Genomic DNA, 144,179 nt, shown 5'->3' on the forward strand with positions numbered 1-144,179 from the left:
TTTTTGATCTTTTGTTTCGTGCTTGTTGTTTTTCCTTCTCGCATCCTATCCATCGTACATCTAAATCCAATTAAAGAGCTGTTAAGCTATAAAATGGCATATGAATGTGCGTTAAATGCCAGCGTGTTAATCTTCCAACCACCCCTTGCCAGGGCAGGCACTCAACGAACTCTTTGGTGTGGCACCGGGACGAGTGCGACTTGTTGGGCCGTTGCTAATGGCATGGCGAGGGAGAGACAAAAGCTAAGCATTCACAATTTTCCAGAGACTGCTCATCGTATGGCCGGAGTAGTAGTTTATCAATTCATTCATACGGGAATTCCCAAATGATTTAAAGTTGTTTTCCTTCCAAACGATTCGATGAGGGAAGCTTTTTAACGAATTCAAAACACGCAGTAGATTTACGCTATTCAGAGCAGATACGAGGCCCCTTGTGCAGTCAAAAATAATTTGGGGAAAACAATATTAAAGCCCTACAATCAGTGATAAGTGATAAGTTAGCATACATTTTTATAATATATGAATGATAATGAAATGGAACCTTGCCACAGGTGGATAACTAAATTTTTTGCAGAATCCATGGTGGAGGGTACCCTAGATTCGGCTCGTTTATACTCTTCAAAGATTGTAGCGTTATTTTAACGACTGTCGGAGCAACGATGGGGTCGCAAATCGATATTCGGAAATATTTTCGTAAGCCACTCAGGATCATACCTTGGAAGGACATTTTTATACCCACCATGTATACAGCGATATATGAATTACAGACCCTATAAAGTATATATGTATATTCTTGAAAGTCGTAAAATTCTAAGAAGATCTCGCCGTCTGTCTTCTGTCTGTTTTAATCAAGCTACAGTCTTTAAAAATAGAGATACTTTGCACAGAGCCTATTTTATGTCCACATGTGTCATTTCGGACTATATCCTGCCGTATTTACTGATCTCCCGATTTAAGATTTTGGGCCAATAACAGGCGCATTTTTATGCGATTTCGATAAAATTTAGTATAGTGCGTTGAGTTAGGCCCCTCCACATCCGAACCGAGTATAGCCTTGGCCTGACTAAATTTGGATATAGCTGCCATATAGAACGATCTCATAACTTAAGGTCATCAGGCCTCATCAAAGCCACATTGGATATAGCCGGCATGTATATGTATCTCCCGAATTAAATTGTTGGGCCTAAAAAAGGCGAATCTGTTTCTCGCTTTTGCTGAAATTAGGCACAGTGAGTTGTATTGGACCGATCGTTGCCGATCAGTTACCGATATCGATCTCCCAAATACGGTCTTGAGCCCATAAAATCGTATTTATTGGCTGATTTCGCCGAAACTTGTTAGACTCTTCCTCTACATCCGGACTGGACCATATTTCTTTGTAGCTGCTGTGGGTGGTGCGTATACAAAGTTCGACCCTGCCGAACTTTATTCGTATTTGTTTCCATACATTGTTCACTTTCATATAACCCTGGTTCAAAACGAGGCGACATAACGTGTTAAACCCTCTTGGCAATAAACATTTCTACTGATCTTGGCAGTTCGGGCTTCTTTGCTGTTTTGAATTATTACATTGATATGTAATAATAAGCAATAGCTTTATTGGTTGAAGTGCAAAGAAACTTGGCATATAGTGTATTCTTCGATTAACTGTATTGGTTATTTATATGCATTTTTTTTAATGTACTCCTATTTTGATATTCCACCTCGTATATGTGCACACGCAGCAACTACACTCACACATGTTTATCCATTCGCACAGAGTGAGTCTTTTATTCAAACACTCATCATTAATTCAGATTTTCAAGACACTCAACTCCCAGGTCCAGAGAATGGCTGGTTTAGTTGCTACTGTTGAACTTCTTGTGTGTGTATGTGTGTGTGTGTGTGTGTGTGGATGGCAATGAAGAGCATTACGAGTGTGTATCGCTTTTTGACAAACAACTGACATCCATCAAAGTCAACTCGCAGATTCATCTTGGGGTCTCCCCCTAGTCCCACAGGCATCCTAAGCAGAGCACATCTACCCCATCACCTACTACCTCCAATAGTCTTCAAGCTCCATGTATGAAGCTGTGATTATAGCGGTAGCATGGGGCTACACAGCGACAAGAGCAACAACAAGCCAACAAGACTGTCATCAAAGAGAGAATACACAAAAATTCTTGAACTGCAGCAGCAGGACACAAACGGGGACTTGCTACGCTTAGGAGGGACGACCATCATCACCGTCATATGTTGCATGTGGACGATTAATGTGTTCCAGATGTGCCATGAATATGATGTAAGGGCGAGACAAAGCAAGGCAAAAAGCAACAAAAAACTACATGAAATTTCCTTTTACTATTTTGAATTTCCATTCTGTAAACATTTTAATAACTTTATCCTCATCTTCGCCAATACTGCTCTCTTCCTCCCTCTTTCTCTACCTCCATAGGCTAATAAACGTAAAAAGTGCAGTACTCGCACGCACCACTGTCCAAACGAGACGAAAGATTTTTCGTCATGACAAATTGGCGATAAGATCGACAATGCAATGCTTGAGTGCATTCATTGGTTGGTGCCACCTTCTTATGGGACATGTTTCGTTGGCTCCGATTCGTAAGGATAAACATACAGTGAGTGCCATTTAACAGCTCAAACCGACCAAGAAAAATGCAAATTTGCCCATGAACATTCCATTTAAGAACAGCGGGGATATTTCTCTCATAGCAATGATTGCTGTCCGATACAATTTTAAGCTCAACGATAAGGAGCCACCATTTTATTGTCAAGTACGAACGGCAAGCCTCATAGCGACACCGCTTAGTAGAGAAGTTTACACGGCTCTTTACCGAAGGTAAATTTCACAAGTGCCGCCAGAGCCAGAAGGGTATAACCACCACTCAACATTTTTTTCTTATATTCTCGCAGGCATTTGAACCCAGACGTTCATTATCAAATCATCGAATCTGTAGGATATAGCTGCCATATAGACCGATCTTTCGTATTAAAGTTTCGGGCCCATAAAAGGCTCATTACTTGTCCGATGTCACCGAAATTTGGGGCAGTGAGTTAAGTTAAGCCCCTCGACATCCTTTTTCAATTTGGCACAGATCGGTCCAGATTTGGATATAGCTGCCATATAGACCGATCTCTCGATTTAAGGCTTTGGGCCCATTAAAGGCGCATTTATTGTCCGATATCGTCGAAATTTGGGACAGTGAGTTAAGTTAAGCCCCTCAACATACTTCTGCAATATTGCGCAGATCGGTCCAGATTTGGATATATCTGCCATATAGACCGATCTCTCGATTTAAGGATTAAGGGGCCATAAAAGGCGCATTCATTGTCCGATGTCGCCGAAATTTGGGACAGTGAGTTGTGTTAGGACTTTCGACATCCTTCCTCAATTTGGCCCAGATCGGTTCAGATTTGAATATAGCTGCCATATAGACCGATATCTAGATTTAAGATTTTGGGGCGCAAAAAGGCGCAATTATTGTACGATTTCGCCGAAAATTGGAACAGTGAGTTGTGTTAGGCTCTTCGACATTTTTCTGCTACTTGGCCCAAGACAGTCCAGATTTGTATATAGCTGCCATATAGGCCGATATCTCGATTTAAAGTCTTGGCCACATAAAAGGCACATTTATAATCCAATTTACCTGAAATTTGACACAGTGGCTTATGACTGGCTTTTCGGCATCCATGTCGTATAAGATCAATATTTTGTCATACACAATTGCACTTATTAGTATTTGGTCCAAATCGGAACATATTTCGAAATAGCTGCTATGGGGAATAAGGTGTGCATTTTTCACCGGATTTTGACGAAAGGTGGTTAACATATATACCCGAAGTGGTGGGCTATGTCCGTCCGTCTGTCCATGTATTCTTGTGATCAAGGTACAGGTCGCAGTTGTTGTTCGAATGTCATGAAATTTTGCACAATCACTTTTTTGGTCCAAGAACGAACGCTGTTGATTTTGAAAAAAATCGGATCAGATTTAGATATAGCTCTCATATATAACTTTCATCCGATATGGCCTTTTAAGGCTGTACTACCCATAATTTAAGTCCAATTACAACAAAATCTTCGACACTTCAATAGGTATGCAAAATTAAAGTCAAGATAGATTTCAACATAGATTCCATGTACCTAACCTCGGCAGGCTCTGCCTGACCTTTGCCTTTCCTTACTGGTTATTAATTGACTTTTTTATCTTTTTACCAAAATTTGGCACAATAAGAAGTGTTAAGATCCCCGATAACCAATAAAATTAATCGATTTTGATGAAGTTTGAACAGTGAATTGTGGTGAGTTTGGTCCAGATTGAACCAAATGTCGATGTATTGTAGCTGCTGTAGGTTTACAATGGGGCAATTTTCACCGGATTTTAACGAAATGTTTTTTATATATATCCGAGGTGGTAGGTATCCAAAGTCATGCCCGTTGGCACTTATACCGTATTACTTGTTTTAATTTTTTGTGCTGAGTTTTTTGTTATTTTTGATTGGACTGTAGCACCCTCCAGAAAAAAATGTCTAGCCACGCCAATGGAGAAGGCAAAAATTTACTTGTCTGAATAAAAAACAAATTCTTGAAAGATTAAACCTTAATTTGGAGTAATGTTTCTACAGTCTTTCTACTTGGTAACTGAATTCCTCGAACATATCGATCACCGTCTATCTATAATGGATAGAAGAAAAACGATACTGAATGAACATGGCTAAGAACCTTGAAATACACTTTTAATTTAGAAAGTCAAAAATGACGTAACTTCATACGATGAATAGAAATTTCTTCATATACATGTTTTTCGGTATATTTTTGACACGGAGTCTTACTGAGAAAGCTGAACCTTATACATAAGCGACCCATTTGGCTCCTAAAACTATGAATCTATAGACATATACATTAAACCTCCGATCGATGAAATTCCAATGACATTCGCTGTATTTTGACCGCTATCTTTGGATCACTTTTGATGTTCCTTTAGTTGTGTTGGGCGAAAGAGCACCAGCCACACGCAACATATGTGCGTTCAGTTCTCTCGTGTGCCTTTGCTCAGCTCATCTCAATGTCAGATCCGAGAATCGCGGATCATTCAAAGAACTCGCATGGCATGTGCAGCGCCTTTGTCTCGATGCTTCATCAGATTCTGTGGTAACTCATTGCAGAATGCTAGGAGAATTTATTTTTGTTTCCTCGATCTTTATCGCCCTTTGTATTTGGGGCATGGGTACTGTTTGTGTGGCATACGTACATACATATGTATGTAATGTGGCTCGCGGTCACCCCACCCCGTTCTCCACCAGAGCAACGATGCAGTTTTGCGGTTGTTTTATGCCCTGATGAATGTTTATTATGAGTGTCAAATTGAGACATTAAACGAACAATTTCAGTCGATTACAATCAACTCCAATGCTGTGCAGGAACAGAGTAGCAATCCTAATGGCAATGGGATGCTCTGCTTTTGGGCCAATGACCAAGCGAAAATCCTTAGAGTATCCCAATTAATTTGCACTACTTCGTCACGTTGCTGCTTCTTCTAGCAGTGTAGTGGCCATGTAGTGTTTTCTCAAACAAACTCGTATCTCTGGTCTGCTTCGTTTTGGCCGCAAGTATAAAAGCGTATTATTATTTATGGATATCCGCAGTGGTCACCTTTTTTGCTCTGCACTTTCCATTTTCCACTTCCATTAGGCTAACACGGGATTCGGTTTTGGGCAAACTAAGTGTACGGTATCCTCTTTGCTCCTGTGGATTGTTTGGTGCACCGCAGCAAATGCGAATTTGAGCGCAGCATAGCCCTTGGCCCAGCAGGTTACTTATGGTGCCTTCTTTTCTTGTGAATGCCTGCTAACAAACGCTGTAAGGACGACGGAATTCTCTGCACATTCTCCGCAAATCGTTTGCACCGGAGCATAACCGAAGAAGGACACCCCACCATACCAGGAAGAGCTGCAACAAGAGCAAAGCCAGCATTCATATTTTTTCGTTTACAATGCGGCGATAATGAAGTGTGAATTTGTTAGTCTCACTGTTCAGTGTCGGCAATGCCATTACCTAATGCACCCAAAATGAGCAGTAGGTGAACGGTGGTCAGTGGGATTTCGTTGGCCACAAGGCCACTTTGCTGGATACAATGCATTTACAAAGTCCCACAAGGTCACATTGGTATCTAACTTCATGGACGAAGGCGTGGGAGGTAAGACAGAAGAGTAAGCGTAACACTTTGTTGCCAAGAAAATTAAAATGTGTTTTCCTTTTCAGCTGGACTGAGTAGTAGTAGTGCAGCCATATGGCAAAAATACTTGGAAAGGAATCCCTAAAAGAGGGAGAATATATTTTAGGTCACTTCTGGATTAGTGTCGCTTATACAAAATAATTTAAAGGTGCTATCGAATTCAAGGACTACTTTAGGTAATAAAATTCTTCAAGATGCCAATTTAAGGAATAGTGGAAAAAATTAAGTAATAACTCATCACTTAACCTAACCGTAATTTGACATTTTGAGTCTCAAGAGAATAATAAGACAAAGATTCACAAACAGGGGATTCCCCTAATTTTGAAAAGAGAAATATATTTGAAAACGTGGAACGTTTCAAACAACGTTTACAACCAGCACTTTTCTCAAGGCCCAAACAGAAAAGTCCATCGGATTGGCATCTGCCCAACTGGGTAGCCACTCTGTGGATGAAATAAAGTGTGGAACATGAGTTTTAAGCCATTCTTGGTCTACTAGTACTTTATATGACGATGCCGAGTCTTATTGGTACTTCCATGGTCTACGACCGAAATGTTGGCATGATCACGGCTCCAAAATAGCTTCCAAAATTCTTTCCCAATAAAAGTCACGTTTACTTTGACGCACGTTAAAAACGATTGGATTGTGACCAGTTAAGACGGAAAATTACTTCAAGAAAGTCAACACAATAATTTTTAGAGTTTAGAAATTGCTCAATTAGGAAATTTTCACGTTCATCATTCACCACCACGGCGTTTGGCAACGCATTCAGCATTTTAACGATTTGTGGTGCGATGCACAAGCCCTTTTTATACCCACCACAGAAGCATGGGGGTATATTCATTTTGTCATTCCGTTTGCAACACATTGAAATATCCATTTTGGACGTTATAAATTCTATATATTCTTGATCAGCGTAAAAATCTAAGACGATCTAGCCATGTCCGTCCATCAATTCGTCTGTCTGTTGAAATCACGCTACAGCCTTTAAAAATAGAGATATTGAGCTGAAACTTTGCACAGATTCATATTTTTTTTTTTCAGTAAGCAGGCTAAGTTCGAAGATAGGCTATATCGGACTATATCTTCATATAGCTCCCATTAAGACCGATCCGCCGATTTATGATGTTAGGCCCATAAAAGCCACATTTATTATCCGATTTTGCTGAAATTTGGGACATATCGGTCCAGATTTGGATATAGCTGTCATATAGACCGAACTCTCGATTTAAGGTCTTGGGCTCATAAAAGGCGCATTTATTGTCTGATTTTGCCAACATTTGGGACAGTGAGTTGTGTTAGGACCTTCGACATCCGTCTTTAATTTGGCCTAAATCGGTCCAGATTTGTATATAGCTGCCATATAGACCGATCTTTCAATTTAAAGTTTTGGGCCCACAAAAGGCGCCTTCACTGTCCGATTTCGCCGAAATGTAGGACTGTGAGTTATGTTGGGGCCTTCTACAACCTTCATCAATTTGGCCCAGATCGGTTCAGATTTGGATATAGCTGTCATATAGACCGATCTCTCTTAAGGTTTTGGGCCCATAAAAGGCGCTTTTATTGCCCGATTTAGCCAAAATTTGGGCAGTGAGTTATGTTGGGCCCTTCGACACCCTTCTTCAATTTGGCCTAGATCGGTTCAGATTTGGATATAGCTGACATATAGACCGATCTCTCGATTTAAAGTTTTGGGCCCATTAAAGGCGCATTTATTGTCCGATCTCGCCGAAATATTGGGCAGTGAATTGTGTTAGGCTCTTCGACATCCTTCTTCAATCTGGCCTAGATCGGTGTAGATTTGGATATAGCTGCCATATAGATCGATCTCTCGATTTAAGGTTTTGGGCTCATAAAAGACGCATTTATTTTTCGATGTCGCCGAAATATAGGGCAGTGAATTGTGTTAGGTTCTTCGACATCCTTCTTCAATCTGGCCTAGATCGATTTAGATTTGGATATAGCTGCCATATAGACCGATTTCTCGATTTAAGGTTTTGGGCCCATAAAAGGCGCATTTATTGTCTGATTTCGCTCAAATTTGATTTATGTTAGGCTTTTGGACATCTGTGTCGTATATGGTTCATATCGGTCTATATTTGGATATGGCTATCAGAAAGACCAATATTTTGTTTTGCAAAATTGAACAACGACTTGTAATTATAAGACCACTCAATATCCGTACAGAATTTTGTCCTAATCGGACCATATTTCTACAAAGCGTCGATAGGGGCATAAATTATACATTTTTCACAGGATTATGACGAATCCCGAGGTGGTGGGTATCCAAAGTTCGGCCCGTCCGAATTTAACGCTTTTTCAGTTGTTCACTTTAAGGTGTTTGAGTTCGCCAACAATAGCCGGCTATGATTTCCCAGCCAAAATTATTGTGCTAAGACTCCATAAGACTCCATGTACTATTTTCTTTTTAAATAAAATCAGTAGCACATGCTTATGATGACTTTTATACAATGTAATGAGCTGTCAATGAAACATACATCATGTACCTATCATTTCTAGTTCGACAAATACACCAGTGTGAACTTGGTAACACATCGTATACGCTAACCTGTAGGTAGTTCAAATTTTCTTACAAGGTTCGATTTTTTACTTCCGAATAGAACTATAAAATAAAGACCCTCTTTCATTATTCAATGATTTAGCTTATTTTCTAGAAGATGTGGTATTTAGGTTGAGTTTAAATTTCGAGTGGTTGTTCATGTCAGTTTTTCCATATTTAGTCATTATAGTATTCAAATCATGTGAAGGAAATCAATTTATACAAATCTAAAAAATCTTAAAACATGTTGGGAGATTATCACTAATCGTATACTGGAATTGCTACCGAACTCGTTGTACATATTAGAACCAAGCAACATAAAAATGGATTTATCATATTAAATTTGTACTTTATTAATATTTAGAGGTTGTCGTTGATGTGCAAACATCAAACTGAGGAGGGCGCTGTGGAAAATATTTGAAAAACATTTTCCCATAGCAGTGACACTTTGGTGATAAGGATGCTGCTTCTGCAACTAATTAAAAATAAACAGCGGGTAGTCCCAGATGACACAACATTCAACAAAGAACAGTGTCCGATGGATCAAGCAAACATCAAACAGTCAACATGAGGTGGCGGCCAATCGAAGCCCACCGAACAATGGGAAGATGCTGCAGCGACAAATTTGTCTCGCCTGGCAATTACACGTCATTTGTTAATGTCACTCTTCTCTGCTCTTATCATGATCGAGAATCGATCGAAAGACTCTGAAATGCAACAAACATGAGCGAATGAGAGTAGAGACCCCTATGATCCATCTATGTTCGGCTGTCTTCGGGAGTGAGTGCAATGGCTTCAACTTCTATGTAATGAAGCCAAATGACTTTAGTGTTGGTGCCGCAGCTTCTGCTGGTATCTGCGGTGCCGAGTGAGTGATGGCTGCAGCCCCATTCCCTTTTCGCTGGTGCAGGCGTTGAATGATGGATTTGTTTGTTGCACATTAATACTCGAACACCAAAATTCATATCTTTTGATTCTTTTCAATAACAAGTCCAAATAACACAAATGTCCGTACTGACAGTTGTTTGTTTAGAGAAACACCCAGACAGACACACAATTCGATAAATTATGGAAAATGAGAAAATAAATTCGAAATTTGAAAAATTGTTGATAGTTCGAATTGAATTCTGGGTCGATATCAAAACAATAGCACCGAATACAAAAGGAGGATTAAGATGAATTTCACTTTTAATGCCATCCCAAAAACAAAAAACATTCAATATTCATTACAGATGGTGGATGATTTATGTTTCGATATTTAGAAGGAGATAGCTAGCCATGAATGTAATCAACAATGATTGGTCTTTAAATACGAAATATCTCAAATTAGTAAGACCATAGGATTTTGTTGTATTTGCAATGGCAAGATCAAATTTCAGTATCACTACTTCGTTGTTGCACTAATTGGATTATTTGAAAATTATGCTAAATCAATACAATAATAGGCGAGAGCGAAATAGTCCTTAAAGTATGCAAAAAAAAAAAAAAACAACAATTACAAATGGAGTTGAGAACCCAAGAATGGTGAGTAGAGAGTACGATTTTGAGTTTAAAACATAGCTCTCTAGCCAAACTTACACCCATCACTTTAACCCAACAACTTTTTAACTTGCTAAAGTAAACCAAAACCGAATCGAATCTTGGGAACCCACCACCTTGGACTCCACGCCAAACAAGCTTAAAATTTAAGCTTTTTGGGGCCATTGAAGACAATTCAAGAGATCGGTATCGATGGGAGCTTTGTCACATTATGCATCGAATTGGACCATACTTATCACGCATGTTGTAAGTCATAACAGAACATTTGGCGTAGCCAAATCTAATAATAATTGCGGTTTCGAGGGGCTCTTGATAAATCGGAAAATCCTGTTATATGGGAGCTCATCCACGGTTAGTGAAAGTCATTACAGAACACAACGTGCCACTTCGGAAGATCTAAATATGTAGGACTTATATCCAAATCTAGAGACCACCGTAGCGCAGAGGATAGCTTGTCCGCCCCGTGACGCTGAACGCCTGTATTCGAATCCTGGCAGGAACATTCGAAAATTATTCAGCGGTGGTTATCCAGTACCTAACTGGAATGTTCATGAGCAAATTTGCATATACAAATCTGAACCCATATTGCCCATTTGCAGTCCCCAATGACCTACAACAATAAGAAGTGTCTGAGAAACATTTCAAGCGAATATCTTAATTCGTTCGACTACCTTTTTCGATATGTCCCTCCATCTGTCTGTACGTCAGTCTTTCTGTCTGTCCACGTTCATTCGTTAACAAAGGACAGGTCGCAATGTTTGTCATATCGTATTCAAATTTAGTACCGGCATGTTTTCGGCCTAGATACGAAATCTATTGAAATTGAAAAAAAGGTTCAGGTTTGGATATAGCTCCCATATATACAGTTCGTCCGATTTAAATTAGTATTGAAATAATATTGTCATTTGGCAACCGATTCTCACGAATTACTGGTGAAATCAAAACCGGATCAACTTTAGACATAGCTCCCATGTACTTATTGACCCATCTTTCCAAAATTTTGCATACCGTTTTCCTCTACAACTACCACAATATCTAAAAAGTTTGGTCGAAATCGGCTCAATTTTAGATATAGCCGATTTAGACTAATATTGCAATAATGTGGTCATTGTTAACCGCTTCACTCGAAATTTGGCAAGAAAGAATTTTTTATGACTCCCGACATTGCTGGTGAATTTCTAAGGAATCGGTTCAGATTTAGATACACCTCCCATATGTATTTCGCCCGAATTTCACTTCTGCAGCCACTGTTAGCTCATTTATTCACCAATCTTTCTAAAAGTTTGCACAACTGCCACAACATCTAAAGAGTTTGTCGAAATCGGTTAAGATTAAGATATAGCTCCCATATAAGTACATGTTCGACCGATTGTCAGGAAGAGTGACACATATAATATTCTTATGACAGTTGATATTTTTGGTAAATTGTATGAAAATCGAATCAGAGCCCTGTTTCGTGCTCTACACCGTACTCAATAGTGGATGGGTATGTAGAGCACCTTATTCAATTGAACAAAGTTGTTGAAGAAGATACGTGCCGCATCAGAAATCGCGATCCACCATGCCAGTCAAAGTGTTTTGAAAACAGCCCACACTTGCCCAACTTTTATAAGACCTTTGCTATGCTATTCTTTGAATAGAAAGCATTTACTTTGATCTCGAGCTGTAATATGTTTGAAAAATCACAAAAGGATTTTAAAGATCAAAATAAAAGAGCGCAAACAGACAAAATTTAGTTTTATACAACTAGCTGGACTGGGCACGACCCGCTGCACAGCATAGAGAATAAAAATGTGCCCACTGAGCCTTGACTCCCAAAGCGGGTATCAGATTCATACCCCATACTAATTTTCTTAGCCACACACTAAATCAGAAAACGGTTCGCGTTTTGATATAGCTGCCACATGGATGCCCGATGTCGAGTTTCGAATTGGACTTACAAACGGTTGCCATATAATTATCTAACAGTGACTTCTATTAAACTACTTCAGACTATCACCAGCATTAGGAAGGCTTAAAGAAAACCTAGTTGTTTGTAAATAAGTCATTTAAGTAAACTGCTGGAAATATACCAAAATTTTTCAACTCCTTCATTAGGTCCTTCTTCTTTTATCAGTTTACAGCTGTATCTCTCTGTTATCTGTGGAACCTAAATGCATCCTTATCAATGCCATGGCACAGACAAACAACATTGGAAGGAGGAGAATCATACTGTCAGTGAGGATGCTATTGGTGATATGATGTGTTGTAACATTGTGCCAACAAAGAATGAAAACGTCATCATTGTCTGTCTTCAAAAGTTGCTCTATCTATTGCAGTATAATGACAAGCATTTAAAAAGTCATGGATCGCCCGAATATGGGCATGAAATCTAATTCCACACATCGCAGTCACTGAAAGTCCGATCGTTTTCTTTCATTTGATGATTGTTCCTTATTAAGAAAAATGCCTAAAAAGTTACCCTCCCTAATCCAGCAGCACTATTGACCGTGATGATTTCATTCGGACAGCCAATTCGATCGGCCCAAGGCTACAAATTGAAATGTCATCTTGGAGTGAAGCGTAGCAAACGAAAATTCTTTCCAAGAACTTTTCCATGGGCTGTTATCGGTGATGTATTCCATTCGGCTATTGTTAGGAAAACAGCGGCGCAAACTGACAATTCATGCTTTAATGACCAATTATTGGATGGGCTGTCATAAAAGACCTCCTAGCGATGTTTATGGCCATAAGCACCCACTTACACATACACACACACCAAAAAAGTTATGATTTTTGGGAAATCTAACGAGACTGTCAATTACATTGACCATCGATGGCAAATTATACAGGCAACACCTTTCCTAGGACTGCAATTAACACTACCAACTGGACCTTGGTAAGAAGTCTCCTTCTTGCCAAAGCAGAGTGGCCTTGAAAGAAAACCGAGTATAAATTCATTATCATCGGTTTGAGAACTAGTATGAATGGCCTCGAAAGCCATGATTTAGCCCTATAGAATCCTGTTTGTTAAGCATATAGCATTTTTTGATAAAAAAAAAGTCCCCCAATAAAAACGTCTCTTTGGGTGTGATTTATTGTCTTTCATCAATTCCATGCTGTACATGGTGGGCACATGTGACAACTATTTATCTCTGGTTGTGTGCAGCAATGCATTCATACTCTTCTAGGAAGGCTGTCTACCAAACTGTCATAAAGTTAAAACTAATTAAATTTTGTTGTTCATCTTTATTGTCGCGGGAGAAAGGGTTTATACTCGAACTTTGGCTACTTGCATGCTCCATGATCCATGGAGGATCTGCTTGTGGCAGCTTGGCACGCAATCTACCAGTTCAAGTGGTGTCGTCAGATAGTTTATGGGCTGTCATCTCTTTTGGATGGTGGTAATTATAATAATCATTTTTTTCTATTTTCTGTTATTCATTTCTCTTTTGTGTTGTAATAAAATGAGGTAAGGAAAACGATAACCCCCAAAAGAATTGAACTTGAACTCTGTCGAAAACGCTTGTGTGGGTATTTAGTACTGTGTAAGATTCTCCCGCTGCTATATGTTGTGGCGCCATTTAGTCGTCACTCGCCCACTTCAAAAAAGTGCACTAAAACAGGGCAAATTGAGTTTAAATTTAGAATTGAGACTTGTAATTGCATTATGACATTTTTATGGATCAATTTTGCCAATTTTTTAGGACAATCAAGTTTTGAATAAGCTCTTATTTGGACCGATCTTTTGATTATACTGCTTAAAGTTAAGAAAAGGTAATTAACCCGAAACTTCTTCTATTTATGAAATGAAATTTACATACAGACTGAAACACCGAAAAACCTCTCTTTCAACATATCGTTAAATTTCAATCTAAAAATAACTTCGTATTTTTACCTAGATTTTAGGCACATACTTACATAAATTTATTGAGGATTGCAACATAAACTCTATCGGTGGATGCCCTCCCAAATGCTCACTCCAAACAAAAGAAGATAATCAAAAATCAAATGCAATCAAAGTAGTCAGAGAGACCACTAGAGATAGTTGCTTTTGTGACAATTCATATCCCTGGATTGTCCTCGATCTCTTGTCACAGTCGCAGTGTTTTAAAATAAATAACATAAAAACCCAAAAACATTTTGCAAACAATTAAACAAATAGACAAAAAAAAACGGAAAGCTGGCGTTTGAAGTCAACCGAAAAGAAAGTCGATATTGTTTGCCATTGCTTTGAGATCACCGATATTGTGCTAGTCACAAAGTGATGGGAACCAATGAGAAAAAGTCCTCCTAGATTGGAAATACCGCAACTATTTGCAATGTCACCCAATGCCAAGATGATCTTCATCTACCGCAATGACAAACCCAAGATTGGAGAACACTGAGTAGTGAGGCTATTGTTTGTGCCTTGATTAATAATCACAATTGCTCAGCAGCAATGAAGCATAAAGGAGCTGTGCCAAGATTCAGAACAAAGAAAAGTCCTTGCAAAGACATCCATAGAAACTAAATAAAAAAGTTAAAGCAGGAAAAAAGAGCCGATTTCTATGCTCCGATCAGTGATGCTAAACAAAAGAAAACTCAAATAATTACTCGACATTGAGAACACAAATGTGGCGGTTGGTGGTGGTTTATTTGTGTCATTTCCTTCTACAGCACCTACTACCTGGCACCAATTTCAATGCTCTGTATACATTCTTTTCCCTACCTTTTCTCCTTGCAAGCCTCAGACAATCTGAAAATTTAAAGAGGGCGAAATTAGTTGATTGTCAACTTCTTAATTTGTATGGACGCTTGTGGGATGGCTGCATCCACAGATTCTGGAGACTTAATGCCGAATTGAGTTGAGATTGTCCGACTCTTAAATGCGGCTTCTGCTTTGGTCGGGTCTTAAGGTATTAACTTGTTTTATGACAAAAAGACAAAAATGTCACCGACATCACAGATCCCTACCGCCAGTCAGTTACACAATGTCATGTTGCCATTGTGTGGATTCCATTTCATCCATTATGGTGTTTCACTTCTGATTTGAGACTCGGCCAAAATCTCCGAAGATGGGAATGGCAGCAATTGATCTTGCCGCAACTCTGCGTGAAACACGAATCCCTCTTCTCGTCAGTGTAGTGGTGGTGCGAACATTGTTTCAACAAAATTACAAGTTAAAGGATTATGGTGTGGCCATGGACACGGAATCATTTGTCATCGTAATTAAGTGCCTTCTTTTCGATAGGCGGTGTCAGTTTTCGGATTGGCCCGGGTGCTAGCCATTATCCGGCATTCCGCTGCAATGATAGACAACTTAATTTGAAGTAATTAATGTTCCAACCAAATTTGTAGCCACAGCATATGGTGGACAATGAGGGTGATTGGGCGAGTGACAAAGTAAAATTGGGACTAGCTCTGAATTTTGTTCTAGCAACTGCAGCCAAGGTGTTGCTGTTATTACCACTGCTGTAATGATAAGTTCCCAAACGTTGAAACATAAATTAAAACATTTCAATCAGCTGAAGTATTTCGAATAGCAGTTAGGGCTCTATTTTGATTCTGTACTCATAACCATCAGTAATGAGAGTTTCTACACATCTAGCACTTGATGGTTACGTTGGATTTTCTTTCTCGTTGACATATAAGATTAAAAAGCTATAATTTGGACCAAACACATGGGTAAATCAGTTAAAAATGTAGGACAATTTTAACAATATTCTCCTTAAGAGAGTGGCAATAAGTAGGCTATCCCCTCATAATGCAGGCGACATTTATGAGGAGCTACGCCATTCGAAAAAAATGTAAAACATTTCTCCCCAAAGCGGTGTCGCACTGCGGCACACTGTTCCTGAATGGATTTCCTCTATGACGACTTCGATTCAATTTAGGTAAACTGTTAAAAATCTGTCAGAATCTTATCACCACATCGGGTTACATTCTACCATGAATATGTCAGTTAACTGGAATGTTATAATACTAAAGGACTGGAGGGTTTACTCCGAAGCACACAACATCGGTTTATCGGTAAGCCTGCCGAGCGGGTGTACATTTTTCATGCAAAAGTCTGTGCCTAACTATAGCCGCAAAAGAAATTCTTTGAAGAGATTTACAGTCTGAACAGTTGGCGGCAATCAAGACCTTGGGTTCGAGGACAGAAACTCATGCTTTCTTCACATACATATATACACATTTTTCAATTTTCTTTTTGGCCCAAACTTTTTTCTCACTAAGGTGTCACAATGAACCAGACTGGGCTCTGAGTGAATTCCACTTTTCATAGTGGGCAATCCATTCAAGCTAAACCTTAACCATTAATTATGAATTACACATAGAAATCATAGTAAAGGACTAGCAGTTTTCTAAACACACATTTTTGGTTTGAAAACTTGTTAAAACTTCATATTTTATCAGCTGACACGAAAACGGAAAGCAAAATTTTGTTTTTCCTGAATTCTGCTTTCCGGTTACGGTCGCCAGACGTTCGGTAATCGTTTGCATGTGTTTTTATAAGGCAAAACAGAACAGTTTACACGTTTTCTCACATTTACGGTATGTTTACGAGAGCATAATCAGGCCTTAAGTTTGTCTTAGGAGGCGAATTTAATGCTTAACATTTGAAATGGGGCTCAAGAGTGTCAACATCCAAAGGTAGAGAACTACTAAAAGCAGTGAACCAATGCGGGTGCAATGCTATTTCGACTGGTTCTCCACCATATTGGCCCACAGACCTAACAAAAAGTCCAGATCTCATAGATTTTTTCAGCACTCGTAAGCTAACTCTTAGCCACATAAAAAATGTAGAAGAGTTTGAATTAAACTCCGATCACTCCTCCTACTACTGTATATCTAACGATCAACTCTTCATTAACAAACATGTATATATTGGGAACTTTTTAAAATTTTATTCAAAAAAGAAACAGGTTCGTTTATACAAATAGAAACTTTAGAAGATCTCGAAAGAGGAGTTCAATATCTAACACACACAAAATGCCGAATGCCGTAGGACACCTTACCGCTTTACCATACCATATCCTTTTTTTATATGAAAATTGGTAACACAAATTGGTAAACAAACAAAACAAATTAGTAAAATCAAAACGTAAAAAATGGAAGTTGAGTGATCACCTTCGGATAAGAAGATATTAAAGAAGTTGAACCAAAGAATTAAAAATGAAATCAAGATTGTAATCAAATAAAAGTATGCTAAGTTCGACCGGACCGAATCTTATATACTCCCCACAATGGATCTCATTTGTGAAGTTCTTTGAAGGACTTTTTCAATAAAAATATGAATAACATCAAATTATTGACTGATATGGACCGTACTTGTCATGGCTGTTAGAAGTCACGGATAAATTCGCCTCCAAAATTTCAGGCAAATCGAGTGAAAATTGCGCCCTCCAGTGGCTCAGTGTGTCAAATTGGGTGTAAGCTTTCTTTGTCAGTTATATCAGGGTAACAACCGGTTTAGACCATACTTGGCACAGTTGTTGGAAGCTATACCAAAATAACCAATGTAAAATTTCAACTGAATTGGATAAGAATTGCGCTCTCTAGAAGCTCAAGAAATCTAATCGGGAGATCGGTTTATATGGCGGCTATATCCGATTATAAACTGATTTAGACTATAGTTGGTACAGTTGTTGAAAATAATACCAAAAAACTCCGCGTGCAAAATTTTAAACAAATCGGATAAGAATTGCGCCCTCTAGAGGCTCAAGAAGTCAAGACCCAAGATCGGTTTATATGGCATGGTTTATAAACATGGACCGATTCGGGTCATTTGCAATCCCAACTGACCTACATAACTAAGAAGTATTTGTGCAATATTAAAGCGCCTAGCTTTACCCCTTCTAAAGATAATGTGCTTTCGACAGAAAGAAGGACAGACGATCAAGAATATATATACTTTATTGGGTCTTAAACGGTTTATTTCGAGGTTATGAAATTATAATTATAATTTTACCTTATCCAAAGTTTACTGATTTCAATCCTAACCTAAGCTATTGTAGCGAAACAAACTATTCTCTAGGGAAAGCAACAAAAAAACTAAAGCATCCGAACAAAATACATCATCCTTTGCGAACCCAGCAGAATACGTGGGAAAAAACAGACGCTGAAAAGGCGGCCGTTTTTGCACATCATTTATGTAAAATATTCTCGAAAATATCAACTCCAATTACAGAAAATATTCAAACAGCACAGCACTAAGTACAAATCCCTAGAGTTGGTAGAAATTACATCTATATGGTATACAAAAATAAAAGCATGTATATGCTAAATCTCTTGTACTGTTTACAAAAATGTTTGAGGTGTAGTATTGTAGTCATTTCGCTTGTAACAACTCGAAATATCGATTTGAAAAGTCTTGACATTCATCTATTCGCCTGGTTTATATCTGAAGGTTTCAAAGGTTTATATCTGAATATTTTTATATATTAACTAATCCTCTTATTTAACTTCTTGAATTCAAGATTTTGCTAATAGGTTGTTTAGTAAAAGAAATAAACTTATTCCCTTCAGCTCTTACACTGGCGATTTCATATCTTGGGCCCTCAGAAGCCTTAAATTTTGCTCAATTTATTGATTTTTGGTATGTGAACCACATATGTGCCCTAAAATGTTCCTCCGTTGAAAGTTTTTGAAAGAAAAAGCTTTGCTGTCAGTGGCTCTCTGTTAAGGTTAGGTTAGGTTGAAAAGAGGATGCCGATATTATTTCTACTATGGACAACGTAAACGGTTTGTTGAGCGCTCTAAATACTATAAAAGTAACCTCAAACAGAAAATCAAGTCAGGAATTCCGTGCTTCAAATTGTTCTACATTCCACGCTTCTAAGTTGATCCAAGTCTGATATTGTGTCCCCACCTAAGAGTTGGAGTTCTATTGTCGCGTCGATTATACCACGATCGGCACCAATCCTCTATCAATTCTTCCATCACCTTGAGTCTTGATGCTTAATCTGTATGTCTATGGGTCGGATATCTAGCCACCTGTGCCCTGGTAGGCGTGGCCCTTCTCGCCACGCTCTGTACTAGCATAATTCTCCTCCATAACTCGGAAAAGTCGGATAGCCCAGAAAACCTTGAACCTCTGAGCATCATCTTCAAAATATTAAAACAAGAAAGAACGGGCTAATGTGGTTGATAAATGCGCGTGCAAAGGCCTAAAATTGAAAATCAGGAGATACAAATATATGAGAGATATATATAAATCTGATCCGATTTCTATGAAATTCACCAGTGAGTCATGACAAAGAAACCATCGAGCCAAATTTCGTGAGAATCCATTAACAAATCACAAAAATATTGCAGTATTAGTCAAATTCGGACCAAAATACATAAAGTAGTAAACGTTGTAAAGGAAGACATTGTGCAAACTTTTGAAAAAATCTTCACTGGCGAAGGCTCTAGAAGAGAAAATCGGGTAATACATGCATATACGAGTATATGGGATCTACATCTAAATTTGAACCGATTTCTATGAAATTTAACAGCAATATTGTGAGTTATAGAAGAATCTAAGGTACCAAATATGTTCATACAAATAACCTAATTATTGCAATATTAACCCAAATCGGACGAAAATATATGAGAGCTTTATCCAAATCTGAACCAATTTTTTTTTAATTTCAAAGGAAAAATTTCGTCTCTAACTTGAAGATCAAAATTCGACCGGTTCTTTGTACACAAATTAACATGGACAGACAGGCGGACATAGCTTAATTAAATCAGAAAGTGATTCTGAGTCAATCCGTATCTTATCCATGGGTTTAGCTCTTCTTCCTTCTGGAAGAAAATATAGACAGGGTGTAGGGTATAAAAAAGTCTATTTTCAAAAAAAAAGTCGTTTTCACTTTTTCTATCTATATGCAATTCCTCATGTATGTCGAAATTATCAATTTGTATACAACTAGCCGAGCCGTGCCCGCTCCGCTGCGCCTTCTTTAACGCTCTCATATCTTTTTAGGGGGGGGGGGATACTTCGCCCTGAATGCGGATATCGAATACATGCCATTTTAGCCTATGACGCTGAACTCGTTCGAATCCTGGCGAGAACATCGGACAAAGCGGTGTTTATCCCCTCTTAATGTTGGCGACATTTGCTAGGTACAATGCCATGTATGGTCATTTGAAAAATGTTCCCCAAAGAGGTGTCGCACTGCGAAACGCCGTTCGGACTCGGCTATAAAACAAAGTCCCTTATCATCGAGTTTAAACTTGAATCGGAAAGCACTCATTGATGTGTGAGAATTGGCACCTTTAACCAATGGAAAATTTAACATGTCATAAGATAAAAACATATAGTGTGATAGCAGCTTTGGTATGTGATGAATATCGTTTAAGACTCTCCACTACTCTTAGAAACCATGTACATAATTGAACTTATTCAACGGAAATATTACTTTTGCCAAGGTAACCTTTTTCTTTGCTATGCCCATGCGATATAACCAGCAATCTCCACCGTCAATTGACAGACTGTTTTATGGTCGAAAGCCTCTTACAAATGAGTGGACATGTGGCCTTGCATGTTGTGGTATCACTCCCCGCAAATGGCTTTCCCTTTTCATTGAGTGAAATGGAAACGGCAGCGAAACAATTACATTTCCAAACAATTTGTTTATATTTAAGAGCAGGAATAAATCCTCGTGAGTTATTGTCCATTTCATCGTTCATGTTCATATGCTCAGCTTAAAAATATAATCCTGCATGTGACACATACAAATAGGATACTGGCTGACAGCAACAAAAAAACAAAACAAAAACAAGCCAAAAATCCAACCACACGAAGGACATAGAATTTACATGTTAACCCAAATTTATCCTTTTAACAAGAACACACCTTGAATTTGTTGAAGTCCGTCTGTAGTCTGTCACTGTGTTCTAGTACTGCTGCATTGTAATTTGGATATGTTTTAAACTGCTACTGTTCGCTCACCTCAAATCACATGCACTCACGCTGACACTGATACTGACAGTCACATACAGCTACACCTACATCAAGTATCAAAGCACATGAATTTTCATATTGTCCTTTATCCTGTAATGTAGTCGGTGATGATGGAATAAATCTCTTCCTCTTCTCTTCTCGTGTCATATTTTGTTTTTTGTTCGTCGTCGTTGAGAATAGAGACAAATTTGTATACACGTATAATAATTAATAATGCCAAAGGATAATCCCAGTGCTTGTCACAGGATCTAACAAAAAAAAACGTAGCCCTCACACACACACACACACACATACGTATAGACACACACACACTCCTAAACTAGCAAAAAAGACATTTCATATACATTTTAATTTTTGTTTTTGCCTTTGCCAGTGTTTGCCACAAAAGGACATTCATATGATGCAGAGTCATGGTTTGGTGCGGAGGGGTTGGGCGCAATCCAGGGAATGGGGGCAAATGAACATTTGTAATCTAAATCAAATATGCACAGTTTTTGTCTGTGTAGCATATTCAGTGGCCAACAACGGCAACTATTAAAACGACCATGAAGTAGTTCTTAACTGGAAACGACTGTAAATGATTTAAGGAAGTTTGTCGGTAGCAAACAGCAGCTGGAGCAGCCATCCAATGCCAGCATCAACAACACTTTTTGCACCCAAAGAATTGTTCACAGATTTAATGTCAGTTTTTGTGGCCACATCAGCACTGCATTCGCATTCGCATTCACAGACTGTATTACGCAGCAGTGAAAGTGGGTCAAAACAATTGCTACTAAAAACTGAATCCATATTTGAATGGATACGTGAAGATATTAATGTATGCACGTAAATGCTACCAAGGCATTGATATTAGGCTGCAGCCTCGTGGGGTGATTAACACATGGCTGTAGCTTCGATAATCTTCTTAGAACCAGTTCTCAACTATTCTTACATAAAATCATTTGGAAGCAAACACCTAAATACCTCTATGACAAATTAATATTTGCCCAATCTGAAAGGGTTAGGAAACTTGTCCCTTTTAGAAGAAAGAGTTTAGTATCTGAATGACAGTTTTATACGAGTACCATATGTCTTTGGAATACTTTTCCTCACAATATCCAAAACATCAGCAACGCGTCAACAAAAAAAATATCAATTTTTCTTCGTAATAAGCTAATTAAAAATCTATTTTTTTTTTTCATTATACATTAAATAACTAAATATTAAATATTACAATTGAACCCCAGATTGTCAAGAAATCTAATAGGGATATCGATTTAGATGGGAGTTTTACTGGATTGTTACCCGCTTTGGACAATATTTGCCAGGCATGTTGAAAGCCATAACGGAGTCATCATAACAGAGTCAGGCAAATGGAATAAGAGTTATGCGCTCTAAAGACCCAAGTCAAATCAGGAGATAGGAAGCTATGTCAAATCATGGTCAAGTTTGACTGACTCCAAACCGACTTATATCAGTAAGATGTATTTGTTTGCTAAATATCGATTTGCTGCTTTACTCGTTCGTTCAGCACAGGTAAAGGGATATCTACCGCTGAACAAATATTCTGAACTTCATGCAAGAATTCGAACCCAGGAGCTTAGCGTCATAGGAAGACATGTCATATAAAGCTTCAAATGGACTGAAAAACAAGTATGAGCGTGCTAAGTTCGACCGGGCCGAATCTTATATACCCTCCACCATGGATCGCATTTGTCGAGTTCTTTGCGCGGTGTCTCTTTTTAGGCAAACATGGAATATTGAATAAGGACTATTATGCTATTGGAGCTTTATCAAGTTATAGTCAGATTTGGACCATAAATGAATTGAATGCTGAACATTGCAGAAGTCATTGTGTAATATTTCAGTTCATTTGGATAAGAATTGCGCCTTGTAGGGGCTCAAGAAGCAAAATCGGGAGATCGGTTTATATGGGAGCTGTATCAAGCTATTGATCGATTCAGATCATATTTGACATGTATATTGAAGGTCATGAGAGAAGCCTTTGTACAAAATTTCTTCCAAATCGGATGAGAATCGCGCCCTCTAGAGGCTCAAGAAGTTAAAATCAAAGTTCGGTTTATATGGCAGCTATATCAGGTTATGTACCGATTTGCGCCATAACTTAACACAGTTATTAGAAGTCATAACAAAAAACATCGTGCAAAATTTCAGTCAAATTTGACGAGAATTGCGCCCTCTAGAGGCTCAAGAAGTCAAGACCCAAGATCGGTTTATATCTCAGCTGTATCAGGTTATGTACCGATTTGCGCCATACTTAGAACAGTTATTGGAAGTCATAACAAAACACCCCATGGAAAATTTCAGCCAAATCGGATGAGAATTTCGCGCTCTATGGGCGATACTTGCGCCCTCTAGATGCTCAAGAAGTCAAGACCTAAGATCGGTTGATATAGCAGCTATATCAAAACATGGACCGATTTGTGGGCCTAAGAACTTAAATTGGGAGATCGATATATGTATGAGGCAGCTATATCCAAATAAAGACCTATCTGAAAAGGACACGGATATCGAAGAGCTTATCAGGAGTCTTTGTGCCAAATTTCAGAGAAATCGGGCAATAAATGCGCCTTTTATAGGTCCAAGACCTTAAATATGGAGTTCGGTCAATCGGCAGCTATATCTGACTATAGATCGATGTGGGCCATATTGTACACGAAAGTCGAAGGGTCTAACACAGCCCACCCTGTCAAATCTCAACGAAATATGATGAATATATATGGCAACTACATCTAAATATGGACCGAAATCGGCCGTTTTGAGCAGAAATGTCGAGTAGCCTAACACAATTCATGGTCCCAAAATCAGCTAAATTGGATAATAAATGTGGCTTCAATGTGCCTAAGACCTTAAAATGGCAGATCAGTCTATATGGCAGCTACATCCAAATCTGGGCCGATGTGGGCCATATTGAACATGGATGCCGAGTAGACTAAATTGTGTTAGTCTAGTCTATTGTGCTAAATTTCAGCGAAATCGGTTAATAAATTCACCTTTCATGGGTCTAAAATCTTAAATATAGAGATCAGTATATATGCCAGCTATATTCAAATATAGACCGATCTGCGCCGTATTTAACTGAAAAGAAGAGTCGCCTTACACAACTCTCTGTCCCAAATTTCAATGTAATCGGACAAGAAATGCGCCTTTTATGGGCCCAAGACCTTAAATCGAGATATCTGTCTATATGGCAGCTATATCCAAATCTGGACTATATTAAATAAGGATGTTGACAGGCCTAAGAAAACGCATTGTCCCAAATTTTTACGAAAACGGATAATACATGTGGCTTTAAAGGTTCCAAGGCCTTAAATCGGCAGATCGGTCTATATGGGGGCAAGACATAGTCCAATATAGCCCATCTTCAAACTTAACCTGCCTATGGACAATAAAAGAATCTGTGCAAAGTTTCAGCTCAATATCTCTATTTTTATCCTCATCATAGGATAGGGGGTATATCCATTTAGTCATTCCGTTTGCAACATATCAAAATATCAATTTCCGACCCTACAAAGTATATATATTGACGATTTAACAATGTCCGTGTGTCTGTCCGTCTGTCCATCCCTCTGTTGTAATCACTATACAGGCTTCAAAAATTTAGATATTGAGCTGAAATTTGGCAGAGATACGTCTTTTTGATGCACACTGGCTAAGTTCTTGAGCGAGCCAAATCGGTCCATATTTGGATATAGCTGCTATATAGACCGATTTTTCGATAAAGGGTCTAATGCCCATAAAAACTGAAATTTGATACAGTAAGGAGTTTTAGGCCACCCGACATCTAACCTAAATATGGATTCGATAGGTCCATATTCAGATATAGCTGCCATATGGATCGATCTCCCGATAAAGGGTCTGAAACCCATAAAAACATTATTTATTACCCGATTTCGCTTAAATTTGAAACAGTGAGTTTTTCTGAGCCTCGCGATATCCGACCTTAATATGGTTCAGATCGGTTTATAATTGGATATATCTACAAAATTGAATAGGTAAATATATATTAGACCCCTCAATGTCCGAATTTGGGTGGTTGTTAAACAATTTTTACCGGATTGTGACGAAATGAGGTTTACATATATACCCGAGATGGTGGGTATCCAAAGTTCGGTCCGGCCGAACTTAATGCCTTTTTACTTGTTAAAGACTGCACTATGATTTTAACAGACGGACGGACATGGGGAGATCGTCTTAGATTTTTACGACGATCAGAATGGAAATTTGTGTACAAAGTTCAGGCCCCAATTTTCATCTTATCGTCACTAATTAGGCCTATTGAAACTGGAAAAATTGGTTCAGATTTAAATATAGATCCCATATATACATATTTTCCAGTTTTCACTTTTAGGGCCTTTAAAAGATCCTTTAACCACCGATTTTCCACTGTGGTTTTCTCAGGATTTTGTTCTTCAGAGTTCTTCATTTCAATTAAGCAAATTTTAATTTCGAAGGCTTAGGTCCAACGTGGTGTAGCGTATAGAAAGGTGGGCTTTGTCAGGCCTTAGCACGGCCTTACTGGTTTTTAGCAAACACATTTCTTCCTATTCAATCTCAAAACTATTCGGTGTAGAGGCATCCCAATAAACCCATTCATACATTTAAGATTGCGATGATACATGGCGTATTTGTTAGTTGGGGAGTGCAGCAATTGCAACAATAAACTCGACATTGCACAACCCTTCTTGCTATTAAACGATGTGGATCGCCCAGCATAACGCTACTGTGCCAGCTACCTTTGGAGCAAGCTCCCCCACCCAGCAGGACGTGTTCAAGGCTCAAAAATCTATGTGTTCATAGTATATGTGCTACATGGTACGACAACCATGGACTAAGTGTTGGTTTCCATCGCACAATCGTCGAGATATACTGGGGAGGTTCGCATGCGAGCTCCCTCCCCTCCTGCTCCAATGGGTATGGGTTATTCAAATGCATTCATAGTATGCCGGCGTGTGGTAAATCCTGTCTGGCATTGTCCTTTATAGCCTTGATATCACTACAAAAACAAAGGCGCACGTAAAGCATTTCCACAATATACAGATATGTGTGCTCGTATACGCTTTCCTTGCATATCTATATATTTATAGAGTTATACTTATAGGCATGCATATGTATGAGTGTGTGGGTGGCTGCGCGTGTGTGTGTGTGCATACATTATTTAATATAATATTTTGTTATCCTTTTCACTTGAATTTGCATTTTAGTAACAAACTACCCGGGACACCGACATGCATACGCGCGTAGATATAAAACAATAACTGCTGGGGGATAAAAACTAAATATTTAAATGTGAATCCATGTACGCATTGTTGTTGTCGCTGCATTTGGAAAGGTGCTAGATGTGGGATAATGGCTTTTCTGTGCTCCCCCACTCCTCCTCAACATCAAACATTCATGCAAACATTCGCTTTCACACCTTCACCACAGAAACAGGCACAGGTACTTGCCAGTCATCTGAAGGTTGAGAAGGTGTTAATTTCTCCATTCCGATAGCAATGGTCGGTGTACCACCACTCCTCGTGTTTGCCAAGGAAAAAAACGTTTCCTTAGAAAATGAAATTCCCGGGATAATTACATTTGCCTTTTGGGAAGAAGGCAAAGACTAGTTGTCCTAAGGGGATGAGGGTACTTTGCCAGCAAATCAAATTAGAATTGATTTCTTACGTCACAGGTCCTGCCTTGACTCGTCCTATCACATCAAGCGAACACATGTAGTTACAGACATACTCATATCGTTATTTCCATTTCATGGTTATTCATGGGAATGGGACTGACAGGCCGAGGCGAGCGCCTGACAAATGTGCATTAACGCCCTTTTTGCAATGGTCTGAATATCTAAAGGGTGGGTGCTTTGCTCCAGATCGAAGTCCATTTTCGTGGAGGAGGGGGAGTGAGGCTGTTAGCATTTTGTAATTTTTGCAACACTCTGTTGTTATGGTTTCTGCTGGCGTGGTGGCGGTGGTGGTTTCTTATGACATTCATTACAACTTTCCAACTATAAAGGGGGATGGAAAAAGCTTAGAGGGCAAAACTAATTTTACAACTTGAATTTATTTGTACAATTTTTGGAAAGCAATGCCTTTCAGAGATATTGTAAGCAGAAGGGATCGCCATCCACTTGCATTGTAAATACTGGCAAGTCCATCTATTTTTAAGAAGTAATTACTGGGCCATTATTCAACAAATCAACACCAAAACTTATTTTCTTTATTGTTTTCAAAATTGGAAATGAAAACAAATTTCCCATTTTTCCATAACAAACAAAACAACAAACGAACCTCTTACGGAGAGAAGGACGGACACAATTGCCTTGTAGGTGATAGGGAAATTGCTTCGAAAACAAACAACCAGGACGCGAGACTATCTCTGGGAGTGCATGAGTGGTGCATTCGTTGTATCTGGCAAATATCGGGCCGAATGCTGCTCTGAGATGCATCATTGCACATCGATGTGTTGAAAGTTATTGATAAATTATTGAATGCAACAACAAGGAAAAAACAAAAAAAAATCACTGAAATAGGCCTTTGGTGCGAAATGAATGTGTTTTTTTCTCGGTTGAAAAAAATAAACGATCGCATCGACCTGATAATTTTGTTTGATTTTTCTTATTCTTTTTTTTTGGCGTCAGTTCACACTTTATACAATAAACAAATTAAGGCGATTGTTCAAACTTACACACACAAACGTACATATTGGTGTTACAAGTGCAAAAGAGGTGGTGTTGAAATGGTAAAACACATCTCGATGACAATGGTCTTGGAGAGGGAAAGAGAAACGTGCAGAGAGAACGGTTGGCTTAACTCAACCAACTCACCCACTCAAGCAACAATTTGTGCTGATGTTGTGACTAAGATTTCATCCTGCTCATGTTTAATCAGAATCGCAACGCCATCCACACGCATCATTTTTGTGAAACATACATGTTGGTTATGTTGCAGCAACATGTTTACAATGGCTATTCAGGAAAAAAATTAGTAAAAGTTAATAGTTTGTTTGAATCTCATGCGTAAAGTTTTATTTTAATCCCATTAAAGAGTTCTGCAGTAAAATTGGGAATCGAAAAATGTATTTTTGAACAATTCTCCACTTTTTATTAGATCAGTTAAAAGAATACCATAAAGTCCTTGTCTAAGACCGAAAATATTTAATGAAGACAAAGGCTGATATTGTTACTAGAATCTACAGGAACTAAAATTATTAAACGATTTATGCTAATTTAGCGTTAACTTATTCTGGAACACAGTAAAGAACCATACCCCACTCATCAGATAAAAACACCCCCAAATGAAAAGTCTTTAGGAGTAAAGCACGAATATTATCTATCACCCATGAAAATGTTTCGCTTTGTTTGTTTGTTTCTTCGTTCCGAATAGACGTTTTCGAGTCTTTTGAGGCTGAACCGATTTTCATGAAAATTTCACAGAAGGAAGAGTTTAGCCCCTCCGTTGAAAAAAAAAAAAACACTTGATTTTGAGATATCAGCGAGGGGAGTGTCCACCCTCCTAACCAAAATTTTCAAAATCGTTAAATTTGCATCGATTTAAGTGAAATTTTGTAAGCCACCTAACAGCCCAAAATCACAAAATTGGTATAAAACTTTGGGGTCAAATAACCGCGGGGCGGCCAACCCCAAAACCCACACAAACGGACATGTTTGCCGATTGGAATAATAGGGCTATCAAATGAAAGGTATTTTAGAGTAGAGTACAAACATAATATACCAATTCGACCTCACGTGTCGGGGGCCACACTCGCAAAAACCGCCCAAAAATTACATTTTTACCGATTGGGGCGATATAGGTATCAAATGAAAGGTAATTGGAAGTAGAATACGAAACTTATATAAAAAATTGAGGTTAAGTCCCAATCACTTCCCAAAATGGACATGTAGGCCGATTGGGACAATATGGGACTTAAACGAAAGGTATTTAAGCGTAGAATACGAAAATCAATAAAGAGTGGGCTCAATTCGCGGGGAGTCGCTCCACCCCAAAAGTATGCCCCAAATGGACATGTATACCAAACGGGTCAATTTGGTATTCTAATGAAAGTTATTTGACAGTTAAATACGAACATAAATAATTTTCACATATGGAGCATGAGCGAAGTACACCGGGCCAGCTTGTAATATTATAAAATTGGGGCCATTTACCAGTTCTTTAGAAGTAGAGTACAAATCTCCTATTAATATTTTATACAAAGTATCTGCTATGCATCTGGTAGTGCGGTATAAATATTATATCCAAATTTGAGGAAATATTTACCCTGGAAGGAACTGTGAGTCCTGAAATATGTTGTATCGACAAGATACTTATTCAACATTTTATGACCAGAAAATTCTAATAGGGTCTTACCTATGTGGAACATTTGATGTGGCACAACACATCCGCCTGTCCTGGGTCCTTATTACACTACTAAATTTTTAATGCACTTTTCATTCTATAGACTTTCAAAAATGTTGTTGCTAACAATAGCTTGGCAATGCCAATCCCAAATAAACCATTTGGCAACCCAGAGACATTGTCAAAATGAACCCCAACTCGTGTTTGGTGGAGCAATTCGGCCACACACATTTTGAGAACATTTTCTGCATTTCTCGGCAACTCAGTATTCATTTTATGCAGACTTGTGTGAACTTGCACTGGAGAATAAATTTTCACACGAGATGATTGCTCATTTGTTGGCCAACGATGCTGAGGGGAGCAGGCCGTTGGAATGGGTCGTCGCTTGATAGTTGGCCCTGTGCTTTGGTTCCGTGATTTTGATTGTGGAGTAGAGACATTGACCTTGATCATCAACATAATGTCGTATTGTTGGATAGATTGGAGCAATGGAAGCAATACTGCTGCATTTCTTTCGTTCAGCGAATGCAAAAAGTTGCGAGAACAATGCTCACTGCGTGGGTGTTTTTTGTCCAAATCAAATCAAATACTTTGTTTAGGTAATTTAGCAAATAATCAAATCCACCTAAGACAGTTTCATCTAAGTGATAATCCACCATTCTGAGGATTTATGTGTGGTGTCTAAGTGAGTGTCTTTCTACAAAGGCAAAATAAGGACAAATACAACTTCTCTGGTCATATGAATGCATATTAGTCCGTCACATTCTCTCAATTAGTCCACCTTGTTTTGTAGGCGACCACAAGAAATTATCTTTTTATGTCCCTTAATACCTTTGCAACTCATAAACGCACACACACATGCACACCCCAGACTACTCATGGACGCGCATCTACAAATCATTCATGGATGAAACCAATGTACCAGACGACAACAACAGACAACTCAATTATACGAAAATAAACTAAACTGGTCTTCTCTCTCGCTTTACTCTCTCGGTCTCTGCATAAACCGTTGTCTCTGGGAGAACAACAATTTTTATTCTTATTTTATTCATTCGGAATTCATCGGTGAGTGTTTTCCTAGTAGTTTGTTTTTTCAATCATAAACATCTACCTGCCAGGATACAGCGTCAACAGAATATTGTATATGTGTGTGTGTGTGTGTATATGGATGCTAAAGTTGTTTAAGCTTCCACTGGGAATCGGAATTATGGGTAATGTACAAACATACAAACAAACGCTCTGCGGTGAGTGTACTAACCCAGAGGCGCAAGAGAAAAGGGCCCTCGAATTTAACACTTCTGAGAATACGTTTAGTCAACGAGTTTTATTCATAGTCAAATATGACAAATTCTAAGCTTATCAATGCGGAGCAGCGTGGCCGTTTTGGGCTTTTTATACCAAATTTGGTAGGATTTCATTTCAATTTTAAGAGTATGGTTGGATGGACAGTCCATTTCGATTTTGATAGATTTTTATCGAAATATCAATTTCCAAGCTACAAAATGTGTATATACTTGATCGTCGTAAAATTCTAAGACGATTTAAAGATGTCCGCATGTCTGTCCATCCGCCTGTGTGTCCGTCTGTTTTAATTACGCTACAATCTTCAAAAACTAACATATTTAGCTAAATTTTTAGACAGATCCATATATTATCCAGGTTAAATTTTTAAATGGGTCCAATCAGACTATTTTGGATTTAGCTTTCATATAGACCGATCTACCGAATTAGTGTCCATAACATCCGCATTTATTATCCGATTTCGCTGAAATTTGGAACAATGAGTTGCAATAGGCCCACATATTGATATTCGAATTGAATATGGTCAATATCGGACTATATATAAATAAAGCTGCCATATAAACCGAACTGCTGATTTTAGGTTTTGAGGCAATGAAAGTCTAATTTTTTACCTGATTTTGCTGAAATACAAGAAGATTGCTTGTATTTTGATTTAGTTTACAATTTTGGTTGGCTCGGAAGGAATTTGGTAGGGTTTTTTGGTCGGAAACATTTTTTGTAGTGGCAACGTTGATGCGAAGTAAAGCAAGAGTTGTCAGCAACTCACCTCAACTATGTTGGTGAAGTCTGTGAATTTTATCCTAATTCCTTTATCACCAGACCTCGCATGGATGTGATGGCAATAAATGTAGAAATTTAATTTTCACCTCGGGTATATCGTCTCCGTTGCGGCTGTTAACTATATTTTAGGTGCGGCCTAGCATTTTGCAACAACACAAATCTATACAGCATTATAAGCCTATCCTGGTAATTTATCCAGAACTTAGTTGTCCGGGATAGATGTAATTTTCATACAAATTTCATTGCACTGCATTATATAGTACTTAAATAAAACATCGCTAATATCTGTAGCATGATTACAACAGACAGAGAGACTGTTCGTCCCTCTCTCTGGCTACATCATTTGAGAATACCAAGACTATATATGCCTTCATTGTCGCAAAATATTCTAAAGCCTTCAGAGCCAAAAATTCAATATTTAAATCTGATATTCATTTCCACATATCCGATGGGGCTGTATAGGGGAATAAAAGAAGAAGGCCTCCCTCCAACAATGTCTATGCAGCCCTGTGAACGGGCCTGCCAGAGAATATTTTCCGCCTTTGTTTACGTCTAATGCATACACACATACACACACACCACGAAAACTCTCAAACTGCGAGTGGACGTAGCACATTCGTTTACGTACGGCTCTCAGCTAGGCAGCAAATATGAATTTCAGTCGCTTGAATGTCTCTCGCCTTGTGAACGTTTATCAAACAGTTACTGACTGCAAGTCGCCGGATGAAGACGTATTGACGCGTGGATTTTTTTCTCCTTTTTTTCCGGAAAGGGAAATTTAGAAATTAACAACGTTACAACGTGAATTACGAAATTATAACGTGAGTTCGTAAGTTGCAGTGCACTTTAAGAATTAAACGAAATCGCAACGGTGTAAAAAGAATTCAATAGATTGGGATGAAACTGGTGAATTAGCTTTTGATCGAATAAAAACTGACAAACTATTTTGTCGAAGACGCTCCCATAACTTTGACGGCAGGCGGAGTATTACATCAACGTATTGAGAACAAAAGGGGAAACATTGGCATTCTTTTCTAAGATATTAGCAAAACCTGAAGTTAAATATTGCGCTTTTGAACGGCAGCTCACCCAACGTGAAACCTAAATGAAACCAAACAAAATTGTATAAATTCAAGCAAATGACGACAATCGGATTGTTCGATACCAAAAGAAAATTCAATTATCCAAAGGTGCAAGAAATTGATAACAAAATTAAAATAGTGTCTCAATTTAAGAAAAGATACGAAAAGAAAACGAAAAACCTAACAACAAAAAGATATACGAAAAGTTTTATGTGTTGTGATCAGATTAGAGAATCATGCGATTCAGTTAAGCCCAAACAAAACAACTTTTGAATAAATCGCCTCAGCCCACATTAACGCAACTCTTTGGATTATACCCCACTATTGAAGATTGTAACCAAGGATTTACGCCCATCCAGACGCACGATCTAAAGTAAGTATCGCTCGCACTCAGCTTGCCAACGAATCGACGCAATCAATTTCCAGCTACGTCTAAGAAGCTGGGCGTCCGCCGTTGTTCATTGTTTAACACACATCGTCACCACATCTCCAGAGGCCGCCTTGAGCTTTTCCACTCCATGACTGGCTGGATGGCTGGCTGGCACACTTAAGACATTTGACTTGGACGCTGAGCAAACGAACGTCGCCGCACCGTTTATCTGGCATATCTGTTTGCCCGAGTAAATATTAGCCCAGAATTACCACATCTCCTCCATTATTCGAATACATTTGGCATATAACCCAAATAGAAACCGCCGTTGCTGCATGTGTACTCGCTCGCTACGCCGCAAACAAAACCCAGTCTGGCGAATGTTTACAATAATTATGACAAGTGAATGAATGGAATTCTAGTCAAGCAATGACACACCTAGTATTCCAAGTAGGATAATGTTTGCTGAGCTCTATCTCATCGTTTACAGCGGCTGCCTTCAAAAATGGCCCGAAGAAGATTAAAATGTTAAAGCAAATTCAATTTGCTGGGAAGAAGGACTCCTCACCATAAACTTTGTGCATGTAGGAGCTAGGACCCCACAGTTGACCCACGCAACAAGTGCTAAACTGGAGTGACACAATTTTAGTGTCCTTAGTGTCCGACTCCGCTTGGATTGTTGTCAGTGTTCAATGGAATTTAGGAAACGACTTTATCAAGTCGTTTCTTCCCTCATCCAAGTATGCAGTTGTGCCATGTCTGCAGATATCAGCTGCCACCAGGAAGCCCATTTGCTAAGAAAAGGCTGGAGATTTAGTGGGCTCAAACCCTTGCTCCGGATGGAGTTGATGGTTTTTCGCATGGCTGTGTTTCCCCACCCCACTCCCACTCCCACTGAATGTACGTAGCTTCACATACATGCGAACACATCCATGTTTATCGCTTGGTTAACTGAAGGCTACATGTGTAGGTACATAGGTAGGTAGGTAGGTAGGAGAATTTCCCACCATAGCCGTGCTGGGGAAGGGGTCTGGCATTCGCTGTGCGGCTTGCTCAGGTAGAAACCACCCAACCGACACAGACAGGTTTATGTTATAACGAGACGTGCCTGTAACAGATACTTTTCCATATCTACGAAAACACATCTAAACATAATTTCCTTTGGAGCCGCAATATATAGAGGAGCATTAGTATGCAGAGCTGGTGCGCATCGGAATGACAAAGAATTCGAATAAAAAACATAAAAATTATGACTTTATTAAAATTGAATTGAACAGCCAGCCCGCCAGCCAACCCACCCAACCAGGCAGCCAGTCGCAGAGCCTGGGAATCGAAACGCATTTCCCGTTCCAAAGCTCCCGAAAGGCAATTTTCGTAGGGGAGCGAACTGAATTATTGATTTTAGCCGCCTGCATAGAAGGAACGGCGAAATCAATGTGAAAAGTCTTGAATTCTGGCTTTGGGCCAAGCCATAATTTTCCAACATTCTGACTCCTGGCATTTGCCCACCAAATTGACTTGCAGTCCCAAAGCCCTAATGTCCACATTTTTAATCGGCCTCAATGAGACTTTATTTTGTTTGTGCGTGAGTTGGCCGGGGTATGGTTTCACTTAACGTTTCAATTAAGCCATCCAGGGCCCAGGTAGGAATGACTTGGACACAACAACAAGACAACATAATTGAGATGTGGTTATGGAGGTTTTGTTTTATTTTCGTTGTCGTTTAGGGTTGGCTTGAAATACTTTGGAGTTGCTCTTCCCCCGGAGGCCATTTATCAATTGGTGAATAGTGAGCATTTCCATGTCATTACATGTCCTCTTTCCGAAGGGGTGTTTTACTGCCTGCTTTGATAGGGGACAATTAGAGAATTGGAAGAAGGAAAGTGAAACCACTTTGGTTAAAATTGGAAAATTTATTACCTTCCCCGAAGTTTGGGAGTTGGGAGAAATGTAAGCGCATTGCAGGCAGATGCAGTCCTGAGGCAGATGTCTTGATTGCACTTGAAGAATAAATTGCCCAAAAAGGCCAATGTCATCGTTGTTAGGAGGAGGTCTTTAAGTTGAAGAGGAGATTTTCTTCAATAGCTTTGGCAATTACTTAATTGGTTCTCTTTCATTTCTTTATCTGCCATTTCTGCCATTCAGCTCCCAGCGAAGTCGGCTTCTTAGCATCTTGATATCTGCCTTACTCCCGTCTGCCAGCCTGCCTGCCTGCCTGCCTGTTCGCCATACCTTTGGAATTGATTAATTCTGGGGCCGCCAGTCGGCAGTGTATCATTCATTGTCTGCTGTTTGGGTATTTCTTTCTATCTTGGCTCCTCATTCCTGTTTGGCGGAGTCGCTTTTTGGGGTCGGTCATGCCATCCCTTGGGTGGATTTGCTGCTTGCGAGTGTGAGTGGCTTTGGAGTATCCTAAGGCCTAAGGGAGCTTAAAGTCACATAATGTGCTCATCATCATGACTTAATCTGGAAACAAATCGATTTGTATGAGGTCTGGGTAGTGTTTCGGTTTGGGGCATAGGCTTTGAAATCTTTGCCTGTGTGTGCCAGCCACCAACACCAACACACATGAATTTTGATTTGTTTATAACAAAAATGTGTTTATTTCGTCTTGTTTCGCATGGAGCAAAGAAAGGCAAAGCGGAGATACCAACGAACCGAAAACACGTCCATATTTCCATTTACGTGAATGGGCTGGGTCGGCCTGGGATGCTGTGCTATAACAACCACTGTTTGCCGTTGTTTGTGTGTATCTTTTGGAGATGATTACAAAATATCATTTCTTAATCTCGAGATGTCAGTCAGTCAGTGCACAAATCGTATGATTTGTACAACAATGTGTTGCTGTTGGTGTTGGTGTTGTAGGATATCACCCGCAATGGGGCAACGACAGCAGCACTGCGAGTATTTGCTTCCCAGGATGAAAGCCACTAAAAGTTAAACGCCAATGCAGCCTCAAAAGAAGGGGTAGGTGTTGGGTTTGTTTTTTTCCGCTTACTTGGGATCTCCAATCAAACCATCTGTTGTTGTTTTTTGAAAGTAGCAACAACAACAACAAAAAACGAACATCGAACGTGTGGTGTGGTAGTAAACGATGTCAATTGATTAAGTAACCAACATTTATGAGAAACTCACAAATGCAATAAATAACAAAAAAAAAAAAAAAATGGGCAAAAGGCAATATCCTGGGACTACTCGTATGCGGCCATATGGACAACAACCCCCACAGACTCTACGGCCAAGGGCGAAGGGTTGGTTGATTGCATTAAGGGTGGTTCGCTTTTACCTTGGCACGAGCAGATAGATAGATCTCTCTGTGGCGCTTGAGTCTAGACCAGTTTTATAATTAGCATATGTTAGGGATTTTCTCTTTAAACGTGTCACGAATAGTAATCATATGTGTCTCAATTCTCCTGCCGGAGATCAATGGACAATGGCAGTGCCTGAATGAACTTCTGCTTCTTCTTCTTCTTCGCCTTTCAAGAACAATAGCCAGACCAGAAACATCTGTACTCCCATTGCGTAGCCGAATGCCTGAACTAATTAAATTCCTTTTCCTTTCTTTCTTTCTTTGCAGACTGGACACACAAGCAACAAAAAATGTGCAAAATATGACAAGCCATTGAAGAAAATTCCTTACAGCTTTTTGGTTTGGTCATATCTTTCTTTAATTTTTGTCTTACGGCCACTCACCTTTGAATTGTGGTCCGAGAAGCATTCTCTGCCCGGAAAATCGTACAAATGTGGAAGATGTTTGACGACATCATAGAGTGCAGTGAGTGTGGTGGGGCCCTGGGCCCGCCACCCAAGTTCATGGTACCTCCTCCGCCAAGACCGCCATCGATGAGTGTTTACGAGGCCTCCTCCAGCTGCAATGAGGAAGAGATGGCTCTCAGGGCCCAACAAGCCTGGGACAATGATATGTGCGAAGCCATACCGGTGAGTTAATGATCGAAATCTACAAAATTAAAAAAAAAAAACAGAAAGTTAATGAATGAGCAAATGAACGAATCTTTATTGCCAATCACAACAATATTTAGTGTCAACTATCATGCGGGTAATCACTGGCGCATCTGTTAAGTTTCTTTCCGGCTTTTTTTAGCCAACTAAAGGGCCCAGAGTTTTTGTTTTTTTATTTTCTCCATAAATCTTGGGCTATTGGTTGTGTTCGTTTCATTGGAAGTGTGACAGCTGTCATATTAACTAATATTTGTCAAGACAATTTTCTTCGGAGCACCGTACACAGCGTTAATAAATCTCGGAGTTGAGTTGTCAAAAAGTTTGGCAAAAATCATTTCTTTGGCCCAGCGACAGACAAGACAAAAGTCCATGACAGCAGATGGCCTAGAATCCCTTTTGAAACATAGTACCCCAAATTTAGCCTAGCCCCTGGCCACAGTGTTTATTTGGGACTGGGTGGAGAAAACCCAAAGAAAAAGATTCCCAAGAAAACATTTCCATACTTTGTGAAGTTATCAATCGCAATACTTGCACCAAGTTTAGCCCACACACACACACACACACACACAGACAGCCACTACCACAAAGGTGGCAAACAATCAAGCTATTGAAAATCATTTGTTAATATTTATTTTTGATTTGTATCTTGCCTGCAGGGATGCAAATATCCCCACCAATCGCTTTTCGCAAAAACAGCCAATCCAAGCACTCCATAGCCTAGCTGAGTCCCAGGGGATTTCCGCTTCAAAATAAGCTTCTTTTCAATCCCAATTTGATAATTTGCAATAATTCTTACTTCTAGGGCTTTATTTGTCGTTGCCATTGCCATTGCCCTTTCCCATGTAATGGAGAACTCGCAAATATTCCTCCTGTCGATTTGTATTGAACAGCCCACATTGTATTTATCGTGTCTTTGATATTTTCCACACGACAGATACATTTTGCCCACACGTCTGCACATAGCAGAAGACTACAATCCTGCGACTCTTCGCCTAGCCATCGTCTGCCATCTTAGAGCAAAGCATAAACTGCAATAAGTGAAATGTGCCTCATAGAAATATCAGAGAAGTACGCACACACTCAAGCAAACATAAATACATGCTCCTACATTGCGAATGAGAAACCTATTATCCTTGTTCTAGCAGCAGCTCCTTGCACAAATTCTCAACTTTGTGGAAAGAACAACGTTTGAGTAGATTTAAAGTATCTTTAATTTTTAATACCTCCCATTCCCAGGGACCATCATGGAAGGGATTAAGGTCACAATACTTGGTCTGCCGTGGAGGAGCATGAGATGTTTGTGTTTGCTACATGAAAATATTTCCGTCCGCACTTCCTTTAGGACACAATTGCTTTAAAAAATGCAAACGGATGTTCTTGGCGGTTTTACTCTCCTCTCGATGGGGGCACACAGAAGGCAGGGGGGGGGGGGGGCGCAACAATCCTTTGGCACCTCTCCCTTACGCCTCCCAGCCCCCACCAAGAGCAGTAATTTCTAGGATAAAGCACAGCAAGAAAAATATGAGGCTCTTCTCCGACCCCATCCCCCCAGTGACAGTGAGAAGCAACAAAGCAAGAAGGGGGAAAAACGGCAGAAAAAGAGTCAAACACCATTCCCCATTTATGGGCGACATTAAAAAAGCCCCGTAATAAAGTTTAGCAATTTAAGGCAGCACTTTAACGAAACTTTGCCCAGGCGAGTCTTTGCCCACCATGGACTTTTGATTTATTGCCTCATGAAGACAGTTACATAGACCTACCCGTTCCCGGGCTAGATTTGAAGCTTAGATAACGTCGTCGAACAGTGTTAAAAGTGACCGTAATTTCTAATCCCGCAACGGTAGCCACTCAGCCAGCCAGTCAGTCAGCCCACCAATGCCCCGAATGGTGCAGGGGACATGTGCTTGTCAAGTGATAAAATCAAAAGTTAAACAAAAAAAACGGGAAAAACTTTTGTGTTTATTGACAAACGAATCGAGGTTGTTTTCCACTTTCTTCAATGTAAAGGGCTTAACGCATGGAGACGCAATCGTTTAATCGCTCCTTGCATTACACTGCACGGTACTGGCTAAATATTTGCCTTGGCCCATAGATAAGACTGGTCTATAGACCTTGTTTGCCAGACTCATGCTCATCAAATCGGTAGCCACTGTTTGAAAACCAAACCAAACCTTTGTCACCAATTGCCGCTGCCTGATAAGAGAGCTGGCGTGATAGTTTCACTCCCGGAATATGATCGATTAATTGTTATCGGGTTAAGAGTGCATGAATGCCTTCCTTCTCTTTGCTGGTCTGTCCTCGCCTGTATAGAATGGGCAAGACATGAATTGGGCGGTTTAGTTGTTTGTTTGTTTGGTGCAATGTGTCCCCATAAATAAATTAAATATTTCTTGTTTTTTTTTTGTTTTTGTTTGTGAACTCGCACCAGGGAAATGATTAATTACCTCTCTCCCCCTCTCCACCCATATTGTGGTTGGGGATCGCTGACAGCGAGTAGTGGGGGGCTAGTTCGTGATCTGCTCTTGAACAGCCCACTGTACCGTCAGTACGCTTTGCGATAAGAGTGCCCCAAAAATTTGTGTCACTCGTATTTGCCCAATGAAATTCCCCAAGTCAGGGGACAAACCAAAATAAATCAATTTTATTAAGTATTAAGAAATTAATAATTCTTTCTAAATCATTTATACATGTTTGTTTTTAAAACACCAACTCAAATTTCCAAGTGTTTAGCTGTTTAGACTGTCATATGGATTAAACTATGCAAAAGGGTGGAAGGGTGGAAGGGGTTGAAGGCAAAATCGTTCATTCGACATTTCCATAGAAAATTTATGTCTTCTCCCTGGTGACCTGATGATTGCTCCATCACACATGACGACAACGATGATGATTATGCTTTTCCAACACCCATAGTCATGAGTCTGCGTGTGCGCGGGAAGGTCATTTCCTCTCAGTAAACGATCATGACATAGAAACTAGCCATAAACTTTAGAAAATTTGCTATGAATGCCAAGAGGCACGTAAAATGTAAAATTTTATCGAAAATTCTAATTTCTCATTTCTTTTCTTTTGTTTGCCATATTACAGATCCTCGATGCTAGTCTCTATAGCAGCCAGTCACTGCAGACATCCGCAATGATTGCGGTATTCTCCCTGCTCTTAGTTTTGGTCGTTTTGATCTCATCGCTGTTTGTGTGGAAGTAAGTATGCGATTGTGATTTTTGATAAAATACACCCGAACCTTTATTCAAACACACCTTTTTGGCCACATTACACTGTTTCCCAACGCAATGGCAAAATATCGCTGCCCTCACATTTGAAATGCACACGTGTTTATAAGAACATGGATAACAAACATGTGCACCAACAACAACAGAAAACTAGAAAAAAGGCATTAAGTTCGGCCGGGCCGATCTTTGCATACCCACCAACTCGGGTATATATGAAAACCCCATTTCGTCTCAATCCGGGGACAATTGGATAGCTTATGCACCGAAATTCGAAATTCGAGTAATAAATAAAGCTTTTATGAGCTTCAGACCCTTAATCGGCATATCGGTCTATATAACAGTTATATCTAAATACAGCCCGATCTGAACCACATTTGGTGTTTCAAATTTCAGTGAAATCGGATAAAAAATAGAGCATTTATGGGCATTAGACCTTTTATCGGCAGATCGGTCTATATAGCAGCTATGTCCTTGGTCCGTTCAAGAACTCAACCAGCGTGTATCGAAAAGACGTATCTGTGCCAAATTTCAGCTCAATATCTCAATTTTTTAAGACTGTGGAGTGATTGCAACAGACGGATAGATAACGGTTATAGGAAATTCAGTCGGAAGATTGGTCTGTGTATGCCATCAAGTCGGAATTTAACCAATATTCCGACTATCTTGTCCTGGATGGCACCGTTCTTATCCGTTTTTGTCTCGAATTTCGCAATGCCAATTACTGATAAACCTGCCATATTAACCGATCTTCCGATTTCATTTCTTGAGCACTGAAGGCCGCAATTCTTATCCAATTCTGCTGAAATCTTGCATATTGTTCTAAACCAATATGATTTCATAAATGGCCCGCCTATATAAACGATTTGTAGAGCTGCCAAATTATCGATGACACTCTCGATGGTATCGATAGTTTAATGTTTACTTCAATATCAATAGTTTTTAACACCATCGATACTGTCGGTAAAATTAAACTTTTTGTTGAAATTTACCCCTTTTTTGATAAAAATTATTGCATTAAACAACAATTCCATAATTGGTAGGTCAGACGTTAGTTTTTTACTAGAAAATAAAAGTCATGTAAACTTAGCTAATAACACTTCGGAACAGTTTCTGGACCGTGGTCTTAGGTGTGGGAAATTCCAATTAAGGTCAGTAGGGCAAAGCCCATAAAGGGTTTAGAGTTCTCAGACCAAACTATTGTAAGGCGCTTTTAATATAAGCTTCATCGAAAGTATCCAAGTGCGTTACGAGTTTTCACACGCGTTTCCTTTGAAAATATGCATATTTTATAAAATATTTAACAAACTTGTCGACACTATCGATAGTTAAGAAAAGAAAAATGTCGAAGCTATCGAATGGAAAGAGTTGTCGCTTAGCTATTTATTTTGTATTGGTTTTCGCTGCCACCCTGCAGTTTCAACTATAAATTTAAATGTTGTACACAGCTGCCAAAGGTCTCGCACTGGGATCCGAGCTGAGACGAAGTGGTGTTGCATATGGGTATTTAAATGCATGACTCCAATCATGTAAGGCAGCATGCATTTAAGGTCCGTGCCGAATTAATTGTTTGCTTCAATTCGACATTTATTTGCACGCACACTGGGCAAACAGGGTATCTGTGTTTGCATAGGTCCCTCGTAAGCACATAGTACACACACACACACACACACACTCAGAGCCACATACAATTAGGGCACTCATAAAATAATAACAATTTCGTACAATCAATGTGGCCTACTTGCAGGCGTTCAAACAAAGACCCTGAACCCCGCCACCTCTCCGCTAGTAGATATATGCTCCATCTTTATTTACCCATGCCCGACATGCTTGCTGATCATGCGGCATGAGCCAGAAGTCGCCAATTTCGAAAAACGCCAATAATGGTGTTGGCGACGACACACTTTCAGTTGTTTGCCCAGATGCATTTCCCTGGCTGGCTAAGGCTAATAGAGGGACGAATAGCTTTGTCGCCGGTGGGTGTTACTGGTGTTTGCCTGGTTCACATTTGTTTTGGCCAAAGGTGTGTGAGTGTGAATTTAAACAGTTGGTGTTGATTGTTGGTCGAATTAACACTTTTTGCATTTCAGCGCAAATGCTATGGAAACTTTATTTAATGTGTGACATGGGCTCCCAACACTTGTAAAATTATTTGAACAATTAAAGCGTCAACATGCAGGATCCGCAGCATAACGGCGAGAAGGGGGGAACCTCTGATGATGACGATAATGGCGGGTTGGGGGAGACTATTTGGTCCTGACACAAAATTGCCGTACAGTGTTGGACTACAGTAATAGGGCATCTTCAAATCATGCTTTGTCCTTCCGTCCGTCGTTCATCTGTTCGTCTGTGGCCATGCCAGCTATGCATGGGTGTGTAGGTGTGTGTGTGTGTGTGTGTTTCTCTTTGTGTTTGTTTGCTACAACCAAGCAAATGATAGTAATATTTCTTTTACACGCAAAATACACAACCTTAAGGCCATATTCATTTTTAGATGTCTTGTTAACATAAGACCATATAAATAAAATAACATTTAATTTTATTTATGAGTTGAAGTTTTTCTCATCTTGTTATTGCCGTTCCCCCTTACTGGTGTTGTTGTTATTGTTGTTGCTGTGTTGTTTATATAGACTTATAAACGATAATGGTCTTATGCCTCCCTTTCCACTGGCCCTTGCTATGGGGCTATGTGTATCAGTTCAAGTGTGTGCTTGTGTGTGTGTGTGCATCCGCTTGAATATATGCTGGCTGTTTTCTAAGAAGAGGACATAGCAACGAAAAAAGAAAACAAGAACATAAAGTGGATAAGAGAAAACAACAAAACCTTTAAGCTTCCGTCTCTCCTTTGGTGTGTCAAAAAACATTTTTTGCCACAACAGCATCCATCCAGCCAGGAAGATGTCTGATGGAGAAGGAGCAAATTCTGAGACCACTTGCCGGAGTTTTCCCCAAACGGAATTGGAATTGATTTTATTTATTCATAATGTTGCCAAGATTATTAATTTTCCAAGTGTCGTTCTCGCTACCAACAAAGTGACTTCAGCAACTGCACTCGAATTGTCTCTGTGGAGAGATAAATTTGAGGCCGGCCATGCAACTCAGGCCGTGTGACTTTGGATGAAGCAAACATTTCGGTTTGGCCAACCTGCGTGTCAATTTATTGTCTATCGACTACGAAAGATTCGATAATTTACAGTTTCCTTTCATTTAAGCGTGTAATTAGCATAAACCCAAAATTAATATCACGAACGCTGGCCGACTAGCTGGCTGGCTGGCTGGCATGCATGGCATAATACCCGCTGATCCCAGATTTGAGGTTTAAGTTGCATTGCAACTTATGCTAATGAGCAGCCGTTCGCAAGATTATGCTCTTAAAGGGCAGCGTGGTCAGTGCTTAAAGTCAATGCTAGGCCAGCGTCTGCCCTGATGACTTGGAACATAGTTGTCAACAATGCCCACCTCTCTATGCCAATGCAGACGGACAGACAGGCAGATTGACGGACGGACGGACGGGCCACCTAAGCTAGTGCTTGAGAGGCGGATACAGCTCATCCGCTTCTATGGTGCTTGGCTATTTCTAAATTGGTGGTATTGTTAAAGTGCCATAAAAAGACATGTTAACCAGGTTATTAATAATACAAATGGCTTAAAGTCATGTAGTGGACGTAATTCGAAACCACCAAATTCGTTCGTGCATTCGTCTGTCTCTCTGCACAACTGTAATTTATTGATAAATTTATAGAAAACGAAAAGACATTTGGCATTTTTTATACTACCCCTGGGTGTTGTCAATCGATAGCTGTCTGCGCGTTCATCATCTGCCAAAATGGAGTTCAAGCCTTTCGCGTGCCATTAGAAGGGTTTCAGTCAGTCGGCAGTCAGTCAGCCTCTGCCCCACCGCTTCAGTCGTTTGCAAACAAACTCATGTTTTATGGCGAATTCGTTTGATGCGATTATCTTTTTGTCATAGACTTAAGCGTTATAACCTTGATTTTGTATTTGCCGAAGCACACATTGCACATGTCCCATAGCCAGCCTTTGGAAGGCATATTTAAATTTTAATAATAATAGACACACACACACACGTACATTCACATACGTACAAACGCCATAAAGAGTCGCAAAATATGGCAACGGCGGAACGCAAAAGCAAAGAGGAGCCAAGACCATAAGCCAGGGAAAGGCATGTCAAACAAAGGACGAAGGAGTAATGCAAACATATGCTGCCGCTTTGTTTGGCTGTCTGTCTGCCTGTATGTGTCTGTGTAGGGTATGACGACGACGACGGCGAGAGCGCATTAACATTTTTCCAAGTTAATATTTCATAAACATTTGTGTCACTCACGCAGCCTTGCCAATGGTGTTGCCAGTGGAGCGGTGCGGTGCGGTGCGGTGCGGTACGGTGCGTTGTGCTGCGATGTGACTAAAGTCAAGTTTCGAGTTTCTTCTTGGCAGCTCGCTTGACACAGCAACATGTGTTTATTTAAATTGTTTGTTTGCAAAGCATACTTTTAGGTTTTTAAAATAAAACTGGCATACTTTTGGGGCATCTTATGGTGTAGGAGTCGGGTGCCAGAGTTGGAAGATAACAGCTCTAATTTAAATGTACAAAAGAGTTTGTCGCTGTTGTTCATGAATAAATGCAAATCGTTTTATTTACTCAATGATTACAAGACGAGGCCACATTGTTGAACAAGGCGAGCAGCAAATATTGAACTTTTGTCGTGCAGTACTTGGTGGCCTCGACTGCTACCACATTTTGGGCAAAAGCTGATTTTCTAATTCGCCAAGACATCATCAAATGGCCACTCATTAATTATTTGTATTGTCTCCTTTATTTGCAGAAACAAACGGAAAGTCCAGAACCTGCTGCCTTGCAAAACACCAAACCGAGGACCGCACATAACTGGAACTCTGACTGCCCTCACTGCCGGCCATTCGGTTACCTATGAAGATCCAGATGCTCACTTGGGTCACCATAGACCTCTGGTGATGCGACACCATCATAACATTGAGGTAAGCGTTTCACTGCACACTCCATTGCGACGACATTCAAATGTCAAAATAAATGTCAAATTCATTAGATTGTCTGCCACTCATGCCATTGTTCCTGGCTTAGGCACACATCCTTTGCGTTGTGCGTGTGATTGTTTCTCCTCATCTCGTTTCCACTATGAATGCAAGATAATACTGTCTCAGAGGTGTACAGTTTCAGCTTCTGCTTGCCTCACTCACATCCTGCCTTTGTTTGGCTCATTCGAACGAAAAGCAAAAAAGGAGTGCTGATATTATTATTGTGTGTTGACATTCGTATTTCCGGCAAAGCTTTTTGTCTGGCCCAATTTTGTGCTGAATGTCACATCGTCCATCAGCTTCAGCATCTCCACAGCACTGTTCATAATTGTCGTGACTATTATCTGCGTGTTAAGTTTCCTTCCATGAGTCCATTGTTCCATTTCCACTTTGTTTTCGCTACACGTACACGTTCTAGGCATAAACTCGTAAATGTGGTGTCATGATCCTTTTTACGAGCCATTGCGCCAATTGTTATGGCTGAGGATTTAACTTGCAAACGAGCCGAGGGAAAATATCAGGTTTCTTGTGTTAACGCATGGATAACGAAGGATATCTGGAGCTTAACTCCTCCTGCCAGTGGCAGCAGCATTTAAATTCATTCGGTTTATCAATGTTTTTTTTTCTCCTTTTCTTTGCAGATGTTGCACACCAAGAGTATCCACTACCCCAGTGGTTTTCCAATGACAAGGTCTCCCCCATTCTTGGTGACCAACTCACCGGGTCCAGATCCCTATCGTTCCAATGACAATGTGTACGAGGAGTTGGGGCCCAATCGTGACTCAGATGGTGAGAGCGAACCCCCCCTACATTCCGATGACGATTTTGCTGAGGACGAGCTCTCACTGCCAGGAGAGCGTTCCTTCAACAAACCCACAATTCCTGAATCGACTAGCGCCCCAGGAATAGCAGCGCTTGGCGAACGATCCAATAATACAGAGGGCAATGTGCTGCCAACAACATCAACGGCCGCGGCCAGCATGCCGGAAAGGAACAGCGTCATGTCCTCGGATTCATCAGCACAAGATGCTTCCACCGCGACGGCAGCGTCGTCCACATCCTCCAACAGCCACAACAACAACACAAACGTCAACTCTCTATCAACACGAAGTGGGCCCTCCGTTTCAATCTCAGCCATGCTGCGGCATACAACAGGTCGCAGATCATCGGCGGGTGGAGCCCGCTCGAAAAATGAGAGGCGCAACACAGCAGCTGATGACTTGAACACCTCCGCCTCTACTGCAGAAGTAGCTGACCTGGCGCCCTTGCAGCAGATGTACGACAATAGCAGTAATCTCATGGCCTTGGGATACCAACACCCCATGCATTCCCAGCCGCAGAGCTATCACCACAGCCTGCACAACATGCATCGGCATAACAACAACAACAACCGAAATGTGGCTCCTCATATGGCACCCCATTTCTACAATACCATTGAGAGTGAAGTGGAGCGAAGGAACCGCATCAATGCCCAACTAAAGACTTGTGCAGCGCCCCCCGCTGTAGCCACCATATATCGTGAACGCATTCAGTATCCAAATAGCGGCAGATATCCCCAGCACTATTACGCTTCAAATGCGCCCAATGGTTTCCTGGCCAACACCATGAGAACCCGAACGAATCCCCGATCCATGGATAGGCGAAGAGGTCGTGTGGCGGTACCCATGGAAACACTGGAACCCGCGTATGGTTACACGGAGCCCGTGTATCACCAGAACTATCACTATGAGTCCTGCAATGCCCCCAATGGCCGCCTTCAACAACCCATTGCCCCCTATCCTGCCTACATAATGCCCGAATACAGTTCGGGCAGCATGTCCTCCTCCTACCGACACCATCACCCCGCCTCACAAACCTACCAAAACTCAACGCCTCTCTATGGCCATGGAGACTCAAGCTTTGGTTCCGATTCGGGATATAGTCATCACACGCCGGCATCCTCCATTGGTCGCCATGACTACGATGTTGCAATGCCCGTGCCCCCAGCACCCCCAGCCCCCACGCAGAAGCCACCAAGTAAATTGGCCAGTGCCCTGAGTTTTTCGTGGCACAAGCGAAAATCGAACAACAACAACAACAACAACGCCCACAATTCGACTGTGATGAGCCTGTTGCCGCAGCAGCAGCATCAGCACCAGCACCACCCGTCTCAGCACACAACAACAGCTCCAACCGCTACAGAGGCCTCTAGTCCGAACAACAACAGCGCCTCATCCACCATCACCTCCACGCTGGAGAACACCTCTTCTACTTCGAGTGGCGCCACACAGGCGACGACGAACAACAACGAACTTCTGCAGGCGTGAGGATTTGCTGCCCTCGATCCCACGTTGGTGGTGCTGTAACATTTCGAAAATGTGGCCGCCAGTTGAACTAACCACACTCAGTAGACTCCAAATACAAATACATAGTCAAATTTAGACCATAAGTTATCTTCCTCTCAGAAAGAATCCTACGTATCACTAAATCCTCTAAGTAAGCTATTGACCCATATGTAAATAGTACCAGGCGGTGGCAACACCCCAAAAATTATTATTCCCCCATTTGTAAATATTGAAACGAGCTTTCGACCTTATTACTTGTAAATCAATCCTTGTCCCCGTCCTCGTCGCCGGGACAGCAGCCAGGATCACAGCAAAGAATCGATCAGCGACGATAAACGATGAAGCAATAACACATTAGTCCAAATAACTACAAACAGAAAATATCTATTTTATCATTGTTATTGTTTTAGTCCTAAGCTTCAAAAGTCAGTCCATGCGTTCTCACTCCCGTCGAGAGAGTAGCGCAGACTGAACTCTTCTCCGACCAACCGATTGTGATTGTTAATGTACTATAAAATACTGAAGTCTAGTTTTACTTTTGTTTGTTTCCTACCTATACCGCTCACGTTGCCCGGGTCCAGATAAGTCGATTGGTCCCCTCCCTGCGCCACCCGGCCCAAGGGGGAGCAGCTCGCAAGCCTCCGGCCCCCATCGCAACATGAGCTGGCTGGTGATTATCTAGTTAGTCCTATTTTTGTGAACATTACCATTTTTATTATTATATTAATAATAATTATTTGTATGTATGTATGTATGTATATGTACTTATTATTACTATCTCCCAAACACACACAAACACTCTAGCGTGTAGTCGACCTCTCTCCTAAGTTGTTATTTTAGTTTATAAGGCCGATGGAACTGAACTGAACGATGAAAGAAAATGAAGAGTATTTATTGCAAAACTGAGAAAAAAAAAACATACAAAACAAAACAGGAGACGAAGAATCAAAAGAGAAATAAAAAATACACTAAAATGATGCAAATTCATTTTTGAATGGAAACATTAAAACTTTTATTTTGGTTTTTCTTTCATTTCTTAGACGAAGCAAAAAACAGAGAAAGAGAGAGAGAGAGAGTAAAAACCTTCCTACCTAGCAGACAGCCAGACACCATTGTGGGTGGCTACGCTACTAAGTGGCTCTGCCATCTATAAACTAGTCGAGATATACACTGTCGCTTACATGCCTCTGTCAACTACAGCAGCCGAGAGTAAAAGAAAAAAAAAAAGCAAAGCATACTTTTGGGCGCATACTAATTTCAGCATACAAATTCTAGCTATCCACATGCCAAGGGCTGTGCTGACAGCTGCTATAGAATTTTAATTTTGGCGCCTTTGCGCACTTCACCAACTCGAATGGTTGACAAAGTGTTGTGTGTTTGCGCCCAGTACTGTGTTAATCCCCAGTGGCAACATATCAAATTGTCTCACTCGCGGCAGCGAGTAATAATCACGTTTTCAAATTGTAATGTAAGGCTTCCTAAAGACTGTTAACTACTTAATAATATCTCTTATTTGACAAAATAACCTAGCAATCGGCACTAGCGTAACTAGCCAGCCGCATACCCCCAAACGCATAAACGTATTCGTCTCATATTCAACTACAACAAACAAATACTACAACTATTACTATCACTATCACTACTACTATACTACTCTACTTAATGTACAAATCACAATGCAATACCAAATGTAAACGAAACTCTGCCGAGTGATGCTAACTATTCCTGAACTACAGAAACTCTACTTAGGTTGTAAACCATTGTAAAATAGCATGAGTCCTTTGATGGCGAACACACCTACACATCTACAAAAAACAACAAAGTACTTACTTATAGCATTATTCTAGTCATACGAAAACTTTTTTACTTAGAATCCCCCTGCTCCCGCTCCGCATCCACCACCCCCACATTTCCAATTGACCAAATTGCCTTTAAAGACCATTTCCTGTTCTCCAGGCTTATCACGACCCACTACTTCTCTCCCACCCCACCCCACATCCCCTCCCCAACCCACACACACTTTAAATGAGCACACTCAGTGAATCCTATAACTAACGACGGTGTATGCAAACCAAAAGCGAAGGAAACATACACACATAGACTTACCTACATATAAATAATAATGAATGAACAAATGAATGAAAGACAGCAAGAATGATTAATAATAATTATTTAGATAAGTAGGCATGAATCATACGCCTTGACACTGACACACACTCACACACACACACACACACTCAAACCAACAAAAGACCATAGATAAAAGTAAGCCGATGTGGGTGGTCAGTTATTCAAGCAAAGACGAAAGCAGAAGCCTTTCATGTCGAATAACTCCAGGACCATCTTTTTGGGTTAACTCACCACCTCAAACTTTCAGTTTCGTTGATTTTTATTTTTATAGATTTTTGACAAAATTTAATAAAAAAAAGTGTCTGTTGCATCTGAACAATCATCAAGTTATAGAACTCATAAATCAAAAATAATTTATGGACAATGTCTAGATATCTAAGTGCAATATCTCTAGTAAACCATGTCAGATATTTTTATCAACTCATAACCATAAAACAAATATTGTAGCTCCCGAAATACCATAAAGATTTCCTGCCCTCCCTACCCTCCAACTGCCCCCCTTACTTTTGCATCCATATCACCGTAGCAGAACGTTTTTGAGTGGCTACTCTCACCTTCGAAAGACGGACGTTTTGATGGCACATAAATGAAATGCATTGAAGTTTACTTGCCATTTTCACCAAAAACATTGGCCATTGCTGTAATTCGAAGATGAGAAAAGCGATTTACGAAAAACAGAAAACCAAAGCGACTCCATATCCACTTCCAAACAATCACCACACAAGATAGGCAAACACACCCAGACAAAATACCAAAATAATCCAAACCGCTAAAAACAACAAAACAGATAACGATAAACGATAAAAACCTAGCAATTACCATATAACATAGAGCCAAGAATCGTGAGAAACGAATCGAATAAAAATGAAATTTTAATACAAAACTACGATCCATGTGTTTTATTAACGGATATTGAACAAGGGCTGGTTTCTTCTCTTACGGCGAAGGGAGCAACTGCCACGAACGCCAAAGATTTAATTTTACGCTTTGTGTTAGAATTCATTGCAGCTTTTGTTTGCTCATGCTTTCAAAATCTGCATTAGCTTACTTTGATGTTGGCTTTTATTGGAATATAAAAAGTGAGCAATGCTACTCTAAGCTAAACAAGTAAAAAGGCATTAAGTTCGGCCGGACCGAACTTTGGATACCCCCTACCTAGGGAATATATGAAAACCCCCTTTCGGCACAATCCGGTGAAAATTGGATAGCTTATGCACCCAAACTCGACACGGATATTGAGTGGGGTAATAAAATAAGTCACTATTGAATTTTGTATTTCAAATTTCAACAAATTCGGGTATTAAATAAAGCTTTTATGAGCTTCAGACCGTTTATCGGCAGATCGGTCTATATGGCAGCCAAAAAAACTAAAACTATTCACTGTTTAAAATTTCAGCGAAATGGGGTAATAAAAAGAGCTTTTATGGGCTTCAGACCCTTTATCAGGATATCGGTCTAAATAAAGTCCGATCCGAACCATATTTGAGACGGATGTCGGGAGAACTAAGACTACCCACTGTTTCAAATTTCAGCGAAATCGGGTAATAAATAGAGCTTTTATGGGCTTCAGACCCTTTATCGGCAGATCGGTCTATACTGCAACTATATCTACATATAGTCCGATTTGAACCACATTTGGGTCCTATATTAGGAGGCGTAAAACTACTCAATGTTTAAAATTTCAGCGAAATCGGTTAAAAAATAAAGCTGTTATGGGCTTTAGACCCTTTATCTGGAGATCGGTCTATATGGCAGCTATACCTAAATATGGTCCGATTTGATCGATATTAAGGTCAAATATCAGGAGACTTAAGATAACTCTCTCTGTTTCAAATTTCAGCAAAATCGGGCAATAAATAAAGCTTTTGTGGGTTTCAGACCCTTTATCGGCAGATCGGTATATATGGCAGCTATATATAAATATAGTCCGATATGGACCATATTTGGGTCAGATGTCGGGAGGCCTAAAACTACTCACTGTTTCAAATTTCAGCGAAATTGGATATAAAGCTTTTATTCGCTTCACACCCTTTATCAAAAAATCGGTCTATCGCAGCTATATCCAAATATGGTCCGATTTGGCCCGTTCAAGAACTTAACCAGCGTGCATTAAAAAGACGCATCTGTCCCAAATTTCATCTCAATAACTCAATTTTTGAAGGCTGTAGAGTGATAACAACAGACGGACGGACAGACACACGGACATCGTTAAATCGTCTTAGAATTTTACGACGGTCGGAAATGGATATTTCGATGTGTTGCAAACGGAATAACTAAATGAATATACCCCCTATCCTATGGTGGTGGGTATAAAAGTCGTGTAGCCTCGGTAATCCACTAAGGTCTGCCGGGTTGTGGGATAAGATAATAAAATATGAAAATAAGTGAGCAATTTTTGTATTATTAAAGAAAAATCTGTAAGAGGTCACCGTGGCACAGTGGTTAGCTGTAAATTCGTTTTCGCAGTGAATTCGATATAAGAACGACCTTCCAATTGCCCTATGGCTCCTGAAGCCTCAACAACTAGGGTGTTAGAATAAGTCCCCTTACCAAGGACGAAATGCATCGCACAGTGGTGGGTGTGTTGTGATCTTTGGCTTCCCTTTTTCATTGCAAAAAAAAATTTCGATCATTAAGCTCGTCTCGATGAAAAACAAACGAAAAATTATGTAATCAATGATTTTCGCCTCAAAGGCTGGTACTATATCCGCTTTTTGCATTTCGTAATTACTTTTTTTGAGATAATAGATTTGGAAGCAAAATACCTGAAAATTTCATTCAGTAGGACATTTCCCCCTTACATATGAAACAGTTTTAATTAAAATATTTTGTAATCATTGATTGATAATTTTTTTGGTCTTAAAATCTTATAAAGATTCCATTGCATGATATTGTCCGGCTTTAGGCCATTGTGCTAGTAAAAAACGTCGTTTTTCTCTTTCTGGAAGTGGTTTCTATTGAAATTAAGCAAAAATATGTCAAACTCCATTTCTAAAATGGGTCCTTTAAACCATAGTACATTGTACGTCGTACTTGTATAGAATGAACCGCAAAAGCGCGTTTGCGATATAACTAAGAGACATGTGCTCTTTGTTGTAGTGATGGATTTGTTTTCCACACGACTACAATTGCTTCCATGGTATACACATACTATTTGTGCATTTTTTGGTATGCTAGACAACGGCTACGGCTCTCGCTGGTGTCCGACTCCTAGTGTCCAACTGCAAATCTCGCCGGGCTTTGCCGAACTTTTATGTTCAAGTTTTTTTTTTTGCCTGTTATGGATGGTAATTTCGTGGTATGTTATGTTCGTCTTTAACACTTAAAAACACATGTTTTTCTCTATTACTTTTTTGAAACACTACAAAAATTGGAGGATATTGTCCGGCTTTAGACCATTGTTTAATGCTTTCTATTCAGAGAATAGTGTAGCAAAAAACATTTAAAAGTCAGCAAAAAGTGCGTGGTTGCTAGAAGCATTTGAACGGTTTCCTGTATTGCGGTTTCATTTTCGACCAAGAAAAATCATCAGCAGGAGATGTCAAATGGATGATGGTGCTTTTTGGCTGTGGTTTTCCCCTCCTAATGCTGGTAACATTTGTGAGGTACTATGCCATATAAAATTTCCCTCCAAAGAGGTGTCGCACTGCGGCACGCCGTTCGGATTCGACTATAAAAAGTAGGCCCCTTATCATTGAGCTTGAACTTGAATCGGACTGCACTAATTGATTTGTGAGAATTTTGCCCCTGTTCTTTAGAGGAATGTTCATGGGCAAAATAGCAATTTTTGCCTTAATTTTAGTTTTTGTTCCATAAAAGGCTTATTTTTCCGATTTTGATAAAATATTTGGATTTTGCAGAGCAATGACCTCCATAAACGTTTCAGTATGGTTCACCTCGTTTCATATGTTTGTGAAGCTTTCATATAAATTGGATCTCAAATTGTAAACTGTACTTTTGCCCCAATTTTGTTCGGAATTGGCCAGACGTCTGATTTTTAACCTTTATATTCCAAAAACAAGTAACAAGTAAAAAGGCGTTAAGTTCGGCCTGGAACCCACCACATCGAGTAGATATGCCAACAACCTTTCGTCCAAATCCGGGGCATCACGTATGCCCCCATTGAAGCTTTATCGAAACATGGTCCGATTTGGAGAAATCGGACAATAAATGCGCCTTTTATGGGCCCAATACCTTAAATCGAGAGATCGGTCTATATGCCAGCTATATTCAAATCTGGACCGATCTGGGCCAAATTGGTGAAGGATGTCGAAGGTCCTAACGCAACTCACTGTCCCAAATTTCGGCGACATTGGACAATAAAAGCGCCTTTTATGGGCCCAAAGCCTTAAACCGAGAGATCGGTCTATATGCCAGCTATATCCAAATCTGAACCGATCTAGGCCAAATTGGAGAAGGATGTCGAAGGGCGCAACACAACTCACTGTCCTACATTTCAGAGACATCGAACAATAAATGCGTCTTTTATGGGCCCAAAGCCTTAAATCGAGAGATCGGTCGATATGGCAGCTATATTCAAATATGGACCAATCTAGGCCAATTGAAGAATTATATCGAACACAACTCACTGTCCCCAATTTTGGCAAAATCGGGCAATAAATGCGCCTTTTATGACCGCAAGACCTTAAATCGAGAGATCGGTCCATAGGGCAGCTATATCCAAATCTGAACCGATCTGGGCCAAATTGAAGAAAGATTTCGACTGGTCTAACACAACTCACTGTCCCAAATTTCAGCAAAATCGGATAAAAAATGTGGCTTTTTTGGGCCTAAGACCCTTAATTTGGCGGATTGGTCTATATGGGGTCTGTATCAAGATATAGTCCGATTTATCCCATCTTCGAACTTAACCTCCTTATGGACAAAAAAGAATCTGTTTTAGCTCAATATCTCTTTTTTTAAAGACTGTAGCGTGAGTTCAACAGGCAGACGGACAGACGGACGGACATGGCTAGATCGTCTTAGAATTTTATGCTGATCACGAATCATATACATGTATGCTCGGAAATGTATTTTTCGATGTGTTGCAAACGGAATGACAAAATGAATATACCCCCATCCTTCGGTGGTAGGTATAAAAACGATTTATCTTCAGTTTGGAAGGATCATTTATTTTCTCCACCATGGATTGTATTAATCCAGTTTTTGTTTTGAAAATCTTATTAGATTTCGTTCATAAAATGTCGGTGGTATCACAAGGGGCGAAAACGTCTAAGTGACTGCCACTTAAACCTAACCTAGTTCAACTTAACAGGGTTTTGTGAAAAAGGTTTGCGTTTTTGGGAAAAAGTCGGTTTATTAATCAACCTACATAGCTGACTTCGTTCAAATATCGTAGCTCGCAGGATATTTATTCACAATATGATGGAATGGTGATATTGCAGTTATGTTCAAAACGCTTTCGATTTAACTTCAACGCTGATGAGTTTTCCAACTAAACCAATCAATTGCAACAACTTTCTTTTCGATAGACAGACAATGATTCCGAGAATGGAAAAAATAAAACTAAAACAAAAAGTCCGTAGCTCCTTAGTAACAAATGTGATCCAAGATATTCGTAAAATGCAATCGACTCCAAGTAATCGCTTGTGGCAAGCAAACAAGTGTCTTTAATTCAAATTTAATCCTCCATTAACGCCTAATTGTACATGAACCAAGATCGATAGCGATAAGGATGAAGTGGAAAATTTAGTTAGCACTAACTTTGACTTAATTTTTGGCGAAACAGTGATATTACAACCTGATATCAACTGCAAGCATGTTTGTGAGTGGGTAGGGTCGAGCCATGTTAACACTTGTGGGGTGCTTAACACTTACATTGGCCAAATGACAATGTATTGTTGGAGTGTTTGCGCAATCATTAAGTCATTCGGCCATTTTGTCACATTGACAACAAATCACTGCGATCGATTTCTGAGTGTTCTGTGTTTCAAAAACGAGGCGACGGCCATCGGAACTGGGGGAGAGGAGGGGCTTAGATTTTCCGAGACTTGTGTGTATGTTGAACGGCGACAGATACGAATTTCATTCGTATCGAAAAGTATGAAATTCAATTAAGAAAAAATCCCCCCACAAAGAGGCTAATATCATAAATATTTTTTAATTATAGAATGGCTATGGGCACACGGCTCCCTATTACTCATCCGCAGCCGTGCGAGTGTGTGCTCATAGCTTTGCCAATTTGTTTACCACTCACTTGCAGCTATGCTTGGGCCTGTTATCTCATGTCTTCCACGCACACACAGGTGGTAAGCTCCACTGTGAAACTACTTGGGGTAAGATAAAATCAGTCTAGGTATGGGCAAAACAGTGAGTATGGAACCAAGGCTGATATAAATTATTATTAACGTCGCTGGAGGAGGTTCAGTACGACTTTACCAGTCAAACAACGAGGGCCTTTCTAGCGGCAACGAGCGATCACAGCATCGAATCCTTAGCGACTTGTCTTCACAATGGTTCAGAGCAGTAAAATTGTATGTGTGGCCCTGGTGGCAATTTTGGGTGTTTTGGGGGCCGAGGCCCAGAATCCCTGCCAAAATGTGCAGGGCATGGCGAATTTGAATGCAACTCGAGTAAGTATGCCTGAGAATGAAATCAGTTGAAGAATTTCAGCGTTCTAACATGAGAGACTTTGAAAATGATGTAGCTTGCCGGCATGTGGTATGAGGCAGTTCGGGCTCCCGCTGCCAATGTGGCATGTATTCGAGTGAACGCCCAAAACGCCAACAACAACACCCAAATGACCATAACAACTTGGTCATCGTCTTCAACGACGTCGTCTTACATGAATCAACAGCAAAGCGCCACTCTTAATGTGACCATGGTCAATGCCAACACCGGTTTCAATGTCACCTACAACTCCACCAACTCAGTGAACACAACCTACGTTATTTTGGATACGGACTACAACACCTACGTCTCTGTGTGCGGCTATACCACACCCAATGCCAACAGCTCCTTCGGAGCTATCTTCACAACTTCTCAAAGTCCTAACAGTACCTGGGTCGATGGACTGGTGAATGCCACATCCCAAGTTCTTTTGAACTTCAACAGCACGACAGTGTCTAAAGTTAACCAAATGAAGTAAGTAATCCACCTCTTCGCCATTGCACCCGATTGCCCTTCGAAACAACTAATAATTTGTCCTTTTTAGCTGCTATGCCAGTTCCGCCTCCACTTCGCTGCCCGTTCTCAGCTCAGTGTTTGCAGCACTCTATGTACTCGCAAAATTCCTAAACTAATGACGTTGTTTTTTTTTTTTTAAATCTAACTCTAACTGTAACTCTAACCCTAACCCTAGCGCTATCGCTGTTTCTATTTATTGAATTGTTAAATATCCAAATCTGTTACCTATGCCAACGAAATAAAATAAAAGCTAAACTCTAAGGTCCCCATGATGCATGCCTTTGTTTTCGTTGATTGCACCCATATCTCGCAATGGCTGCCAACACAATCCATTGTGAGCGCCCGCAATCGTACAGCAGCAGATAAGATAAGACCACAATATTAATTAAAGTGTTGTTCCAAATTCAAACCTCAGCATGGGAATAATTCTCACCTCGCAGATAAGGTCCAACCAAGTCCATGCCCAACCAACGCCGTTGTTGACTAGACTCGATCTATTGTAAACAGACAAGCTCCCTGCTGGGGTAGTCGTGTTCTCGAACATCTGTCACTTGTTAAGCGCTTAATTGAAATTCTTCTGATTAATTGCCAAGAATCAAAACATGCCTCCTGACTTTAGGGTGCGCCGAAGGCAAAGAGAAAAATTTCGATAACATTATAACGGAAGGAAACTTCAATGTTCATGACTTGTATGTTGCGCCAAATGTCGACGAAACCAGTCTACCAGTCTTCACCCTAACCAGTCACCCTAACTTAATCTAAAATTTGATTTGTATTAAAATTCATCACAATTTTATTCCCATGAAAAATATGCTCGAATAAGGGTAAATTGGGCCATATCATTATATGGACGCTATATTAAAATCTTAACCTAGAGACTTTGGCAGTGGTGATCAGATGCGTAATAAAAGTCTCCATACCAATTTGTATACCCTCCTCCATAAAAGGGGGGTATACTGATTTCCCCACTCCGTTTGTAAACACCTCGAAATATGCCTGCTAAGACCCCATAAAGCATATACATTCTTGATCCTCATGACGTTGTAAGTACAATAGATCTAGCGTCCATTAGTCTTTCTGTCCGTCCGTCTGTCTGTCAAAAGCACGCTAAATTTCGAAGGAGTACAACTTATCATTATATGGACGCTATATTAAAATCTAAACCTAGAGACTTCGGCAGTGGTGATCAGATGCGTAGTAAAAGAATCCAACCCTCCTCCATAGAATGGGGATATGCTAATTTCGTCACTCCATTTGTAACGGCTCGAAATATGCATCTAAGACCACATAAGGTATATATTTTCTTGATCCTCATGACGTTGTAAGGCGATCTAGCCATGTCCGTCCATTCGTCTTTCTGTCCGTCCGTCTGTCTGTCAAAAGCAAGCTAACTTTCGAAGGAGTACAACTAATCGCTTGAAATTTTGCACAAATACTATTAGTGGAGGTCGGTTGGGATTGTAAATGGGCCAAATGGATCAATGTTTTGATATAGCTGCCATATAAACCGATCTTGGGTCTTGACTTCTTGAGCTTCTAGAGGACGCAATTCTTATACGATTTGCCTAAATTTTTGCAGGTGGTGTTTTGGTATCACTTTCTACAACTGTATCGGTCAAATCAACACATAACCTGATGGAGCCGCCATATATACCGATCTCCCGTTTCGACTTCTTGGGCTTCAAGAGGGCGCAATTCTTATCCAATTTGGTTGAAATTGACATGACTTTCAACAGCTGTTCCAAGTGTAGTCTAAAGCGGTTGATAACCTGATATAGCTGCCATATAAGCCGATCATACAAAGAACGTGACAAATGAGATCCAGGTGGAGGGTATATAAGATTAGGCCCGGCCGAACTTAGCACAATTTTACCAGTTTTTTTTTTATTAAAATACATGCAGTTTAGAAGGGGCTACGGCCTTATTAGTATAAACGGGAAGAAGATGTATATTAGACCATCCCACCCTATGGGGAAGACACGTTTATATCCTACACCACCACCGTGGTGCAGGGTATTATAACTTTGTGCATTTGTTTGCAACGCTAAGAAGGAGAAGACCTAGACCCATTGATACGTATACCCATCGACTCGGAACTACTTTCTGATTCTATTTAGCCATGTCCATCTGTCCGTCTGTAAGTTCATGTATTCTTGTAATCAAGGTACAGGTTGTGTTTGAAGCCCAATCGTCACGAAATTTTGCACATGTAATTATTTTGCCAACGATATTAATTTTTATAAAAATCGGTTCAAATTTGGATATAGCCCCCCTGTATATATGTATTGCCCTTATAAGGCCGTAGTAGCTACAATTTTCAACCGATCTGCACACAATTTGGCACAATTTTGGATTGTTTTGTTAACAAATATGCATTACGGCAGGCTTGGGATCTGTGGATCTAAAAAGATGGGTCAGCAGAGGAACTCCTCAAGGAGGTGTACTATCTCCTTCACTTTGGAATATAGCCATTAAGAAGAAGAAAAAGGTGTAAAAGTTGTGGCGTATGCTGATGACGTGACAATTGCTCTACGTGCAACAGGGAAGTGGGCTACCGATAGTGGTCTAGGTATAAATCCGTGCAAGACAGAAGTAGTTCTTTTCAGCAGGAGATACAAGTTGCCTACAGTGGAACCTGTCTCCTTGGGAGGAGAGAATGTTCCATTTACCTGGGTGTTTTGTTGGACAGGAAATTGAACTTCAAATCAAACATTTTGGAAAGGGCAAGATAGGCAACTCTTGCTGCTATACACCTGCAAGAGAGCCATTGGCAAAAATTGGGGGATTAGGGGATTGGGTAAATACTGCAGTTGTCAGACCTATAATGCTATATGGTGTTGTGGTCCGGTGGACGGCGCTTTAAAAGTCCACCTACTGCTCACTACTCAACCGCATCCAAAGGATGGCTTGTTTGTGCATCACAGCCGCACTGAGGACGACACCATCTGATGCTCTGAATTTAATGCTACATCTTATGCCTCTGGACATTGTTGGCTACCCAAATTGCAGCGGCCACTGCCGTGAGGTTAAGCGAGCTTTCTCATTGGTCATGAGGCGGCTACGGACACTGTGTTATCCTTGATACAATATCCGATATTCCAGGCAGTGTGGATTACACCCTAACTGAGCCGCTTTTTCGATAAAAAGTACTCTACCGCTATTCCTGATAGGAACGATTGAATCTAAGATTACCCCTTGGTAACAGAAGTTACATAGACTTCTATACCGGTGGTTCCAAACTAAACGACCAGGTGGGCTTTGGGTGTACTCGTAAAATCTAGAAATGGTCATATGAAAAGGTTACCCGACCACTGCAGTGTGTATCAAACGTAGATCCTTGCAATTAAGGAGGCGGTGGAATGATTAAGATATAATTTCTTTAAGACGATTCACATTTGTATCTTCTCAGACAGCCAGGCTGCCATTAAATCCCTGGAGAACATATTTCTGAATACAAAAACAGCCCTCGACTATCGCAGATCTTTCAACGAGATGACTGAACAGTTCAAAATTCACCTGTTCTGGGCGCCGGGCCACAGAGGTATCCCAGGAAATTTTAAAACGGACGAGCTTGCGAGACAAAGAGCTACCACATTCCAGGGATACTGGAATCTGTAGGTATGCCTCTAGCGACATGTAAGCTAAGTATGCAGGACCAGGCCCGAAAACAAAGAATGATAGATGGTCGGTCACAACCTCGATTTTAAACCGATCTGCACCAAATTTTGACACAGATTTCTTTGTTAGCATAGCTTATGTTCTAGAAATTACTGAGTAGTTAATTTTATTTCAAAGTAAAGGGTGATTTTTTTAAGAGCTATAGGAAAGTTTTTCAAAAAAAAAAAAAAAAACAAAAATATGGTCCACATATTTAAAATTTGAAGATGTTTTCATGCAAATGTTGACCGTTACTGCGCCGCAAATGGTCCATACTTTCCATTTTTGACATACTCTTTCCAACATTTCAGCCGGTATGTCACGAATAAATGCTTCAATGATGTCTTACAATGCTGCAATTGAAGCCGGCTTGACTGTGTAGACATGAGCTTTAATATAGCCTCATAAAAAATTGACAATTCTGTTTATTTACGTACCTATTGAGCCAAAAATGGGCTTCATCGTAAAATGGCAGTAGAGTGCACTGAACTTTCTTTACAGAGCACGCAGTTTCAATTCAATAATGTGCTAGCGTTATTCGTTTGAAATACGATTCATGGTTAAATTATGGACCAAACGGAAGATGTTTGATAGTGAAAAAAAAAACACAAAAGTTACAAAAAATTACAGACGGACTATCAGCACAGAAAGGATATGCGGACAGTCGGACATAGGTAAGCCCAATCAGCGGGAATTTTTGATTCAAACTACACATTTTATCACAGCCAGAGTAGTGGTGTAGGCTTCAGTTTGTGATTTTGTAATAAATTTTATATAAATGTATACTTAGTTTACCACTTTCATGATAGGACCTTAAATACTTAACTGGATACCATAAAACTTTGGATGTCGCATAGTACGAAGAAACAGAAAAATATACTAGTAAAATTGAAGAACGGGTAAAGATATCTTTATGAGATATGCAATGGTGTGCAAAATTTCAAGGCCCTAGGTTATCCAGGCGCCTCTAGCAGGCTACTAAAGTAGCTCACCTGGGTATTTCGAAAATTTGTTGTGGCTGCCAAATCTTCGTTTGTGGTCTGATTTCCAAAATTTTTGCTGGATAGTGCGCAAAAATCCCTACAAAAAAAATACTTGGTAAATTTCCACCAATATCTCCACTGGTTTCGGGGATATTCGACTTTTCATTTTGTTTTACAATTTTGACCGATATCTTCCTTTTTGCCATTTACGAAGGCATTTGTGGTCCACAATTGTTCAAATATAATTATTCACCTAAAAGATATACAGTTTGGAAGTCAAAAAATTAAAAAGTGTATGTTTTTTTTTTTTTTGGTTAAAAAATGTATTTTTATTGATTATTATTTATTGAAAAAACTAGATTGAATGAATAATTTTTATACCCTCCACTATAGGATGGGGGGTATACTAATTTCGTCATTCTGTTTGTAACTACTCGAAATATTCGTCTGAGACCCCATAAAGTATATATATTCTTGATCGTCGCGAAATTTTATGTCGATCTAGCCATGTCCGTCCGTCTGTCCGTCCGTCCGTCCGTCTGTCCGTCCGTCTGTCCGTCCGTCTGTCCGTCCGTCTGTCCGTCCGTCTGTCCGTCTGTCTGTCGAAAGCACGCTAACTTCCGAAGGAGTAGAGCTAGCCGCTTGAAATTTTGCACAAATACTTCTTATTAGTGCAGGTCGGTTGGTATTGTAAATGGGCCATATCTTGGGTCTTGACTTCTTGAGCCTCTAGAAGGTGCAAATCTTATCCGATTGGAATGAAATTTTGCACGACGTATTTTGTTATGATATCCAACAATTGTGACAAGTATGGTTTAAATCGGCCCATAACCTGATATATCTGCCATATAAACCGATCTTGGGTCTTGACTTCTTGAGCCTCTAGAGTGCGCATTTGCACGACGTATTTTGTTATGATATCCAACAATTGTGCCAAGTATGGCTCAAATCGGTTCATAACCTTATATAGCTGCCATATAAACCGATCTTGGGTCTTGACTTCTTCAGCCTCTAGTGTGCGCAATTCTTATCCGATGGGAATGAAATTTTGCACGACGTATTTTGTTATGATATCGAACAATTGTCCCAAGTATTTTTCAAATTGGTTCATAATCTGGTATAGCTGTCATATAAACCGATCTGGGGTCTTGATTTCATGAGCCTCTAGAGGGCGCAATTATCGTCCGATTTAACTAAAATTTTGCACGTAGTGTTTTGGTGTTACTTTCAACAACTGTGCTAAGTATGATTCAAATCGGTTCATAATCTGGTATAGCTGTCATATAAACCGATCTTGGATCTTGACTTCTTGAGCCAATTGAGGGAGCAATTCTCATCCGATTTGGATGAAATTTTGCATGAGCTGTTTTGTTATGACTTCCAATAACTGTGCTAAGTATGGCGTAAATCGATATAGAACCTGATATAGCTGCCATAAAAACCGATCTGGGATCTTGACTTCTTGAACCTCTAGAGGGCGCAATTCTCATCCGATTTGGCTGAAATTTTGTACAAGGGCTTCTCCCATGACCTTCAACATACGTGTCTAGTATGGTCTGAATCGATCAATAGCTTGATACAGCTCCTATATAAACCTATCTCCCGATTTTGCTTCTTGAGCCCCTACAAGGCGCAATTCTTATCCTAATGAACTAAAATTTTACACAATGACTTCTACAATGTCAATCAGCATTCATTTATGGTCCGAATCGGACTATAACTTGATATAGCTCCAATAGGATAACAGTTCTTATTCAATATTCTATGTTTGTCTAAAAAGAGATACCGCGCATAGAACTCGACAAATGCGATCAATGGTGGAGGGTATATAAGATTCGGCCCGACCGAACTTAGCACGCTCTTACTTGTTTCTTTTTGTATTACAATATATTAGGTTTTAATAGCAAACATTTGTACCGATTTTTTTTTTGTTTTAGTTTGTTTTGCTAATGTTTGCTTTCGGTAGAGAATAAAGAAAGCTACAATAATAACCAAAACAAAAAAAACTTACTTTTTTTTGTATTTCTTGTTTTTGCACGGTTTGCTCTACATTTATTCGGTATTGGAATAATTCATACAATCGGACGTTGGACCAGCTACAAACCGAAGGGTTCTCTGTTTCTATTACAAATAGAAAAACAAAAAAACCTTTTTTTTAAAGTTAGGCTGTTGCTGACTGATTTCCTAGATCGCGAATTCATGTGGCACCACAACCGGACTCATCAGTAGGATGAGTCCTGAGACTGGACCATAACCGCCAATATAGGATCCACATGAAAGGCCAGCGGCATGTTAGTGATCGACTGAGAAACCATTTTCCCCGATATTAAACAAGTCGAAAATTGAGTTCTGAGAAGCTAGATCGGTCATTTTGCGCACAGTGCTATGTCGGTAACTCTTGGCGAGATTTTCAATAACTTTTTTTAACAGTGATTATCACTTCAGTAGTGCTGGCGATATTTGTGTGTGATTAAGCCATGTGAAACATTCCTCCATCAGCACCCCGTTCGGACCAAGTCATAAAGCGGACGTCGCTCATTACTTTTTTCATGCAATGTACGAGAGAAAAGTTATGCATAATATAATACGGACTCGGACGACAACTATCATGAATCGTAACAACCCACAACAAAGCAACTTATTGTAGGAGAAAATGTACGTAAATGTCAAAGGGAGCAGCAAAGCAACAAAATTTTCCTCAATTACAAAATATTATCTGTTTATAGCCGACTATGAAAAGTGTGACGCAGGATGGGCAACACCTTTTGTTGTTTCTAGTGAGAGCGGATCTAAGCCACTCCTACTTATTAGCTTGGCACTAGAATCCGGTTTTTATTATACACGGATTAAGAAAATGATTTGCCTGTACAGAAAAAGCACATCCTAGTGAGACAGATATCACAAGACTCGTTTATACATATATTTGTTATTGCATTTCGGTTGTTGAACTATCTCTCCCTTCTATATATGTCATATACCACTAATGTGGTACACGGTACTATAAAATAATGCATTTTATTGCAATACCCAGAAGAAGGAAAAGTAAATGAGCCAATATGGGTGTTTCTTTTTTGAAATCGGACCAAATTTTGCTATAGCTCCCACATATATGATCTGTTTCGTTTGCAGTAACGGCATTGCAGCCCGTACGTCTATAACCCGATAGGAAAGAAATTGAAATCTTATTTATATAACATTTGTCCCACTGATTTCTTTTAAATTTCTTTTTACTTAAAGTTTCTTTGCACAGCTTAAGTTCATAGCTAGGTGTTATCTGATATGACAGTGCAATAAATGACAGTGTGTCCATCCGACTGATACCGTCTGAAGTTGTTTAATTTATTAGCCTATTAATTGAAGAACTGTATGCCACTGACCGTATCACCGCAGCTTTTATCTAATGCACGTCAATCACTTTATACTAGGCTATCTAAAAATAATTTTCAATCTAAAACATCAGACCACCTCCTCTTTAACATCCGTATTGAATCCAATTGCGTTTTTTTTTTTCAAACGTTAAACAATTAAAACAATATCAAAAGCGATTCATGACGTTCTGTCTCTAATAAAATGGAAAATACTTTCCCTTTCAAAGCCCTGCACTGGTTTACTCGTTTCTTTTAGTAACTATCTGCGTGTGTGTGTGAGTTTCGTTACATCCTATTGTAATTTTGGAATGCACACTATTTGGCAATGAAAAACTCTTTTTTTTATCATTTCCTACTTTTTCATATTTGTGTCAGAGTATTATGTTTGTTTGTATGTAAATAAAGACAAAGAAAAACATAACGATATTGTAATAAGAGGAACATTCAAATTCGGCGGGCGGGAAAGAAAGTTCTGATTAGATAAGCCATGACATCAGATACAATGTTTAGGAATAATGAGTGTATCTTTTGTATAAATGCAAGTATGAGAATTGATTTTAAATTAAGCTATCACAAAAAAAAACGTTTTACTTAGTTTTTAATTATTAAACTTGCTAGAAACAGCAAGTTATTAATTTTTATGAAGAAAAGTTTGTTTCGTTAAGACTGGAGAACAGCTAAAGTGATGGTCTTGCAATTTTCACAGATTGAGTAAGTCTGTAGGTAATTAGAGGATACATAGTTTTTGGATATCAGAATCCAAAAAGGCGAATCTGATACATAAATTTGGGGTCAAGCAAGTTGGGGGGAACGGCAGACCCTTTGTAACCCCCAAAATGGACATGTTGACCGATTACCTCAATATGGGATATCAAATGAAAGGTATTTGTTAGTCAACCTAGTTTTTTGTGCATTAAACATGTTTTATTCTCGTTTCTCTTTTTCAAAGCAGATGTTGTGTGTTTGATCTAAATAGTATTTGCTGTACATATTCAAAAAATGCATAAAAAAAAACAAACGGAAAATCGTATTTGGCAAAATTGTGTATCAGTAGTTCTTTAATATAGGACTACAACATCATGATAAGCTATGTCTTCCTTGTGGTGTGTCCGAGTGAAAAAAAGATTCCTTAGGTTCGTAACATCCATGATTTAGCAATTAGATTTCCAAATAATTATTTGCCAAGTTCTATGCTATAGAACATGAGTGACCAAGGTGGCGAATGACGTATGGCGTATGAGGGCATAATTATAGAATAATGTCATACGCACCCATGTCGAATACTTTTAGTAAATGATCTTTTTTTAATGGTTGGTGCTATGTCAAAGGTTTTCCACATCTCAAGGGTGTTTCGAACCTTATGGCACCTCTTTTTCCACGTAATCTAACCGAAGATATTCTATGCATTTTTATACCCCCCCACCGAAGGATGGGGTAATATTCATTTTGTCATTCCGTTTGCAACACATCGAAATATCCATTTCCGACTCTAAAGTAAATATATTCTTGATCAGCGTAAAAATCTAACACGATCTAGCCATGTCCGTCCGTCTGTCTGTTGAAATCACGCTACTGTCTTCAAAAATAGAGATATTGAGATGAAACTTTGCACAGATTCTTTTTTGTCCATAAGGAGGTTAAGTTCGAAGATGGGCTATATCTTGATATAGCCCCCATATAGACCGATCCGCCGATTTAGGGTCTTAGACCCATAAAAGTCACATTTATTATCCGATTTTGCTGAAAGATGGGACAGTGAGTTGTGTTAAGATAGTCGACAACCTTCTTGAATGTGGCCAAATCGGTCCAGATTTGGATATAGCTGCCCGATTTAAGGTTTTTGGCCCATAAAAGGCGCATTTATTGTCCGATGTCGCCGAAATTTGGGACAGTGAGTTAAGTTAAGCCCCCTGATATACTTCTGCAATATGGCACAGATCGGTCCAGATTTAGATACAGCGTCCATATAAAAACGATCTCTCGGTTTTAGGTTTTGGGGCCATAAAAAGCGCATTTATTGTGCGATGTCGCTGAAATTTGAGACAGTGAGTTGTGTTAGGCTCTTCGACGTCCTTCTTCTATTTGGCCCAGATCGGTCCAGATTTTAATAAAGCTGCCATATAGACCGATCTCTCGAGTAAAGGTTTTGGGCCCATAAAAGGCACATTTATTGTCCGATATCGCCGAAATTTTTGACGGTGCTTTGTGTTAGGCTCTTCGACATTTTTCTGTAACTTGGCCCAAATCGGTCCAGATTTGGATATAGGCGCCATGTAGACCGATATCTCGATTTAAAGTCTTGGAGGATTTAAAATACCATTTCGATACGATACGATACGACATCCGTGTCATATATTGTCCAGATCGGTTTATTTTTAGATATAGCTATTGTATTTATTTGTATTTGGTCCAAATCGGAACATATATGATATAACTGCTATGGGACATAAGGTCACCGGATTTTGCTGAAAGGTGGTTTACATACCACCCGAGGTGGTGGGTATCCAAAGTTCGGCCCTACCGAACTTATAATATGAGGATTCCGTGGCTTGTCCTGATAATGTAAACACCAACCAACCAAAAACAGAATTGTGTCGCTAAAAACCAATTAGAACTCGATTTTTATTTTAAACCCATGGCTGCCTTTTTTCATAGAATCTGTCATAGAATACGATTCTGATATTCTTTAGTTGTGTAATTTTTAACCCTTACAAGTTGACCCAACCTAATATCCACATTTGAAAGGAATTTTACTAAATTTATCAAACTTTTGGCATAAACGTTGCATTATTGGACGTAACTAAATTTGTTTATTGTAAACCCTTTAGCAGCTTCACTTACGGTGAAAGGACTTTTTTTTGTTGTAAATTCAAAAACTCTTTAATGGCTAAAGTGTATCGATACTAATCGGACCAATAATTATTATCTTGTGTATCTCCTACTGGAGAGAAAGCGCATAGACCATTGATGGGCAAAAATACTCACATTATTGCAATCTACTGTGTACGTACTCAAGAAAATAATCGCATATAAGTTCATACGTTGGCACATAATTGCAATTGTGTGCTCGTCACTGCCATTGACACATATAGACACATACATAACATTTTTATATTATTCACCGCAGTAAAGCTAGGATCTTGAAATTTTGCACAAATACTTCCAATTACTATAGGTCGGTTGGGATTGCATATAGGTCATATGGATTTATATTTACATATAGCTGCCATATAAGTCGATCTCCCGATTATATTTCTTGAGCCCCTATAGGGAGCAATTCTTTTCCGATGTGAGTAAAATTTTGCATAATGACTTCTACTATGGGCTCCAACATCCAAGCCAAGTATGGAACGAATCTGTTCATAATCTGACATAACTCTATATAATCTAATGCCTATCTATTATCCTTTGTTGGGTCTTGTATCGACAAGCTAAACCGGTTTATTATGTTTCCGAGAGTGTAAATTCCAACTGCAGATGCAGTTTAAAGAAATTTATATCAAATTTTCAGTATTGACCGTAGTATTGTCTATGGCAAGCCTAATTCGTTGGCAATATAAATCTTCTCACCACTGTCATATCGGCTAAAAAGTTCCATCTTTGTTTTTCCAAAATATGTTTTTACTCGTTCAACTAATTTTTCTAAAACGAATTCACTAAACAAATAAAAAACAGGCATATCGTATAAAATTGGAATTCCCGACATCCCAGAACAAATAAACAACGCGATCGAGCAAAATAGCACATAAACGGATTTTTGCTTTGAAACTACTGCGACAACGTGAATTGAATGACAACCTAAACCGAATTTGGAAGGAAAAATTTTTTGACGACGTAAATTGAATGGATCTGAACCGAGATGACGTTACTCGCGGTATAACTGTTCATTAAGAATAAGAGGTATTCTTCGGGGTAAAAGAGCTTTATATTTTTTAAACATGTACTTTCATTGTAAGCAAAGCCCAACGTTCTTCAAAAAAGAAGTTTACTTGGTGAAAATTTCCTTTATGTAAAACGAATTATTTTTGTGGGTGTGCATGGCATAGTACCTTTCAAATGTCGCCAATGAATGATAAAAATTTCGAAACGGATGTTCGTTAATAAATAGAGCGTAGCCCACCACCTTAGCTCGGACTGAGACCACCCGAGGATTCGGGTTAACCAAGTTTATTGACGGCAGTCCTCTGGCCAAATTGTCTGCCTTTTCATTGCCCTTACTCCGCTATGGCCCGGCACCCAAACGATGCGAATCGTCCCATGCTCAGAGAAGGCGTTAATCTCCTTTTTACACTCCAATACTGTTCGTGACCTTACCGTCCTGGTGGCTATTGCCCCAATGCTCAGCTTACTGTCCGTAAAGACATTTATACTCAACGTCCTTGCGTTAACAACATACCACCTCAAGCATTCCGTGATCTCCCTATCTCCGCCTGCAGGACCTTATTATGGTCAGGTAGTCTAAAACAGATCTCAGTGCATGGGTTCTCAATGTAGACCCCCAGGCCCACTTTGTGTTCTAGCTTTGATCCATCTGTGTAGAATGATCTTCCAGATGGCAATACCATGGTTCCGTCAATCCAAGACTGTGGCGCTGGCAGCAGTGACTCGCACTCGACCTCAAGTATCGTCTCAGATGTCCGATTTAACCCCCATATAAACCGATCGCCCGATTTTACTTCTAGATCCCCTAGAAGCAGCAATTGTTGTCCGATTTGGCAAAAATTTTGCACTTTGAGTTTTGTTATGACTTGCAACATCCGTGGTAAGTATTGTCCAAATCAATCTATAATCTGATATAGCTCCCACGTAAACCCAACTACCTCAGTTTTAGCCTTCTTCTGATCCAAGAAACTTAAATGTTTGCCTTGTTTGGCAAAAATTTAGTACATGAAGTAAAATTTTACACTGCAACCAAGTTCAGTCGGTGAACATTTTTAGCATAATCCATGGTGGTGGGTTTCCAAGATTTGCCCTGGCCAAACAAGCAATGGATGTTACAAACAAATTTACTTAGAAAAATTCCTCATTTCATCTTGGAACATTCGTGGTCATACTTATTTAGCCGTCCATTTTAGTTTCCATACTGTCTCATTTTCATTGAATATCCACACGGTCTTTGGCTTCTTCCTTTGTTTCTCCTTGAGTTTAAACAATCGGTAAGGTCAGCAAGGGAGCTAAGAAAAAACCATTTTGGCTTTCAATGTCAACTGCTGATGTCCACATACGTATCACGGGTTCGGACAACATAAGCAATGCCACGCATAACGGATCACAAAGTTGATGTGTTGTAATCGCTGCTCTTCATTATCTTAATGGGTTTCTAATTATTGTCATGAAAGTAATAAGCCGACCTACGACGATAAAGCCCAAAATGTTGCATGATTTTTACTTTGATTAGTTCGTAAGGAGTGGTCAGTTTCTACGGAATACTTGCAGGAGAAACACTGATTTCCTTTAAGAGTCACAATGCTTGCGATCGGCATATTCTGCTTCATATTCTTGGCAAATGGCATCGCAAACGCCCAAAATACTCCAGCATCATGTTTCCAATCTCAGAGCATGTCATTCGATGCATCTCAGGTATGTAGCTAGCACCAAATCAAAATTCTGCCGATTTCTGATGTTGTTACGACATTTGACTTTGATTTAAGTTAAACGGCACCTGGTGGGAAGTGGCTCGTAATCCTGCTCCATCTGGCAATTGGGATTGTGTGGAGGTTGATTTTATCGCAGAGCCACAGAACAATCTTCTTATTGAGACAACTTACTCGAATACACCCAGCTACTTGTGGGTCAATCAGACTATGTACACCACCGTAAATCTGAACAATCCCACTGGCAATGGCTTCAATATCTCCTATGTGAATGGTCTTACCAATACCTCCTACACCGTCTACAAGTTGCTGCAAACTGATTATGAAAACTATGCGTTTATTTGCGGCTACACCAATGCCAGTGACCCCACGACAACGTTTGGTATTGTCCTCACTCGCCAACGTTATCCCAATGCTACGGTTCTCAATCATTACGAGACGATGGCTTCCAACAACTATGCTGATTTTACCAATGGCACAATGTCCCTGATAACACAATCCCCCACGTAAGTTACTAACGTCCACACACACCCACTTGCAATTGCATACTAAAATATGTAGAAAAGACAAAAGTGGGTCGCCGTCGACTATACCAAATGGACGGTGTACGTGGTCAGAATTAGCTTTGTCAGACATTTACTGCAATTATGTAAGGATGGTATCAATTGAGGCACCTGTAGAAGTGCAAATCGGAAGAAGGTTATATGTGACACCTATATCTAAATCGGAACCGATTGTGATGAAATTGTTTTAAGGCACCAACTAAAAAGCTTCTTGCAAACTGTTGTGGCTACAGCAGCAAAAAAGCGCATACCAGATGAAAGATATATGCATATCGGAAATTTATCTAAATCTGAACAGATGGAAATTCTATAGCGTTCGTCCTTTAACATAAAAAAATGACGTGAGCAAAATTTTACCATAATGCAGGCGGTTCCTTAATCTCAAGAATATATAGTAGATAAACAGACAGATGTTGATTTCGAAACAGCGATTGATTTGTAATCGATCGACATACTTACCTTGGGTCTAGCTCTTCTCTTTCGTAGAATGGGAAACAAATGCCTAAATTTATAATGCCCCTTACAAGAGCAGAGGTATGGGGTATGAAAAGCAACAAAATATACCAACCGTTTTAAAGGTAATTTTCAAAAATGCTCATGACTCATATTAGAAACATCGACATCGTCAGATCAGGAAATACGTTTACAAGTATATGGATGTACCGATTTGAAGAGAGGGGGAGAGAGAATTTAGAAGCAATTGCCAAATATTTTTTTAGTATATAAATGCCTTAAAAACTGCACAAATTTTTAATTTTGTTTTTCCTTTAATAGGTGCTATGCAGCCGGAGCCTATGGCCTTTACGAATATTCCATTGTGGGCACACTTCTTGCTCTGATGCAAGCCCTCATGCATTTTGCCATGTGAGCAAATGTTTTGGGTAAAGCGTAATGCCTTTCTATTAATAAATAAAAAAGAAAATGGAAAATTATTTTGTCAAATTTGTACCTTCAATGCTGTCTAAAAAATAAAAGTTGCCGAAACAATGACATATCCCAAGTAGTTGGGAAAGTTCTTAAAATAGTTGTCACTTCGAGTTCGAGAAATAGAGGGCATGAAATGAAGGAATGAAATGTATGTCACTCTTTGCAGAGACTTACACAAGGATTTCTTGTAATAGTTCGCCAAGTTGTTTTTCACCATTTTTTTTTTTTTTTTTTTGTGTGGTGCTTTCCCTTCGAAAACTGAAGCTGCGATGAAGCATGTGTTTAAAAGGCACATCTACACACACCCATACATCTAAACACATACACACAAGCAAACCCATAAAGAATTTCGCATACATGTATGGAGTGGTTGACAAAATTTATTGGAGGACCTTTATAATGCTGTCATCATTATTTTCATCAAGTTGTGTAGATGTTAAGGAATCGATGTATCAGTGGACCTGTGTGTGTGTGTGTATGAATTTTGGAGGAAAATGCTTTAAGTGTAGGTGAAAATAAAGTGTGTCAGGGAGCAAAGTTAATTCACACGTCACCACTGCGCCTTGATTCCCATGATGCGGGCTTTGCGTGGCATTTTGGAGAAGAATGACACTCACATCTCCATTGAAATACCTTCATGTGTGGGTCGTAAATTTCTTTGACTACTGCTCCAACAAGGCAATGCATTTCGCTGGGCGTTTACTGTGAATGGAATTCTATTACAGTCAGAACAAAAAGTGGGTTCCAAAGTGGTGGTACAAATATTTCTAACTTTACACATTTCAAAATAAACGCCCTTCTGCTAAGAGATATAGTTAAAATGTTTCAGTTTTAAAAGTATGAAATGAAAACAAGAAAAAACCCACTAAGCTCGACCGGCTTGAACTATGGATACACACCACCTGGGATACATTTAATAACCTCTGGTTAAAAGTACACCATTTATTAAACCTGAATATTGCAAGTAAATCTTACACATACGACCATAGAAACATGCAAAAATACAATAATTTTTTACCTTAAAACATATGGGACCCATAAGATAATGTAAGCAAAAATACTGCACCCTCTTTCCTTAACTTGTTTTAACTCTCCGCCAAGTATTTCATTCATTAAGTGCAAAGTGTGACCACTCAATTAGTTACTTTGACTCCTTTTAATGTTTACTTCAACGCTTAAATAAGTGCGTTGCCAAAGTTGAATATAGCCATTGCCAACATATTAAACCGCAAACGTCAATTTCCATAGCCGCAGCTTAAGCTACTGACTGGTCTCCATGAACACCAAGAAGGGCCACACGCCCGCACCACAATTGTGACCTCTTTTACCAAACTTTTTCTCTCGCACATACCAGTCACCTCTTTCACTCTCACTACTAATACTTCCATCCATGGGTTTGCATTCACACAAATAATAGATGCTTGAGTAAAAAGCAAAACAATTTGCTGAGTTTCTGCTTCTTCTTCTTTATTGGAAAATTAATTCCTCATTTTCATGGCTTTTTTTCAGAAAATTAACTTTCATATGTATTCTGCACATCTCTGAAAAAAATTTTTTGATTGATGCCAATTTTAATTAAAATCCAAATTCATTCAACCGTTTGGCCGTAATATGTGCTACAAAATCGCCTTTATAAAACACTTGGCCTTTTTAGAAAAAAAACAACAAAAACAAAAAAAAAAAAAATGAGAGCTTCTTCAAGCTACAAATTGAGAGCAAATGCAGCGTTGGCTATCCTAGGGGCAAATCTGCTGGTGCCAATACCATCTTCCCATCCAATCGTAAGAGGGCAATGGAAGCGACTGTTTCCACACTTACCTACTCAGCGATACTTGATTGTTTCGAAAGTAGCACGGACTCATTCGGCAACAGTACAGAAAGTCCTTGGGATGATTACAAAGCAACATATACGAGAAAAAGGGAGCATAACCCAACAGGCATCGCAATACACTCAAAGCTGTAGACCCACGGAGCAGCAATGGTCTGCCACCAGCTTTTCGTTGAAGGCATTTAAATTCAAACCCCATATTAGTCGGGAATCCATATAGCTATATACAAGAAAGCTGGTCGGGTAAAGGGCTACTAGGTAAGCACGCTTTATCAGAAGAAGTAGCGCATGCACTTTGCCGACAAACACCTTGAGAGTGTTGAATATCAGGTCGTGATCCTCAAGAATGAATCCAAAGCAAATAAGTTGACTGCGCTCAAATTAAAAGATGGGAAAACCCAAAAAAAAAGCAGAGGACTTCAGAATGTGTTAAATGTTCAATCTGTGGGGATCAATTGCGATGATTGTTGCCGATACAACAAGCGTGAATGCCGGCAAAAAGACAGGCGTTTAGTTCGGCTGCAGCAAAATGTGCTGGACCGCGTTCTTTGCGTTGTCAGCTCAATGGATCGACTAGATCACCAAATATCGAGTACTTCCTTGTGCAGGAATTGATGAGCAATTATGATGAATTTAAAGCAGCCTTCAGAAATGGTAAAACTCAGATTAAGGAAACAGGCGGCTGAAGAGACGAAATGAAGTTTCTCTTCTACCTCACTCGTGTCTTCCCTCATTTCACTGAGCGGAATGAAATCCTTTTTTAAAGTTTCACCACATCCCAGACATCTGAAATGCACGCTGGAATTCTCGTGCCATTCTAGCTCTGTTCATTCATTTCTTTCTTATGAGCTGATCATTGGTTCATTATCTGTAGCTCTGAATTATAACCCAAAAGTTTTCAAATGCTTGAAGACACACTGGAAAGAAATCTCCAATCAACTTTTCCCGGAGCAACCAGTGCTGTGAGAGTACGATCAAAGTTATGCAAGCCTTATTTAACACCTGCCGCATCAAGGACAACCTCCCACTAAGATTCATCCTCTCCAATGACACCGTGGATATTTAACTTTCTTGAGTGTTTGATGATGTTACATTTATGTGGCTTTAACGCTTGTGTCCAATTATGTAACTGCTTACAGAGAAAAAAATTTACCAAAATGCCGGCAAACGGAATGACAGTTCGAATCCTGGCGGGATCATTAGAAAATTTTTAGCCGATTGTTATCCCCTCACGAATGCCGGTTATATTTTTGGCAGCTCTCACACAATGCGTTTGAACTTTATTTTAAAAAGATGACACTTTGAGTTTGACCAACATATCCAACGGTCTGTGACAGCCAACTAAATAAGGATAGAAATTATGAGCTTCGATGGAATATGATTCGGTACTACTGAGCATTGCAGCTACGCCTTACACCTTACGCCTTACCATAGGTCGATGGTTTTCCATTTAATATTTCAATGATTATTCGAAGTATACCTTATGGCCAACTTTTGTAGTCCAGCCTAAAATTTCAACCGGATTTGCATTTCAAGCGAATCTTTGCTACGTGGAAAATATACAATCGTTATGCCTCTTTGAAATTGTTTCGCTAAATTAATGCCCCAGAAATTGGCACACTCTCAAGGACATTTAAAAATTCCTTTACGACCTGTAGTGACGTTGCTTCCACAACACCTGCGGTTGGTTAACTGATGCGCCGACATATAACCAAGTGGTCCAATTTCAGACAACGCAGTTTTGTAGTTTTCATTTGGTCTGTAATCGTAGAGTGCCGAAATATGCCATCATCCGGTGTTTATTGAACAGAGGAGACGTCGCCCGTCCTTTCTTACTCCACTAGTTTCGCAATTGAGGCTGATATAAAATTTCGATCACGTATTCATGGCCATGATGATGCCACTGCTGTTTTCTCAATCGTTGCCTCTCTTTCGCACTTCTTCCCATTTTTCGACATCCCATGTGTCTGTCCGAGGTTCGGTCGACCCGTCTGTATGTGTGTCCGTCTCTGGCAATGGTGATACTCTTGATGATGTTGCAAAAATCCTTTACATGTTTTTTTTTTTTGTTTTTGGCTTCTGTTTCGTCGGAAAGCAAATAAACTCTTTAGGTTCACAAAGGACTTTACATAAAAAAGCTGTCTGCACTTCGTTTTCTATCCAATCGAGAGGGAAAAATCATTAAATTATATTTTTATTGTTTTCTTCTTCGTTTTTATGCATTCCAGCTCCTTTTGGCCCATTCGGTGTGACTTAAATTGGATTGTTTTTAGTTGTGCAGTTCCTTATTCTTGGAAGGATTTTGGTGGCAAATACTACACGCTGATGAACGGTGGGTGGGCGGGTGGATGTGTGTTGGTTCGTTGCTGGCTCGCCTGGCATCTTTGTCCAACCGTACCGTCTGGTTATCCCTATGTGAATGTATGCGTGTGTGTGTGTATGTGTGTGTAGTGTGTATTTACAATTTCTAAGCACACATTGTTGTGGCATTACTATAATGACTATTGCAGCAGAATTCAACTATTACCTGACTGGCATTCTAAATGCTCCTTTGGTTTTAATGTCCTTCCTGGGTGTTAGAATATACTTGTGTAAGTTTGCGTGTGGCTGTGGGAGCGAACAACGGTGCGATATGTTTTAAAGGAAATGGGTGTTGCTCGTTTCATTTTCACAGACGGTCTTTGGAGAATTCGAGGCCGCCTCTTAAGCCATGACGATAGTTTTACATTTTTTGTCTTAAAGAAACCCCATAAGTTCCCCCATTCCCCTGCGCATATTGCTAATTAAATTATTATGGCTCACACATTCAATAATGATTTGATATTTGTGGCTTTGGTTAACACATTTAGGCACTCAATCTAAAATTAGATGACCTCGGAAAAAAAAAATATGATCAAGCAGAAGAATTTATATTGATACTATGCATCGCAGTACAAAATATAAATTCGGGAAAAAAACACAAAAACCCGGTTCGATTAGATACAATGGTATTGTAAGAGGAAAAGATACAAGTTTGGCTTCGCCAACCAGCGTCTCTGGTTCCCTGCGTCGCCCAGCCCAGTGACTGCAGTCAAGGGATGTGCATTTGGCTTCGACTTCGCCTTCGTACACACAGGTGTGCACTTACCCATTCGATGTAGGAACTTCCTAAAATACTCATGGCCGGATGACTTCTGGGTTGGATAGAAGTTGACGTCCCCGTGCCTTCTATATCTCCGCACCTGAATATTGGGGATAAGTCATCACCTTACCCGTGTCTCGTTTAAACTCGCTGTTCACAAGTTAAACAAAATCGAATACCAATAATCCAACCCGTGGCAAAATTGTCTAAGCGAGTCTGATCGAAAATTGTTACTAAAACCTAATCTGACCCAACCTGTCACAGAGTTCTACAAAATAAGTGGCATGACCTACGAACTATGCTCTATTGGGAACCAAGGTCTTAACATAGTATTAGGTTAGGTTGAAATGATGGTGCGAATATGAGTCCGCCCCGTGCGACGGATTGACCCGACGAATTCTTTCATCGGCAAGGGCTGCCAACAACAATTTAGGCTAGTTGTTCGCTCTCAATACTAAAAACTAAACTCAAGACAGCACTGATTTAGCATACGTGAGCTCGTAGTCCTATGTGTCCTGTTATGATACCGAAAGCTACCCTGAGCTCCTGCTTACTTCTTTTCAGCACTAGTCTCGTCTACTTACAATCTGGACTTCTGGACTTCCCAAAGGATTTTCGTCGTTCTACCAAACGTTTCGCTGTTCCACAATGTTAAGTGCGCCTTCGCCCTTAACTGGGACTGCGTCGATCCGAAAGGCTCGAGGTTAACCAAGTTTATTGACGGCAGTCCTCTGGCCTTCACTGCCAAGTCGTCTGCCCTTTCATTCCCCCTTACTCAGTTATGGCCCGGCACCCAAACGATGCGGATCGTGCCTTGCTCAGAGAAGGCGTTAATCTCCTTCTTACACTCCAACACTGTTCGTGAACTTACCGTCCTGATTGTTATTGCCCTGATGGTCAGTTTGCTATCCGTTAAGATGTTTACACTCGAGGTCCTCGCGTTAACAGCACACCACCTCGCGCATTCCTTGATCGCCCGTATCTCCGCCTGGAGGACTTTAGTATGGTGAGCCTGTCTAAAACAGATTTCGGTTTCTGGGTTCTCAATGTAGACCCCCAGGCCCACTCTGTCCTCTTGATTTGAACCACCTGTGTAGCACAAAATTCCAGATGGCAATGCCTGAGTTCCGTCAATCCAAGACTGCTGCTGGCAGCATTGCCGAGCTATCGACCGCAAGTGTCATCTCAGGTATGCGATCTGGTTATGGTTGCCTTGATAATACCGCTATGATATGATCTGTACCTATCCTCTACCTATTCTCCCAGCGCCTTATGTTTCATAGCCGCAGTGGCTGACTCACACTAAAACTAAATGTCTATGGGTCGGATACATAGAATAGTCTCTAGTGTCCTAGTGGGCGTGGTCCTCATCATTCTACCTTTGACAACACAACATGTTCTATGAACCTGTTGTATTTTCCTTACGTTGCACTTTTTCTCTATCGCAGTCAACCGAACCTCGCTTGAATTGTGTCATTTGTCTGCATATTTTGATCATATGGGCTTAAGTTCAAAGATGAAAATCAAATAAACCGGTACCACTTGGCGTATTTAAAATTAAAATCAAAATACCCATATGAGAAATATTGGAGCAATCATAGAAAAAGGTTTGCGGAAAATAGCAAACACTGTCTGCAGAATATTAGTAGTTAATTTTGTTGCTATTGTAGCAGTAGTTTTGCAATTTCAGAGCAGCAGGCTTACTGTTGAAAAGTCTGTTGTTTGCTGAAAAGGACTGCTGCTTAATTACGAAGGGGATGTTAGAAGAAAAAATAAAAATGCAAATATGTTTCACAGTGGATGTTTATAATCGCCACTCAATGTATATTCTCCATAATCTTTTGTTTTTAAATATACAAACAAAAGGCCATGTTGGTCATGTGAACGTTAGTAGAGCAATAACAAAAAATGCGAGCGAGCCCATCCAGCTTTTTTACAGCAATATTCCACAACTGAAATTAATTTCTTCCAACAAAATTTAAAACAAGTAAGAGCGTGCTAAGTTCGGCCGGGCCGAACCTTATATACCCTCCACCATGGATCGCATTTGTCGAGTTCTATGCACAGTATCTCTTTTAAGCCAAACAAAGAATACTGAATAAGAACTGTTGTGACATTGGAGCTATATCAAGTTATAATCCGATTCGGACCATAAATGAATGCTGAACAGTGCACCATACTTAGGACAGTTATTGGAAGTGACACCAAAACACAACGTGCAAAATTTCACCACGTGCAAAATTTAAAATCGGACGAAAATGGCGCCCTCTATGGGCTCAAGGAGTCAAGACCCAAGATCGGCTTTACTCCTTCGAAAGTTAGCGTGCTTTCGACAGACAGACGGAGGGACGGACATGGCTAGATCGACTTAAAATGACATGACGATCAAGAATATATATACTTTATGGGGTCTCAGACGCATATTTCGAGGTGTTTCAAACAAAATTACGAAATTAGTATACCCCCATCCTATGGTGGAGGGTATAAAAAAATGCCTAAAGTAATCGGAACAAGTAAAAGGTAAATATAAAAAGCAGCATAACATTTTTTTCAGCAGATTTTGTTTGCTGATTTAGCTGACCGAAATGTTTGCTAATACAGCAGCCCAATGTTTGCTGAAACAGCAGTTATGTCTGCTCTCCCATTTTCAACAGACAAAAACTGCTGTGTTAGTAAACATTTTTGCTGGTTGAGTGTAGAAATGAATGTACACCCTACTAGCCAGTAATTGTCATGTTGTACACTCTACCAATCCCGAATAAAATACTCGAAAAGCCTATTTCTGCTTTTTTGTTACAACTTGTCAATTGTACGTCCATTGCCCATGTCCTTGAATCGCGCTTGATGCGATGGGTTACGCGTTTTCCAAGTTTATCGTCGGCAAACATCTGCCTCTTAATGAAACTTCCTCCGCTCTCTCATTCCGTTGTACCACAGAGGGATAAAACGTCACCGTCAGCAAAAGATACGAGTTGTGCCTATGTAGCGTGGACGTTAATCGCTCTCTTGTAACCCACGGACTTTGATTACAAATGAAGATTTGTTCGATAGGACGAGGGTATCAAATTTCTTGGACTGCCTAAAGGCTCCAGGACGAACTAGGGGCTTGAAATTTTGCATATCATCTTTTTCAAAAAGTTGTATATCAAGCAGCAGATTTTTACTAGTTTTTTTTTTTTTTAATCTTATCCCACTGTGCATCGGCATACTTTATATGTATATCTATGGGCGTTAAGTTCAAAATTGTTTCTAGCGCTATAGTCGGCATTGTTATCATAATATTTTCGTTGGACCTGTATATCGTACTTCCTCTCCATTGCGATCCAAAAAGTGCAAATGTTTCCCATGAACATTCCACTTCTCACATATAAATGAGCGCAGTCCGATTCAAGTTTAAGCTCAATGATAAGCTCATGCTAACCTCTGCGCTACGGTGGCCTCCTAAATACTAAATATGCGTATGGTAGAATCGACCCAAACACTCCTTTGTAGAGCCATTGAATCATCTACGAATTCAGCCCCTATTTTGAGTTCTTCTATAGTTCTTAGGCATAGCGACCAACATCTACGCATATCTGCCTTCTGTGGTGCTTCCAGTTCAAGATCGCCCCCAGATATTTAAAAAGATGCAAACAGACACTCATAAACAAATCATTTGAAACATGAGTTGTGATGAAATAAATCAAATAGATCCAATAACAATCTACGCTAATTGCCGGGGCATACTTCATTTTAAGCAAATCCTAACAGTTGGATGACAAACTATTGGCCAGAACTTACGTCTTCCATCTCGTTAATTTAAAGGCTATACGGTGAGTAATACCCAGAAATTTAAAGCTTTTGCAAACATTGCTGAACCTTGCAACAATTTTGCGAGGCTAATTTTTATCGTTGCTCCACTTAGCCTGATGGCATTTCATTCTGCTGTTCTCTGCCAAAGTGTATCCCATTCATTGACCAAAAGTTTTTACACATATTTTCAGCTTCATTTGCATAAGCGCTTTTAGTTTTTGTTTTCGCTAATAGGTGACCACTAAACCGCTTTGTGGATTTTATCCGCTACTGTAAATACATGTTTTATTACTTCAGTTGATAGTTTTCATGGGCTAGTGGGAATTCTAGATGCGAGCATTCATCGCTGCATATCGTAAGAGGCAAAGGAGCGGCCGTTGAAAAATGTTTTAATAAAATGTCCAAAAATTAAAAAATAAATCCACGTTTTGTTTGCAACCACCCACTACATCCAAAGGAAGAATGGCTTTCGTATCACCTAAACGCACTTCCAAAATCCGGCTTAAAATCGAGGAATCTTTTTGTCATAAAACGAGCAAAATCCCAATTAGGCTTTAGAAGAAATGTCAAAGGCTTTGCTAGTTCGAGGCTCTTTCTTAAAAAAAACCCTTGCTATGATTCCATCTAAGATGTTGGCAGCATGAGCAAATCCATGGGTTTTTTGAGGCCTAACATGTACATACATATGTAGGTCACGACAGCGTTTCGCGAAATAACACACCCGCTTCCGATTTTGGCCCATTGAGATTTTTTCATTAAAAACGTTTTGGCAAATGGTGTCGTAAGAATTTTTTTTTGCATAAAATATCGCAGGCCAGCGCTTACGAACACAGGTGTTTTCGATGTCCTGGCGGAGATGATCTCGTATGCATGATAGGCAGCATTCATGGGCACGTTTGCCAGTGGCGTACGAGCGCAGTCTTGTAACAACATAAAAATTAATGTTTGCTTTATTATTGAACGTTATTGGGAATTTTTAATGGCTCTTAAGGCGAGCGAGCAAGTGTCTGTGTGTGTGTGAGTGTGCGAATGGTTATGGTAGGAATTTACAACTGGGCATACGTGAAGCGCGTACACAAATCCTCCATTTGTTGGGGGAGCACGTAAATATTTCAGATCGGCGGCATTGTAAAGCTGCTGCAAGCACGCAGGATTTTATGTTTTCCAACTCAAACATGGGTTAAGTGTTTACACAAGTCTGTGATTTGAATGTTGCCATTGCCAAAGTGCATTAAGGCCATTACTCTCAGTTGAACCGGGAGCGGTTGGTGCCACAGCCATTACTTTGCAGAACACAGCCTCTTTGCTGCCATTTACTGGCAAGTAACAAAGAGAACATGATAGGCGTCCAGAGTTGCCACCATATTGACGTAGTAGTTGGGGAAATGTAAAGTAATAATTAAGAAAAAAAAACAAACAAGTAAAAAGGCTTTAAGTTCGGCCGGGTCGAACTTTGGATACCCACCACCTCGGGTATACACCACCTTTCGTCATAGTCTGGTGAAAAATGCATATTTTATGCCCGCATAGCAGCTATATCGAAATACGGACTGATTTGGATTCGGCACGGACATTGAGTTGTCTAATAAATACAAGTTATTGTTCAATTTTGTAGAAAAAAATATTGGTTTTTATGGTAGCTATATCCAAATATAGACCGATCTGAACCATAAACGACACGATGTCGTAAAGCCTGACATAAGTCAAAGCTCACTGTCCCAAATTTTGGCGATAGCGGACCATAAACGTGCCTTTTAAGGGCCCAAAACCTTAAATCGAGAGATCGGTCTATATGGCAGCTATATCCAAATCTGGACCAAATTGAAGAAGGATGTAAAAGGAGGTAAAATCGGACAACAAATGAGACTTTTATGGGCCCAAGACCTTAAATCGAGAGATCCGTCTATACGGCAGCTATATTCAAATCTGAACCGATCGGGGCCAATTTGAAGAAGAATATCGAGTATCCTTACACAACTCACTGTCCCGAATTTCAGCAAAATCGGATAATAAATGTGGCTTTTATGGGCCTAAGACCCTAAATCGGCGGATCGGTCTACATGGGGGCTATATGAAGATATAGTCCGATATAACCCATCTTCAAACTTAACCTGCTTATGGACAAAAAAAAGAATCTATGCAAAGTTTTGGGTCAATAACTCTATTTTTAAAGACTGTAGCGTAATTTCAACAGGCAGGCGGACAGACGGACGGACGTACATGGCTAGATCGTCTTAGATTTTTACGACGATCAAGAATACATACTTTATAGGGTCGGAAATGGATATTTCGATGTGTTACAAATGGAATGACAAAATTTATATACTCCCATCCTTCTGTGGTGGGGATAACAAAAACTAAATTTCAGTTTTTGTGAATGCATTATGCACCACCATGGATAAACATTGTTGTTAACATTTGTGAACTAAAGAAGTTTTGTTCCGTGTTGGTGTCTGGATATATCGGCCAAAACTACTCACTATTCCAAATGTTGTCAATATCGAGTAATAAAAGCAGTTTTTATGCGTCATGAGATCGGCTCTTATGACAGCTTTATCCAAATATAATCCGATTTCGACCTTAAATCGGCAGACCAGTCTTTTTAACAACTTGGAAATAAACAGCTGACTTGCTAGCTTCTCCTTTTTTTCTAAACTTGTCAACAAAAGTGGGACAACACAGGCTCGATCGTTAATTTAATATTCGTTTTCATAGTCAAAAGCCCTCAAAGGTGTTGTCCTAGAGCCCTGCACAGGTGGGTCGACCTACTTTCGTGGCAACATAAGAGCTCCAATCGAATCCTAGTCACATAACACTTGGCCCAAAATGGTGCTGTATGAGTTTCACGAAAGCATTTTCACAGATAGTTGAAAGTGTGAAACAAAGCAAATACCATGTGAGTGTAAACGGTTGTGTACATGTGAACGTGGGTGGGTATGCGAGTGTGTGTGTGTGTGTGCGAGAATAGAAACTTTGTCTAACCCAAATATTATTCACACATGTTGGCATTTGAAATTTTCGGAATTTATTGCCATTCTTTGTGTGTTTGGAAAATCATGAGAGAGGCTGGCGGGCGTTTGGTCGGGCTGGTAACATGGAAAAATCTTTAGAATTTTAATCACTTTATGCCGAAAGGAAAACTTTTAATTTCCTCCTTTGTTTTTGCCAATCGCAACTTAGAAATATTTCTCTTGTTCACACTCGCCCAAATGCGCCCTCGTACATATGTTGTATGTGTCTACTAAGCGGCGTGTTTGTGTGTGCGACCCGTAATTAAAAACACAAACAAAGATATTGTACCTCCAATGCAAACATCCACCCATACACCTTCACCCCTTGATGACGACGATGATGATGATGATAAACAAATTTTAAGTTGAATTCGCTTCGAATTGAAAAGTTAACCACTCCCCAGATACCGCCATCCGGTATCCGATCTAGGTGTACTACTTCCCTACCCATTTACTGTACAATGAAACCGATATGAAACAATTGGTGGCACTCATACGCCACCAACGTTTCGATGTTAATGTGTTACTAGCATGAGAAGGCGGCGGTGTAGAGATGCCGGGGGGCGGAGGCAGAGATTTATGTCAAAAACTTTTTCCTTCAACAAGGCAAAAGGAAAAGCTTCTACGAATTTCTTCTTGGCATAATTCTAAATTAATTTACAGACGCAAAGCCAAAACCCATCATAGAAATGTGTCGCGAATTGTAACACGCACAAAACAAAATAAAAAGAAAAAAAAAGCAGGTAAGTGAGAACCCATGTTTGTTATTTCATGCCTAGTCATATGGGGGCCAGCGGCTGAAATATACTCATTTAACACCATCTGAAGTGCAAAAGGCCACAACAACTGAATGTGGCTTTAAAAAGAGGGAGCGATTCAAAATATAGATCCGCACAAAAAGGGTGAACTCAAGAGTGTAGAGATTGCGAGGAATCTTTCTAATATAACTTAAATCGAAATTCTTGCAACATATGCAGGGTGTTTTCTTTAGACGCGTGGCTTTCAAGAAGAAATAAAACGAAGATAACTGCAGAGACAAGGCTTTGCCATTATATTCCCACTACTGGACGACTATGAGCACCACAAGATCTGGAACTTTAAGCTCTGATTTTGTGGTGTTCATCGTTATAAGCACGATAAGCAAAACTGGGAGCTACCGGACGCGTCCACACGTTGCGCATAGTGAAATGCTCCTTACGGCGTAGCTGCAACTGTAGTTGCAGCCAACCAGCGGTATTGAGTGGAGAGCCTCAGTAAGGGACCGCGTGGCACCAGCTCTTGCTTAAATACCGAGAGTTTACAGACGAATATGGCTTAATTGAATCGCGAAATAATTCTGAGTTGATGGGCATACTTTGAAATGGAGCCTACATCAGCTCTTTCTTGGCATTGCAAGCAAAGGCAAGACACCACGAAACCCTTAACCATTGGTGTAGGGGGTATAAGTATACATAACTGTAAATAATTCGGTGTTTAATTAATATTTGCTCAAGTTAACTGTTATTTGCGTTTAAAGCATTTTAAAGCACTTATAAATTGGGTCAAAACAATTCAGATGCAACGATACGAATATTTTCATTATTTTCTGAGCTATGGAAAGCAATCAATGTTCGACAGAACGACAAACAAACTGGTTCAGCTGGTAAGAACCAAGATTGTCCCAAAATCTATACCTACTTCAAAAAACTTTACAATGTCGACTGTTCAAATATTAAACAAACTTAAGGTTACCCTGGTTAACATTCGAGTGTTAAACAAGCGCAGTAGTCCACTTGTTTGCTAAAGCCAATAACTTAATAACTTTTCTCCCTAAATTCATCTAAGATGGAGTTACATACCACGCGCAGTACTTATGCATATTTAAGCAATCAAATGTGTCCACATGATGGTTTTAGCCACCTAACATTAAGAGTTGGTTAACTTATTCCGTCAGATGCGTGCGTACGCTTGTTCTGGAGCTCACACAATCGAAACCTAACTAATTTAACTTTTTTCCAACCATACAAGTGCGCAGCACGCGCGCCCTCTTTCTATGTAACTCTACCTTAACTCATATTTCCTAATCTTTAATTCGTGAGCAAATGAAATAACGTAAATGGCGGCCTTGATCGATTAACATCAGTATTGCCCATAATCCATTTCAACACAACGCAGGCAAATTGATGATATAGACAATGCAGTAACCTCCAGAGAGGGTCTGGTGACCCTTAAATATAAATGTGTTTGAATACTCCACCATTGGTCGCAGGTTATGGGCCAGACAACACTTAGCATGGCAGTTTGAAGTCATAACAGAAACCAAGCTAAAACAATTGATTTCTGAAGAAGTCATATCGCATGATCGGTTTGCATGGGAGCTATACCTAAACATGGCCCCATTTTTTCCATTTACATTACTAACTCGGAGGTCACCATGGCGCTGGCATCCTCTGATCCGCCTTAAAATCCTAAAAAGAAAATCAGAAAAAATGTTAAAGAGTTTCTAACCCCTCCTAATGCTGGCGACACTTTAAAGAAGCTCAAACTTGAATCGGACAGCATTCACTCATATGTAAATAGTTTTCCCTCTGTCCTTTAATGGAAGTAATGTCGCAATGGAATGGGTAAATTATGCAATTTACATTAATAAAAACCAGTAAGAAAGGGCAAAAGTTGGGCGGTGCCGACTATATAATACCCTACACCTACCCTATAAATACAATGTGGGAACTATATATTGGGTTGCCCAAAAAGTAATTGCGGATTTTTTAAAAGAAAGTAAATGCATTTTTAATAAAACTTTGAATGAACTTTAATCAAATATACTTTTTTACACCTTTTTTCTAAAGCAAGCTAAAAGTAACAGCTGATAACTGACAGAAGAAAGAATGCAATTACAGAGTCACAAGCTGTGAAAAAATTTGTCAACGCCGACTATATGAAAAATCCACAATTACTTTTTGGGCAACCCAATATAATTCTGAAACAATTCTGATGAACTTTGTCGGATGTTTTCCAATGGGTTATTAAAATCGCCGTATCAAATTTCGAGCAAAGCCAATATGTTCAAGATGTAATAACTACGGTTGCAAAGGACAACAAATTGGCCGAAATCCGAGGAACATACATATGGGAGCTACATCTAAATCTAAATCGATTTTGACTAAACTTCTTAGATATTGTGGTAGTCATCGAAGAAAGCGTTGTGCATATTTTTTGCAAGATTGGTCAATAAATGCGCTTGCTGATGGTTTAGAAGTGAAAATCGGGCGATATACATATATGACAGCTATATCTAAATCTAAACCAATTTCTATGGAATTTAGCTGTAATATTAAGAGTCATAAGCAAATTCTTCCTGCCAAATTTCGAGAGAATCGGTTAACAAATGAACACATTATTGCAATATTTCTTGAAATCGGACGAACATATATATGGGAGCTATACCTAAAACTGACCCGATTTCGAGCAAACTTAACAGATATTGTGAAAGTCGTCGATGACAGCGTTGTAGGAAGATTGGTCAATAAATGCGCTTGCAGTGGCTCTAGAAGTGGAAATCGGGCGATATACATATATGACAGCTATATCTAATTCTGAACCGATTTCTATGAAATTCACCAGCAATGTCGAGAGACATAACAAATCCTTCCTGCCAAATTTCGAGAGAAACGTTTGACAAATGACCATTTTATTGCGTTATTACTGAAAATCGAACGAACATATACAATATATGGGAACTATATCCAAATCCGAACAGATTTTTCCCATTTCAATAGGTTTCGTCTCTAGGCCGAAAATCATGCCTTTACCAAATTTTAAGATAATTGGATGAAAACTGCGGCCTGTACTTTGTACACAAATTTACATAGACAGACGGACAGACAGACGGGCGGACATAGCTAAATCGAATCAGAAAGTGATTCTGAGCCGATCGGTATACTTATCAATGGGTCTATCTCTCTTCCGTCTGGGTGTTACAAACAAATTCACTAAATTATAAAACCCTGTACCACAATAGTGATGTAGGGTATAATAACCAACAATCTTGCGATTTTGCATGGTGCGAGATTAGACTGGATTTTTTAAAATTGCAACTTCGAAAATAAGTAAATTACAAATTGTGTAATTTACTTATTTTCGAAGTTGAATTGTGAGACCACCACATTAAAATTTTACAAAAGCTGTAGTTAGGTGAATGTGTGAGAGTGATAGTTGGAGAAATTGAGAGAGTGAGCATGGTAAAGTCAAACTATAATTGTGAGACGGAAAACACTCGGCGGGTTTATAAGAGGTGGCAGGTAGCTGAGCGAAAGGTTGGTAATGCTAAATGAATTCATTATAACTGTGGAGTGTTGTTGGTGTTGTTTGTTTAAATGTGGCCGTCAGCCAGTTACTTAAGCTTCGTCTATATACTATGTGTTTTTACTCTACAAACGTTTTAGAGAGTATTTCTCACTCCCTCGCTGAACAGTCATTTTTAAGGTACTTGTGAAAGATCGTTTGTAGAGATTTCGTGATTTAAAGCAGCAAAATTCTATCGTTCATTTTGCTGATGAGTTTAACATAATCTACTGCTTTAGGTACAAATTTAAAAATAGATTTTTTATTACTGGATGTGACACTTACTCAAAAACAATGCAAAGAGAATGTACTATATGTTTACGTAGCCATCTGTAATCAAGTAAGGCGTGTAGCTCAGAGAGACATCTGTTTAACCCCATTAACTTCGGGTAAAGAGAAAAATAAACAAAAAACAACAACGGATAAAAAAAAACACTTAAAAAAAGACTGTACTGTGTTTTTTAATGACCCATATGATCGAATTTAAATTTTCCTTTAGTTCTTTAGACCTCAGCATAAATTTTCAACGGTGGTTATCCCCTCCTAATGATGGCAACATTTGTGAGATACTATGCCATGTATGGGGTTGCCCAAAAAGTAATTGCGGATTTTTCATATAGTCGGCTTAGACAAATTTTTTCACAGCTTGTGACTCTGTAATTGCATTCTGTCTTCTGTCAGTTATCAGCTGTTACTTTTAGCTTGCTTTAGAAAAAAAGTGTAAAAAAGTATATTTGATTAAAGTTCATTCAAAGTTTTATTAAAAATGCATTTACTTTCTTTTAAAAAATCCGCAATTACTTTTCGAATTCATTGCGTTTAAGGTGCATATCACAAGCGTTGATTCGGTTTGTTAAATGAATTTCTTTCAATACATGTGGTACCCATATTAAAATTGACGCCAAACAAACAAATGTAAACAAAATTTCGCGCACTTTTCTTCTAAAGCAAGCTAAAAGTAACAGCTGATAACTGACAGAAGAAAGAATGCAATTACAGAGTCACAAGCCGTTGAAAAAATTTGTCAACGCCGACTATATTACTACTATATTACCGACAATTACTTTTTGGGCAACCCAATAGTATAAGTAAAATGGTTGCTTTTACCATAACAGTGTTTTGGCATATAAGTGCCCGGTTACCCTTTTAAAGGGATTTTCTTGATGTTTGTACTAACAAATTTATTAAACTGCTGCACTGCCGACGGAACCATATCGAAATATTCGGGCATCAAAAATTTTCTGCAAAACTTATAAACTTACTAACATTTTGTGGAAACAGCAAAGGCAATGATGAAAAGACTGGGAAATTCTTTTTCCTCTCGGTGAAACCAATATGAATCGTAAGCCTTTTAAGAGTGTCCCATCTGTCTGCAAAAACACACATTTTGTGTCTTTAAACCAGAAAACACACAAAATTGTGTTCATATGTTATGATCTCTTCTTCCCATTGATCCCACCACCACACATCCCAATAATTGATTTGTGAGGATGATTGACTTGTCTCGGTGGAAAAATACATCATGGTACCAGACCCGGAAAGGGCAAAGCAAACATTGGCTGACACATACTTTGGGACTTACTGTAATCGCATTGCGGACAGACAGACGGACGGACGGACGGACAAATTTAAACTAGCACGTCAATGATCCAATTAAGACGATGATCTTGTCCACATAGACAACGAACAAGTGACACACAAAAGCAAATGTCAACAGATAAACCAAGCAGAACGGCGCGTCACTCTCTCTCTCTCTCTCTCTCTCTCGAGATGTCACAGCCGCCACGTCCACGTCCCCCATAGAAGTCGTCATGTATGCTCAGATGTTTAACGCATTTTAATAATAAAATAAATTCACACTTGGATATTCAAGCGATGGTGTCAATCGCGGACTTTGAATGGGGTAGACGTCTCTCCGCCCGATTGTGTAGGCATTAGGAAAACGTGTAAATTTTGATAAAAACAATTAGTCCCGATGGCGTTGATTTGCACGGCAAACAGAAAGTCCCCAGTCACTGTAGCCTCTGCTATTCATGTGGTCGAGTGGCCTCTCCGAGATGGCGGTGGCATGGAGATCATTATTGCTGTGGCAGTGCCAGTCGATTGACTTATTCTCGTAGAAATAGATAAAACGCCGCAGCGAAATAAATCGCTTATTTGTAATGGATTCAACAACAGTCAAGGTCAGGCAGGAGGAAGATGCATCGGAGCAAATGGAAATTTTGCACGACGGCCAAGGAGGAAGGAAGCATAAACGCGTTGTTTTCACAGCAAAGTCAGCTAATCGCAATGCTGGCAAGAGAGCCAAAAACTATTTGAGAAGCAAAGTCCGCATGCTAAACTGGATAGGTCACTACAACTTGGAGTGGGGCATCAATGATGTGATTGCGGGCATCACCTTAGGCCTCACCATCATACCGGAGAGCATTGCATGTGCTCTGCTGGCAGGACTCCCAGCCAGATATGGGCTGTGCTCGGCGTTTGTGGGCCCCTTCATCTACCTGTTCTTTGGGTCGATTGACAAGGTCATTATCGGACCCACCAGCCTGGTGGCCCTTGTCAGCGTGCAGTTTACAGTGGGTAAACCCCTAGAGTTTGCCTTCATGTTGACTTTTCTGAGTGGCATTGTTCAGCTGATAATGTCCGGTCTACGAATGGGTAGGTGATAAGAAGACATAGGGTTTTTATGTAAACTAGTGTAATAAGCAACATTATACGCATAGTGAATGGGAAACCCCAAGTCACTTTACACTAACACCAAATAAGATTTTATTGCAAATTACCATCGCTTTTGCGCAAACAAAAACAGATGATAATGCATGGTGCAACTGCAACTCTTCTCTTTCCAGGTTTCATCTTTGAGTTCATTTCAATGCCTGTGATCAAAGCTTTCTCCTCGGCCACAGCCGTTTTGGTCATTGAGTCACAGCTGAAGGTGCTCCTTGGCATTAAGTACTTAGTCTCTGGTTTTATAGAGTCGGTGAAGACCCTTTTCTCCAGATACAGCGAATCCAGTTCCGGCGATCTCATCATGGGTGTATGTGCCATTGTGTTTCTGGTGTTATTCGAGGCAAGATCGTCATGTACCAAGTCCGGAGCTTTCGTTTTGATTTATCCTTTCTTTCTTTAGCTTCTGGAAAAGCTGGCCACAAGACGGAATATTAACAAAACCGTTGCCACCGTTTGTCGTTATCTCTCCTTCTCTCGCAACACTTTGATTGTGGTGATAACTGCCATAATATCGTATATCTGGCTGCTGTCGGAGCCACAGGTGCCATATGTCCTAAGCATGAATGCCTTATCAGGATTGCCAAACTTGACGCTTCCCGCATTCACTATTGAGGCGCCCGAAAAAACCTACACATTCTGGGAAATGGTAGCAGACATGAATGTTGGAATTATTGTTATACCGGTCGTTGGAATACTAACCAATCTATCCATCGGAAAGTTGAGTAAGTAGTTGAAACATAAACAGTCGCGATGATTATCCGACAGACCAGGTAGTGCCTAGTATACAATTTAGGCTTAAGAAAAAAACAGGAAAAAAATGGAAGCGCCTTATCAATTCGGGCAACCTGTGGTACAGGAAACTGCACCAACCTGGAAAATGAACTCCTACATCTTAAACTGTGATGATCCCCATGACATTTTCAATCGATTCATCTGTCCTAATTCCTATTAGTGTAGGTCAGTTGGGATTGTAAATGGGCCATATTGGTTCATATTTGGATATAGCACCATATTAAACGATCTCGGATCTTTTTTTTTTGAACTTCTAGAGAGCGTTATTATTATCCGAGTTGGTTGCCAAATAGGGTCTGAATCGGTCCATAACCTAATATAGCTCCTAAATAAACCAATCTCCCGATTATACTTCTTGGGTCACTATAGGGCGTTATTTTTATCCGATTTGACTAGTGACTTTTTTTATGACCTCTTTGCGCCAAGTATGGTCCAAATCGGTCCAAAACCTGATATAGCTCCCATATAAACCAATCTCCCATTTTCACTTCTGGAGCGTCTAGAAATTTTGCGCAGTGATTTTGTCTATCACCGATAACCCACCTGACATAGCCCCCATAAAACCGATCTCCCAAGTTTACTTATTGATCCCGTATAGGGCGCAATTCTTAACCGATTTAATTGAAATTTTGCACAATGGCACCTACAATGGTCTCCAACATAGTAGAGAAGTATGGATCGGTTCATAACCTGATGTAGCTTCCATAGCAATTGCTATCCATTATCCTTTATTTGCCTATATAAGAGACACCGCGCAAAGAACTTTGCAAATGTAATCCATGGTGGAGGGTATACAAGATTACAATGCATCTATCTAAGCACGCTTTTACTTGTTTTTAAGTAATGTCCCCCGACCAATACATGTGAATGTTAATCGGTATATGAATATTGATACAGAGTGCAATACAAAATAACACTTTTTTGCTGTTATATTGTAGCAGCGAGATGAGTCTGTCTGTCCGTCCATCTGTCTATCGAAAGCACGCTAACTTCCGAAGGAGTAAAGCTATTATTATTAGTGTAGGTCGGATGGGATTGCAAATGGGCTACATCGGTCCACGTTTTGATATAGCTGCCATATAAACCGATCTGGGATCTTGACTTCTTGAACCGCTAGAGGGCACAATTCTTATCCGATTCGGCTAAAATTATGCATGAGATGTTTTATTATGACTTCCAACAACAGAGCTAAGTATGGTTGAAATCGGTCCATAACCTGATATAGCTATCATATATAAGTATTCGGGGTCTTGACTTCTTGAGCCCAATTCTCATCCAATTTGGCTGAAATTTAGCATGAGGTGTTTTGTTATGACTTCCAATGACTGTGATAAGTATGGCGCAAATCGGTACTTAACCTGATATAGCTGCCATATAAACCGATCTGGGATCTTGACTTCTTGAACCGCTAGAGGGCGCAATTCTCATCCGATTTGGCAGCAATTTTGTACAACGGCTTCTCTCATAATCTTCAACATACGACTCTAATATGGTCTGAATCGATCACTAGCTTGATCCCATATAAACCTTTCACCCAATTTTGCTTCTTGAGCCCCTACATGGCGCAATTCTTATCTGAATGAACTGAAATATGACTTCTACAATGTTGTTATAGTTGTTATATATGTGTGAACTTTGACAAATGCAAAATTTGACATGTCATCAGACAAGCACATTAAGTGTGACAGCACCTTTAGCGACACCACTTGCTAGAGAAATTTTAACATGGCTGAATACGTTACGAAAGTGGCCAGTATTTGTTAGGGGTTAACCAAAGCTAAGAATTTGTCCTGTTGTTCACGCCGAGATTTAAACTCAGGCATTCCGCATGCCTCTGACATGATAACCTCTGAGCCACGGTGACATACATGTTTAGATATCGCTTCCATATAATCCATGCTCCCAGTTAAACTTCTTGTGCCCCCTGGTGCGAAGTTCTTAACTGATTTGGCATCGATTCATTCATTCATCATCTGTGCCAAGTATGGTCAAAATCGGTCCATAACCTGATTTAGGTCTCATATAAATCGATCTCCCGATATAACTTTGTGTGCTTCTAGAGGGCGCCAGTATTAGACGCGGTGATTTCTTCTAAGACGTCCATTAGCTGTACCAAGGTTGCTTCGAATCGCTCCATAATTCCCATAAAAACTTATCTCCCGATTGTAATTAGATTTGGCTGAAATTTTCATGATGATTTCTGCTTTGTACTCAAACATCTATAACAAATACCTATACCTGGATCGATCCATAACAAAACTGTGTAAACGAATCTCTTGAAACCTTACCTACAGAAAGCAATTCCTTTACAAATATATAAAAAAAAAAACATGAGCACTTTGCAATATCACCCATTATGCTTCTTCAGTTTCCGCCCATAAAAAGTATCCGTACAAAGAACTTGACTCATGCGACCTGCGGGGAAGGATGTATAAGATTCGGCACAGCTGAACTTGACGGGCTTTTAATCGTTTTACCAAGTTGAAACATTCTTTAACTTTTGAACTTTTGATTTGTAAACCAATTCTCACAAAATCTTTTTAACACCATTTTGCCGCCTATTTTATTCTCTCTCAGCTCCTAAGGGTATGGTGGACACAAATCACGAACTGTTGACACTGGGAATGTGCAATATATTCGGTTCCTTTTTCCAGGCGATGCCATCATCGGGAGCCTTTACCAGATATGCCATAAGTACAGCTTGTGGTCTAAAAAGTCCAATGGCCAACTTGTACTCGGGTAAATGAGAATTCATGTTAAATGACGGCAAGACCCAGATGTGAGTGTTCGTATCTTCCATAGGCATCATAGTATTGCTGGCTTTGGCCTTCTTAAGTCCCTACTTCAATTATATACCTGAAGCTACATTGGCTGCCATCTTGATTTGCTCCATATTCACCTTGCTGGACTTCAAACTGCCTTTGCGACTGTGGCGTGAATCGAAAAGAGATTTTGCCATATGGGTACTGTGCTTTATTGTCTGCATTTTATGTGGCGTGGAGGTGGGACTGTTTGTGAGTATTATTGTCAATGTGGCGCACTTGTTGTTCCTGTGGGCTCGTCCCGAGGTGTCTGTCAAAATTCAAGAGGTAAGTAAACTTTAGGCTTCATGTTGAACCGAACACCTCAATTATCTCTACCTCAGATGGATGAAATGCAGTATATCCTTGTGACAGCAGGCAATGGCATCTACTTCCCAGCCATCAATTATTTGAGAGCCAAAGTGCTGAAGGCCGCTACCCAAGCCGAATTTCAGATTCCCATTGTCATTGACTGCCATAAAGTCACTGGCCTGGATTTTACAGCTGCCCAGGGTTTTGTCAAGCTTGCTGGTGGACTAAGGCGGGAAGAGGAAGACGAAAGTGAAGAAAATCGAGGTGGCGAGGTGCTGCTGATCCTCTATCGCTTGGAAGTGTCGCTGCAAAAGATGATTGACAACGCTGACAATTTGGTCTACTGCGAAGGGCAGGAAAAGTTGCGCGAATTTCTCACCCAAGAGTCCCTGCGCAACGGTTTTATTAATCTCAAGGAACACATCAGAGCCTCCATAGATTTAGGATACAAAATTGACATCAAAGTAGACTCATAGTTTTTGGTTTTAAGAAATAAATTCTCTTCAGGTTGTTGTGGCTGTGCAGTTTTTACCTCTGCATTGCACTTCCTCCATTTGTGTCAACCGACAATGATTGCTCTTTTTTTTTGTTTTTGATTCTACAATGACTTATTCCAAACTCCCCTTCACCAAAAGACCACCAGTCCTTCACATTCGCTTGCTGCAGAATTTGTCCATCGCAAGCTTTCATTTTGCCTTCATCCCATCGCATCATTTCATCTCATTATCCGCATGTCACTCTGTGTTGGGAACTTTGGTCCGAGCCAGAAAGACCATTAGACGGACCATAATTGCTGAGATAATGGATTTCTGTTTACTTTTCCACTTAGCTGTGAAAAATGCTACTCACCAAGCGTCATTGGCGTTCAAGCGAGCCAAGTGCCGCTGAATGGAAGTGTGATAAAAACAAAGACAGAATAAAAATTCAATGAAAACGAAATGCAAAACACGGACAAAAACTAATTAAATCTCTCTAAAGCAAATTAATTTTTCCCGCTTCACTCTCACATACACCCACACACACACACACACACACAAAAGAGAGTTTGCTTGTAATTGCTTGCGTGTGAGTGAATGGAGCAGCGGTTAGCATCCATTTAAGATATTCACCTCAATGAAAAATGTGCTGTACGTTTTCACGCCAATAGATGTCTCACACAACAAGAAGAAAATGTTGCACAGCAGCACATGACAAAATGTCCCACTTGAATGTGTTGCAGCACATATACTACTTGCCAGCATACCTATAATAATTTGGGGAAAACAATGTGAGCTTTAGCAAATAGATTTTATTTGACAATCTATGGTCTTAAATCGACACTGTTCCTTATCTAAACAATTTATTGGTTCTTTCGAACTACGAGCTTTCATTATCGAACTATAACATCGTAACAAACACAAAAAAATTTATTAAGACTTTGTTCGTTCGACTGGGTTAGAATCCAGGCGAAATTCGAATTCTGGCTAAAATATCATAAATAAAAATGTCACCAGTGGTTACGCCCTCCTGATGTTGGCGACTTTTGTGAGCCATATAAAAACTTTTCCTCAAAAAGGTGTCACCTGCAGAACTCCATTTGGATCCATCTATAAAAAGGAGGTCAACTATCATAGAGCTTTAAACTTGAATCAGACAGCTCTCGCGGCAATATTCCTTTAGGGAATATTGGTGGGTAAATTTGCAAAAATACGATGACAACATTTCAAACCGCTACAAGGACTTACATCAAATTTAAGACCTAAGCCAGAATTAAAGTTGTTGGTTTGATTAAATTAGTTCAGAGGCCAGAAATAAATTTGAATGCTTAATTAGTGCGCCCATATTTTGTTAAAATTCGCCGAAAAATGCAAACCTACAGCAGCTTTATCGGCATTTGGTTCAATATGGACCAAACTAGCTACATTTCACTGTTCAACAAAATTTCAACATAATCGGATGATAAATGGCAACCACCGAAGTATTCAGGGCGGGGCTCTGTGGTTTATAAACAAAATGTGTGATAAAATTTTCTATAAAGACAAAATTTCAATGAAATTTTCTCTTAAGACCAAAATTTTATGAACGTTTTTTAACAAAATTTTTATGAAATTTTCTCCAACGAAAAAAGCTCAATGAAATATTCGCTAAAAACAAAATTTCAATGAAATTTTTTGAAAGAGAATTTTTCAATAAAATTTTCTGTAAAGACAAATTTTCAATGAAATTTTCTCTAAAGACAAAATTTCAAAATATTCTTAAATGGCTGGTAGTTTATTCGTTTTTTTATAATGCCTTTCAAGAATACGTAATACTTTTATTTAAATTTTTTTAAATATTATAAGGCAATGTCCTACTGAATGAAGTATGCAAAATTTTAATACCCACCATCAAGGGTGGGGGGTATATTCATTTTGTCATTCCATTTGCAACACATCGAAATATCCATTTCCGACCCTATAAAGTATATATTCCTCATCGTTGCAAAAATCTAAGATGAACTAGCACTGACCGCCTGTCTGTCCGTCTGTCTGTTGAAATCACGAAACTTTGAAACTTTGTACGGATTCTTTTTTTGTGCATAGTCAGGTTAAGTTCGAAGTTGTGTTATACCGGACTATATCTTGATATAGCCCCCATATAGACCAATCAACCGTTTTAGGGTCTTAGGACCATTAAAGCCACATTTATTATTTGATTTCGCTGAAATTTGGGACAGTGAGCTGTGTTAAGCTTCTCGACATTCTTGTTCAATACGGCCCAGATCGGTCCAGATTTAGATAAGCTGCCATCTAGACCGTTCTCCCAATCTAAGATCTTGGACTCATAAAAGGGGCATTTATTGTCCGATTTCCCTGAAATTTGAGATAGCTAATTGTGCAAGACTCCTCAACATCGCTGTCTAATGTAGCCCAAGTCAGTTCAGAATTTGATGTAGCTGTAATATATACCGATCTTCCGGTTTGAGGTTTTAGGCCCATAAAAGGTGAAATTAGACACAATGAGTTGCTTTAGACCCCTCGACATTCGCACCGGGTAGGGTTAAGATCGGTCTATATTTCGTTATGACTGTCATATAGTCCAATCCCTCGATCTTGGGCTCGTAACAGGCGTATTTATGGTCTAATTTCGCTTAAATTTGGGACAGCTAGTTGCATTAGGCCACTCAATATCCCAGTTCAACACGGCCCAGATCTATCCAGATTTTAATGTAGCTGCCATATAGAACAATCTCCCGATTTAAGTACTTGGGACTATAACAGCACGTTTTTAGTTCGATTTCGCTGTGTTAGACATTCGAATTCAATATGGCCTAGATCGATCTATATTTAGATATAGCTGCCATATAGACCGATCTCCCGTTTTACGATCTTGTCCGATATTTATGGCCGGATTTCGCTGAAATTTGGCACAATGAGCCTTGTTAAGCTCTTCGATATCCGTTCCCTAAATGGTTTAGGTCGGTCTACATTTAGATATAGGTGCCACATACATATACCGATCTCCAGATTTAAGTTCTTTGGCTCAAAAGAGGTGCATTTTTATCCATTGAATTTGGTACTATAAGTTGTGTTAGACCTTTTTATAGCCTTCCTGAATAAGGTGGAGATCGGACTTTATTTACATATAGCTGCTATGGGTTCATAAATAACACATTTTCCATCGTATTATCACAAAAGGTGGTTACTATATTAATGTTAGGTGATGGGTATAAAAAGCTCGGGACATCGGGAACTAAATGCCTTTTTACTTGTTGAAGTTTCAATTAAGAAAGTTTAGAATCAATAAATTTTTTAAAAATTTTAAAAATTTCAATTACGATCGTAATAAAAAAACGTTCGAACTCAATTAAAAAATAATTGATTTAATGATTTTTTTAATTGAAAACATTATCCATTTTTTTGCCTTTTGATCCCAACAACAAGCATTTGGCACAGTTGTTGGAAGTCGTAACAGAACACCGCATGCATAATTTCAGCCAAATCGGCCAAAAATTGCGGATCGTAAGGACTCACGAAGTCAAATCGGGGGATCGGTTTATATGAGAGCTATATCAGGTTATAGACCGATTCGGGCCGTAATAGGCACAATTATTGAAAGTCATAACGGAACACCACATGCAAAATTTTAGCCAAATCGGACAAAAATTGCGGCTTGTAAGGGCTCAGGTTATAGGCCGATTCGGACCGTACTAAGCACAGTTGTTTGAAGTAATAACAGAACACTACGTGCAAAATTTCAGCCAAATAGGACAAAAATTAGGGCTTAAGAAGTCAAATCGGGATTATAGATTATGGACCGATTCGGACCGTACTTATGACAGTAGTTGGAAGTCATAACAGAACACTACAAAATTGCGTCTTGTAAGGGCTCTAGAAGTCAAATCGGGCGATTTGGACCGTACTTGACCCAGTCATTGAAAGTCATAACAAAACACTATGTGCAATTTCAAAAAATGTTAGCCAAATCGGACAAGTACTGCGGCTTCAAAGGGCTCAAGAAGTCAAATCGGGATATCGGTTTATATGGGAGCTATATCAGGTTATAGACCGATTTGGACCGTACTTAGCACAGTTGGAAGTCATAAGCGAACACTACATGCAAAATTTCAACCAGTTCGGACAAAAATTGCGGCTTCCAGGGGCTCAAGAAGTCAAATCGGGAGATCGGTTTATATGGGAGCGATCCAATCCCCAACGATCTACATCGATATTAAGTATCTGTGCAAAATTTTAAGCGGCTCTATCGTGATTTTGACAGACGTATGGACGGACATGGCTAGATCGATTCAGAACGACAATATATATTCTTTATAGGGTCTGAGACGAATATTTGGAGGTGTTACAAACGAAATGACTTGATTGGTATACCCCCATCCTATGGTGGTGGGTATAAAAAGGGAAATAACTATAATGCGATGAATTTAGGAAAAGTGAGTTATGTAAGGTATAGATTTTTATACTCACCAGAATCGGAAGAGGATATACTAGTTTCGTCATGCTGTAAGCAACACTTCGGGTATTGACCTGTCGTCAAAAATCTAAGGCCATTCATTTAAGAAAAATAATTTCAATTGAATGTTTAACACTCCATGAACAGTTTGCGACTCAAAGTTTCCGTCCAACAAATGGCAAGGGCGCCGCAAACATTCCATGGCCAAACTTTATTGTGGACATTATTTGCTCATTTATTTAAACAAATTGTTAATTATTTCTCATGGCACCGCGCGCGCACACACACACACACACACACACACCTATACACAAACACACTTACAACACAGCGGAGAGACATGGATCCTGCTGCTGGCACACTCACAATTACCACAGCACTGCTTAGTTGCGTTAATGGACAGGACTAAAGACTGGTGGCACTGCTGCTGTTACTGGAATAGAGAAGATGGCTAGGACTGGATTCTAGTATTGGATACTGGCGCAGTGCAAACGATGGACGCAGGTCGTTTGTTGGTCGTAACAAAAGAAGAAGTCATTCCTTCTCCCATTGGCATTTAATTAAGCACATTAAGTTGACATTTTAAACAGTTTAAATGAGGCCGAGCAAGCGGCTGACTGAAGCTTTGCGGCTAAACATTTTTGGAAATTTATTAAATATGCTTCGGAAGACGTTGGCTCAATGGCCCGAGGTGGTTATGGTGGTGGTGGCGGCGATGATGGTGGCTGTTCTAAGAGTTGGCGGTGGGAAGGCAATGTTACGCTTCTCTTCTAAACAGCATCCTAGAGCAGAAATAATTGCCGGGGGAGGGGCTGCATCAGAATCACTTAATTAGTCCAATGAGGGCTTTATTAAATTCCATGTCTAAAATATTTTTGCCATTAGCAAGCCAGCCAGCCAGTTGAATGATTTAAATTCCCAGAGTATTTAGATGCTCGTACTTTGCGAACTTTGCCAAATCACCGAACTTAATGAAATTTTGAGAATGCCATGCAAGAATGGTCGCAATTGAAGACTTCCCAGCCATACCAGCCAAACCGCGAGCCACTGTCTCAAGTGATACTATGCGAATGAATTTGTCACACATTTCTCATTGATGAAACTGAAAAAAATTATTTAAGTGCACTTTGTCTGCTTTAAGAAATAAAAGGGACTGCACCAACACACACGCACACAAAATAATGAGTTATGTAATCAATAGTGTCCGGATTTTTATACAAAATTGAAATTTTGTCATATATTATTTGGCAAATGCGGTGGTATTATTTCGTATTGAAATTTAATTTTGATTTTCGATTTCGCATGAGTCTATGCAAAACACTACCGCATTTGCCGATTTTGCATAAAAATCCGGACACTAGTAATCAACTTGGCCGGTGCGCTTTACCACACGCTAAAAAGAGGTCTTTGGAGATGAAGCCTTTTTCAATCGCATCGTAAGTGTATCAATTCAATCGTAAATGTAAGCTTATTAAAATAACGTAATACAGGGCTCCAAGAAAAGAAGGAGAAGCAAAACCATGGCTCCTGGAATCTGGATCTACAATTGGAGTCTCCATTTCTAACGAACGAATAGAGATGTTGGAAAGAACAAATATAGAAATAAATCATTGTGTCGAAATTGGCACCAATTGGTCCATTCTTTACGAATAAGCCAAAGCTCTAAAGTTTGGTATGTACGTAGGTTCTACTAGGAAATATATCTCGGGTGACTGAACTATTTTTTTAAATTTGTATGTTTAGTCACCAAAAAGTACAAAATAGCTTGGCTTAGTCTTCAGCGAACGGCGACAGCTAGAATTAAGCAATTTTGTCAAAATGATAGCAGTCTTGACAAAAAGTTATGGTGCTGTAATTAATACTTCTTGGGGCTTTCCTTAGGTATTGAGCTAAAACTCTGAAATCTGGGAAACTGGTACACCTTGACACCTTCTTTATGCTAGCAGAGGCTAGCAAGCTCCACTACGACTCCAAACGTCTGGCGTGAACATCAGAAAAAAATTTTCAGCGGTGATTAACCCCCTACAAATGCTGGCGGCAAGGTATTGAGCCATGTTTAAACTTCTCTAAGAAGTGGTGTCGCTAAGCGACACGTCGTTCGGATATCATTGAGTAAAAGCTTGAATAACGCAGCACTCATTGATATGGGAAAAATATCCCCTTAATGGTATGTTGTTCATGGGAAAATATGTTTGTAAAAATTTCGTCTTAAATTCCTATATTTTGGTACTAAAAAGTACAAAAGGGTACTTTTTTACAGATTGAGCTAAAGTTCCAAAAATTGGGATTTACCTTGACCACCTTGATACCTTAAGCGACTTAAAGATTTTTCTGAAATTTGTACATCTAGGGAATAATGCACCCAAAAGCGGAATACAGATGCAGCCTGACACCAATTATTGGACAACTAGAAGACTTTATCTGAAACTCGTACAGTTCTCTAAAGTACAGGTATATTCTTTAAAGATTGACTAAAAACTGTAAAATTGGGACACAGTTAATCCGTGACAGAATATACTGGGGGAAATCAAAGATCTTTTCTGAAATTTTCTGAAACATTTAGGTAGATAAAGTACAAAATAGTACCAAATTTGAATACCGGTACACACTAAGAGTACATATTAGATGAAATTGGTACTTTTACAAACTACCAAATGGCTGAAAGGGCTCAAAATATAAAACGTGGCACACATACGCTTACTTTCAACGTTTTTTAAAGCAGATACGCCGTACTATTTTTTTCCATACCTATGGAAAAAAGTACCAAATAAAACTTTGAGTAGGGTAGCGAAGCTATCCAGGGGTATACTGTATAAAAAGACATTAAGTTCGACCGGGCCGAACTTTGAATACGCACCACCTCATTAACATTTGTAGGCGAAATACTTTAAATCGGCAGATCGGTATATTTAAGGGCTATGCCCAAAAATGATCCAAATCAATGAAGGGCTGAACACAGCTCACTGTGTTATGAGCCTAAATCTCTGAAATGGGAGATCGGTCTAAATGAGGACTTTATTAAGATACAGATCTATCTGAACCATATACGGCACAGATGTTGGGGATCTCAGCACAAATCATTGTGCCAAATTTCAGCCAAATCGGATCGGATACAGCTTTCATGAGCCTAAGTCGTGAAATCGGTCTATTTGGGGGCTATATCAAGACATTGTCTTCGATTTTTACGAATATATGGTCGATTATGAATATTTCGATGTATTGCTCGATACGGAATGATAAAACGAATAAACCCCTATCCTTGGGTGGTGGGATAAAAACAGTTGTATACGAGATCTCTATAGAACCTTTTTTTTATTTTTTACAAATTCACAATTTTATTTCAATCTTCCCGACGTGTACCGTTAAAGATGCGGGAGATACGCCTGTCTTCGTGCCTTGTTATTTACCTTAACTGTATCAGGATATAAAACGATATACGCCACATTTATTGCGTTGCATATGAGAAATGCAACTTATAAAAAATATCATATCTATGAAACAAATATTTTAATGGCAGGTTGGTCTTCTGCAAATTGCAAATTTTGCCCATGAAACTTTCCACTAAGGAACGGTTGCTAACTTCTCACATATCAATGAGTGCATTCCGAGTCAAGTTTAAAAGCTAAACAATAAGGGGCCGAACGGTGTGCCGCAATGCGACACCTCTGTAGAAAGAAGTTTTTACATGGCATAGTACCATCCAAATGTTGCTAGCATTAGGAGGGGAAAACCACCGCTGAAAAATGTTTTTTCTGATGGTCTCGCCAGGATCTGAACCCAGGCGTTCAGCGTCATTGACGGACATGCTAACCTCTGCTCTACGGTGGCCCATATGAAAGTTATTTTTCAATGATTTGCTCAAGTCAAGAGATTATGGTAAAAATATTTGTTACAAAATAAAGATTGCGTTGTCTTTAAAAATGAAGATAATGAAGAAAATTTTTAAAATTTTTTTTTTAACTTAGGCAAGCCCTTTCGGGAATGAGCTGTATCGGACTATATCTTGATGTAGCCACCATATAGAGCGATAAAGGGTCTTAAGCCCATAAAAGGCGCAATTATCGTCCACCTTTCGAAAAAATTTTGAACAATATTTGATTCCTGGACAGGTCTTGATAGGACCATATTTGGATATAGCTGTCATAAAGACCCATCTCATAATTAAAATTTTTACTCCTATAGAATGCCTATTTTGAATACAATTTCAATGAGATTTGGCACGGTGTATTTTATGAGGCCCTTCGATATCCATGTGGTTCAAATCGGACCATTTTTGGATGTATCTATCATACAGACTGATCTCCCGATTCATGGTCTTAGGTCCATAGAAAGGTATATCTACTAACCAACTTTGCAAAAATTTAGAGCAGTATACACAATAAAAATTCCGATTTCCAAATGTTAGGTCTTGCGTATTTACCCAAAAACTCCGTGTCTCCGGTCTAAATCACACTGTATACAAATATTGTAGTATATAGGCCGATCTCCCGAATAAGCTTTTTGGTTCATAAATGCTGCCGAAATAGAGATAAGGTGGCATATGTATCCATGGTGGTGGGTTTCAATTTTCAATTGCTTAAATGCTGATGATCAAAATGGCTTTCTATCTCAGAGTTAAAGATCAGACACACCTATTCAAAAAGCAAAAATGTTATTCCCAACAAAAGGAAAAAATGAAATTTAAAAAAAAAAAATAAATAACAAAAGCAAATACGACAATTCTCATAATCTTAGAGGATAAGAACAAAATCAACGTCTTTGCTTGGCTAAGGAAACAAATAAGTTGAATCTCTTGCAACGGAAGCTCCTCAATTGTCTGCCAAAGGATAGATACATACGTACAGGGGTGGAGGCAGTGTCCTTGCTTCTTGAAGTCGTCTTCAACCTTTGTTATTCTTCTTTAATGGCACTCGTATTTATTGGCCTTGTTGCGTTGCGACATTTGACAATCGCTCGAATACATGTGCCAGACTGATGTGATTGTATGTTGTGTTTGTGAGCCATTCGTTTGGCCTATGTGTGGCACTGCGTATTATGGTGGTGGTGGTGGTGGCAGTTGTGGTAGTGGTTGTGTCGTTGGCAGTGGTGGGACTAGCTTCAATCCGGTACCACCCCCATTGACATCCAGACACATTTAATAGGATGTTCTCTTAAGATATTAGTTCTCCTTTCCACTTTGTTGTGCCATTCAAGACAATTGATGCCTCGCTCTCTAGTGGGTGGTGGTGGTGGTGACTGTTGTTGGTTTCCTTAATGCTCCCTTCTCACTGCACTGCACAATCCGACTCTTGAAGATTAGGGCTGGTATTGTTTGTTGTTTATCCCAGGATCATGTGATTTCATTTCATAGAACGCCTCTCCCATCGGCAAGGATGTTCATGGATTTCTAAGGACAAACTCTAATGACATTATGTGGTTGCTACCATCGAAATCGACAAATCGACGTTTTACAGAAAAAAAAACACACAAAGTTTAAATTCTCAAAACCAAAAATATGCAATTTTTTATTAATGGCAGTGCTATTTTTTTGAGACCACTACTTTAATAACCAATTTTTGTTGAAGGCAAGGGCCGAAGGAAAAGGCTTGTTTCCCAAACTGTCATAGATAACAAATTGCCAAGTTGATAAGAAACTATCCATCCATCCGTACGTTCGTACGTCCGTACGTCTGTCCCTCCATGCAGCCTCTCATCAAAATGATAAATTGTGCTCTCATATTGATAATCTGTTCATATTAAAAGTTCTATGCCACAACTGGTGGAACTGTCCTTGTACAGGCCACAGCACTGCCTTTGCCATTAAGAGGAGCAGTGAAGGACAGCTGTTGCAGTAGTAACTTTAATAAAACTCAAATTATAAAGGCACAAGCCTCTAAACATATTCGACAGAAAGCCATCAAATTTTGGCGCCACTCACTCAGACACGTGGGAAAGTTATTGCATGCTCACACAATGGCATAAACCGATTCATTAGCATGCAATGCCACATGCAGCAAAGCAACCGAGAGTATATGCTGGACACTCGTAATTATTATGAGGCATCATAAACTACATACACACCCATGCATAGATCTTCGTGCCATTATGTTTGTATTTATTTGTACGATATTAAAATGAAATTCGACATAAAAATAGGAGTGGTGCACGTTTTGTTGTCGTCCTTTGGTCGTAATGACATTTGTTTGTGAACACATTCAGCCCGGATGCAGTGCAATATTGGACCATCGTTGCCCCGCATTGCCAGTCTTCCGGAGGGTCTCGCATACGCTAAGGACATGTTCAAGTTTTTATAATGCGAGACATCAAAAAACCTCCCGACAACTTTTCATAACTTTCACAGGCGAGGGGAGCTTATGTGCTGGAATTAGCCCCTGAAACAACACCCTCCAAAGCCCACTCGAATACAAACACGTCGAAGCCATTGATGATGATGGCCATTAAATTGTGGTCATTTGTATGCAGACAATGTTGCTCAAACATAGACAACCGGCTGTTGCTTGCTGTACTCACACTTGCATGTTGGTTTCATTAATGACCAGGAGGAAGAGTATTGACATGGGATGACTGGCTGGTGTTTTAGACTAAGCAAATAAATATTTAAGCAGTATCTAAATGTTTTCCTACGGAACAGAGGGACGGCCAATACCAGCTTGGTAATGGTCCTTTTGAATTTCATTGGGTGGGATCTGCGAAATGTAAGCACTGCTTGCCCAAGGATAATATTATCCTTGTCCAGGGTTGATCTGCTTAAACAAACATTGCTAACAAGAGACTTAATTTTTCAGTTAAGGCAGTTGCAATGGTTTAGAATTATTTCGTAGCATTTTGCCTACGCAGAAAATTTGTTCATTTGCTTCCTTCTCCATAGAGGGCTTTCACATGATAACTTTAATGATATTCAAAAACGAATTGTGAAACATGAGAATACCTTTGAACCATAAAGCCTTCTTCTTGGTATGAAATGTCTTCCTTCCTCAGCCTTTTTGAGCAAATGTAACCCTTGTGGGAATTGTTGATGTGTTTCTAAGGAAGTTGATGCTGTTTTATTGTTTGATGGTTTAGTTTGGGTTTGCCCTACACCACCACTGTGATGTAGGAGTTTTGAACATAGCTTGTAATGCCAAATCGAAGAACAATATGTATTAAAAACATTTTTTTTTAAATACCATTCGACTTTGCTCCACCTATTTATTTGATTTCACCCATATCCGCCCGAAAGCCGAATGAGTATTGTTGCAATTAAGGTAGATCTCAACTTTGTTGTCATATTGGCATCAAACTTCACCTGTGTCCTGTTTAAGGGATATTGGACGAAAGCTATTGACTTTAGTAGAAAATCATTTAAGATTAAGAAATCATTAAAGTCAAAACTAAAGTACGGATTAGTGCCAGCTAGCATTGCACTTATCCAATTTTTTTTGCTTTGTTGCCTTTACTCCTAATTTAAACACTTTACCTTATAATTTTTAATTTTGGCATTTGCAAAAAAAAAAAAAAAATTTTATCGAAAGTCTAACAATCTTGGATATCCACCACCCTGTAATCTGCTAAAAATGTATACAAAATAACCGTATTTGACACAGCTAATGCAAGCCATAACAGAACACTATGTGCAAAATTTTAGCTAAATTGGAAAAAATATACGGCTTCCAGGGAGATGGTGAGATCGGTTGATATGGGAGCTATATCAGGTTATAGACCGATTTGGACCGTACTTAATACAGCTTTTGAAAGTCATAAGAGAACACTTTGTGCAAAATTTAACCCAAATCGAATAAAAATTGTGGCTTCCATGGGCTGAAGAAGTCAAATCGAGAGACCGGATTATATGGGAGCAATATCAGGTTATAGACGAATTTGGACCGTACTTGACACAGTTGTTTAAAGTCATAAGAGAACATTTTGTATAAAATTTAAGCCAAATCGGATGAAAATTGAGACTCAAGAAGTCAAATCGGGAGATCGGTTGATATGGGAGCTATATCAGGTTATAGACCGATATGGACCGTACTTGACACAGTTGTCATAAGAGAACATTTTGTATAAAATTTAAGCCAAATCGGATGAAAATTGAGGCTTCCAGGGGCTCAAGAATTCAAATCGCAGGATCGGTTTATATGGGTTTAAATGGGAGCTATATCAGGTTATAGAATGTTCTAAGATAACACTATGTGCAAACTTTAAGCCAAATCGGGTAAAAATTGTGGTTTCCATGGGCTCAAGTAGTAAAATCGAGAGACCGGTTTATATGGGAGCTATATCAGGTTATAGATGAATTTGCAAAATTTGAGCCAAATCGGGCTAAAATTACGTCTTCCAGGGGCTCAAGAAGACAAATCGGGAGCTGTATCCAAATCTGAAACTATATGGCCCATTTGCAATCCCCAACGACCTACATTAATACTAAGTTTGTATGTACAATTTCAAGCGGCTAGCTTGACACATTCGACCGCTTTCGTGATTTCGACAGACGGACGGACTATGGATATGGATAGATCGACTCAGAACGACGAGACGATCCAGAAAATATATTCTTTATGGGGTCGCAGATCAATATTTCGAGGTGTAATAAACGGAATGACTAGATTAGTATACCCCCATCCTATGGTGGTGGGTATATAAAAATGGAGCGACAAAACTAAAGCACGTGCTTGTGTGAAGTTGCCTACTTTGTTAATGAGTTCGTAATTTTTATCACCTAAAAGGACCGTTGTACTACCTATTTTATACTCCGATAGCATAGCTGAAAACGGTAATGTTTTCAAATATTTTCCACGGGGTATTTCCACAGATATTTTTGAGGTGCCGGCTGCAATTCCATGGCAGCCGGTTGAGCGTACCGATTTGACCCGATGAAGTTCTTCATCGGCAAGGGCTGCAGCCTCAATTTTCAACACACTGCTACAACATCAACAACGATGTTCGTTCATTGTCCAGTTTTTCTAAAATGCTCCAAGAAAATTGTGTGGAAAAGTTATGCTGAACATTTTAGGGGAAAATTAGATTTTTTTTTTAAATTCTTATTTATTTGTTCGTTGAGTCGAAGATCACTTTTCTAATGATGTGTTACTTTTTTATCGAGTTGAGCCTTAAGATCGAAAGTTTAATACAATAGAAAAATGTAAGCCATAGGAGGTTTATTTGGCTATGACAGAACATTTGTTCCACTAGCCGAACGAAGAATAGTCTTCCAAACGCCTCGATCTTCTCCGCTTATTTTTTAATCTCAGACACCAAGTTTCGAGGTGTCTCCCTCCACTTGATTTTTCCATCGGGCTTTTTGTCGTCCCGGTTTGCGTGTACCAATGTGTTTGCCTTCAAAAGACTTCTCTGTTGGAGCTTCTTCATCCATTCTGGCAACATGACCTAGGCAACGCAGCCGTTGTATTTTGATACAAGTAACTATGCTATCGTCCCCATACAGTTCGGGATTCATACGACGCCTATATGCTCTATTAACGCAAACGGGTCCATATATTTTACGAAGAATCTCTCTCTCTCAAATATTCCAAGCACTGCCTCATCTACTTTCACAAGTACCAATGCTTCAGAACCATATAACAGCACGGGTAGTATCAGTGTCTTGTATAGTGCAATCTTCGTCCGTCAAGAGGTGGCCTTGTTTCTAAACTGCTTACTTAGTCCAAAGTAGCATCTGTTTGCCAGTATGTTGCCAGTATGCTAAGTTCGGCCATGCCGAATCTTATATACGCTCCACCATGGAAAGCATCTGTCGAGTTCTTTGCGCAGTATCTCTTTTTAGGCAAACAAAGTATAATGAATAAGGACGGAGGAGGAGCTATATCAAGTACTAGTCCGATTCGGGGCTCAAGAAGCAAAATCGGGAGATGGGTTTAAATGGGAGATATATCAAGCTATTTGTCGATTACGACTATATTGCACACGTATATTGAAGGTATTGAAGGGAGAAGCCGTTGTACAAAATTTGTGCCAAATCGGATGAGAATTGCGTTCTCTAGAGGCTCAAGAAGTCAAGACCCCAGATCGGTTTATATGGCAGCTATATCAGGTTATGTACCGATTTGCGCCATATTCATCACAACTTTTGGAAGTCATATCAAAACACCTCATGCAAAATTTTAGTCAAATCGGATAAGAATTGCGCCCTCTAGCGGCTCAATAAGTTAAGATTCAAGATATATATATAATATGGACCTTTATCTGGTTATGGACCGATTTGGATCAAACTTCGCACAAATGTTGGAAGTGATACCAAAACACCACGTGCAAAATTACAGCCAAATCGGATAAGAATTGCGCCTTCTAAAAGCTCAAGAAGTCAAGACCCAAGATCGGTTTATATGGCAGTTATATCAGGTTATGAACCGATTTAAACTATACTTCGCACAAATATTGGAAGTGATACCATAACACCACGTGCAAAATTACAGCCAAAGCGGAAAAGAATTGCTCCCTCTAGAGGCTCAAGAAGTCAAGATCCAAGATCGGTTTATATGGCAGTTATATCAAAACATGGACCGATTTGGCCCATTTACAATCCCAACCGACCTACACTAAATAGAAGTATTTGTGCAAAATTTCAAGCGGCTAGCTAGTTCGGTCAATCCGAGTCTAAGATTTTCACCACCGTAAATCAATACTAAGTTTTAGGTCGACACTTTTTGTAACCGAAAAGCCAAATACAAATTTGTACGGACAAACGGATATCGCAAAATCGATCTACGATCTACAGAACATGTATTTGTAGGATTTAGAATAAATGTTTAGACGAGTCGCGGTGATGGGTTTTTAAATACTTAAGTGATATATTTCACAAACATAAACAAACTCTGTTTTGTTTTGTCCAGTTACTCTCGTTCAGCTCAAAAAATTTAAATTTTTCAAAAAATTTTGCATTTATATGCGATTTGTTGGACGACAAACAATAGATAATCGCTACATGGTTGTATTTTTTGAACAAATGACACAAATAGATGCAAAAGTGGAGCATTAGTTAGGGGATATCCACCGCTGAAATTTTTTCTTATGTTCTCTCCGGTATTTTAATCCAGGCGTTCGGCATCATAGGCGGAAATGCTTACTCCAATAAAAGTTTCTTTGTAGTACAGACAAATCTGCCAAACGAAATTGGGGAATAAAGTAAGAGAAAGGCATAAAGTAAGAAAGTAAGTAGAATTTTTTAAGATGTTGTATTCAATGTGACATACTGGACCTGAAGTTGGTAACTCTTCGTGACAACTACCATGTATGTTGGATAACTATTTAACGAGATAAATTTATTTAATTTTAAGTGTTTAATTAGCATTCCAAATTGATACGTTGAAAGCCACAAATGCATAAACAAAAAAATCATTTAAAAATCAGACGAAATAATGTCCAAGTGGAAAACTTTAAAGATTCAAGTTTAGGCAATCACTAAAGCTAGACTACATCGTCGAGGACCAAATTTGTTTTTCGGCATTTGTTAAAGAAGGTCATCAATATCTTAAAATGCTCATTCATTGGCACTTTAAGGATTTTTGGTTCAATTGCTAAACTAAAAGCTGAAAGCAGCCATGTTGCTTATGGACAACCCATCGCTATTGACTTTAAACTCACTTTATGTGTTCTATAAAACCAACAACATTTTTAAAGCTTAGTTTGTTATGCCGTAGTGAGGGTGGTGGAAAAATCCGATATCTTGCTAATTGCTTCTAATGAGTTTGAGCAAATTTTTATAATCAATAAACACGCACTGTTGCTTGTCTTAACAGCTCGGATTTCTGGCATTCTTATTTTAATATTCGAATTTGGCAACAAAAAAAGAAAAATTAGCAAAAACACAACCATTTACCAAGGTGTTACCCTGAAGAGTCCTAGCGCTTCCTGGGGCAATTAAAAAAGTTGCAAATATTACATTAAGCTCCGCCATAGTAACGGCCACAATGCCACACCTACAGCTGCAAGAGCCATTAGTCTCTTCTTCCACAGAAGGTACAGAAGGTGATTGGTCCGGTCTGAAGTGTTGTGCTGCATTTGTGGACGGTCTGCTGCCGGATTCTTTATGTGTCATAAAGTTTTGTTTATGTTCTGCTTCATTTCGTAATTAAATTTAATTAAAAATATCCAGGCACCTCGGCGAAAGCTTAAGCGTGTCATAAAAGAGGAACAAACAAACCGATAAACGATTTCAAAGGCGCTAAATGGATTCCCTCCTTAAGACGTTGGGTAATTATGCGTACACATAAACCCAGGTGTAAATCTAACGGCGAATAAAAAATGAAACAAAAACATACTCTCGCATTCGCACAAGAGTCTGCTATTAAAGAGCAGTGCAAGTGGGCGATGGTGGCCCCATCCTCCCCCTGGTCACAGCGAGCAAACAAACAAGCCTGCACATTTCCATTTAAAGTCCTGATAGTGTGACAAATATTTGTTTAAAAAAAACCCATCCCCCTACCCTCGCCGGCGCCACTAAGCCTACGAGGGATTGTTTGTATCCGCAGCACTTGACGGATGGAAAACACAGTGACCAAATAAACACTCTTTGCTGCGGCCATAATCCAGGCAGTGTCTGCAGCGTTGATTACGCGTACTTTGCCTTTTAACGACTTTGCATAAACTCCGCGTTTCCCACATCAAAATGCGGCAACAAGTCCTTGAACATCATAAAATAGGATAACAGACAACAAGACAAGCTATAGTGCCGGCCCAGGGCAAAACTTATGCTGCCTTTGCAGGCTCAGTTGTTGTTGATAATGTTGTCATTTTCTGAGGAATGAATAAACTAGCTGAGGAAATGTGAAGAGTCTAATTTTCCTGCTGCTAGCTGAAGGAGAAGTGGGTGTAGGTTTTTGCAATTTCATACCGAATATCGTACAATTATCATCATTTGCATATTAGCGCTTGTCTAAGCTACACTTGAAAACAAGGCAAACAAAATTTGCCAACTTGGAATGGCAAATGACGGAAATACAACGAACAGGGGTCACAAGTAAGAATGAGAGGAATAATATTTGCAAGTAGCCCAAAGTTTGCAAAACGGACAGAATATCAGTAAACAAAAATTACATTGCAGCGTAAAGTCAACCAAAAAAATATTAAATTATATGAAATATGCGTTTCTGAGTCACTAATTTCTTTCGGAATAGTCGCTTCCAATTGAATTCAATTAAAAATTTTTGAATGTGGCACAGGAAAATATTTTTGATGTAAATATTAGTCAGTTACCTACAATTTTCCTCTAATGCGATATCATTCTGTCAAACCATAAGAATCAAAAACTTTTTGATGCCAAAAAAGGTCCACATGGAATAACATTGGGATACAGCTACCACATACACCAACATAATTCTCAAACTCTTTCAAAATACATTTCCTATTTAAATTTGGTGAAATATGGTTTCAATCATTTTTTAATATACCTGTCATATTGACAGACATCTTAATGGAGGTATTCTTTAACCGACTTCTTTATAGTAACTTTTTATTCACTTTCATGGAACATTTTTAATTTTTTCAAGATACTCAAAAAATAAAAACATGTTCCGCAATATGCGAATTGGCTTTTTAACACTAGAAGGACCAAACGGAGTTTTGACCGATAAAAATCTAAACTTTGTGATATATTTAGTTTTCCTATAATAAATGTGACTACTAACTGAATTCGGCCCGTTCCGCTGCGCGTTCAGATACTTGGACGTAAATTTTAATATCATATTCGGAATGTACTCCCAAATACCTTTCATTTCAACCCCATATTACCATGACCGGCAAATATTCCCATTTGGGTAGTTTTTTTTTTTTTTTTTTTTTGGGGGGGGGGTGGGGGGGTTTAGTTGGCGTGCGGCCCCCCATCAAAAGGATTTAATTTTTTATGTCATATTCGTATGTTACTCCGGAATACCTTTCATTTCATTCCCATGTTGATATGCCCATCCAAAATGGTAATTTGGGGAGTTTTGAGCTCGGGGCGACTCTCTAAGTACATGAACCTAATTTTCAATATCATGTTCGTACTCTATTCCCAAATACCTTTTACTCCAGTCACACATTGTTCTGATCGATCCACTTTGATTTTGGGTGGCATTTTGGTGGTAAAGAGGAGCATCCGCCCCCTTTCGTTGCAGAAAAAATTAAGCAGCTTATTTCTCCTTCCAGACTAGCCTATTATAAAAATTAAACCGGTAATTTTGAACGATTTGGTCCAATTAGGTATCTAAGAAATCTTGATCTTTCTAGTGTTAAAAAAAAAAAAAAACTGAAAAACTCATCTCGAAAGAGCTGAGCTACGGAGTCGTCTTGACTTTGACTCGACTCCGCCTCAGACTCCGAAATCGACTCCGGGCACTTAAAGTGCTATATTTTATACCCACCACTAAATAATTGGGGTGATACACAACCTAGGCAATATGGTTATCAAATGAAATGTATTAGCGAGCAGATTACGAATATGTAAAAACAAAAAAAAAATGGGAAGGACCTACGGGATCATGAGGATTTTGGACCCCCTTTAGTCATAGGCACTATGGGTATCAAATGAAAGATTTTAAGGAGTGAATTATGAAAACGCAAAAACAAATAAACTACACTAACCTACGGCGCTTTTTTCCAATTTTCATTTTTATCCAAAATTTATGATGAAGAGGAGGAGCAGCATGATGATGAGTATGAAGACATCACATCGTTGGTGTAAAGGGAGCCCACATAAAATATACTTCTTGCAAATTGCAAATTTTGCCCATGAGCATTCCACACAGTCCGATTCAAATTTAAACTCATTGATAAGGGGCCTCCTTTTTATAGCCGAGTCCGAACGGCGTGCCGAAGTGCGACACCTCTTTGGAGAGAAGTTTTACATGGCACAGTACTTCACAAACATTTTTTCTGATGGTCTCACCAGGATTCGAACCCAGGCGTTCAGCGTCATAGGCGGACATGATAACCTCTGCGCTACGGTATACTCCTTAGGGCATTAAAATGTCACTGGGTAGCGCCAACGACAACAATAGGGAGCATATCGCCCTAAGGGGGAATTTGGTCGCTAGCGGATCGATGGGCCTTTGCCCCAGAATCTCGTTCCAGGGCTCAGAGCTAAGGGATGCGCCCTGTAAATTGTATTTTTCCCCGTTATCTCGTCGTTTTGTTTGTAACACCTCGAAAAATTTATAGGAGAAAGAGAAATTAACAAAAAAATCTTTTTAAAGCCAATATTATGGACGAATTTCGTTTTTGGAGCACTGTGCGTATGATGGATGGATAGATAGGCACACATAACTCATTCGCACACATGAACCCTGTTTTCCCTATAGCTCGCGAAAACAGACATGTGTGCGAGCATACATACGAAACGAAATTTAGTAACAGTAATGTGTAAAACTATCTCGACGATGTTACTTAATTTTGAAAATACATTTAAGACAACCTTTCCTGTGATTGAGATGCCCATGTTACCCATATGCCCCATTTTCGGCATGGAGAGAGGAGGCGCTTAAATTACTACCGTGTTCAAATTTTCATCAAAATCTGAATCTAAAAAATTAGGTTAAAGGTTTTGTTGGAAATTCAATCTACATGAGAGCTGAATCGAAAAGTGAACCCATATAAATCATTCTTGCCACCGATATAAAGAGGGCTGAAAACCTCATGATTTTCAAACTTCAATATATAGAAAAATTCATGTATAAAATATCTTCAAACTTAACCTGTCTATGGGCGAAAATCTTTTTTCACACCGTTGGTAAAAACAGCCAGACAAACGGAAAGACATAGAAATCGCTTAACCTCCGTAACTCTTTACGACAATTTAAAACATATTTTTTTTTTCATCGTCGAAATGAATATTGGGAAATATTGCAAACACAGGTTAGCTAACACGAAGTGCTACCAAGTTTACACTGGTAAAGTTGTGAAATTAGATATGACAGATGCAGGATATTTGTTTCATTGACAGCTGATTATATTGTTTACAAACCTGGAAAAGCATTTGTTTCGGGGTTTATTAAAATTAAAGTTATTCGTTATGAAGTTCAAGCGTAATAGTGTGATTGTCTTATATTTAGCTAGAAAATCACATCTGGCTATTGTTGGCGAACTCAACCACCTCAAAGTGAATCGTTATAATGATACCGGCGATTCCAAACGCCTTGATGGTGGTCCAAAATAATTGCAACAACAGGCAGAAAAAAAAAATGAAAATAAAACAAATGAAATGGTTCGGTAAGTGAATGCTCGAACTCAAAGAAATCCACGCCGCAATCAAATGGTTAAATATCTGAAAAATATCCCGTAAAAGGATGCAACATACATTGAAACTCGAAGGAGCAAAGGAGTTGCTGCGCTGGGTCGAACGTGCTGCATTTCCGAACATGGTGTCCTCTAACGGGAAAAAATTATCAATTTAGTTGTTGATTGATCCCAAAATGGTCGTGTTAACTTAACCGAACGCACGTAAGAAAACTTGAGACAAAAACCAATCACCCGAAGTTATATGCCATCTCCAGTGACGGTATGGATTGCTGTGACCCCCGATGGCCGCTCTCCAAACGTTTTCATCGAGCCTTGCGTCAAAGTAAATGCGTCTTATTATCGGGAAAACATTTTGAAAGCGGCTTAGGAGCCGAGGACATTTAAATATTTCGGGTGTTCAACATGGACGTACTGTAATGTACTCTAGCTTTCGCTATAAATAAGAAGTCAATACTACTGGGTAGAATCAACCAGTAATAGAACCTTTATTCTGTCCCGAAGTGAGTTTAGAACTACTTTCTGAAAATGCTAAAAGATGAGAAACGATGGGAGCCATTTATTAGCTAGCAAACAGTCGGGATCGGGGGAGTTCTTGTCTCCCATCTGATAACATATGTGGCATTACAATTTTTATTATAGACTCCCGAAAAAAAAAACTAAGAAAAATCATAACGTATTTTAAATGGACCAAAGTAACCAACGAATACAAAATAAAAGCCCCTTGTTGGAAACCAATGAGATAATAAAATAAACAAAAACAAAGTGGACTCAGAATGTCGATTAAGAACCCCAAGATGTTAAAGGGTTTGCGTCTCATTACCCACACCTACCATTCCCTAGTGACGCCTATATAAATTTCTAGGGGCCCATAAAAGGATTATGTTTAACTCATTTTCCCACGCAAGAGATAGATTTAATTTAGCAATTCATATCTAGATAAACTCTCTTTTATTTCAAACCATAATTATTTCTTTTTTTTTTTTCACTTGAAAATAGCATATACTCTAACAAAAATTTCATCACCGCCCATTTAAGATTAATGTGACAAGGATGAAGAAAAATAACTTATCATAATTTTTGTTTTGACATAAAAAAAAAATTGCAACTTTATAAATTTCAACAAAAAAATTCAAAAACAATTTTAACTAATTTTTATCAAATCTTTTTTTTTTTTTTTTTTTCTTCTTATGATATTTCAAAATTTTCCAAACAATTATTTAATAATGAAAATACAACCTATACAACATGTTAATAGAGTGTCAATAGGTATGCTCGGCACACCAGCAGATCAAGCAAAGAATTCATAAAGATAAATAAAAATATGGGCTTTAGAATGGCATTAGTAAAACAAATAATGAATGAATTCTAAAATATAAAAACTATGAATGACGAGAGAAGAAAAAATAAATCTCTTAGAACATCACCATAATGAATGAAATGTGATGGAATTAACGAAAGAAAAAAAAAAAATGTTCACACCAACAACAATCTTACTAGAGCTCAGCTCTATCGTTAAACGGGAATGATGAATGAAATGAAACCTGAATGGTGGGAGCATCAATGAACTCCACTGCACAGAGACGGGAGAAACATTGTGTGGAGACTTTCTGGATAGTACACTAACAATTAACACATTTTGGTCTCGGGTCTCCAATAGAGTACTCACAAAACGTAGTATGTAAGTGACAATGTTTCTGCCTTCTTATGCATTCTTATGCTTTTTGTTGCTGTCTTATAAAAAAATGAAATAAAAGTAAAACATATTAACACTCACCCAAACATATATTTCGATGACGATGAGGCCTCAGCGGTTCAAAATAATGATGTTTGATGATGACATTTAATGTTGTATGTGGCTATATATGGGGAATTTTTTAAAAACAGTATTAATAAAGAAATTTCATTATCATCATTCTCGAATGCTGCTTACGACAATTTTACCATATTTTCAAACCAATTCTTTAATTTCTTTTCTCGTCGGGGTAATTTGTGTGGATATCCGTTTCCTAAATTTTTCATCAATATTTCTTAAATTTTTACGAATTCATAACTTTAAATGTAATTATGTAACTTTCAGTATTTTATCTCAACTTATTTTTTTCCTTTTCTTTTAATGTGTTTTTAGATTTCTTCTTTCTGAATTTTTCTCAAATTATTTTCTCTTTAATAAATGTTTAAAGATGAACTTCTCATAATGTTGTACGTTTAGGTTTGGTTTGTCGCGTTCCATGTGGAATTAATGCTGACGTTACGAAATGGAGGTTGAAAGACAATTGCTGTTTTGATTCTGCCTTAGTGATGTCTGACGAAACCAGATTTTTGCTTTCCTTGCCCCCTGTTTTGTTACCGCGGACGTTTGATTCCCCCCTTCTTGAGGAGCTTCGGCTATCGTCTCACGTCTATAAGAAGGGGGTATTTTTTTTTCCTGTTTTTTTTTTCTTCCTTTTTTTTGTTATTGTTCTATAGAAAACACCCAAAATAATTGACCTGCAGAAAACAAAAAAATATTAGGCTTTGTTCCCACATGCATCGAAATTTCTAGCGAAGCTTACCCAGTTCTTTAGAAAAAATTTCCTGATTATGGATGCCAAATTAAAAGTGTTATAAATAATTTCCAGGCAAAAATCGGAAGGGTGCCAATTAAAGGTTGGTCGCCCATAAAAATGTTGACAAAATGGTATTTCCAACAACCACTATTCAAGCCGCTCCAGGTGCTTGGAAGAAGTCACTTCCGTAGACCTTCATCTCGAATAAAAAGAAAATTCCCCTGGTAATTGCCTTTTCGAAGAAAAATGTAGCCCTTAAGGAAAAATAACGAATTTATGCCAAAAATCCGAAAAATACCTGTCACAAAATTCCAAGGCAGAAATATTTGGGAGAAATTCAGCACTTTTAAAAAAAAAAATTTTAAAACTTTTAACACTGGATTTCGACAGATTAAAATACGAGGTCGAGCAAACTTTTCATTATCTTTAGCGCGTCTGGTTAGGTGAAGATCCAAATGGAAAAGGAAGCTTATATCCTCTTTTGGCATAAGTAAAACCTCATGTTTAGCTGACTGACTACTCGACATTGTGAACAAAACGACTCGGTAACCAGGTACCCAATGATCAGTCTCTCTTATCAACCATGTGTGACACCTAATAAATAAATAAGTGCAGCCCAGTAGATTTGCCAATCATTGGAGGGTTTGAAAACCAAAATGAAAATGTTCAAAAACCTCTAGTTAAAAAAATGAATGATTTTTCTAATAAAAAAAATAGAAAAACTATCTTATGCCAAACATCTCTGTCTCTCCTTTCCTAAAAAATATCCTTTTGCATCAAATTAGCGCGGAGCAACAATCGTTGTGTGTGTGTACGCACGAGTTTAAATAACAACGCTTCGCAACATCTTAACTCGGCAACATGTTGCTAAGCCCACAAAATGCCCATTAGCACAGACACATATATATTTGATTTCTTAGTTATCGAAGACAAACCAATGAAGTGACAGAAACAAAGCGAGTTGATGATTTAAATGCAAATATGGCATTACAGTACCAAACAAAGAACTCGCAATTGTCCACACAGTGCTCATCCTATTCGCTAGATTCCAATCTGATGAAATTTTCTATTTATGCCATTTTAGAAAGCAAGGTGAGGACTGACAAATATACCGGTATGAATGCGCTGAAGAAATTCATTATTCAATGGGCTAAAACACCGGCAGAATACATTCGTGCAGCTTGCAACTGCTTTTTTGACCGACTCTGAGCAAAAGTGAAGGCAAAAGTGGATAAATTGTGAAATTAAAATTACTTTCACACATATTTGTCATTTGAATCAACACAAAATATATTCAATTGAACCACATGGAGTCCTTTGAATTTGTAACACTTCGTGTCAGTTAGAATACTCAAGATCGATCTAGATCCATCACCAGGCTCGCTCAAAAGTAAACCCCTCTCTCACGTGTATCTATTATAATATCCTTCACCATGGGATTTAACTCATCGAAATATTGATTGTCTTGTTTTTTCTAAGTAGATTTAGCCTGGCCCGCCTGTCCGTCTCTCTGTTAAAATAAGCATTTGAAATTTTGGACAAATTCTTACTAATATAAATGGGTCAAATCAATCCATGTTTGGCCAATATTAACCGAACTCCCAATAAGACTTCTTGAGCACGTAGCAGGTGTAAATTTAAACCGATTTTGTTGAACTTTGGTAGGTACCACAACAGCGAGTCTATGGTAAACTGATTAAATAAAATAATTTTAAAAAAAGAGACATCAATGAAAATCTTGAAGCTTTGCAGAAGGGCCGGAGTGGAGCTATTTCGTTTCCAGCCAGTTTCGAGATGTCAAAGTATTCCTTTTAAAACCTGATAACAATTTTGGACACAACTGAACAGTTCTAGTTGAATTGGGAAAATAATTTGATACGACCATCTCATATCTTGCAAGCAACAAGGCGCATCACGGCTTTGATGGATGTTTCATTTTATTTTTTTGCTAACAAAAATTTCATTAATTTCACCGCATACGCCTCACTCTTTTGCAGGAAATCCTCTAGTTATCCCATATGAGGGCAAACACAAATTTCAATTGGCCCAAACATTATTACGCTGCAGTCAGACCGTGAACATCAAAAGCCAGCCAGGCAAACATCCAGCCAACACCACCACTTGAGATCACACAAAACACCATGGGGCAAGGGAAAAAACAAATAACAGCCAAGTCGTCATAACCGGCAGTTATTAAATGTCGGTTAAAGGCGAAAGCCAGTGTAAAAAAGGTGAGTGTGTGTCTGTGAGTGCGTCTGTACATGATTTTATAAAACAACAAAAAAGTCACCCACCTAACTCCCCCACTCACTTCACATCGTTCATCAAAATGGGTACTTAGGCAAAAGATTTCTGTGCCGCGTTCTGATTACCTCCAAAAGCAAAAGAAATTAAACACGAAAAAACGAGAATAATGAAATTCTGAAGATGGTATCTTTAATGTACGCAAAAGCATAAGTGAAATGAAATGTAAACAAGCCGAAAAACAAACACGAAGAGAAAAAAATATGCAAAACAGCCGCTGGAAGCCATGGTTTACAGCTAAAAGTGGAGTAATAGGCGTTTTTGCCATAATGCCACCAACATTGATTGCTGCTGTTGTCGTTGTTGTTGTTGCTCTTGTTGGTGGCGCTGCAAGAGAGGCTTTACATGTTGAACAAAGGGTTCAATCGACGTTCGGAGACTTCAAACGGTTTTAACCTCCCACACACACACAAACACACATTCACATGCCACTCTGTTGCTCTTTCAAAGACTTTGCATTACAAGTGCCTGAAGGCTTCTTTCCAGCCCACAACATCCTTTCTATCCACTTTGAGGATGAATCACTTAGCAACAAGTGGAATCAACAGGTTTGTGTGAGAAAATTCTGATTACGCGGCCACCAGGGCGAATCAACTGAGGGGAGTTATTGCTGCTGCTGTTGTTGTTTATAATTTGCCACGGCTTAAACAACTCATGTGGACATGAGGGATGGAAGAAGGAAATTTTTCGCTGAAGAAAATACTTAAACACTTAAGAAAACACAATGGAGTTCGGCTTATACGAGAACTATAACAGTGGACCAATTCCAACATATCTTAAAAGTCCCTACAAAAAAGGACCCTAGAGGTCTGTAATATCACTGCGGGTTTGGGCGATATTACACTTTTGTTTTTTATGCCCACCACCATACTTATCTAGTCACACCTCGAAATATTAATCTGCAACCCGCCTTAAGTATATATACTCTTGTTCTTCTTGACATTCTGAGTCGATCTAGCCATGTCAGTTCACCTGTGGAAATCATCATAGCGATAGAGCGCATAAAGTTAACTGTACGAAATTTTGTACAGATATTTTTTTTCAAGTGGTCGTTGGGAATTGCAAATGGTCCATATCGGTTCAGATTTGGGTATAGCTCTAATGTAAAGTGATCCTTCGACGGGATTTCTGGAGTCTTTCGAATCCACAATTATTATCCGATTGAGCTGACATTTTGCTTCAGGTGTTGTGTTATGAGTACCAAAAATAGTGCAAATCATGATCCAAATCAGTCTTTAAACTGATATACCTTCCATGTAAACCCCATTTGATCTCCCGCAATTGTAAACTGATTTCACTGAAAATTTGCTTCCACTGTTCTGTTAGAACTTGCACCAATCGTGATAAGTATGGTCTAAATCGGTTTATAACCTGATGTAGGTCCCATATTAACCGATTTTGCTAAAATTTTGCATATAGTATTTTGCTATAATTTCCAACATCAATGGTTATTATTGCCCAAACCGGTCTTTAACCTGATATAACTCTCATATAAACCTATTTCACGATTTAAGATCTTGAGCCCTGGAAGCCGCATTTGTTATGCAATTGGTATAAAATTTTACACGCAGTGTTCTATTCCAACACTCGTTCCAAGTATGGTCCAAATCGGTCTATAGCGTGATGTAGCTCGATTTTCTTTTTATACCCTCCACCATAGGATTGGGGTATACATATTCGTCATTCTATTTGTAACACCTCGAAATATGCTTTTGAGACCCCATATAGAATATATATTCTTGATCGTCATGTCATTTTAAGTCGATCTAGCCATGTCCGTCTGTTATGACTTCCAATAAATGTGCTAAGTATGGCGCAAATTGTTTCTTGAAGTCGTTCGCGTACACAATTTGCCGGCAGAAGAGAGCGGAGGCTTGCCTGAGAACGAGCCAAATTTTGGCAGCTTGGTAATTGAGAGCTTGCTGGAGTTTTTTTCCATTAGAAATTTGCAGCATAGAACAACTGTTTGATGGAAACCAGCTTTTTAATTCAAATAAATAACAAAAGAGAGAGAAAAAACTGTGCTTACTCTCCTGCAGATGTTTACTGGAAAAGTACGCAAACGGACCTATTGTACGATTTCCTAATTATTTGTCAATTCTGGCAAAATTTAGTTTATTTTTTTTTTTTTTTTGTGTAAGTCTATAACGTTTTTACCGTATGTATTGTATGTTGGAAATGTAAATCATATACGTCAGAGTTTCTGACTTAAGGGCTGGTTATGCTCTCGTAAATGTAGGAAAACGTGTCAGCTGTTTTGTTTTGGCTTATGAATACACATACAAATGATTGCCAAACGTCTGTCGACCGTAACCGGAAAGTAGAGTTCAGTAAAAACAAATTTTTACGTTCCGGGTTCGTGTCAGCTGACAAAATTTGATGTTTGAACAAATTTCGAAACCAACAATTGAATTTAGAAACAGCTTTTCTCTTACATATTTTATGATTTTTCTGAGGAATTTATTACAATTTATTGTTAATAGCTAAGGTCAACGCTGAATGGGTAGACCACCATGAAAAGGTGAGTTCACTCGATGGCCAGTCTGACCTGTGGTGAAAATGAAAAATATGTGATAAAAAGAAATTTAAAGAAGATAGTGGGGGGGGTAAGTGTCAATACGGTGCCATCGTATGCGTTAATCCATGTTAGCACTATGTCGTGTAAATTGAGTCTATTGAGGGATTCCGCACATTCCGCCAAGAACTTCGACCTCACTGTCCTATAACCCACGACCTTGAGGGCCGCCATATATGTGAACTGATTTCTCAAACTGTAAATCCCTTCCCACAATTTCCTTTGTGGCTATTGTTATAGCACAGATCTCTGTCCAAAAGAACATACAATCGTCCGGCAGTCTCACTGACGTACCGATATTTTGTCTGTCGGAGTATGACCCCAATTCAGTCCCTGTCTCTATCTCGGAGCTATCAATGGCGTTGCCCAAAAAGTAATTGCGGATTTTTTAAAAGAAAGTAAATGCATTTTTAATAAAACTTAGAATGAACTTTAATCAAATATACCTTTTTTACACTTTTTTTCTAAAGCAAGCTAAAAGTAACAGCTGATAACTGACAGAAGAAAGAATGCAATTACAGAGTCACAAGCTGTGAAAAAATTTGTCAACGTCGACTATATGAAAAATCCGCAATTACTTTTTGGGCAACCCAATATAACGATCAAGGTATCATTTTCTTCAAACACAGGATTAGCTTTTCATTCTTCTCTCCCGGGAAAATGAATCCCGAGAACACCCCACCCTTGAGGCGTTCCCCTTATCACCCGCCTTCTGACTACATTTTCTTCAAAGTCCACGTTGATAGCCCTGTCACGTAGCATACAGTCAAGTATGGAGAAACTCAGTACGGGAGGTAACTGTCGACCCATCTCCTCGTTATTAAATGCCCAGAAAATATTCAAGAAAGACGCTATCACGTACTCCTTCAATAAGAGAGACGTCTCGACTTCTCGCACCACTTCGAGGAGGGCCGTCTCCTCTGACCCGGCCTTGAGGTTTGCCTAAAGTTTTCCGACGTCACCTTCAAGTCTTTTTTGTTAATAAAATTGTTTCGTTTATAATGTCAAATGCTAAGTTTTATAATAAGCATAGTTGCCTCTTCACATTTATTCTACATTTGAGGTACATTTACGAGAGCATAACCAGGCCTTTACCTTCTACACCTTACACAAACTTTTAAGCCTGGGCATTTATACACTTCTCCAAACTTCTACAACCTGCCACAATTTCCGCCATAAATGGATCCCACAATTCCTACTCGATAAGGTCAAATTGGGCATGGAAAATATTTGCATGTCTCTACTTTAAAAATTTACTTGGTCCTATGGTCACGGGTAGCTATGGTTCGATCCGACCGAACTTAACGCAAATATGCTCTAAGTTTTCTTTAATTTTTTTTTGCTTATAAATAGCTGCGTTTAAAACTTTCAATTGGTGCTCTTGCTAAGGCCAAAAAAGTCATTTAAATATAAAGTTTTGTAGGAGCTTCAAAATAATCCTTTTTTCAAAGTGGCTAACAACAAATCAAATAGATACCAAAATAGAAATAAAAAAATGGACCAAGACTTAAATTAAAGAATTTTTCGAGTTTATGAAGACATATCAGAACTGATGGTGACGTGACTTTTCACACCTTTTTCTCCCTGAATTGCACTTTTAGCACCTGACATGCCTTAGCTGGCCGTGTTTCGTTGCGAACGCATGCATGCCTCCGTCCGGATGCTTGATGCCAGATAAGGGAGCGTGTATCGGACTGTTGTTCACTCATGTCACGTTCCGGCAAACTTTTTAAACTTGCACTTTTCTTTAACAAATAACGTTTGTTTTTGTTTTTTTTTTCTTGTTTTTGTATTTTCACAACATAAAGTTTTCCATTTGCTGAAAATTCTAAGACGTTTATCAAAGTTTGTCCGCAATGCCAGCTACTGCTGAAGGATTTGCTTGCAACGTACGCTACGTGTATAACAAACGCAAGTCATGCCGGGAATGACCTACATACAGAGATGCGAACACACATGCCAAGGGGCTGGATGGCGAAATGGCGAGTTCGCCAGGTCTCTCTTGTCTCCATTGGCAAAGTCTATTTAAATTTTTACTTAAATACCTTGTCACTGAGCTCAATGGCTATGCTCATATTTCAGGGGAGAACATTGCCTACCTTTGCCACAGAGGCTGATGTCACACAAGGACACATGTAATGTAGCATTTTTCTGGTTTTTAGCGAATTTCCTCCTGCAACGTGCCAAGGAAGCGGAAAATGTGTCACTTTCAATATATATATGGCAACCGCTTGTGACAGCAAAAGCGCAGAATTTATTTCGCTCACGTTTCTCATAAGTTCTTCATTAATGCGCAAAAATGGCAAAACAACAGCTCTCTCTTTAAAGGCTCTTGCCAGCAAGTCCCGACAGCCAGCCAGCCAGCCAGCCAACACGCCAAAATGCCAACAAGTCATTGTCCACCAGCGCTCGTCATGGCTTCTCCTGTGCCGTCTCATCTCCATCGTGCGATATTGTATTGCGTAAATATTGAATGGCAGACAAAACACTCTGGGCACCGGAGCCAGTTAAGCGTGCTGCTGTGCATAAGGAATCAACTGTGTTGGAGTTGTCAGGCATTCTGTGAGTTCATACCTTGACATATTTATTCCCAAGGCATTTACTGGTTAGTACTCTGTCATAAGCCTACTCATAAATAAATAGGTTGAAATCAGTGTTACTAACAGCTAATCTCTACAATTCAGATAATTGCTCCTTTATACCTCACCCCAGTTTAGCTGAGTTCGAAGGTGTTGAAAATTTAAAGTTCGACTCGCTTGATAGGGTCAAAATAAACTGATTAGTGATACAAAATAATAAAGTCGATTGTCGATTTGCTTTCATTTTTGTTGTTGTTGTAGTTATACTAACAATACGCATTGATACATTATTCAATAATGGACAATACGTCCATCGTTGGCCACATCCTTGTCTTCTGGAACACCCTTGTGGCGCATTTTTGAGCGAAATCAAAATTAATGAACCGAAAGTTGGCGCCACAACTGTGGGCCCCAAACAATTGCACCCCAAATTGAAAGTGAAAAAATGCACCAAATTTGGGGTGCTTTTTCATAATGAAAAATTACTCCAAAACAAATGAACCCCAAAGTATACAAATGCATCCAAAAAGCAATTCGTGCCTCAATATTATGTTGGGGTCAAATTTTGATTTAGAATTTGGGGTGTATGACATGACAATAGTCCCAAAATTTTTTTAAAAAAAGCAAAAAACGAAAATTATTTTTGAAAATCGCGCAATTTTTTCCACTATTTATAATTTTTAATGAAAAAAGGCAAAAATTGGCGCAAGTGAAAAGTATTTTCAAAAATCTTGCAATTTTTTTAAAATTCATTTCATTTCCTTGAGAAAAGAGCAAAAAGTGCCGCAGTCGACAACATTTTTTTTAGAAATTTTAAGCTTTTTTTTGAAAAAAACAAAAAGCGGCGCATGCGGAAAATGTCTTCAAAAATCGTGCGATTGTTTGAATACATTTTTCAACCTTTTTTTTGTTTGGAAACACACAAATCGAAGCAAGTAAAAATATTTTCCAAAATCGCGCGAAATTTTGAAAATATTCTTAATTTTTATACCCTCCACCATAGGAAGGGGGTATACTAATTTCGTCATTCTGTTTGTAGCTCCTAGGAATATTCGTCTAAGACCCTAAAAAATATATTTATATTCTTGATCGTCATGACATTTTATGTCGATCTAGTCATGTCCGTCCGTCTGTCCGTCCGTTCGACCGTCTGGCCGTCCGTTCGTTTGTCTGTCGAAAGCACACTAACTTTCGAAGGAGTAAAGCCAGCAGCTTGAAATTTTGTAAAACTACTTCTTATAAATATAGGTCGGTTGGGATTGTAAATGGGCCATATCGGTAAATGTTTTGATATAACTGCCATATAAACCGATTTTGGATATTGACTTCTTGAGCCACTAGAGGGCGCAATTCTGATTTGGCTGAAAATTGACATCACGTTTTTTGATATGACTTCCAACAACTGTGCTAAGTATGATTGAAATCAGTCAATAACCTTATTTAGCTGCCATATAAAACGATCTTGGATGTTGACTACATGAGCCACTAGAGGGCACAATTCTCTTCCGATTTGGCTGAAAATTGGCTTGACGTCTTTTGATATGACTTCCAACAACTGTGTTAAGTATGATTGAAATCGGTCTACAACCTGATATAGCTGTCACATAAACCGATCTGGGATCTTGACTTCTTGAGCCTACAGAGGGCGCAATTCCTATCCGATTTGGCTTAAATCCCTCATGACGAGTTTCGTTATGACTTCCAACAACTGTGATAAATATGGTTCAAATCGGTCCAAAACCTGATATAGCTGTCATGTATGGAGGCCACCGTAGCGCAGAGGTTTGCATGTTCGCCTATGACGCAGAATGCCTGGGTTCGAATCCTGGCGAGATCATCAGAAAAAAAATGTTTTCAGCGGTAGTTTTCCCCTCCTAATGCTGGCAACATTTGTGAGATACTATGTCATGCAAATCTTCTTTTCAAAGAGGTGACGCATTGCGGCACTCCGTTCGGACTCAAAAAAAAGGAGACCCCTTATCATTGAACTTAAAATTGAATCGCACTGCACTCATCGATATGTGAGAAGTTTGCCCCTGTTCCTTTAGTGGAATGTTCATGGGCAAAATTTGCATTTGCATTTGCAGCTGTCATATAAACCGATCTGGGATCTTGACTTCTTGAGCCAAAGAGAGCGCAATTTTTATCCGATTTGACTGAAATATTGCATGACATGTTTTATTATAACTTCCAACAAATGTGTTAAATATGGTTCAAATCAGTCCATAACCTGATATAGCTGTCATTTAAACCGATCTGGGATCTTGAATTTTGAGCACCTAGTGGGCGTAATTGTTATCCGAGTAAGCTGACATTTTGTAAAACGACCTTGATACTGCTCCCATATAAACCTATTTTCCTATTTTACTCTTGAGCCCCTAAAGGGCGCAATTCATATTCGAATTGGATGAAATTATACACAGTGACTTCAACTATGGTCTCCAATATTCACTTCAATTATGGTCTGAATCGGACAATAGCTCCAATAGCATAGTAATTCTTTTCTTTTATCCTTTGTTTGCCTAAAAAGACATACCGGGAAAAGAACTCGACAAGTGCGATCCATGGTGGAGGGTTTATAAGATTCGGCCCGGTCGAACTTAACACGCTTTTACATGTTTTTTTAAGGCAGAAAAACGCTTTAAAAATTTTTAATTAATTTCAAAAAGTTGATTTTTGAAAAATGTTGTCACATAAGTCGCGTATTATAAAAAATTTAGATATTAATTAAAAACAAATTATTTACTTTTCAGTCACCACTATGGTACAGAGTATTATAACTTAGATCATTTGATGGTAACAAGAGATATAGACCCATTGATAAGTATGCCGATCTGCTCGGAATCACTTTCTGATTCGATTTAGCTATGTTCGTCTGTCTGTCTGTCTGTCCGTGTGTCTATGTTAATTCGTATACAACCGATCGTCTTCAAATTTGGCATATACATTTTTTTTTTGGCGCACAGACGAAGCCTGTTGAATTTGGAAAAAATCGGTTCAGATTTGGATATAGCTCCCATATATATGTTTATCCGATTTGGACTAATATTGCAATAATGTGGTAATTTCTTAACCGATTTTATTAAAATTTTTCAGGAAAGATTTTCTCTTGACTCTCGACATTCCTCGAAATCGGTTCAGTTTAGATAAAGCAATCATATTGTATATAAATTTCGCCCGATTTTCACTTCTAGAGCCACTGTAAGCGCATTTATTAACAAATCTTTATTTCTATTACAACGCTTTCCTCGAGACCACCACATTTTCTAAAAAGTTTGCTCAAAATCGATTTAGATTTAGATATATCTCCCGTATATATGTTTGTCCGATTTTGAGAAATATTGCAATAAGGTGCTCATTTGTTAACCCATGTTAACAATTGTTAACTCGAAATTTAGCAGGAAGAATTTTCTTATGACTCTTAATATTACTGGTGAATTTCATAGAAATCGGTTCAGATTTAGATATTGCTATCACACATGTATAACGCCCGATATTCACTTCTAGAGCCACTGCAAGCACATTCATTGACCAATCTTGTCAACATTATTAACAACGCTTTCATTGACAACTAAATCAATTCAGATTTAGATAAAGCTCCCATATATATGTTTCTCAGATTTTGGGTAATTTGCAATAAAGCTGCCATTTGTCAACAGCAGTTATTACAGTTTGAACATATTTGCTGAAAATTTGATACGGATTGTTTAATAACCCATCTGAAAACATCCGCCGAGGTCCACCAAAATGGGTTCAGAATAAGAGATGGCTCCCACTTTCTGCTTAAAGAGGAGGGAACTATACAGTCGGCACCGCCCGAATTTTGCCTTTCCTTAGTGGTTATTTTACAGCTCCCATTTTATTTCTCTTTCGATTTTTCGAATTTTATTTTTAACTTAAAACAATATAAAATGGAATTAATGCCACTCAAAAATAGCATTATTTCATTGACAGACCAATGCTAAAATAATGACATTTAATGTCGTATAGGTAGCAAAAGTTTAATGGAATCGGTGTGTGATTTGATTCACATACCTGAAATTGGAGTTAAGTTATTTTATTTTTATACAGCTATTTGTGTACATACTGCATAGTCGAATGCCATAAATACCAATGATGGATTTCTAAAATCTAATTCACAAGAGGAAATTTTCAAACTATCCTCCACATTTGGCAGGTATGGCGTGGAAATGCTTCTGACAGATAGACAGAACACTAACCAGTCCGTCTCCACATGGTTTTAGCATTGGCTTTGTTTAATCTGTACAGCGTTGAGGGCTTTTCTCACCTACTCGAGAAATTAATTGCGCATAACACAACATTCTGGAGACAGCCGTTCTCGAAGTGTCAGACAGATAGGATCACACGAGAATTACCACCGCGCTCAATGTGACAAATACAAACGGAAGCGGTAAATTTACGATTCTGCAAACTTAGCGCGCACACATACACACACAACCACTCACAGCGCCAAAGCTTCACATCCTTTGAATAGCATTTCCACATTTTAAATTTCAGAAGAGCATTCACGAAAAGTGCTCTTGCCTTGGTGGTGAATGAATGCGTTCATACGGACCATAACCATGTGCAGTGGAGGATGAGACAGTGCCATGAAATTTAGAGATATGTCAACAAAGACCCACTCCAACATGTCGCCAATCCACCTCCCAACCCATCCGCATTACCACCGCCATGGCTTGCATGGACATAAAACTTGCATGACTTTCAGGCTATTCCAGACTATTTAAGCGAAACGTCGGTGGCCAAAACTGTATTCCTACTAAAGAAAAAAACTACAAAAACCTTTAAATGAAATGCATTTTCATCATTTTAAACATTGCGACTTTCCTCTCTCTCTCTCTCCCGCCTCTTTTCCAGATGTGTACTACTCAGATTTAAATAAATCGGCTGTAACAGAGCCTTTTTCAAAATCCAGCAAACGGCTTGTTGGCCACCGCTGACAAGTGCCATGAAACACTTTTCGAGTGGACAAATAAATAAATAAATAATCGGCCACAGACTACCTCACACTTGGGCATTTGAAGAGCTCTTTGATTTCGGATACCCGCGACATTTTCCAAATGTTTTGTTTAGTACGAAATGTTCACAGATGAGTTGCGGCAAATCCGTGCATTTGGCAGATGTTAAAAAAGGATTAAAGCGAGTGTCCTCGGCCGTCCAACAGCATTGATGCGGCGCTGTGGCCAGCAGAGCTGTTGCTATTGCCCAACGGCCGTGCACTTTGGAACTGACTCTTCCGCCGTTCCCCTACCACGCACTGACCCTCAGGGAATGCTGGGCCATTGCGATTGAATGTAAATCACGCTTCGATAATGAAATCATTAAAGCTTTATTGCTTTGTAATTTGTTGTTATTTATGTTTTGGCCTGTCACCTTTTTTGCAATTATTACACATGGAAATGATTTACGACACCTTTATTTATGACCTCACCTTAAAACCATAAAATGCCGATAATGTGCTCCATTCAAAGGGGTTATCTTGCGTTTATCTGTAGCACAGCCCCATTCCATATGAGGCCCATGACGAAAGCAAACGAGTGTTCAATGAGGAAAATAATTTTAGGGAAAAAAACAGTGATGCAAATAGAAAAAGCACAACAAAATCCATACTGAGAAGCCTTAACACATTCGCCATTACCAGGAACCTCAAAATGTCACACTGTTCACAATGTTTCATGACATTGCCTGAATTAACATTGACTCGTTACAAGGGAAGCTAACATTTGTATCTTGTTTAGGCGATATAAACACTTTTGCATACAAGGAAGAAGAAACGACTCAGGTTTCATGGTGAAAGTCAAAAACTACCAAATCAAAATTGTTTGCTAATAGTTTGCTAACAAAAAGAGAGTTCTATGCGCAAGAACCAGAACTGTATAAGCGTATGTATGTATAATGATAACTGAAATTTATAATGGGTTAGGACGATTGCACAATTGCTATTTGTAACTCCTCGAAATATTTGTCCAAGACACTACAAAGTCGCGGGTAAGGTGAGCTTATGTTTAAGGGGCAGTCTGTCATTATACTCACTTAGACGACTTCGTCCATTGTGATACCACAGGAACGGGAGAAGAAAGATAAGAAGGTATCTTTCTTCTCCTACCTTTGAAAAATCCAGATCGCTTTAAAAAGCCCAACAATTTGCGAGTGTTCACAAGCTCAATGAAATGAGAATATAAAGAAGAACTCCTTTTGACGGCCAGTGCGGGACAGACATCTGCTGTATCGGGGGCGACAGCATGTTCACAACCTCCTGTTTGTGACCATCTATCATTCGTTGCTCTGAATGGGCTGATCCTGACTACTGACTACCTGACTACGCTTGCCTGTCGCTAGAGGCATAACCACAGATTCGTGTTTTCCTGGAATGTGGGAGGCAGTTTCTAGACTCGCAAGCTCATCTGCTCTACAATTCCCAGGAATGTCTCTGGGGCCGGCACTAAGAACAAATGAATTTTGAACTGTTCAGACTACAAAGTCTTATAGCCACGACATTAGCACTGTCCGTGTATCTGTCTGACAGTAAGTCCGACTGTTTGTTAAAAGCCCGTTAACATTCGAAGAAGCAAAGCTATCCACTTGACGTTTTGCATAAATACTTCCTGATGAAGGTTGGTGGGCATTGTAAATAGGTCAAGTCGATCCATGTTTATTGTAGCTTCTTGAGCCGCAAGAGGGCGCAATTTTTAACATTTTTGTACAATAATTTCTGTTATGGCTTCCAATATTCTTGCCGAAACCGATCACCTGATTGCCCTTCTTTATCCCCTAGAGGGTTTAATTGTTATCCAATTTCGCTGAAATTTTGCTACATGTTTTGTTTTGTCATAAGTGTGTAACTTCACAATTGTTTGCTAAAACAGCAAACAGTTTCTATGCACTAGCTTTCTCATCAACAATATATTAACTGAAAACATCATAAAATAATTGCTGCTTTAGCAAAACATTACTGCAGTCCTATTTTCAGTAAACCTTTTGCTGTTACAGCAAACATTTCTCCTTTTTTTACTTAAAGTTTTCTATTATTGTAGCGTTTTGTTACGGCTTTCAATAATTATGGGAAGTATTATCCAAATCAATGATTCGGCTCGTCCAAACTTGAACTGCCCCAATATACGAACACTTGTAGATAAATCCCTTCACTGGCAATGCTATACCACAGTCTACAGTCTAAATTACATTTAACTGTTGCAATTATCGCAACAATCTAAAACGCATTTATCATTTTTTTGTTTTGTTTCGACTATGTGGGGATTTACATTTGGTCATGTGTCCTTAATAGCATGGGGAGAAGGTCGAAATCAAAACATGAACTTCAGCGTTGCCACAAAGACAATTTCAACATATTTGTAGGATTTATGAAAACTATTGAAGAGCAAATGCCGTTGCTGCCAACACATTTGGTCGATGTTCGTAAAACTTTTCGCTATACGTTCTGTATCATAAAAGAATGCAATGCATGCATTGCAACACTCAGAGAAATATGTAAGTAAAACCTGCACAAATGTTTGCTGTAACAATATAAAAGTTTGCCGAAAGTTGGATTTTTTTGCTGGAACAGCAAACATTTTCTGTTCTTTTAAGATGTGAAAAAGAAACAAATTTCATAAATACCTCAGGGGGAGGGTCTTTGTTCCGTATAGACTCGAAAACGGCTGAACCGATTTTCTTAACATTTTCATAGATTGTGTACGTTTGTATGGAAGGAAACATTATTATATTATTTTTAAATATCGGGTGGAGACGGACCCTCCCCTTACCCCAAAAACGCCACCCATATCAGAAAGTGGTCCGATGGGCACCATAAGGGTATCAAATGGAAGTTATTGCAGACAAGAAAATGAATATGGTATTAAAATTTGGGCCTAAATACCCAGTGGGCAAAGTACCGGTGGCCGATACAGCCCCAAAACACCCTCCAAACGGTTCATATTTACCTGCCATGGCCATATGGGACTCAAATTAAAGGGATTTGGAAGTGCAGCTCGAATTTGATATCCATATTTGAGTCGAAATGTCTGAGGTGCCATCCCCCCCTAATGAGAACATTACCCTAGGGAAGAACATTACCACCAGGAACCGAGAAGGGGCAAATTCTCACACATCAATGAGTGCTTTCCGATTCAAGTTTAAACTCAATGATAAGGGACCTTTTTTATAGCCGAGTCCGAACGGCGTCCCTCAGTGCGACACCTCTTTTGGGAAAATTTTTTAAATGGCCATGCATGGTATTGTACCTCTCAAATGTCACCAACATTAAGAGGGGATAAACACCGCTTTGTCCGATGTTCTCGCCAGGATTCGAACGCGTTCAACGTCATAGGCTACAATGGCACGAATTGGATATCCGCATTCTGGGCGAAGTGTCCCCACCCTAAAAACATATTAGAGAGTTAAAGAAGGCGCAGCGGAGCGGGCCCGGTTCGGCTAGTTAAAAAAAAATCCTCAATATCAAGGAAAATGCCTTTCGCCAAATGAAATGCTTTCTGAAAAAAAATTGGAAAAATTGATCATCTCTACATTATGTTTGCCTATCTTTGGCTCGAATCTTTAAAATTAGGACATACATTTTTCGGTGCGTGTATTCTTGATCATCATGATATTTTAAATCGATCTAGCCATGTTCATTCGTTCGTATGTCAAGAATGATTAAAATCGGCCCACAACAAAAAAAACGCCTTTATAAGCCGATCTCTCGATTTGACACATTGAGCACCTATAGAAAGTACTTTATTTCAAATGTATAAAACACGCGAAAAAAACACTCGCTTGATTGTTTGATTTTGTCAGCAGAGGCAGATTTGATTTAAAGCGTTATATTCGAGCTCATCCGTATCTCCCTTTGTAATTTTTGTGTATTCATAGGAAACAAATATCCATCGCTATGCTGAACTAAAAAATGTTTCGCTGCCAAATAACCCAATTAAAAGTGATAGCAAATAATCTTTCTATGAATCGTGTTTTAAGCCCTCATAAGATGAGGTCCGCTTGCGACATTTAGAACAGGGAGTTGTTTCGGACTCCAATATATTCCTGCCCAAAAGATCCCAACCATATTCGTATAAAGCTGCCTTGAACCCGGTTACGACGAAATATGAAACATTGAGTTTTACAGGGTGGCTGATGAAAGCCGCTACCAAAAAAAAATGTAATAACTTTTTTTCTATTTAATGAATGTGGTCGATTTTTTTTTTATTTTGCAGATTGATTCTTAGATTTGACAAAAATGGATAACTGGGACACCGAAACAAGAATTTGGATTGTCCGCCGCTATCACGCACTGGAGTCTGTAGTTTCGGTTCAAAGAGAGTATAGACGCACGTTTGGCGGCAATCCTCCGAGCAGATGGACCATAATGAGACTTGTAAACAATTTTGCCGAGCATGGGACAGTCAACAGAAGACCTTACCATCGAAACCCTTCAGTTCGAACGGAGGAAACAATCGCTGCTGTAGCTGCTGCGATACAACACAATCCAAGAGTTTCGACAAGAAGCTTATCTGCTCAAATGGGTATAAGCAGACAGTCATTACAGTCAATTATGCACAAAGATTTGGACTTATTCCCATATAAAATTCAAATGGCCAACAAACTGAACGCTGCAGACTTGCCGATTCGCTTGGAATTTTGCCAGAAGATGCTTCAAATGGTGGAAGAGGATGGAAACATGTTGAACTGTCTTTTCATGTCTGACGAGGCCCATTTCGATTTGAACGGCAACATAAACAAACAAAATTGTCGAATATGGAGTGCTTCCAACCCACAGACACTCCATGAGACGGAATTGCATCCACTTCGTGTCACAGTGTGGTGTGCAGTTTCATCACGTTTCATTGTCGGGCCCTACTTCTTCGAAGAAAACGGTCACCCCGTTACGGTTACTGGAGACCGCTACTTGAACATGTTGAGAGAGTTTTTCTATCCAGAATTACGCCGAAAGAGAATTTCTTTTAACTCTGTGTGGTTTCAGCAAGATGGTGCAGGTCCTCACATAGCCCAACCTGTTATGACAGAATTGCGACGAAAATTTCCCAATAAACTGATATCCAGAAACTCCACATTCCGTTGGCCACCCAGGTCGCCTGACCTTACTGCACCTGACTTTTTCTTGTGGGGTCATTGCAAACAGGAAGTTTACAAAGCAAAACCAACAAATTTGAATGAACTAAAGCAATCCATTCGAGCAACAATTGCGGCTATTCCTGTCTCAACTCTCCAAGCAGTAATGAATAACTTTTTGCTAAGATGCCGCACATGCATCAACGAGCAGGGGGGGCATTTAAATTCCATTATTTTTAAAACAAATTAAACTATATTTAATAAAATTGAACGAGCTTTAACATGAATAAAAGAAATATGTATTCCATACACCGAAAAAAAATTATTTGAGTTTCTTAATGTAGCAATATTCATCAGCCACCCTGTATAACGTTAAACGTCGCGACAAATATGGTTTCAAAGCTTATAAACCGATATCCCAATCTAAGATCTTGAGTCTTTAAAAGATTTTCTTATTGCTTTATTTAACTGAAGTTTGTAACAGTGAGAGGTATTGTTGCGAATCTACGAACCAATAGATAAAATCTAATCCAAAAATTAATTCTTCAACACTGTTTTTTTTATGCATTACCACTACTACTCAGGTAATACGGAAAAAAATTACAATAATAAAACAACAATAAAATAACACTTCTGGCAGCATTGGTTGCCACTTAAATGGCTTCTAGTCAAATTTCTGTTTTGCGTTCCGGGAGTGCTGTGGAAAAATAACAGGTGCCATGCATAGGGAATGAGGAGTTTCAATGCTCATTTGCGATATTGCTTTTTTGATTCACTACATCGTTGCACACACCATTCAGAATGCGCGTGGGTGGCAGGACGGTGGCGTATGTGTCTGCGTATGAATGTGCTCGATGCGATATTTCATAAAATGTAATCACAACGATATAAATTATACACGTTCTCTGTGGTAGTGATATATGTTGGTATGCGTACTCGTATATTTATGGTCCAATGTAAATATCCTGCGTTAAAATCAACTAAACATAACGCACCAACACACATCTATCAAAACAGAGGCGCAATGGAAGAGATAATTGATTCGGGAGGGAAAAACATGCCCAACCAAGGGCAACTAGTGCCGTAGTAATTCAAGAAAAATCAATAAAAATTTTGAACATTTTACAGTTTGTTTTTATTGTCCCTTCAAAATTCTCTGAAACTGATTTGATCTTTGGTTGCCCCTGTAACTTTTAAACTGAAAGCAATTTTTTAATTACTATTTTTTTGTACGACATATAACACATGAAGCTTTCTTCCAGTTTTAAAATCATTAAAATTGGTTGAGTAGTTATTGAAAAATTTTAGGTCAAAGTTGAACTTTGATTTTTTTACAAAACGCATCCAAAGTTTGTATTTTGCAAAGTTTAGAAACATTTCAGAGAGGTTGGTCTGTCGCTGCAGTGCTATAAATATGACATGGACTAAATAACTTTGTGTGAATCCGATGACGAACTGTCACCACACATTTTCCATGAATATTTTTAAGCCTTTTTTCACTAAATTTATGTTGAACTTCGCTAAATTCAACACAGGCAATGTGTGTCAAGTGAATTTTTATCAATATCAGATCGAAAGCATCTTCTCATATTTGGACTTCTTCACTTTGAAGCCATTGCTTAAAATTATTTCTCCCTTTAAGAGTCGAAAAAAATCGCTAGCGGCGCAATCAAATAAGAGTTAAATCGGAGTCTGGAGTTAAATTTGAGGGGTGAAAGAGGAACAGTGAGACTGGTGGTAAAGATTTTATTTAATTATTATAATTTTATGATTTTTGAACACTTTCGAAGTTCACGAAAATGCATTTTAACTAAATTGCAATTTTATTACTTAAAAGATTTTTATATTTTTTGTAAATTAAAACAAAAACATCTGCAATTTTGTATACATGTAAGTTTTTTCATGATTTAGTAAAATTCTCTTCAAATTGTGAGCAACGCAACAAATTTTCAGTTGATTTCTCTCTGGAAATGTGGCAGAGAAGTGAACACAAATAGAATAGAATCTATTTCAACATCATGACGCTGGACTCTGACTCTAGACACGGCGGGGTTTTGCTTTCCCATACAAAATGCATGTTGCTGACTCTTGATTCTTTGTTTAGGTTTAGACTTTTAGTCTTGCAAGTTCTCTTTTCATGTGATTCTCTCTCATAAATCCAGTTGTGTTCTCTTGCATTCATCACAGACATTTTATTGAGAGGTCTCCGACAATTGCAACTGCAGCAGCAGCAGATCCGTCCCTGTAGCTGCCGTATAAGCTGCATATGTTTAAATCATTATTTGCTTTGAATATTTTATTGCTGAAAATCGCAACAAAAACAAACACACATACACTAGCATGGGCTCATAAAGCGATTCGCTTCTTCAGCACATGAATGGTTACAATCGCCAAATGTAAATACTCTTCCATACACATATGAAATCTACTTACTAGTCGGTGTGTGTGTGTGTGTGCAATAGGGAGTCGGGCTTTGTCAATGCAGTCTATTCAGCCAAACATGTCCATTTGTGCTTGACCAGTAGTGTGTGTGTGTGTGTGGATGTGACGTTGTTTGCATGCATGTATTTAAAGTAAATTTTAATAACTGCAGGGTTCGCTATGAATGAAATTTATGATTTATGATGAAAGGACAAGCGAACAACCGTAGGACACAAGTGAATGAATAAACGAACCAACCAGCCACTGCAACTCGATCGCACACACACACACTTTCAACATGCAACATTAATGGAGTGGTGGCCTTCGCAAGTCCACAGGCACAGAATTCACGGGTGTATGCAAAACACCAACATGGACTGCAGCAGCACAGATAGCTGCACTTTGAAAATGTTTTCACTAAATTCCCAATCACACTCAATTGCTGGCAAAATATGATGTGCTGGCTAAACTGGACGCACGGACGGACGGACAAATAAACAGGGGATAAATATCATTTCAGAATTACATGGTCATACACTTGTAGTTACACCCTGAGAAGTCAGTCTAAAATTGCAGTAAAGACAAGTGTTACAGAGTTGATGCAATTGTAGTTGGAACTGGGCACGCAAATCCCCCACCAAATTCGGTCGTGGAAGGCCAAAGGGCTTATAAATATACAAAAAATAAATAATTTTTTGCTAAGTTTACTCCTTTACCTTAATGGGATGTTCATCGGAAATTTGCATTTGCAGAAAAATAAATACCATTATTAGACAAAAACATTGTTTTTATTGTATGCCATCTCTTCCTTAGCTTGTATGCCATCTTTTCCTTAGCTTAGCTTAGCAGAAGGTACACATTGTATAAGAACTTAAAAAATAAAAAAAAAATTGCAAGATTCTCAATATTTACAAACATAAAAAAAAATTTTTTACTTTACACAAAGAAGTCATAGATAAAACCAATACGAAGACAAATTTAACATTAAAAATCAAATGTGGAGAAATAAGATAAAACCAAGTAAGAGCGTGCTAAGTTTGGCCGGGCCGAATCTTATATACCCTCCACCATGGATCGTAATATTTCAGTTCATTCGGATAAGAATTGCGCCTTATAGGGTCTCAAAAAGCAAAATCGGGAGATAGGTTTATATGGTAGCTGTATAAAGCTATTGATCGATTCAGACTATATTAGACACGTATATTGAAAGTCATGAAAGAAGCCGTTCTACAAAATTTCTACCAAATCGGATGAGAATTGCGCCCTCTAGAGACTCAAGAAGTCAAGATCCGAGATCGGTTTATATGGCAGCTATATCAGGTTATGTGCCGATTTGAATCATACTTAGCACAGTTGTTGGAAGTGATACCAAAACACCACGAGCAAGATTTCAGTCAAATCGGATGAGAATTGCGCCTTCTAGAGGCTCAAGAAGTCCAAGATCCAAGATCGGTTTTTAAGGCAGCTATATCAAAACATGGTCCGATTTGGTCCATTTAGAATCCCAACCGACCTACACTAATAAAAAGTATTTGTACAAAATTTCAAGGGGCTAGCCTTGCTCCTTCGAAAGTTAGCGTACTTTCGACAGACAGACGGACGGACGGACATACGGATGGCTAGATCGACTTAAAAAGATATGAAGACGCATATTTCAATGTGATACAGACAGAATGACGAAATTCGGCTGGGCCGGATCCTTTAAACCCATGTTCTTTGAACGGATTCCCTTTAGAGGCACAGGTATATTCAGGAGATCGGTCTATATGGGAGCTACATCAGGTTTTGGACCGATTGGAACCATATTCGGTAATCTGTTGGAGATCATAGGAAAGGTCCTGGTGCAATATTTCAGCCATATCGGATAAGAATTGCTTCCTCTATAGGCTTAAGAAGTATATTCAGGAGATTGGTTTACATGGGAGTTATATCAGATTTTGAATCGATTAGAACCATACTTGGTACATCTATTGGAGGTCATAGGCAAAGTCAGGTGCAAAATTTCAGCAAAATCGGATAAGAATTGCGCCCTCTGGTGTATTAAGAAGTATATTCGGGATATGGATTTATATTGGAGCTATATCAAGTTTTGAACCGATTGAAGTCATATTTGGTACATCTGTTGGAGGTCACAGGAAAACCCCTCGTGCACTATTTCAGCCAAATCGGATAAGAATTACGCCCTTTAGTGGCTCCAGAAGTATATTCGGGAGATCGCTTTATATCGCAGCTATATAAATTTATGAGCAGATTTCGACCATACTTGGCATAGTAATTAAAGCCATAACAAAACCCCTCATACAAAATTTCAGCCAAATCGGTTGATAATTTGCGGCTCAAGAATTGAAGATCCGAGATCGGTTTATATGACAGCTATAACAAAACATGGAACGATATGGCCCATTTACAATTCCAACCGATCCACATTAATAAAAAGTAATTGCAAAAGTTGAAGCGCCTATCTCTACTCCTCCGAAAGTTAGTGTGCTTTCGACAGATGGACGAACATAGCGAAATTGACTTAAAATGAAATGACGACCAAGAATATATATATGCCTTAGGATTCTTATACGAATTATTATTATATTGCAAACGGAATCACGAAATTAGTATACCCCCATCCTAGGGAGGAGGGTATAAGGAGTTTTCAAAGAAGTGATGAACAACATCCACATGACTTCAACGCCAAGTAGGCATCATCTTCTAACAGTAGTGGTATATCGGATTATTGCACTTACATATATTCCTTTTCCACACACACCTATAAATATGTATATAACTGCTGCAAGCTAGTTCGGCGCTTACGTGCTCTGGTCGGCATACCCACATGGGTTTGCGGACGAGCTTATCCCGACTATAACAAAAACATTGCCACCAAACAGGCAAAGACAATTCCCCAACAAAAGGAAAGTTGGCAAGAACAACAACAACATTGCACAGCAATAACTGCAGCAAGTACTACTAGCGTGTGCCACGACTTACGCGGCAGACACATAAATTACATGACCATAAAACACAAACGCAGGCATTGTTGTGCTTAAATAAAACACGCCCCTTCCAGTGAACGAAAGAGCACAAGCAGACGTGAGCATCTCTTAGTCGATCTCCCCCCTATAGACCACCATTCTTCCATACAAAAGTCCTGTTTTGAGCCCTTGACAATGGGAATAAAAACCTAAATAACTTTTTAACATTTCTGTTGAGTGACTCCCTCGGCCTTGCCCCAAGATTCACCACACATGCGAGTCTCATCGCACACATACGAGAATTTTTCGTGTTCTCGTACATGGAAGTGCATTAAATCAGAATTTATGGAAAATGAAACGCTCTTTTATTAAATTTTGTAAAAGCCTTTAAATAAACGCTTCTTCGTTGAGACAACTTTTATGCTGCAACTCTGTGAGCCGCTACTCATGCACCCATCACCTTTGGCAGGACTCGGCGTATCTCTTACCACTCTAATTGCACCGCAGACACAACAAGGCGTCATGAATCATTCTGAAGATTGAAAATTCCAGCGTACAGCATAGAGTAGGAACAGGAGCAGCCTCGACTGTTACAAAATATTTGGTCATTGTTGGCGAAGGCATACAAGGCTTAGTGTGGGCCTAGAAGCAAATCGTTCACACAAGCTTTTAAACCGAGGACGTGTTTGCTACGAATGCGTGCACTACCTTCCGTAAAGTATGACTGGGCGAGATACGGGACCAAAATTGACATCACTTGGTTTTGTGGACAAAATTCTTTTGTTTTAAGTGGACAGGCGTCGGCAATAAATTCTACTTCATTTGTTTATAATTTTGTCCATATCATCACATGATGCCCTTTCGTTCATTTCGAAAGGACAGCTTGAGGTTAACGAGACACACGACACGATACAGCCGAGAAACTTTCAACTAAAACGGTTAGCATTTAAAAAAATAAAAACCAGTAAAACTATGTTGCTAAGTTCCGCAGGGCTGAATCTTGGATAAACACCACCATGGATTCCGCTAAAAATTTTACATTACAAAACTCTGTATTTGAATTATTTTACAACAATGAATCGGGAATTGATTGCAGCTTGAATGGTCACAAGAATTCTTAACGGTTTATTGATATCAGCTATAGGCCGATTCAGAGTCGTAACAGTTGTGATAATTTCAACAAATCGGATGAAAATTGGGGCCTTTAGGGGATGAAGAAATCAAATTTGTGGATCGGTATATGGGAGTTAATCAGTTCATAGCCAGTTTGGATCACACTTGGTACGGATGTTGGAAGTCAGAACAAAAGTCCTTTGACCAAATTATAGCCAAATCGGATCCAAATTGAGATCTCTAAGTCAAAACTGGGGATCGGTTTATATGGGGCCTGTATCAGTTCATATACCGATTGAGAACACACTTGGGACAGATGTTGGGAGTCGTAACAAAAGTCTTTGTGCCAAGTTTCATCCAAATCGGTTTCTAAGAGCCCAAGAAGTCAAATCCAAGGATCGGTCTATAAACTGATATGGCCCCCATATATCAGGTTATAGACCGATTCGGATCATACTCAGCACGAATTTTGGAAAGCTGAACAGATATCTTTGGGCCAAGTTCAAATGAACCGAACTGAAATCTAGTCATGCCCGTCCATCCGTCTGTCTGTCTGTCTGTCGCTAATTTTTGAAGGAGTAAAGCTAGCCGCTTGAAATTTTGCACAAATACTTCTTATTAATGTAGGTCGGTAAATGGGCCAAATCGGTCCATGTTTTGATATAGCAGCCATATAAACAGAAATTGGGTCTTGATTTCTTGAGCCTCTAGAGGGCGCTATTCTTGTCCGATTTGACTGAAATTTTGAAAGTAGTGTTTTGATATCACTTCCAACAACTGCGCTAAGTATGGTTTAAATCGATTCATAACCTGATATAGGTCCCATATAAACCGATCTTGGGTCTTGACTTATTGAGCCGTTGGAGGGCGCAATTCTCACCCGAATTGGCTGAAATTTTGCATGAGGTGTTTTGTTATGACTTCCAAAAACTGTGCTGAGTATGGCGCAAATCGGTACATAACCTGATATAGCTGCCATATAAACCGATCTGGGATCTTGACTTTTTGAGCCTCTAAAGAGATCAATTATAATCCGATTTGGCTGAAACTTTGTACAACGGCTTCTTCCATGGCCTTCAATATACGTGTGCAATATTGTCTGAATCGATCTATAGCTTGATACAGCTCCCATATAAACCGATCTCCCGATTTTGCTTCTTGAGTCGCGAATCTATAACTTGATATAGCTCCTCCTCGTCCTCCTGCTCCGTCCTTATTCATTATTCTTTGATTGCCTTAAAAGAGATAATGCGCAAATAATTCGACAGATGCTATCCATGGTGGAGGGTACATAAGATTCGGCCAGGCCGAACTTAGCACGCTCTTACTTGCTTTTGTTTAGTTTTGCAAAAAATTATCTAAAAAAAATTGCCCAAGAAACCATGGGGCTCAAATCAGACTTAAGTTATCGGATTTTCGGAAAGACAAAGTCCGTCCGATACTAATAAATCTTGGAAATTGCGCCCAAACATAGCTTCTGAAGCTAAGATCCTTTGATTGTATGTACTAAGAGTCAATGTCGATGCGAAGGGAAAACCAAAAATGACTTGAGCAATGCCCATAAGCGTAGAAAGGCTTCTGGGTAGAGGGCTTAGCACCGCCCAGAAAAGTTTCAGCCTATTCTAGAATTTTAAATACTACGTTTTTTTGGAGAAAACGTGCTCACTTTTGT

General features: G+C 39.2%; 4 protein-coding genes across 4 annotated transcripts; all 4 read left to right on the forward strand.

Moving 5' to 3' along the window:
- Positions 1-32,390: 32,390 nt before the first annotated feature.
- Positions 32,391-48,320, forward strand: LOC106088049 (myb-like protein A). Its single transcript, XM_013253347.2, has 5 exons — positions 32,391-33,126; positions 36,701-37,062; positions 40,168-40,280; positions 45,152-45,323; positions 46,022-48,320. The coding sequence occupies exons 2-5, from the start codon at positions 36,865-36,867 to the stop codon at positions 47,684-47,686; spliced, it is 2,148 nt and encodes a 715-aa protein (XP_013108801.1). The 5' UTR covers positions 32,391-33,126; positions 36,701-36,864; the 3' UTR covers positions 47,687-48,320.
- Positions 42,712-72,013, forward strand: LOC106087812 (uncharacterized). Its single transcript, XM_013252986.2, has 4 exons — positions 42,712-42,721; positions 70,395-70,568; positions 70,640-71,088; positions 71,920-72,013. Exons 2-4 carry the CDS (start codon positions 70,455-70,457, stop codon positions 72,011-72,013), a joined length of 657 nt encoding a protein of 218 aa, XP_013108440.2. The 5' UTR covers positions 42,712-42,721; positions 70,395-70,454.
- On the forward strand, positions 56,169-57,252 carry LOC106087751 (uncharacterized). Its single transcript, XM_013252895.2, has 3 exons — positions 56,169-56,427; positions 56,502-56,938; positions 57,009-57,252. The coding sequence occupies exons 1-3, from the start codon at positions 56,308-56,310 to the stop codon at positions 57,094-57,096; spliced, it is 645 nt and encodes a 214-aa protein (XP_013108349.1). The 5' UTR covers positions 56,169-56,307; the 3' UTR covers positions 57,097-57,252.
- An 18,166-nt stretch (positions 72,014-90,179) lies between the features above and the next one.
- On the forward strand, positions 90,180-95,352 carry LOC106087709 (sodium-independent sulfate anion transporter). The gene is made up of 6 exons (XM_013252853.2): positions 90,180-90,805; positions 90,997-91,217; positions 91,278-91,599; positions 94,247-94,408; positions 94,472-94,758; positions 94,815-95,352. Exons 1-6 carry the CDS (start codon positions 90,310-90,312, stop codon positions 95,256-95,258), a joined length of 1,932 nt encoding a protein of 643 aa, XP_013108307.2. The 5' UTR covers positions 90,180-90,309; the 3' UTR covers positions 95,259-95,352.
- The last annotated feature ends 48,827 nt before the right edge of the window (positions 95,353-144,179 follow it).

Source organism: Stomoxys calcitrans, chromosome 2 (genome assembly GCF_963082655.1).
Source record: "Stomoxys calcitrans chromosome 2, idStoCalc2.1, whole genome shotgun sequence".
NCBI lineage: Eukaryota > Metazoa > Arthropoda > Insecta > Diptera > Muscidae > Stomoxys > Stomoxys calcitrans.

Coding starts and splice junctions, on each gene's coding strand:
- LOC106088049 (XM_013253347.2), top strand. CDS start 36,865: ATGTGGAAGATGTTTGACGACATCATAGAGTGCAGTGAGTGTGGTGGG. Junction 37,063..40,167: donor ATATGTGCGAAGCCATACCG/GTGAGTTAATGA, acceptor GCCATATTACAG/ATCCTCGATGCTAGTCTCTA. Junction 40,281..45,151: donor TCATCGCTGTTTGTGTGGAA/GTAAGTATGCGA, acceptor CTTTATTTGCAG/AAACAAACGGAAAGTCCAGA.
- LOC106087751 (XM_013252895.2), top strand. CDS start 56,308: ATGGTTCAGAGCAGTAAAATTGTATGTGTGGCCCTGGTGGCAATTTTG. Junction 56,428..56,501: donor CGAATTTGAATGCAACTCGA/GTAAGTATGCCT, acceptor AAAATGATGTAG/CTTGCCGGCATGTGGTATGA. Junction 56,939..57,008: donor TCTAAAGTTAACCAAATGAA/GTAAGTAATCCA, acceptor TGTCCTTTTTAG/CTGCTATGCCAGTTCCGCCT.
- LOC106087812 (XM_013252986.2), top strand. CDS start 70,455: ATGCTTGCGATCGGCATATTCTGCTTCATATTCTTGGCAAATGGCATC. Junction 70,569..70,639: donor TGTCATTCGATGCATCTCAG/GTATGTAGCTAG, acceptor CTTTGATTTAAG/TTAAACGGCACCTGGTGGGA. Junction 71,089..71,919: donor CTGATAACACAATCCCCCAC/GTAAGTTACTAA, acceptor TTCCTTTAATAG/GTGCTATGCAGCCGGAGCCT.
- LOC106087709 (XM_013252853.2), top strand. CDS start 90,310: ATGGATTCAACAACAGTCAAGGTCAGGCAGGAGGAAGATGCATCGGAG. Junction 90,806..90,996: donor AATGTCCGGTCTACGAATGG/GTAGGTGATAAG, acceptor TTCTCTTTCCAG/GTTTCATCTTTGAGTTCATT. Junction 94,759..94,814: donor TGTCTGTCAAAATTCAAGAG/GTAAGTAAACTT, acceptor TCTCTACCTCAG/ATGGATGAAATGCAGTATAT.